General features: G+C 48.9%; 2 protein-coding genes across 5 annotated transcripts; one reads left to right on the top strand and one right to left on the bottom strand.

The window, feature by feature from the left end:
- Window positions 1-2,174: 2,174 nt before the first annotated feature.
- LOC103167157 (deoxyribodipyrimidine photo-lyase-like) lies at window positions 2,175-17,950 on the top strand. The gene is made up of 10 exons (XM_029076313.2): window positions 2,175-2,364; window positions 3,527-3,966; window positions 4,088-4,233; window positions 4,803-4,985; window positions 6,553-6,711; window positions 7,478-7,676; window positions 10,511-10,663; window positions 11,659-11,780; window positions 13,328-13,487; window positions 17,392-17,950. The coding sequence occupies exons 2-10, from the start codon at window positions 3,588-3,590 to the stop codon at window positions 17,535-17,537; spliced, it is 1,647 nt and encodes a 548-aa protein (XP_028932146.1). The 5' UTR covers window positions 2,175-2,364; window positions 3,527-3,587; the 3' UTR covers window positions 17,538-17,950.
- A 4,486-nt stretch (window positions 17,951-22,436) lies between these two features.
- Window positions 22,437-109,358, bottom strand: RUBCN (rubicon autophagy regulator). Of its 4 annotated transcripts, XM_029063395.1 has the most exons (22): window positions 109,182-109,358; window positions 81,202-81,355; window positions 66,777-66,860; window positions 64,029-64,188; window positions 62,710-62,816; window positions 61,994-62,150; window positions 60,694-61,254; window positions 59,283-59,327; window positions 56,722-56,817; window positions 55,331-55,446; window positions 53,404-53,605; window positions 51,513-51,614; window positions 49,767-49,841; window positions 47,775-47,835; window positions 40,044-40,176; window positions 38,295-38,440; window positions 36,772-36,836; window positions 35,984-36,222; window positions 34,625-34,686; window positions 29,592-29,745; window positions 26,205-26,298; window positions 22,437-25,977 (listed from the first exon to the last, which is right to left on the bottom strand). In XM_029063395.1, exons 1-22 carry the CDS (start codon window positions 109,220-109,222, stop codon window positions 25,814-25,816), a joined length of 3,018 nt encoding a protein of 1,005 aa, XP_028919228.1. In that variant the 5' UTR covers window positions 109,223-109,358; the 3' UTR covers window positions 22,437-25,813. The 4 variants fall into 4 exon arrangements, with proteins under 4 accessions (XP_028919228.1, XP_028919238.1, XP_028919243.1 ...); XM_029063405.1 differs by lacking the exon at window positions 49,767-49,841; XM_029063410.1 differs by lacking the exons at window positions 49,767-49,841; window positions 59,283-59,327.
- Between the last annotated feature and the right edge of the window lie 19,011 nt (window positions 109,359-128,369).

Raw genomic sequence — 128,369 nt, forward strand, 5'->3', positions numbered from 1 at the left:
AAGCCCATGCTCTTTCCACTGAGCCATGCTGCTTCACATCCTCCCTTTGGTCTGGAACTCTCTCCCCCTCCATATTATTATTGTTGTATTTCATTTATTCATTCATTCAATCAATCGTATTTGTTAAGTCCTTACCGTGTGCAGAACAGTGAACACTAAAGTACAATACAACAAGAAACAGAGACATTCCCTGCCCACAACGAGCTCACAGTCTAGATGGGGGGAGACAGACATCAATATAAATAAATAAAATGATAGATATGTACGTAAGTGCTGTGGGGCTGGGAGGATAGGGAAGAGCAAAGGGAGCAAGTTAGGGTGACCCAGAGGGAGTGGCAGATGAGGAAAAGTGGGGCATAGTCTGGGAAGGCCTCCTGGAGGAGATGTGCCCTCCACAAGGCTCTGAAGGAGGGGAGAGCAACTGTCCGTCGGATTTGAGGAGGGAGGGCGTTCCAGGCCAGAGGCGGGCTGTGGGCCAGGGATCGGCAGCGAGATAGGTGAGATCGAAGGGTAGCACTAGAGGAACCAAGTATGCGGGCTGGGTTGTGGAAGGAGTGAAGCGAGATGAAGTAGGAGGGAGCGAGGTGATGGAGAGCTTTAAAGCCAACGGCGAGGAGTTTCTGTTTGACATGGAAGTGGATAGGTAACCACTGGAGATTTTGGAGGGGGGTGACTTGTCCTGAACGTTTTTGTAGGAAGATGATCCGGGCAGTGGCGTGAAGTATGGATTGGAGTGGGGAGAGGCAGGAGGTTAGCAAGGAGGCTGATGCAGTAATCCAGGAGGGATAGGATGAGTGACTGTATTAACGGGGTAGCAGTTTGGATGGAGAGAAAAGGGTGGATTTTAGCGATGTCGTGAAGGTGGGACCGACAAGATTTGGTGACAGATTGAATCTCTCCCCGCTCCAGTCTATTCTTCACTCCGCTGCCCGGCTCATCTTCCTGCAGAAACGCTCTGGGCATGTCACTCCCCTCCTTAAAATCCTCCAGTGGTTGCCTATCAATCTCCGCATGAAACAAAAGAGAAGCAGCGTGGCTTAGTGGAAAGAGCCTGGGCTTGGGAGTCAGAGGTCATGGGTTAGAATCCCGCTTCGGCCACTTGTCAGCTGTGTGACTGTGGGCAAGTCATTTCACTTCTCTGGGCCTCAGTTACCTCATCTGTAAAATGGGGATTAAGACCGTGAGCCTCACGTGGGACAACCTGATTACCCTGTATCTCCCCCCGCACTTAAAACAGTGTTCTGCACATAGTAAGCGCTTAACAAATACCAACAAAAAAACCCAAAAAACCCCCAAACTTCTCACTCTGGGCTTCAAGGCTCTCCAGCACTTTGCCCCCTCCTACCTCTCCTCCCTTTTCTCTTTCTACTGCCCACCTGGTATGCTCCGCTCCTCTGCCGCTCACCTCCTCACTGGGCCTCATTCACGCCTATCCCGCTGTCGACCCCTGGCCCTGCCCCTGGCCCACGTCCTACCGCTGACCCGGAATGCCCTCCCTCCTCACCTCCGCCAAACTAACTCTCTTCCCCTCTTCAAAGCCCTACTGAGAGCTCACCTTCTCCAAGAGGCCTGCCCACACTGAGCTTCCCCTTTTCCCTCTGCTCCTTCTCTGCCCTCCCTTCACCTCCCCTCTGCTAAGCTCCCTCAGCCCCTTTTCCCTCTGCTCCTCCCCCTCTTCCTTCCCCTCCCCTCAGCACTCTGCTTATTTGTATATATTTTTATTACCCTATTTATGTTATTATCCCATTTATTTTGTTAATGAGGTGTCCATCCCCTTGATTCTATTTATCCTGATTATGTTGTCTTGTCCGTCTCTTTCCACCGATTAGACAGTGAGCCCGTCATTGGGCCGGGATTGTCTCTATCTGTTGCCGAATTGTCCATTCCAAGCGCTCAGTCCAGTGCTCTGCACATAGTAAACGCTCAATAAATACTATTGAATGAATGAATGAATTGTTTTTGTCCGTCTGTCTTCCCCGATTAAACTGTGAGCCCGTCACTGGGCAGGGATTGTCTCTATCTGTTGCCGAATTGTCCATTCCAAGCGCTCAGTCCAGTGCTCTGCACATAGTAAGCGCTCAATAAATACTATTGAATGAATGAACGTTATGCCCTTGTAAGCCCCGCCCTGTGCCCGCCCCGGCAGTGGGGTGAAGAGGCGGAGGGTTGGAGTTGTGTAAGGAGCGGGCGTTGTGTAAGCTGGCCCGCCAGCTCCCGGCCCTGCCCAAGCAGGAGGAGGCCAAGCTCCGTCCCCTAGACCCTGTGCTCCACGCTGCGCGCCCCACGGAGTCGCCCGGGTCCCGGTTAGGGGGGCCCCCGATTTGGGGGGAGGGGGGTTTACAGCGGGTGCCCCCCCGCCTCCAGGTAAGGCTGCCTCCGGGACCCCTCTGTAACCCCCACCCGCGGGGACAGCTAATAATAATGATCATTGAGGAGGGCATTTCTTCAGCGCTTACTCTGTGCTTAAGATGGGTCACTTCTCCGTGCCTCAGTTTCCTCATCTGTAAAAGCGGGGATTAATAATAATAATAATAATGTTGGTATTTGTTAAGCGCTTACTATGTGCCGAGCACTGTTCTAAGCGCTGGGGTAGACACAGGGGAATCAGGTTGTCCCACGTGGGGCTCACAGTCTTAATCCCCATTTTACAGATGAGGGAACTGAGGCACAGAGAAGTTAAGTGACTTGCCCACAGTCACACAGCCGACCAGTGGCCGAGCTGGGATTCGAACTCATGAGCCCTGACTCCAAACCCCGTGCTCTTTCCATTGAGCCACGCTGCTTCTCAAGATTAAGACTGTGAGCCCCACGGGGGAGAATCTGATTACTGTGTATACTACTACTACTATTATTACTATTATTACTATTGAAGCAGCGTGGCTCAGTGGAAAGAGCCCGGGCTTGGGGCTCAGAGGTCATGGGTTCGAAACCTGGCTCTGCCACTTGTCAGCTGTGTGACTGTGGGCAAGTCACTTCACTTCTCTGGGCCTCAGTTGCCTCATCTGGAAAATGGGGATGAAGACTCTGAGCCTCACGTGGGACAACCTGATTATCCTGTATCTAACCCCAGTGCTTAGAACAGTGCTCTGCGCATAGTAAGTGCTTAACAAATACGAACATTATTATTATTACTACTAATGATGGTATTTGTTAAGTGCTTACTATGTGCCAAGCACTCTTTTAAGCGCTGCGGGAGATACAAGAAGCAGCATGGCCTACTGGGAAGAGCACGGGCTTGGAAGGCAGAGGTCGTGGGTTTGAAACCTGGCTCTGCCACTTGTCAGCTGTGTGACTGTGGGCAAGTCACTTAACTTCCCTGTGCCTCGTTACCCCCTCTGGAAAATGGGGATTGAGACTGTGAACCCAGTGTGGGACGGGGACTGTGTTTAAGCCTTTTATCTACCCCAGCAATTAGAACAGTGCTTTGCACATAGTAAGCGCTTAACAAATACCATCATTAGTATTAAACATTACTTTTATTTTAGCTGCTCTAGTTCTCTAAGCTACCCAGTGTCTTTATTTTCAGTCTCAGACCGCTGACTGCCGAGGTGGACCTGCCCCCCTTCTGCACGGGGATTGAGTCTGGCATGGCCCCAAAGAAGAGAAGGGCAAATGCCAGTAAGATTCAAGTAAGTGAGGAGGACGACGTGGGAGTCCAGCGGGAGACTGAGGAGAAAGGAACGACGGAAAAGCTCACCCAGACGGGAGGCCCCCGGAAACGCCTGACCAATGTGGCTACTGTGGCTCAAGCGGAGGAGAAAGGGAGTAGAAAGGCAGAAGAAGGGGGAAAAGGAGAAGTTGGGAGCCTGCAGGACGCAGTCCCTCAGGCCCGGCTCCGGACGGCCCCCTCCGCGCTGGCGTTCCGTTACGACGAGCGGCGTGTGAGGTTCATCTCTCAGGGTTGCCATCTAAAAGAAGATGCCAAGGGGGTCGTCTACTGGATGTCTCGGGACCAGAGAGTGCAAGGTCTGGGCAGCGGGCTGTGTCCGGAGCACGGGAGGGAGCCACCTGTGGGAAGGCTGCGTGCCCTGAGACTGCATTCCCCAAATCCTAAACTTTTAATTTAATTTCCCCTCCACTGTTGCAGATAACTGGGCTTTCCTGTATGCCCAGCGTCTGGCCTTGCAACGGAAGCTTCCACTGCACGTCTGCTTCTGCCTGGTCCCCTCGTTCCTCGGCGCCACCATCCGCCACTTTGGCTTCATGCTTGGTGGCCTGAAGGAAGTGGCTAAGGTAACCGGGGGATGTCTCGGGGCTAAGCTGGAGGACGAGGAATCAACTCCTTGGAGGGATTCCTTTTCCCCCAGTGGGGAGGTGGGCAGGGTTAAGATACTTAGATTTGAGTGTGATATTGTGAGTGAAGACTCGGTCAGTCAGTCGAATTTATTGAGCGCTTACTGTGTGCAGAACAATGTACTAAGCGCTTGGGAGAGTACAATATAACATTATAACAGACACATTCCCTGCCCACAACGAATTTACAGTCTAATAATAATTATGGTATTTAAGCATTTACTATGTGCCAGGCCCTGTTCTAAGCGCTGGGGTGGATACAGACTAATCTAGAGATGAGCTACGAGTCTAGAGGGGGAGACAAACATTAATTTAAAGAAATTACAGATATGTATGTAAGTGCTGTGGGGCTGGGAGGGGAGATGAGTGAAGGGACCAAGTCAGGGTGATGCCCACAAACCCTGTAAATTTCTTGACCGGAAATGGAAATTTTGCAGCGCAGAAAGTGACCGAGGCGGCATCGTAGCGATGGCTCTCTGTCCCCCGTATCCCTCCATCTCTTGTTTCAGGAGTGCAAGCAGCTGGACATCCCCTTCCACCTGCTGCCAGGCCTGGCCAAGGACACTCTGCCCACCTTCGTGCGGGACCACGACATCGGGGCGGTGGTCACTGACTTCTCCCCGCTCCGCCTGCCCCTGCAGTGGGTCCGCGATGTCAGGGATGGGCTGCCAGAAGTCGTGCCCTTGGTGCAGGTGAGGGCCGCGGGAGCTGGCCTTCGGGGGACAGTCCGAGAGTGCTCCCTCTCTGCTTCCCCTCCGCCCTCTGCTCCCTCCCCCTTCCCCCCTTTCACCTCCCCTCAGCTAAGCCCCCTGTCCCTCTGCTACTCTCCATCTCCCTTCCCCTCCCCTCAGCACTGTGCTCATTTGTATATATTTTTATTACCCTATTTATTTTAATGAGATGTACATCCCCTTGATTCTATTTATCGTGATTATGTTCTCTTGTTTTTGTCCATCTGTCTGCCCCGATTAGACTTTGAGCCTGTCATTGGGCAGGGATGTCTCTATCTGTTGCAGAATTGTACATTCCAAGCGCTTAATACAGTGCTCTGCACATAGTAAGCGCTCAGTAAATACTATTGAATGAATGGCAGAGTGGATAGAGCTCAGGCCTGGGAATCAAAAAGTCCTGGGTTCTAATCCTAGCTCTGCCACTTGTCTGCTGTGTGGCCTTGGGCAAGTTACTTCAATTCTCTGGGCCTCAGTTATCTCATCTGTAAAATAGGGATTAAGACAGTGAACCCCATGAGGGAAAGGGACTTTGTCCAACCCGATTTACTTGTATCCACCCCAGCACTTAGTACGGTGCCTGACACACAGAAAGCACTTAACAAATACTGCAATTATTATTATTATTATTAATATTAAGGGTGGGGGATGGAGGGATACAGGGAGGGTGCCCTGAGTCCTCCTGCCAACCCTCTGTATAAGCACCAGCCAAGTAGAACTCTGGTTTTTCCAGAGATTCGCCCGAGCAGAGTAGCAGCCAACAAATCAACCAATCCATCATCAATGATATTTTTGAGGGCTCGTGTGCAAAGCATGGTACTAAATACTTGGGAGAGTACACTACAATAGGGTTGGTAGATATAATAATAATGATAATAATAATTGTGGTATTTGTTAAGTGCTTACTATGTGCCAAGCACTGTACTAAGTGCTGGGTTGTATACAAGATAATCAGGTTCCACATGGGGTTCACAGTTTAAGAGGGAGAGCAGATTTTGATTCCTCATTTTGCAGGTCAGGAACTGAGGTATAGAGAAGGGAAAGGACTTGCACAACGACACACAGCAGGTATGTGGCGGAGCTGGGATTAGAACTGGTCCTCTGACTCCCAGGCCCGGGCTCTTTCCAGTAGGCAAGTAGCTCTTCACCTGATCCCTGCCCACAAAAAGCTTACAGTTTAGAGGGGAAGACAGACTTTAAAATTGATTAGGGGATAGGGGAAATGGAAGAGCTAAGGAATGTTAACATGAATATCGTGGGGCTGGGGTGAATATCAAAGTGTTGAATCAAATTCATTTAATCAAATTCAAAGTGTTCATTCAAAATTGTTATCATAGGAGGGTGGACAGGGAAATAAGGGGCTTAGTCTTGGATGAGATATGATTTTAAGAAGGTGGGGAGAGTGGGGACTATCAGATATGAAGGGACAGGGAGTTCCAGGCCCGAAGGAACACGTGAGCAAGGGGTCAGTGGCCGGAGCCTGGAGCCAGCCAGTCTGGAGAAAGGTGGGATTTTCTTGCTGTTCTCTCAGGTGGATGCCCATAACATCGTCCCCTGCTGGGTGGCCTCGGACAAACAAGAGTACGCGGCTCGTACCATCCGGCGCAAGATCCATGACCGACTGTCCAACTTCCTCACTGAATTCCCTCCCCTCGTCCGTCACCCGCATCCCGCTGATTTCCAGGCTGAGGTAACACGGGGAGATGCCAGCGGTGCCCCTTGCCATCCGCTCCCCCACATGAGAAGCTACATGGCATAATGGATAGAGCTCTGCCCTGGAAGTCAGAAGGTCATGGGTTTGAATTCCGGCTCCTCACTTGTCTGCTATGTGACCTTGGGCAAGTCACTCAACTTCTCTGTGCCTCAGTTACCTCATCTGTAAAAAGGAGATTAAGACTCTGAGTCCCAGGTAGGGCAACCCTGATTACCCTTGCATGTATCCCAGCGATGAGTGCAGTGGTTGGCACATAGTAAGTGCTTAACAAATACCATAATTATTATTTTTATTATTATCGTTATCCTCAGTAGGGGGAATTGATCTCTTTGGGGTCGGACATACATATTTCTGGAAAGGTGAAAGAAACCGAGGTATCAAAAAGAGATTAGGTCAGGCTGGGGTTTCCCAGTTTCCTGCTCCAACCCCGAAGTTTTGGGTGGCTTGTTGGATGTGCCCAGCCCTCTGTGGGAGAAGTAGGAAGAGAAAAGCCCTGGGGGCTGGGTAGATTTTCCTCCAGTCTAGCATTCCTCAATCTCCATCCCCGCAGTTCTAAAAGTACTGCCTGTCTTGGGTGCATCCCCCTAAGTATCGTCCTCTACACCGTAAGCACGTTGTGGGCAGGGAACGTGTCCACCAACTCTCTTGCATCGTACTCTCCCAAGCGTTCAGTACAGTGCCCTTCCCACAGTAAGTGCTCATTAATTGATGATGGACGATTGATCGACCTCTCCTCTCGCAGCCCGTGGACTGGCAGGCGTGCCGGGCAGGGCTGCAGGTGGATCGCACGGTGGGGGAGGTGTCGTGGGCCCAGCCCGGCACCGCAGCTGGGCTGACCGTGCTGCAGACCTTCATCGACCAGCGGCTCCGGATCTTCAGCTCCAGCCGCAATGACCCCAACAAGGCAGCGCTTAGTAACCTCTCTCCCTGGTTTCACTTTGGTGAGTTCGCCCCCTTCGTCTGGTGCTCTTTCCTCCCATTTGAGGCCACTGTCCAAGTCGGCTGGTCCCTGGGCCCCTGGCAGCCCTGAGTTGGCCCAGCGTCTCTTCCCTGCTTTGCCTCAGCGCCTGAGGCAGGAGGGAACAGGAAAAAATTGGTTTCCACTCTGGCCCAAGTTGGGAGACTCCTCTTCCCCTTATTGACCAGTCTCTGCTTCGTAGCTCTGTAACCAGTTATCCATCAGTGGATGTATTGAGCGCTTTCTGTGTGCAGGGCACTGTACTAAATGCTTGGTGGAGTATGATATAGCAGACACATTCCCTGCCCACAACGAACTTACAGTCTAGAGAGGGCTTACAATCTAGAGGGAATCTAGAAATTCATTCATTCATTGAGTCATATTTATTATTAATAATAATAATAATGATGTTGGTATTTGTTATGCGCTTACTATGTGCAGAGCACTGTTCTAAACGCTGAGGTGGATATAGGGTATTCAGGTTGTCCCACGTGAGGCTCACAGTTAATCCCCATTTTACAGATGAGGTAACTGAGGCACAGAGAAGTGAAGTGACTTGCCCACAGTCACACAGCTGACAAGTGGCAGAGCCGGGATTCGAGCCCATGACCTCTTACTCCCGAGCCCAAGCTCTTTCCACTGAGCTACGCTGCTTCTCTATTTATAGAGCACTGACTGTGTGGAGAGCACTCTACAAAGCACTTGGGAAAGTACAATTCAACAATAAACAGTGACATTCCTGCCCCACAGTGAGCTCACAGTCTAGAATGGGGACATACGTCAATACAATTAAGTGCTTAAGTGCTGTGGGACTGGGATGGGGGAAAACACAGGGAGCTAGTCAGAGCGACACAGATGGGAGTGGGAGATGAGGAAAAATGGGGCTTAGTCCACGAAGGCCTCTTGGAGGAGATGGGTTTTCAGTAAGGCTTTGAAGCTGGGGAGAGCAGTTGTCTGTTGAATTAGCAGAGAGAGCGCATTCCACCAGATTCTAGATCCAAGCTTGCTGCGTCTGGCTGCCAGGAGATTCCATCCAGTCCAACACTGTCCTCAGCAGAGGACAGACATTGTTGAAATTCTTTCTTCCCCTGGTGGGTATGTTTTGATCCTCTTTTATGCAGTCTTAGAGTTAACTTTTGGGTAAACCTACACTAATTTATTATCATGTTTTAAGTGCTATGAATTTTTCTGACATGACGAGAAGGGTTCTTCATTCAAGAGATGATGTAACTTTTTTGAGAGATAACATGGATACCAAGTACTTTGTGTGTGTGTGTGTGTGTGTGTGTGTGTGTGTGCACGCGCGTGCACACTTCGGTAGCTGTTTTAAACTCATCCTGTGGCCCGCCAGTCCAAGTAATTGCCCACCCCTCCTCCAGAGTTTCCATTCCACTTCTGGACAGCTGATCTCCTATGGTTGGAAAGGAAAACTGAAAACTCGTTGTGGGTAGGGAACCTGTCCAGCAATCCTGTTGTGTTGTACTCTCCCAATTACAGTGTTTTGCACACAGTACTCACTCATTAAGTACCATTGATGATCATGCTGAGGATGGCACAGAAGGGATGTGGAGTTGCTGAGAACTCAGCCTGGGATGTTCAGCTCCCAATTTCTTTCTGTAGGCATTTGGGGGAAGATTCCCTCTAGACTGTAAGCTCGTTGTGGGCAGGGTATATGTCTACCAACTCTATTATATCATACCCAAGTGCTTAGTTTGCTCAGCATACAGTAAGCACTCAGTAAATATGATTGATTAATTGATTAAAGTAATTGCACCCTTCTGGAGGCCTCTGGGGCCTCCGCTCTCTCATTCACCCCATATATCCAATCCATCACCAAAACCTGCCGGTCTCACCTTCACAACATCGCCAAGATCCTCTCCATCCAAACCACTACCTTGTTGGTAAAATCTCTCATCATATCCCAACTGGATTACTGCATCAGCCTCCTTTCTTATCTCCCATACTCCTGTCTCTCCTGCTTCAGTCTATACTTCACTCTGCTGCCCGGATCGTCTTCCTACAGAAACGCTGTGGGCATGTCACTTCCCTTCTCAAAAACCTCCAGTGGTTGCCTATCAACCTTCACATGAAACAAAAACTCCTCACTCTTGGTTTCAAAGCTCTCCATCCCCTTGCCCCCTCCTACCTCACCTCCCTTCTCTCCTCCTACAGCCCACCCCGCATACTCTGCTCCTCTGCCACCGCTAACCTCCTCACGATGCCTCATTCTCACCTGTCCCGCCGTCGACCCCTGGCCCACGTCCTACCTCTGGCCTGGAATGCCCTCCCTCCTCAACTCCACCAAACTAGCTCTCTTTCCCCCCTTCAAAGCCCTCCTGAGAGCTCACCTCCTCCAAGAGGCCTTCCCAAACCGAGCCCTCCTTTCTTCTGCTCCTCCTCCCCTCCCCATCGCCCCCACTCCCTCCCTCTGCTCTACCCCCTTCCCCAACCCACAGCACTTGTGTATATTTGTACATACTTATTATTCTATTTATTTTATTAATGATGTGTATATATCTATAATTCTATTAATCTATTTTGATGGTTTTGATGCCTGTCTCCTTGTTTTGTTTTGTTGTCTGTCTCCCCTTTCTAGACTGTGAGCCCATTGTTGGGCAGGGAATGTCTCTATCTGTTGCCGAATGTACTTTCCAAGCACTTAGTACAGTGCTCTGCACACAGTAAGCGTTCAATAAATACACATGAAATGAATGAATGGTGAGGACTGGAATGTGAAGGAGGCTGCTTGAGATGGTTTAGCCAGGGAAGGCCTATGCTCCTCACAGGAGTTCTATCTTTCCTCCCACCTCCGCTCAGGCCAAGTGTCCGTGCAGCGGGCCATCCTGGAAGTGCGGAAACAGCGTCACCGATACCCTGACTCGGTGGCCAGCTTCGTGGAAGAGGCCATGGTGCGGAGGGAACTGGCCGACAACTTCTGCTTCTACAATGAGAACTACGACAAGGTGGAAGGTAAACATTTCCCCTTCACCCAGGCCTTCGGCCCCTCTTTTGGGGCTCTTGGCTGGACAGCGGTGGGCAATGGGAGGAGTAGATGCGAGTTGATGCTCATCTTGGTCAGGTGACCGGTCATCCCTTGACTTGCCTTCTAAGCAGGAGGGGGAAGTGGAGAGAGGAGTTGAAGGGAGAAGTAAACCTCACTCCTTCATTTCCACCTTTTTTTTTTAAATGGCATTGGTTAACTGCCAGAGAAGCAGCGAAGCTCGCTGGAAAGAACCTGGGCTTGGGAGTCAGAGGTCATGGGTTCGAATTCCAGCTCTGCCACTTGTCAGCTGTGTGACTGTGGGCAAGTCACTTCACTTCTCTGTGCCTCAGTTACCTCATCTGTAAAATGGGGATTAACTGTGAGCCTCACGTGGGACAACCTGATTACCTTGTATTTACCCCAGCGCTTAGAACAGTGCTCTGCACATAGTAAGCACTTAACAAATACCAACATTATTATTATTATATGCTTACTATGTGCCAGGCACTGTACTAAGTGTTGGGATACATTCAAGCTAATCGGGTTGGACCCAGTCCATGTCCCACATAGAGCCCTCAGTCTTAATCCCCATTTTAAAGATGAGGTAACCGAGGCCTCGAGGAGTGAAGAGACTTGCCCAAAGTCAGACAGCAGACCAGTGGCAGAGCCGATATTAGAATCCAGGTCCTCTGACTCCCCGGCCTGTACTCTTTCCACTAGGTCATGTTGCTACATGCTTGTTCCATGTCTGTTCCTGGCTCCCATGGCCATGAGTAAACGAGAGTTGATTTTGGTAAAGAATGCTGACTTGATTTTGTCTCCCTCTTGGGAGGAGGGAAGGCTAGTGAATACAGTTCTATGGGACTATAGTCAGTTTGTTTCAAAGCTGCTTAACTGCTGACAGGCTAGTAGAGGAGAGATCAGACTGTGTGCAGAGGTTGGGAAGGAAGATTAATGCCCTGGGACTGGCATCTACCCGAAGGTGCTTACGATTGGGCCCGGACAACCCTGAGGCTCCATGCCAAGGACAAGAGGACTCATCTGTACTCACTGGAGCAGCTGGAGGCTGGGAAGACCCATGACACACTCTGGAATGCCGCTCAGGTACTCTCTCACCTCCCCCTTCCACCCCCCACCCCCGAATCCTTGACTTCGAGGGCCTGTCTCTGTCAGGTGCCTAATTTTCACTCCAATCCCATCCTCCTCACAGGAAAGGAGAGATGCCCGGCACAGCCTGGGTCCCTTGCAGCAGAGCATTTGTGGGCTCCTCGGAAGGGAGTGGCACTCTAGTAACGATGTAGTAATTGGGCATTTTTTAAAGTGCTTACTTTGTGCCAAGCACTGTACTCAGCATTGGGGTAGATATAAGATAATCAGGTCCTACATGGGGCTCGCAGTCTAAGTAGGAGGAAGTACAGGTATTAAATTCCCATTTTGCAGATGAGGAACTGAGGCACAGAGAAGTTCACTATATATGAATATTCTCTTTCTCTCTCTCCCTCTCTCTCTCTTTCCAGTGCCCTGGGAATAGAACCCAGGAATCCTAGACCTCTTTACCCTTCTCCCATGCAGTCCCTTCTCCCCTACAGTCCCTTCTCCTCAGTGTGGCTCAGTGGAAAAAGCTTGGGCTTGGGAGTCAGAAGTCATGGGTTCGAATCCCGGATCTGCCACTTGTCAGTTGTGTGACTGTGGGCAAGTCACTTCACTTCTCTGTGCCTCAGTTACCTCATCTGTAAAATTGGCATTAACAGTGAACCTCATGTGGGACAACCTGATTACCCTGTATCTACCCCAGCGCTTAGAATAGTACTCTGCACTTAGTAAGCGCTTAACAAATACCAATATCATTATTATTATTATTATTACTGCCTCACAAGGACCTTGCCTGCATGGCAAGTGGCTAGGCCTCTTCACTGCTTATCATCATTCTCCATTCACACATTCATTCAGCCATACTTATTGAGCATTTACTGTGTGCAAAGCATTCATTCATTCATTCAATAGTATTTATTGAGCGCTTACTATGTGCAGAGCACTGTACTAAGCGCTTGGAATGTACAAATCGGTAACAGAGAGAGACAGTCCCTGCCCTTTGACGGGCTTACAGTCTAATCGGGGGAGACGGACAGACAACAATAGCAATAAATAAAGCACTGTACTAAGCACATGGGAGAGGACAATATAACAATAAACAGATATATTCCCTGCCCACAGCACAGCTCCCCAACAACTGAGAGAAGCAGTGTGGTTTAGTGGAAGGAAAATGGGCCTGGGAATCGGGACCTAGGTTCTAATCCTCGCTCTGACATTTGTGTGCTGTGTGACTTTGGGCAAGTCACTTGTCGCTGTGTCTCAGTTGCCTAAATTGTAAAATGGGGATTCAGTATCTCGTCTCGCTTCTACTTAACAATATTAATGATAATAATAATAATGGTACTTGTTAAGCACTTACTATGCACCAAGCAGCACTTACTATGCATCAAGCACTGTTCTGCTCAGACTGTGAGCCCCATGTGGGATAGGGACCATATCCAACCTGATAAGCTTATATCTACTCCAGTGAGAACAGTGCTCAGCACATTATAAGCTCTTAACAAATATAATAGTAACAACAATGGTAATAAGTGGGCTTTCTGGTGTGTCTTCCCCAGTTGCAGATGGTCCAGGAAGGGAAGATGCATGGTTTCCTACGCATGTACTGGGCCAAGAAGATCCTCGAGTGGACTCGCTCCCCCGAGGAGGCCCTTGAGTTCGCCATCCATCTCAATGACCGCTTCCAACTGGATGGACGAGACCCCAATGGCTACGTGGGTGAGAGATGGGCAGGTTTGGGGCTGTCCACTGGGGGATGTGCCGGACAGCGTTCTCGAAGGGAATCTGGCAGCTTCATCACGTTGGTTTTCTTGGGCCTGGAGCAGAGCATTTGGAAGGGTTCCTTGTGGCACTGTATGCTACATGAGATGAGGGGAGTGAGAGAGGTGATGCCCGAGGGCAGCTGTAAGAGAATGAAGCTAGAGTGGGGTCTTGGGCAGGGCTACCCTGGTCCGAGATATTGAGGAAATTCTGGGGGACTAGTGTCTGTGGTCCCCTCAACTGGAGAGCGGCAGCCCAAAGTTGAAAGGGCTTCCACTGTCAATCCTCCTCCTTCCTCCCCACACCAAAGCTTCCAAACTGGGAGTTTTCCAGTAAGGTTTCCATGCCAATCCATCTTGGCAGTGGTCTTGGGAAACCTCTCCCCTCTCCCCCACCACATCCAATATAGCAAAGTGCTGCTTCTCCCTTTACTTCTATAACAATCCTCCTCTAGAGGTGTCGCTGACAACTTCACAGATTTTCTGTGGCTAATTGCTACTGATCTGATCCACCGCTTTGACTTCCCACCATATGACACAGTGCAGGTCTCGAAGACCTGGCCAGTTATCAATCAGTGAGTGGTATTTATTGACCACTTACTATGGGCAGAGCACTGTATTAGGTGCTTCATTTCAGTTTCATGATGGTGTGGTGTTGGCAGTTCACCCCGATCTGGTTATGCAGGCTAGGGATTTTTAGGCTTATCCATCAATCAGTCATGGTATTTATTATGCACTTACTGTGTCTAGAGCACTGTACTAAGTAAGCATTTGGGAGAGTACAATATAACAGAGTTGGTAGACACATTGCCTGCCCACAATGAGCTTACGGTATAGAGTGAAGAGACAGACATTAATATAAATGAATCATTTACAAATAAGTACAGAAGTGTTGTGGGGCTGAGGATGGAGTGAATACCAAATTCTCAGAAGAGTATAGCTCCAAGTGCCTAGATGATGCAGAAGAGAGCGGGAGTTTGGGAAAAGACAGTTTAATCGGGGAAGGCCTCTTTCAGGAGATGTGATCTTGATAAGGATTTGAAGATGGAAAGAGTGGTGGTCTGGTGTATATGAAGGGGGAGGGAGTTCCAGGCCAGAGAGAGGATGTGGGAAAGAGATCTGTGATGAGATAGATGAGATCGGGGCGCAGTGAGCAAGCTGGTGCTAGGAGAGCGAAGTGTGCAGGCTGGGCTGTAGTAGGAAATCAGTGAGGTGAGTTAGGATGGGGCAAGCTGACTGAGTGCTTTAAAGCCAATGGTAAGAAGTTTCTGTTTAAAGCGTAGGTGGAAGGGCAGCCGTTGGATGTTCTTGAGCAGTGGGGAGGCATGGAGGCATTTTCTCTATGATAGTGGCACCTAAGGATCCTTGGAGGAACAAGGTGATGGTGACTGTCTTCGATACAATTCCAATAACCTACTGTAGACCAAGCAACGTGGTCTAGTGGATGGAATCAGTCAGTCATATTTATTGAGCGCTAATTGAGTATTTATTCAGCAGAGCACTGTACTAAGTGCTTGGGAGAGTACAGTATAACAATAGACAGACACATTCCCTGCCCACAATGAGCTTACAGTTTAGAGCACAGGCTTGGGAGTCAGAAGGAGCTGGGTTCTAATCCTGGCTCTGCCACTTGTCTGCAGTGTGACCTTGGGCAAGTCACTTATCTTCCCTGTGCCTCAGTTATTTCATCTGAAAATTCTTTCACTCAATCGTATTTATTGAGCACTTACTTTGTGCAGAGCACTGTACTAAGTGCTTGGGAGAGTACAGTACAACAATTAACAGACATATTCCCTACCTACAGTGAGTTTACAATCTAGAGAGGCGGAGGCAGACATCAGTACAAATAAATAAATTACAGATATGTGTATAAGTGCTATGGGGTTGGGAGTGGGGGAGAACAAGGGGAGTAAGTCAGGGCAACAGCAGAAGGGAGTGGAAAAGAGGAATGGGGGGCTTAGTCAGGCAAGGCCTCTTGGAAGAGATGTGCCTCCAGTAAGGCTTTGAAGCGGAGGAGAGTAATTGTCTGTCATATTTGTGGAAGGAGGGTTCCAGGCCAGAGGCAGGACGGGGTGAGAGGTTGGCAGTGAGATAGGTGAAAATGAGGCAGAGTGAGACAGCACTAGAGGAGCTAGGGATCCGGGCTGGATTGCAGAAGCAGAGTAGCGAAGTGAGGTAGGAGGGAGTAAGATGGTAGAGTGCTTTAAAGCCAATGGTGAGGAGTTTTTCTTTGATGCAGAGGTGGATGGGCAACCACTGGAGTTATTTGAGGAATAAAGTGACATGTCCTGAACGTTTTTTCTAGAAAAATGATTCAGGCAACAGAGTGAAGTTATGGAATAGAGTGGGGAGAGGCAGGAGGCAGGGAGGTCAGCAAGGAGGCTGATGCAGTAATCTAGGCAGGATAGGATGAATGATTTTATTAAATAGCAGTTTGGATGGAGAGGAAAGGGCTGATTTTAGCGATGTTGTGAAGGTGGGACCGACAGAATTTAACGATGGATCGAATATATGGGTTGAATGAGAGAGAGGAGTCAAGGATAACGCTAAAGTTCCGGGCTTGTGAGGCAGGAAGGATGGTGGTGCCATTTACAGTGATGGGAACATCAGGGAGGACAGGGTTTGGGTGGGAAGATAAGGAATTCTGTTTTGAACATGTTAAGCTTGAGGTGACGGGAAGACATCCAAGTAGAGATATCTTGAAGGCAAGAGGAAATGCGAGACTAGAGAGAGGGAGAGAGATCAGGGCTGGAGATGTAGGTTTGGATATCATCCGCATAGAGGTGGTAGTTGAAACCATGGGAGCGAATGAGTTCTCCAAGGGAATGAGTGTAGATGGAGAATAGAAGGGGACCAAGAACTGACCCCTGTGGGACCCCCACAGTTAGAGGATGGGACGGGGAGGAGGAGCCCGCGAAGGAGACTGAGAATAAATTGGCCAGAGAGATAAGGAAAACCACGAGAGGCAGAGTCAGTGAAACCAAGATTGAATAGCATTTCCAGGAAAAGGGGGTGACAGTGTCGAAGGCAGATGAGAGGTCGAGGAGGATTAGGATGGAGTAGAGGTCGTTGGGTTTGGCAAGAAGGAGATCCTTGGTGACCTTTGAGAGGGCATTTTCTGTGGAGTGAAGGGGATGTAAGCCAGATTTGAGGGGACCAAGGAGAGAATTGGAGGAAAGAAATTTGAGATGGCAGGTGTAGACAACTCACTCAAGGAGTTTGTAGAGGAATGGTAGACGGGAAATGGGGAGGTAACTGGAGGGAGCCGTGGGGTCAAAGGAGGGTTTTTTTAAGATAGGTAAGATGTGGACATGGGCGGTGCTCTAGACTGTAAGCTTGTTGTGGGCAGGGAATTTGTCCGTTTATTGTTGTATTGTACTTTCCCAAGAGCTTAGTCCAGTGCTCTGCACACAGTAAATGCTCAATAAATACGATTGAATGAAAGCAACATGGGACATGGACTGTGTCCAGTTTAACTTCCATCTACCTCAGTGCTTAACAAATACCATTAGCCAAAAAAAAAAAAAAAGTTCAGCCATTGATGACTTTTTATTTTTGCCTGCACAATTTCTATGGGTGATATATTTTGGGAAGCAGTCATGATACACCAGCTGAGGTCATTTGGTCTATCCTCTCCCATTAGAATAGACACTTGTCTTGTTCTTAAGTGTTCAGTACAGTGCTCTGCACACAGTAAGCACTCAATAAATACCATTGATCAATTCTTTAAAAGTCCTCTAGGGAAATCCCTTTCCTCTTTGCCTTCATAATATGTTCCAGGATCTAACCAGTGGAATCCAGATTGAGAGAGTCAGCCCTTCTCTCCACCATTTTCCCCCTAATTCTCCTTTTCCCTGGGACAGGCTGCATGTGGTCCATCTGTGGCATCCATGACCAGGGCTGGGCGGAGCGTGAAGTTTTTGGGAAGATCCGCTACATGAACTATGCCGGCTGTAAGAGGAAGTTCGACGTGGCCCAGTTTGAGCACAAGTACAGCCCCAGGGAATGAGGCCCGGTCTCCAGACTTCCATCTCTTCACCCACAGTTGGGTTTCACACAAGTGATTATAAGCCAGCCTGTAATTCTGCTGCTTAGTAGTTCTTACCTCAAAGGACAGCCTACCAGATCTTTGCTCTGCCATCCATCACAGACTCTGACTTCTCCCCAAAGCCGGGCAGTGAGAGCTGAGGCTTTGTTTTACCGGAGATGGCTTGAACGTTCGGCCGCGGAGGGGGAGAGGAATTGGGAGCGGAAGAGGGTCTCAAGTCCTTTCCTGGTTGTCAGGTGGCCCTGATTTCAGTCCCAGCTTTGGCATGATGGGAAACAGGAGAAATTTTGGCTCCACCACACCTGCTGTATGACTTTGGGCAAGTCACTTGACTTCTCTGTGCCTCAGTTCACTCATCTGCAAAATGGTGATCCAAAACCTGTTCTCCTTCTTACTTAGACAGTGACCCCCCAAGTGGGACCTGATTAACATGTAGATATACCCCAGCACTCAGCATGTAGTAAGTGCTTAACAAATATTATTATTTTCATTACATTATCCGCTTGGGTAGATATTTACCAAACAGGAAACCTGTCAGTGGAGCCTCCGCAGTGAATTGTCCAAAGAGTTGTTTTTAATTTTTGGTTTCTCTTCCAAGTAGATATCTGGTCACTGGATCTGAGTGCCTTAGGCATAAAGGACTCATATGACCTCTCTGGCTTCCATTTTGGTGGTATTTCACAGTTTGTTATGGGCAAGAAAGGTGTCTGTTAATTCTGTTGTATTGTACTCTCCCAAGTGCTTATTACAGTGCTCTGCACATAGTAAGCTCTCAATAAATACCATTGACTGATTGACTGTTGCCTTTTAGCTCTCTGGGAACCAGGGGCAATTCTGTCTGCTGTCTGCTTCTTTCTTTATTGCAGTGGTTTTGGTAGTCACCTGAAGAGGTGCGTACGAAATGTGATCTTATTTTAAAACACCCTGGTAAAGCGGGGCTGGTTTACCAGGGCCTGAAACTAGCTGCTGTGACAGTAGTAAGGAAGCAGCATGTTGCAGTGGATAGAGCACGGGCCTGGGAGTCGGAAGGTAATGGGTTCTAATTTCAGCTCCACCACTTGTCTTCTGGGTGACCTTGGACAAGTCACTTCTCTGTGGCTCAGTTACCACATCTGTGAGTATTTTATCTTGACTTTTCCATTAACACGGGGCTCTTCAAGACTGCAACCCCCACATCACTCTCTTAAGACTCTTTCTTAAGAATTTGAGGTGCCATTACTGGCTCAGACCAAGAGTCTCTCTATCCCAGGGTTTGTTTCTTTCTTGCTACCAACCCTTGGCCCAAGTCCTCCCTCTGACCCTTAAACCTATCTGATATAGGAGCAGCGTGGCCTAAATGAAAGAGAATGGGCTTGGAAGTCAAAGGACCTGGGTTCTAGTCTTTGCTCCACCACTTGCCTGCTTGTGACCTTGAGCAGGTCACTTAACTTTACTCCACCTCAGTTTCCTCAGCTGTAGAAAGGGAATTCAATGCCTGTACTCCCTCCCATTTAGATTATGAGCCCCAAGTGGAACAGGGACTGTGCCCAAACTGATTATCCTGTATCTATTCCCGTGCTTAGAACAGTCCTTGACGACAGTGCTTATTAAATACCAAGGTAGTAAAAATAACCACTACTCTCCTCATCTTCAAAACCCTCCTAAACATGAGGAGTCTAGATGCCTGGCTTTCCTCTTAGAGGTCGTCACTTCTCAGCTGTGTGACTGTGGGCAAGTCACTTCACTTCTCTGTGCCTGTTACCTCATCTGTAAAATGGGGATTAACTGTGAGCCTCACGTGGGACAACCTGATTACCCTGTATCTACCCCAGTGCTTAGAACAGTGCTCTGCACATAAGCGCTTAACAAATGCCAACATTATTATATCTCCTCCAAGTGGCCTTCTCTAAATTTTTGCTTCTCCTCTTTGCCCTCCCTTTTGCATCACCTTCATTCTTCGGTCTGTACCCCTTAAATCACTTTGATTTTCACCCCACCCCTCACAGCACTTATGTACAAAGTCGTTAGTCTTTTAACTTAATGTTTGTCTCCTACCTAGATTGTGAGCCTCGTGTGGGACAGCAACTGTGTCCAACCTGATTAACTTGTATCTACTCCAGTGCTTAAAACAGTGTTTGACACATAGGAAGCTCCTAGCATAAGACCATTATTGTTATTAATAATAATGTTGGTATTTGTTAAGCGCTTACTATGTGCAGAGCACTGTTCTAAGCGCTGGGGGAGATACAGGGTCATCAGGTTGTCCCACGTGAGGCTCACAGTTAATCCCCATTTTACAGATGAGGCAACTGAGGCACAGAAAAGTTAAGTGACTTGCCCACAGTCACACAGCTGACAAGCGGCAGAGCCGGGAGTCTAACCCGTGACCTCTGACTCCGAAGCCCAGACTCTTTCCACTGAGCCACGCTATTATCGAGGTACAGTAAGTAGTTTGGTGTTAGAGGAACAGAGTGTGCAAGTTGGGTCATAGCAGGAGATAAAGTAGGAGTGACGAGAGCTAATTGAGTGCTTTAAAGCTGCTGCTAAGGAGTTTCTGTTTCATGTGGAAGTGGATGGGCAACCACTGGAGGTTCTTGAATGGGGAGGCGTGGACTGAACCTTTTTTAGAAAAATGCTCCAGGCAGCAGAGTGAAGTCTGGAGTGGGGAAGAGACAGGAGGCAGGGAGGTCAGCGAGGAGGCTGATGCAATAGCCAAGGAGGGAGAGAAAAGGTCTTTGGATCAGCACAGTAGCAGTTTGGATGGAGAGGAAAGGGTGGACCTTATTGATGCTGTGAAGGTAGAACTGATTGGATTTGGTGACAGATTGAATATGTTGGTTGTATGAGAGAGATGAGTCAAGAATAATGCCAAGTTTACACTCTTGTGAGACAAGGACGATAATGGTGCTGTCTTCAGTGATAGGAAAGATAGGGAGAAAAGATTGGGTGGGAAAATCAGTTGTTTTGGACATGTTAAATTGGAAGGATTGACTGGACATCCAAGTAGAGATGTCCCGAAGGCAGAAAGAAATTTGAGTCTGTCAAGGAGAGGGGTCACGGCTAGAGAGGTAAATTGGGGAATCATCTGCTTAGAGATGGTAGTTGAAGTCGTGGGAACAAATGAGTTCTCCAAGGGCGTGGGTATGGATGGAGAATAGAAAAGGACCTAGAACTGAGCCTTGAGGGAGCCCCCATGGTCAGAGGTGAGAGGAGCCTGAGAGAGACTGAGAATGAGCAGCCAGGGAGATAGGAGAACCAGGAAAGAATAGTGTCAGTGAAGCCAAGTTGGAAAATGTTTCCAGGAATAGGGGGTGGTCCACTTTGCTCTCTTCCTTCTACCTTTATTTTCAAAATACTTGAACATACCTATGTGATTGAATAATGAGGGTATTTGATAAGTGCTTTCTATGTGCCAAGCACAAGATAATCAGGGAGAAGAGGTATTTCATCCCCACTGTACAGATGAGGAAACTGAGGAGCAGAGAAGTTAAGTGACTTGCCAAGGTCATATGGCAGGCAGAAGCAGCATGGCCTAGTGGAAAGATCCAGGGCCTGGGAGTCAGAGGACTTGGGTTCTAATCCCAGTCCTGCCAATTGCTTGTTGCGTTACTTTGGGCAAGTCACTTAACTTTTCTTTGCCTCAGTTCTCCAATTCTCCCTCATACTTAGTGTCCAACCTAATTAGCTTATACAGACCCCAGTGCTTAGAACAGTGTGTTACACATAGTAATTGCTTAACAAATACTTTTTTTTTTTTTTAAAGAAAACGGTGGCAGACCCAGGATTAGAACCCTGGCCCCATGTTCTTTATCTCTCGTGCCACCCCCACGCCCCCGAGTTCTTATAACCTGTCTAATATGAAAATATTGTGTGGGAACCTCACAGTGTTAATCTTCTTTAAAGACTGAAGCAAAGAGTTGAGTCCTTCAGTTATCACCTTTTCATCCAAGTGCACCTTTTACACTGCAATCATCACTGATTCTCTAGAAAGCTGAAGAATTTTTATTTACTTTGGCCAGTCTAGCAAGGGCTTCATGTTCCCTTTGACTTCTAATTCTAACGAATGTAATTAATAACTATAATATTTATGAAGTGCATCAATCAGTACTATTTGAGCACCTACTGTGAGCAGAGCACTGTACTAAATGCTGTGGTAGATAAAATATAATCAGATGAGTCTGCCCCACATGGGGCTCACAGTCTAAGGGGAGGGGGGAGCAGGTGTCTTATCCCCATTATGTAGAGCAGGGAACTGGGGGCATGGAGTAATTTTGTGACTTGCCTAAGGTCACACAGCAGGCCATGGTACTCTCCCAAGTGCTTCCTATAGTACTTTGTAATAATAATAATAATATTGGTATTTGTTAAGTGCTTACTATGTGCCGAGCACTGTTCTAAACATTGGGGTAGATACAGGGAAATCAGGTTGTCCCACATGAGGCTCACAGTCTTAATCCCCATTTTACAGATGAGGTAACTGAGGCACAGAGAAGTTAAGTGACTTGCCCCAAGTCACACAGCTGACAGGTGGTGGAGCTGGGATTAGAACCCATGACCCCTGACTCTGTAAGCCCGTCAAACGGCAGGGACTGTCTCTATCTGTTGCCGACTTGTTCATTCCAAGCGCTTAGTACAGTGCTCTGCACATAGTAAGCGCTCAATAAATACTACTGAATAAATACTACTGAATCATCCAATCACCCATGTATCACTGATGATCACCTGCAGGTGAGAAAAATGAAGGTATTGGGCGGGGATTTCATTCTTTCCTGGGTTATTTCTAGAGAGAAGGGACTGAATCTTGGGAGTGTTCTATGTACCCCTATCTTCTTATTTTAATTTAATCCTCACAAGCAACATCCAAGAAAGGCAGGCAAAGGCTGTAGTCTCATTAGTTTAGTTTATTACGGATGGCATCAGACTGTTAGGCTGAGCAAGGATACAGCACGCAGAATTCCGGGTCAGAACACAAGGTGCGTTATAGCATATAGACCATCTGTACTTGCACCCCCTCTATTTACAATATTTGTTCAACGACATGCTCAAATACCTTAGCAAAGAAAGTCACTCCCAGCCTCATTGGTGTAGAATGTTTGCCTTCAACCCCTCAGCTGTCTTGGATCCCATCTTCACCTCTGTAAGCAGCAGGAAAGTGCATGACATCTCCTCCCCTTCACTGCTTGCTCTCCTTCCTCCTGTCCTCATCCATCCCTCCATAGATCAGTGCACACAGAACCTCCTTTCCAACCAACACTGGGGTTTCAAATACTAAAGACTTGCAAAGTGCTTTTATTTATTTTTTTTTAAAAAAGACAGCTCAGACACACACCCCCTCATGCCTTCTGAGGGGGATATGACAATTAGTTCCTCAATCTCACCTGAACTGCACTGGGGAAGACAGGGAACTGAATAAACTAGGGGCCGAAACTGTTTTGCAGACAAAGATGGTGGTTTCCGACCGCAGAGCCTGAGCCGACGGGAATAGACCACAAAAGAGTTTTTTCCTTCAGTCTGATGGTATTACGACAGGGAAAGGGAGATGATTTGAGCGACAATTGAGATGTCCAGCTCGCACTCTCTTCCACATCAGCTGAACGGTTGTGTTTCAACCCAGATCCCGACCTCTCCTAAAACCTGAGCGGCTGAAGTCAAAGGCTAAGCTACTTCTGATCCACTTTCTGGGGAGCCCCTGGTCCAAAAGTTTGAGAGGAGAGGAGGAAGGGGCGCAGCCAGCTGTCACTTGCTCCCCGGTGTGGTTTCATAGGGATTCCGGAGCTTTGCCAGGAGCCGACAGCTTTCGTCCGGGGCTACGACGGATGTGATGTGGAATACTTCCCCGAGGCACCAACCGGTCCTGGCCAAAGGAGAGCCCTAACGGCAAAGCAGCACGGGCCTCAAGGCAAGGAAAAGTGGGTTTCTGGGGAGCAGGGACATACGTGGCCTTATGAGTCCTAAACAAAGAACCGAAACAAACCTCATCCCACTTTTCCTAGAAGCCCAGATTGAAGCCTGTCTCCTCCTCTCTCAAAACTGCTCCTTTCTCCTTTCCCTAAGATCCATATGCCCAACTCGGCCCATTCATGATTTTCAGCTCAGCTGTTTGGGACGACACCCAGAACGGCTCACATTAGAGACAAGCACTGTGGACAGAAACAAATGGACGGTGGCGAAGGGGAGGCCAGTGATTTGGATGAGGACCCGGGGACTCGCAGCCCATGGAGCAGCTGCCCTCTTAGCCCTGACCTGTCAGTGGGGACATTACTGCTGCTGCCCTGGATATCATCATCCTCTACCACTTAAAGCAAACCTTAAAAAAACAAAAAAAATCCTGCCAACTCGTTCAAAACTCTTCAATCCTCCACCTTTCCACCCAACTACAAATATGAAAGGTGAATGAAAAATGAGCAATACAAGAAAGGGGATTGAGCAGGGTCAGGGTTAGCAGCTGGGTGAAAAGTTTTCAGTGCATAACTGGTAATGCTCTACCCCTGGAGATGGGTGGGAACAGGTTTTCTCTCCCTGTGACAACTCAGCTACTCGTCTCCTCAGGAACCTTCCAGGTGCCCTCCTGGGTCAAAAGGTGCTGGGGGAGGAGACGTAGGAGAGGAGAGACTCAATACTTTATTTTCTCCACTGCTGGGAGTTCCAAGAGATCTGGGCTCGTTAGAAGCCAAAAAACCCACCAAGCTCTCGCTTCTACCTACGGTCTCCAAATGTCAGTCATCAGCTGCCCAGCAAGGAGCGGAAGGAGCTCAAGCTCTCTCTGCCCCGGCCTATGGAAGAGTTGGCCACCTCCAACTTGGTCATCTGGGGAGATTGGCCTCCCTCAGTACAGCGCGCTGAGGGCTGAGCGCTAGCCAGCAGGCCTGTGAGTCACTCTGTAACCGCTCCAACTACTATCAGGGATAGAAGATGCCAACAGGATACCCTAACCTCTATCCCAGGAGGGAAAGGATTCCTTTCTCTGGCATCTCTGGTCAAAATCAGTCCCGAGTTTGGGGGGGGGGGGAGTGGGAAGTGAGAAAGGCTGCAGCCCCAGTAGAACGTTTGAAACGCTGGAATGGTCATGGGTACCCGCTGACTCTCGACCAGCCCATCCTCGCCGGGTCAAAAGTGTCAGGGGGAGGAGAAGCGGGAGACCCGGTTCACGTGAGGGCTGGCTGCCAGTCTAGGATAAGGACAACAATTACCACCCTCCGCTCCCCTAAAATGGGCTCTGGCTGCTGCTCAGGTTAGAGGGGAGAAGCTCTAGAAGGGTGATCCCAGCAACAGCGCCCTTTCCCAGCCACCTGCCCTAGTGAGCCACCTCCCTGCTAGGGGGGCCAAGTGGGAGAGCGGTGGTGGTATGGGAGTGTTGTTAGGGAGCTCATGAAAGTTAAGCAGCTCCAAAAACTGCCCCTAAGAATCGGCAAGACCAGCTTAGATGATTAACCCGACCAGCTTGCTACAGCCACAAAGGGTTGCCTGGTCCCTCCGGTCGCGGTTAATCCTCTTTAAGAAGCTGCCGGCGGCCAACGAGGGTCCTCCTCGTGCCTGTTGTGGGGTGAGCTGATGCCAGCGGGGCTTACCAAAGTGCTTAATCCTTGCCCCAACAAGAACGCTTAAGGAGCAAGCTTGAGGCCTCACTTTCCCCTGGGCCTTCTCAGTAAGAAAAATAATCAAATCAGCCTAGCCCTGCTTCTGGGCCAGGACCACCCCTGATTTGGTGAGGGGAAGGGTTCTCTGGCTCTCTTGAACTCCGAAGCAAGTTGAGCTGGACAAAGTGCTGACAGTGCCCTGCTTTCTGATGCTCCTGCCAGGGCACCGTTAAACCCAATTCCAGGGCTCAGGAGAGCCATCGCCCTGTTTCAGCAGCAAAGGAGAAGCGGATAGGTTCTCCAGGGTCTCAAGAGAGGCCTGTTTTAAGAGCTCTAGTCACCCCACCAAGAAACAATGGTGGACAAGCACGCTGGGGGGACACAAGGGCAGCGAGTGACTTCCAGAAGTCTGACCTGGCCCCAGAAAAGGTGATGGACGGCAATGGGCCCGGGCCAGCCCTCCTCCCACTCATCACGGGCCTGTGGGGAAGCCAGCTCCGACGGAGATCCACCACCCCCAAGAACTATCCGCAGTGGCCACCCAAGCCAGGCAGGGGAGCCACAACTTGAGGCCACAGGTGTACAAAAATAAAAATTTAAAACAACAACAAAAAAATTAACGAGGGGAAAGTCCAGGTATCGGGTCAGTTCTGAGGGTCTGGGACCTGCCGCATCCTTCCTTCATGTGGCCTCCAAAGCGGTAGCCTCAGTCAGCTCTTCCTCGTAATCCCAAACACAGGACTCCTGGCTCTGCTTGGCCAGCAGTTCCCGTCGGGCCTGCAGCCGCTCACACCTGGGGCAGCTACCGGACTTGAAGCAGGCTTTGTGGTAACAAGCTTTGCACTCTGAAAAGAAGAGAGATGGGCATACCGACGCTGTTATTTCAGGGCTGCTGCTGCTGCTGCACGCGCACATCTGGGAATTCTGCAGTCGCTCCCAACCCCAGCCGCTAGCTCCTGCTGCCGGGAAACTCGGGGAACTGTAAAAAGCAGCATCCGCCAGCCACTAAGAGGGGTGTGTGGGGGTGGGGAGAGACACCGGCTCTGCATTCCCCGCTTTCTCTGGGTCTCACCTTCACACGTCCGGCACTTGTGGAGCTCGAAGGGGAAGATGATGTCCTCTTCATTCTGACAGAACTCGCAGATGAAGCCCTTGGCTTGGCAGAGCTGAGGGGGACAAACGAGTAAAAGGTGAGAGGCCATAGATCACTGGCCAGTGGAGGGTGGTGGGAATAGGGAGGGAACCTGAAGGGCATCCAGAGGAGTTCTCGCTGCCTGACTGGGCCCAGGAATGCTGATGGCAATGCCTTCCCCTCTATCTGCCTCACGGTGAAGATGGAAGGAGATCTGGTTGCAGCTAAAGAAACAGTCTGGTCTAGTGGAAAGAGCAGGAGGTCTGGGAGTCAGAAGACCTGAGTTCCAATCCTAGGTCTATCACTTGCCTGCTGTGTGCCCCTGGCAAGTCACGTAGCTTAGTGCGGGAGCACGGGCCTGGGAGTGAGAAGGACCTGGGTTCCAATCCTGGCTCGGCCACATGTTTGCTGTGTGACCTTGAGCAAATCACTTCTCTGGGCCTCAGTTCCATCATCCTACTCTATCCTAATCCTCCTCGACCTCTCAGCTGCCTTCGACACTGTCGACCATCCCCTTCTCCTCCACCTTATCTCGCCTTGGCTCCACGGACTCTGTCCTCTCCCGGTTCTCCTCTTATCTTTCTGGCTGTTCATTCTCGGTCTCCTTCGCGGTCTCTTTCTTCCCCTCCCATCCACTAACTGTAGGGGTTCCTCAGGAGTCAGTTCCTGGCCTTCTTCTGTTCTCCATCTATAACATCTCCATCTCTCTTGGTGAACTCATTCACTCTCACAGCTTCAACTATCATCTCTATGCAGATGATACCCAAATCTACATCTCCTCCCCCTTTCTCTCCCCCTCCAGGGTTGTATCTCCTCCTGCCTCCAGGACATCTCCACCTGGATGTCTGCCCGCCACCTAAAACTCAACATGTCTAAAACCGAGGTCCTTATCTTCCCTCCCAAACCCCTGACTTCCCTGTCACTGTGGACGGCACTACCATCCTTCCCGTCTCACAGGCCCACAACCTTGGTGTCATCCTTGACTCTGCTCTCTCATTCACCCCACACATCCAATCTGTCACCAAAACCTGCCGGTCTCACCTTCGCAATATCGCCAAGATCCGCCCTTTCCTCCCCATCCAAACTGCTATCGTGCTGGTACAAGCTCTCACAATATCCCGACATCCCGCCTGGATTATTGTGTCAGCCTCCTCTCCGATCTCCCTTCCTCCTGTCTCTCCCTGCTCCAGTCTATTCTTCACTCCGCTGCCCAGATCATTTTCCTACAGAAAAGCTGTGGGTATGTCACTCCCCTTCTCAAAAACCTCCAGCGGTTGCCTATCAACCTTTGCAGTAAACAAAAACTCCTCACTCTTGGCTTCAAAGCTCTCCATACTCTCCCCGTACACTCCACTCCTCTGCCGCTCACCTCCTCACGGTCCCCCGTTCACACCTGTCCTGCCATCGACCTCTGGCCCACGTCCTACCATTGACCTGGAATGCCCTCCCTCCTCACATCCGCCAAACTAACTTTCTTCCCCTCTTCAAAGCCCTCCTGAGAGTTCACCTCCTCAAGGAGACCTTCCCAGACTGAGCCCTCCCTTTCCCTCTGCTCCTCCTCTCCTCCCCATTCCACCTGCTCCCTCACTCTGCTCCTCCCCCTTCCCCTCAGCACTGTGCTCATTTGTATATATTATTTATTACCCTGTTCATTTTGTTAATGAGGTGTATATCTCCATGATTCTATTTATCTTGATGATGTCTTGTTTAGTTATGCTGTCTCCCCGTTTAGACTGTGAGCCCGTTGTTGGGCAGGGATTGTCTCTGTTGCCAAATTGTACATTCCAAGCGCTTAGTACAGTGCTCTGCCACACAGTAAGCGCTCAATAAATACTAGTGAATGAATGAATGAAATCTGTAAAATGGGGATGAAGACTGTGAACCCCATGTGGGACATGGACTGTGTCCAACCTGATTAACTTGTATCTATCCACTGTTCTAAACAGTGCTTGGCCCACAGTCGGTGCTTAACAAGTACCATAATTATTATTATTATTTTTCTCTGCTATGTCTCAGTTTCCGCATTTGTAAAATGGGAATTCAATTCCTCTTCTCCCTGTCTCTTAGACTGTGAGCCCCATGTAGAACAGAAGCTGTTTCCGACCTGATTACCTAGTATCTACTCCCGCACCTAGTAAAGTGCCTGGCACATGGTGAGCACTTTACAAATACCATAACAATGTTCAAACAGAAGCTCAATCTTGGGGCAGAACTGGGCATTGTTTCTGATGGAGTTGCATTTGGGAGGGACTGAAGATCAACTGAAGAGGCCCGGGTTTTGAATTTCTTTGGTGGGGGGTGATGGGGAGAGTGAGATAGTTCTCTACAAATCAAAGCATTTCCCTCTTCTGCACCTGAAATGATTTTGTATAAAACTGAAAACACAAGCCCCTCACCTCACCCTCTCTCAACTAATAACACATGTAAAGAGTTCCCCATCAGCAACGATTCAGGTTAGCAACTTCATTTTCACACTGTATGTAGGCTGGAGAAGCAGAGAAATCCCCATTCCCTCTGGGGGGCTTATTATGCTCATTATGCTCCCCAGAGGGCTGGTCTCACTTGTGGACTTTGGGAGTACCATTACCTGAGCTGAGAATGCAGGCCTCTGTATCTCTGGGGAGAAGCGGACACAGGAGACATGGGTGTGTCACCCAGGCACAGATCCCTGAGGTTCCAGCTCTTATTTCCCAGCACACGTCTTTCCGATGCGGAAAACGTGGAGCTTTTCAAGGAGACACTAGTTCCCCTGCGCTCCATTGGGCTATTCAATAATTCATTTTCCCTGAGTCTTTGGGAAAGTTAGGCTTGTCCAGCTGAGCCAGTTGTTGGGTTATCTTTATTTAGATTGTCTACTAGACTATCTACTAGATTGTAGTAGACTGTAGACTGTAAACTCCTTGTGATCAGGGAACAAATCTACCAAGTCTGTTGTAGAGAAGTAGTGGGGCCTAGTGGATACAGCCCAGGCCTGGGAGTCAGAAGGATCCTAATCCCATCTCCGCCATTTGTCTGCTGTGTGACTTGGGCACATCACTTCACTTTTGTGTGCTTCAGTTGCTTCGTCTGTAAAACGGGGATTAAGACTGTGAGCCCCATGTGGGACAGGGACTGTGTCCAACCTGATCCACCCCAATGCTTTGTACAGTGCCTGGCACATAAGAAGCACTTAATACATACAATTATTATTACTCTCCCAGACACTTAATACAGGGCTCTGAACCCATTAAGTGCTCAATAAATACCACTGATTGATGCCTGTAGCCCTGTAACTGGGCTTCTGTGCCCGGCTCTCAGTGGATGCCAGAGCAAGAGGGAAACTCTTACCACGCAGCACTCCACGTGCAGGGCACCGGCCCTGGTGAGCTCTGCGAGCCGGGGCACTAGTTCGCCCTTCTTGGTGGCTGTCAGGTCACTCAGGGAGTACAGGTGGAGATCCTCTGTCAGGTGACCCGGGACCATGTCGAAGGAGTCCAGGACCCTAAAGGTGAGAAGGGAGAAGAAATCAGCAAGGCTGCTGGTTAGAGCCTGGTAAGGAGGGAAAAACAGGATGGGGGTGGGGGAGAGGCAGTCTCTTTCTTTAGGGGAGTCAGCAGAGGGGGGAATGAGTGTGCAGCTATCAGCCAACCCTAGGGAGACCTGAGTCCCACAGCCTGGACACAGCAGCCCTTTCTTCTCCAAAGGAGGAAAGCCAGTGGGTTTCCAGCTAAAGCGGGGTTTTCCAGAGTGGGGGATGGTACACTTTGAGCTCACTCTGATGATACGTGGCCCAAGTGGGTCAGTCACCACAGGCCGCCCTGTTACCGTACTGCTCTAATCCCAGCTCCACCACTTGCCTGCCTCTTCGGCAAGTCACTTAACTTCTCTGGGCCTCAGTTACCTCATCTGTAAAACAGGGATTAAGAGTGTGAGCCCCGTGTGGAACAGGGACGATGTCCAACCTGATCAACTTGTATCTACACCAGTACTTAAAACAGTGCTTGGCACATGGTAAGCACTTAACAAGTACTATTATTATTATTACAAAGGCAGGCCCAGTCCACTGATTCCTGTGGGTGGGTTGTTTACAAATGCTGGCTCGCTGGGGAGAAATCCAGGGCATTTTTGACCAAGGCAGATAATCCAGAGGAGTAAAGAAATTTTCCTGTAGGTAAAGTGGGTGATTGATTGACTGACTGGCAGGAAAGACCACCACCAGAATGCTCATCTTCCGTGCTCAGACCCAGCCTGAGAAAACCAGCCTCACATGAGAGATCAGTGTCTGAGACAGACCTTTTGGACTGGAACCACAGCACTTATGGACATTTCTGTAATTTTATTTGTATTCATGTCTGTCTCTCTTCCACCCCACAGACTGTAAGCTCATTGTGCACAAGGAATGTGTCTGCTTAATGTTGTACTGAACTTTCCCAAGTGCTTATTGAGCCCAGTAAGTGCTCAATAAATACAATTGCTACATAACATCTTTGATGAAGAAAAGTCCCTGATGGCAATCTGAGGACATCTCCCTTCTGTTCTAAAGTCTCCAAAAGATTGTGTGAATGTGTTGGGATTGGGTGTAGAGAGTGTGAAGGTGTACAGCGTTCTGCTTTAAGAGTTGAAAAGACTGTGTGAATTTGTTGGGATAATAATAATAATAATAATGTTGGTATTTGTTAAGCGCTTACTATGTGCCGAGCACTGTTCTAAGCGCTGGGGTAGACACAGGGGAATCAGGTTATCCCACGTGGGGCTCACAGTCTTAATCCCCATTTTACAGATGAAGTAACTGAGGCACCGAGAAGTTAAGTGACTTGCCCAAAGTCACACAGCTGACAAGTGGCAGAGCCGGGGTTCAATCCCATGACCTCTGACTCCAAAGCCCACGCTCTTTCCAGTGAGCGACGCTGCTTCTCTAGCAGCGTGTAGAGGGGGATTAAGGTCCCCCTCTTGTTTGCAGAATGGAGGAACACCAAAGAGATTTGAGGTGATGCCTATAGAGAGATTATGTATATGCACGTGGATGGACTAGGAACAAGGAAAGGTTGTAAAGATGGAAAAGAGTGAAAGGCCCTAAAGGATCACCTCTAAAGAGATAATGGGGGAGTGAATATAGATGAGAGAGAATCCAAATATGGCAGAAAGGAATGAGAATGTTGAAAAAGGATTTAGGCATTGGTCCTGGGTGACGAAAATTGATAGCTCATTTGATAAACGTGATTGGCTGTATCCGTGTGTCTGAAAGTATATGCAGAATGAGTGACGTTAAATGAACTGGCCAGTGTTGTGAAAAACGTGTACTGGGCATTGTGAAGAGACATTCCTAACTGATTCTGGGTAGCTCCACAGGTTGAGAGTCGTCTTATTAGTTTGGTGTTTCTAATACTTTTCCCATCTCTAAACTATCCTTGGAAGTCACCTGGTCAGTTGCAGGAAACCTGCAACTTGAGGCATGGGGAAACCTAACCAACTTTCCTTCGGGGCCTTGTTGGAAATTAGAAAAACTTGGGGGTTGAAGCTTTTAGTTTAGAAGATCCCAAAGGAATTTTTTTTGGAGAAAAGGCACATCCCTCAAGCAAAGGGTTGTCTCCCTGGAGGAAATAGTTGCCTTCCTCAATCAAAAGGCACTTCTCTCAAATAGTTCGTTCATTCATTCAATAATATTTACTGAGCACTATGTGCAAAGCACTGTACTAAGCACTTGGAAAAGTACAACAGAAAAGCAGAAGTAGAGAGGCAGCAAGGTATAATGGATAAAGTAGGGGCCTGAGTCAGAAGGTCAGGGGTCCTAATTCCGGCACCACCACTTGCTTGCTGTGTGACCTTGAGCACTCTGACCTTGAGCAAGTCACTTTACTTCTCCCTGCCTCAGTTACCTCATCTGTAAAATGGGGACTGAGACCGTGAGCCCCACTTAGGACAGGGACTGTGTCCAACCCAATTTAATTGTAGCTACCCCAGTACTTAGTACGGTGCCTGGCACATAGTACGCCTTTAAATACCATAATTATTGTTATTATTATAATACAGAACTAAACAGGGACATTCCCTGCCCACAATAAACAAAATGACAGATATGTACACAGTGCTATGGGGCTGGGAGGGGAGAAGAGCAAAGGGAGCAAGTCAGGGCGACGCAGAAGGGAGTGGGAGATGAGGAAAAGTGGGGCTTTGTCTGGGAAGGTCTCTTGGAGGAGATGTGCCTTCAAAAACGCTTTGAAGTGGGGTAGAGTAATTGTCTGTAGGATTTGAGGTGAGAGGGCGTTCCACGTCAGAGGCAGGATGTGAGCCAGACTGAGATGGGTAGATCGAGGCACAGTGAGAAGATTAGCACTAGAGAAGCGAAATGTGTGGGCTGGGTTGCAGAAGGAGAGAAGCAGGGTGAAGCAGGAGGGGGCAAGGTGGAATGCTTTGAAGCCAATGGTGAGGAGTTTTTGTTTGACACAGAGGTGGATGTTTTTTTGAGGACGGGGAGGGGGCATGTCCTGATGGTTTCTGTAGAAAAATGATCTGGGCAGCAGAGTGAAGTATGGACTGGAGTAGGGAGAGACAGGAGGTTGGGAGCTCAGCAAGGAGGCTGATGCAGTAATCCAAGAGGGATAAGTTGAGTGATTGTATTAACACGGTAGCAGTTTGGATGGAGAGGAAAGGGCAGATTCTAGTGATGTTGTGAAGGTGGGACCGACAGGATTTAATGATGGATTGAATATGTAGGTTGAATTACAGAGAGAAGTCAAGGATAACGCCAAGGTTCTGGTCTTATAAGACAGCAAGGATGGTGGTGTCATCTCCAGTGATGGGAAAGTCAGGGTGAGGACATGGTTTGGGTGGGAAGATAAGAAGCTCTGTTTTGGAGATGTTAAGTTTGGGGTGATGGGAGGACATCCAAGTAGAGAGAAGCAGCGTGGCTCAGTGGAAAGAGCACAGGCTTAGGAGTCAGAGGTCATGAGTTCTAATACCGGCTCCACCACCTGTCAGCTGTGTGACTCTGGGCAAGTCATTTAACTTCTCGGTGCCTGTTACCTCATCTGTAAAATGGGGATTAAGACGGTGAGCTTCACATGGGACAACCTGATTACCCTGATTACCCCAGCGCTTAGAACAGTGCTCGGCACATAGTAAGTGCTTAACAAATACCAACATTACTATTATTAAAGGCAGGAGGAGATGCTATACTGGAGAGAGGGAGAGAGATCAGAAGCGGAGATGTAGATTAGGGCATCGGCTGCAAAGAGGTGGTAGTTGAAGCCATGGGAGTGAATGAGCTCTCCAAGGGAGTGGGTGTAGATAGGGAATAGAAGGGGACCCAGAACTGAACCTTGTGGGACCCTCACAGTTAGGAGGTGGGAGGCAGAGGAGGAGACTGCAAAGGAGAAGGAGAATGAACAGCCAGAGAGATAAGAGGAGAACCAGTTCAGTGTGAAACTGCAAAGAAGGTAATTGGGAGAGAATTTGCAACTGCTCTCCCAGGCTAGAATGCCTGTAGGGGTGGTGATTTAATCACCATTTCTGAAATTCTACTGCATTAGATTTTGCTAAATTGGGAAAAGAGGTATATAAGCGAGTCAAATACAAGCTATATGGGAAGCAGCATGGCGTAGTGTATAGAACAAGAGCCTGGGAGTCAGAAGGTTGTGGGTTCTAATCTCAGCTCCATCATTTGTCTGCTGCGTGACCCTGGACAAGTCATTTCACTTCTCTGTGCCTCAGTTTCCTCATCTGTGAAACAGGGATTGAGACCGGGAGCCCGACGTGGGATAGGGACTGTGCCCAACCCCATTTGCTTGTATCCACCCCAGCGCTTAGCACAAAGCCTGGCACACAGTAAGCGTTTAACAAATACCAGAATTACTGTCCAAGTAAACATCCAGAGTAACTGGGATGTTCGGGTGGCTGGCCTAGCACTCACAGTAGCACCTGGTCATCCCTCCGTGGGTGACCCCCGTGGGAGCCCTGCTAAGATTTATGATGCTGGGAGGGGGCTGCAGTTGCCCTATGTACTGAGCCCTGCAACGACTCTTAAGCTCCTTGTTGTAACACACTCCGCTCGGTCCGTCGGATTTGTAATCTATGGGTTATCCATAACATGTCCATTTATCGTTGTACCGTACTCTTCCAAGCGCTTAGTACAATGCTCTGAACCCCAAAAGTGCTCAATAAATACGACTGAATGATTGAACGACTTCATTTACTTAGATGGCCATTCCCTTGTGGGATCGGGACTGCGGTCTCATTATCACGTATTGCACAGGTCTCCATAAACCTTTCTAAATACCACAATTTCTCCTACCGGATGGGTTTCTGAAGGGAAAGTTTGCGGACAGGGAAATGCCAAGGCAGTCTGTGACCCCCCCCTCGCCATCCCCGGCCAAAGAACTCACTCTTTCGCCAGGCGGCACGTCTTGAACATGTTCTTCATGTGGAATAGCTGGATCCGCAGCAGCTGGAGAGAGGGAGGGAAGAGAAGAAAAAGGAAGTAGCTGCCATATCAGAACGGCAGACCTCAGGGGAGCTCCCCCCACCCCCCGGGGCCCAGTAATAATTATAATTATTGTGGTATTTGTTAAGCGCCTACTATGTGCCAGGAACCGTACTAAGTGCTGGGGTGGAGACAAACAAATCGGTTTGGACACAGTCCCTGTCCCGCAGAGGGATCAAGTCTTATACTCCATTTTACAGATGAGGTAACTGAGGCACTGAGAAGTGAAGTGACTTGCCTAAAGTCACACAGCAGACAAGTGGCAGAGTGGGATATCTTGAGCTGCTGGATGCAGCAGGAGTTTCAATCAGTGCCCCTATACCATGGAAGAGTAACCCCCAAGTGAGTCTGCCTGTGCCCATCCACTTACCCTCCATGTGACCTAGTGGCACAGAGGAAAGGGGTCAACCAAGTGGAAAAAAGTTCAGGCTCGGGAGTCAGAGAACCTGGGTTTCAATCCCAGCTCCACCACTTGTCTGCTCTGTGACCGTGGCAAATTATTTCACTTCTCTATGCCTCAGTTATCTCATCTGTAAAATGGAGATTAAAGCTCTGAGCCCCATGTGGAACATGAACTGTGTCCAACCTGATTGGCTTGTACCTACCCCAATGCTTAGTACAGTACTTGGCACACAGTTAAGCGCTTAAAAAAATACAATTTAAAAAAGGTGGGGGGGCAGAAGGAGGAAGAAGAGGAATGAGGGACAGATGGTGAAGTTGGTCGGCTCACAATCATATACTGAAATGGGGAGATAACTCAGGCATCCTGAGTCATTAGGCTCCAAGAAAAATCCTGCCCCTGATGAGTCCCCATGGCATGAAGCTGTCTCTCTGGCCTAGACAGCCAGTCAATTCCGTCCTCAACCTAAAATTGGGTCACCTAGATTTCTGGAGACCGGGAGAATCGGAGGAATGGGGGAATAGGAAAACACTGGAGCCCTTGTTAGGAAATGGAAAAAGATGACGCTCATTTTGGGCAGAGACTGTGTCTACCAACTCTGTTAACCAAGCAATCAATGGTATTTACAGAGCACTGGACTGAGCTCCTGGAAGAGTACAACAGATTTGGTAGACACGTTCCCTTCCAACGGCAAGCTTACAGTCCGGTTCTCTCCCAAGCGCTTACTACAGTGCTCTGCACACACTAAGCACTCAATCAATAAACACCATTGTTAACAATGATGAAGATGGCGGTTAACAGAGGGAGGGGACGGAGGCGTCTACAGGCGTGGTCACCTCCCCAACCCTCTCTGGGTCTTACCTGGACTTGGTTGAGCAGCTTCACTTTTCTGTAGAGGGTACTGTTGATGTCCTGCACGTTAAATAAGGGGTCGTTCCAGATCTTGGTGAGCAGGTCCTTGGAGAAGTTGCTGACGTAATACTTGCTGAAGTCCCACTTGCGCAAGATACGGCTGGGGATGACCATCTGGGCGTTCTCGTGGCAGCACTGGCAGAAGTACTTGCCCAGGTACTCGCAGTACCGCAGACGCTTGATGTAATCTGGAGAGAGGGGGCAGGGTCGGGGGATAATAATGATGATAATTACGGTATTTCTTAAGCTCTTACTCTGTGCCAAGCACAGTTCTAAGCACTGGATAATGAGTGGCCAGCCACCTGGGGAGGGATCTGTGCCTCAAAGGGCCCGGCTGCCTGGTAGCTAACTGCCCGCGATGTGCCCGGGGCCCAGGAGCCCCTCCCCGCCGGTCAGCAGCTCCATTCTGCTACGCTCTACTCATCCCATCGGGCACCCTCGACTCCTTGGTCCCAATGCCCCCAATCAGTCAATCGGTGGGATTTGCTGAGCACTCACTGTGCGCAGAGCGCTTGGGTGACAGCGAGACAAAAGAGTAGGTACGGATGTTCCCTGCCCACAAGGAGTTTACAGATTAGAGAAGGAGACAGATATTAAAATCAGCTATAAATGGTTGTGAACTAGAGCCTCGGACTCAGGTTTCAGAGACCTCTCAACCTTTCCCAGTGCTCTCTCACTGACCCTCCTCCTCCGAGGATGAGTTGTGGGGAATGGGAAGTCTGGCTGAGAGGACTTACCGGGATCCGTTCGGATGCCACAGCCTGCACAGCGGAAATTCTGCTTGGCCACGGTAATTTTTCTTCTATAGAGAGGAGAGAGGGAGGTGAAGGGGATGGAAAGTGTCAATCAATCAAGGGTATTTATTGAGCATTTACTGAGTGCAGAGCACTGTATTAAGTGCTTGGGAGAGTACAGTACAACAGAGTTGCTACAAGTTCCCTGCCCACAAGGAGTTTACAGTCAAGAGGAGCTCACAGTGTCAGATGGTTCTTGGAGAAGTGTCCCAAGCTGCAGGGGTGAGGGCAAAGGAAAGACCCCGAGGATCCCCGGCTTGGGGAGAGATGGGGGGGGTGGTGGTGGTGGAGTGAATTGTACTTTTCCAAAGCGCTTAGTACAGTGCTCTGCCCACAGTAAGCGCTCAATAAATATGATTGAAAGAATGAATGAAAGAATGAAGGCACCCTGGTCCAGACTGGGATGAGAAGGGAAATCAATTACCAGAAGGGGTCTGGCCACCTGACTATCTCCATGGCCCAGCTAGGAGCTGAGTGGTGGTGGGGAGCTAAAGGATCCCAATAAAACACAGTTGGAATGGAGCTGCCCTCCTGACCCAGGGAAGGCAGGACCCTCACTAAACAATGGCTAGGCTTCCAATGAGCTCAAGGCAAGAAGCGGGGGACGTTGGGAAGGGAACCAACGGCAGGAAAAAAACCAGACTAGCTACAACTGTGGGAAGCAGAGTGGCTGGAAAAGAGCACGGGCCTGGGAGTCAGAGGACCTAGGTTCTAATCCCAGCTCCACCACTTGCCTGCTGTGTAAATCACTTCCCTTCTCTGGGTCTCAAGTCCCTCATCTGCAAAATGGGGATTCAATCCCTGTTCTCTCTCCTATTTAGACTGTAAGCCCCATGTGGGACCTGATCGCTTTGTATCTAAGCCAGGACTTAGTAGAGTGCTTGAGACATAGTCTGCGCTTAACAAATACCACTATTATTATTATTATTATTATTAACAAATACCATAAAAAAATACTGTTGGTGAAGAACATTTCAGGATCAAGATGGCTAGCGCTCCAGCCTTGGGAGCCTCCCCTGGCCAGGCCCGGTTCAATCAATCAATGGTATTTATCGAGGGTTTATTGTGTGCAGGGCACTGTACTAAGCACTTGGGAGAGTACAATGCAAGAGAGCTGGACAGACAGGTTCCCTGCTCACGGTCCCTGGATAAGAGAGTTGAGGTGGGGGACTGGAGTGGGTGGGAAGTCCTGAGGGAAGGGAGGGGTGGCAGGAACCTGAAGAATCATGACTTTTCACAGAGAGAACAGTGGGGATCGGAACCTTACGTGGGGGCCGGGTGGACGTTGAAGATGATCTGGGGCCGGGGCGGGGCCCACTCGACAGGTTCCCTGCTCACGGTCCCTGGATAAGAGAGTTGAGGTGGGGGACTGGAGTGGGTGGGAAGTCCTGAGGGAAGGGAGGGGTGGCAGGAACCTGAAGAATCATGACTTTTCACAGAGAGAACAGTGGGGATCGGAACCTTACGTGGGGGCCGGGTGGACGTTGAAGATGATCTGGGGCCGGGGCGGGGCCCACTCCAGGTTTCCTCGCACTCTGATGCGCAGCTTGTAGATGTCAGCGTGCTGCCCATCATCTGGGGAGATGGGCAGTGAGTCAGGAATGGGCAGGAGCTGGGGAGAGAGAGGACCAGTACCAGATTTATATCCACCTTACTTCAACCCCGGAACCAAGTAAGAAAGAAAGCACGCTGTGAAGCATGCCCGAGCAACCATGTGTGTACTGGCCAGGCTGACACTTCGTATGAGCTGACCTTCTGGGGCTTGTTCGGTTACATTATTCTCTGACTTTCATGGGGCGCCTTCCTTCTCACTTCTACACACGACTTTGCTCCCAGCAAGTTCTGGGACGTCTCATCCCACGACAGTCAGGTGGGGGTGGGGGGGTGTCGTGCTTTCGTTTCCCCTCACTTGCCCCTGTAGCCGGGACCCGAATCTCTAGACTCGGTGACTGCATTTCAGGGACTGATTTGAAGGAGTGTCTGCAGCCCAAGGTTTCATCTGTCAGCTCACCAGCAGTCAGCTCACCAGTGAAACATCTGGGAGAAGGATCCGCCAGCATGAATGACATCACACCAAGAGTCGAAATCAAAAGGATAGGTCTCCTTTGACAGGGGTTGTATCCCCTCTCGTCTGAAGGACTAGTGGGAGATTGAGCCACAGTTAATTCCCAGGCCTCTCTGCTCTATCCACTGCTTCTCCACCTGGGCCAGCCACAATTTGAGTCTTCTGGCTCTGCCCTAAGAGGACCCAAGCCATCAGGACGGGCACAGATCAAATGAACCTCTGGGGGTGGACACTGGTTCACTGGCGAGCACTGGGGTGCCCTTAACAGCTAGGCTATATCATGGTGGAGGACTCAAAGGAAGCTTCAGGAGGCTCAGCTTAGGCCAGTGGGGCAAGGACTCATGATCACCTAAGAAAATGCAGAGAAATGTAGTGCTCTTTGGTATGAGCGCCCAGAGCTGAAATAGAGCCCTAAAATCTTGCTTCAGCAGTGGCTCAGTGAAAGTTTTCCATCACTACTCTCTTACAACGGTGTCCAGCGCAGGCCCAAATTCTGGGGCCCAGAAGAGTCCTGGCTGGACCCCAGGACCACACCCCATAGCCCAACCCCAGCCCAGGGGGCTTGGCCTCACAGCCAGGTTAGGGGCGCTGGAACTATCCTCTCGTCTGTTAGAGCTTTTGAGATTTCTAGCCCCAGAAAGTTCAGAGGAATTTCTCCACAGGCCGGGTTGTTTGTATGTGTTAGTGTGTGTGCCCGGAGATGTAAAATAATAACTGTGGCATTTAAGTGCTTACTATGTGCCAAGTACTGTTCTAAGCACTGGGGTAGATAGAAGGTAATCAGGTTGTCCCACGTGGGGCTCAGTCTTAATCTCCCTTTTACAGATGAGGGAACTGAGGCACAGAGAAGTGAAGTGACTTGCCCAAGGTCACAGAGCAGACAAGTAGCAGGACCTCTGCTCCCAGACCTGTGCTCTTTGGGCCCCTCTCCCTGGAAGCCCCCATCCCACCAGGCTGAAGAGGTCCCAAACAGGTGGGCCCTGAGGCCTGCTCAGTCCCCTTCCTTCTACTCTAACGGTCCACGCAGGCCAAACCCGGGCTCCAGGTACTTAGGCCATTACTCTGGGGGGGGGGGTTCTGATGCCAGAGCCCTGGAAGTGGTGGCCCAGCAGGCAGCAGACTAACTCGTTTTCCCTGGGATTGTCCTCACCTTCTGTGGGGCGTCGTGTTCTGGGACCAACCACTCCAGCTCTGAGGCAGCCGGAAGCTGCATCCCCTCAAACTGCTTCAGGAGCCCCATGGCCACTGCCTCCGCCGACGTGGAGTTCAGGAAGCAGTGAGAGCTGAAAAACAAGAGAAAACCCAGAGACTGAGTATAGGGGGTGGCCACGGGGGCAGGCGGACCAGAGAAACAGCCTAAAATTCAGATGGGATACTCTGAACAGGGGAACAGGGATGGGGCCATTTCCGGGTCAGTGATCTCAACTGAAATCTGGTGTGTCTTTCTGCATCTACTCTGGCTTGCTGTGACCTAGAAAGAGGCTCCGTTCCCATCTCGGGGTCTTTCTGGAGGAAAAAAAGATATTGTTGCTCAGAGAGATTCTAAGCTCAGGACCGGAGAAGCTACGGGGGGATTCCTGGGGCTGCTTCGAACAGCTGTGGATGGCAGGGAGATAATTTTGTGGCTCCTGGAGGCATTTAGGTGGGGCGCTCCCAGGCGCCTGTGCAATCCAACTCCTAGGATGTCCCCAGGACCAGGGCATCAGGGCTTTTATCCCCCAGAGCCAAAGCCAAAGAATGGAGAAACCTAGACTGTCATTCTGGACCCCTCCATCTCGCTTACCTGGGACTCTATAGTTTTCTGTTCCAGGGTAAGACCTCATGACAGACATATCATGACACACCCGCTCATCTGCCTGGAACTCCCTCCCTCTCCATATCTGACAACTGTCCTCCCCATCTTCAAAACCCATAACTCCTTCAGGAAGGTTTCCGGTCAATCACTCAATCGATGGCATTTATTGAGCTGTCACTATGAGTAGAACACTGTACTAAGCTTGAGGTAGGTCCAATGCAACAGAATCAGCAGACACGATCCCTACTCATAACGAGCTTACAGTCTAGAGGGGGAGACAGACATTACTATAAATAAGTGATTTATATTATATAATTTAAAGCCACGTACATATATGCTGTGGGGTGAGGGTGGGGCGACTATCAAAAGCCCAAAGGTCACAGGTCCAAGGCCACAGATGATGCAGATGGGAGAACGAGCCAGTGGAAAGAGACTAATCTCTCATCTGCCCACCCTGTTTTCTCTCCTTGCATCACCTATGCACTTGAACCTGTACCTACTAAACACTTAGGTGTTCATCCGACCCTTACTTCACTTATGTACCTATTTTTATATTCTGTTGCTTCTCCCACCTGCAATTTTTTTCATTATTATTATTATATTTGTTAAGTGCTTGCAATGGAACAAGTCGTCTACAATAGATGCTTAGAATTCCTTAACTCCCATTCTCTCCTAGACCCCCTCCAATCTGGCTTCCGTCTCTTCCACTCTACCGAGACTGCTCTCTCTAAGGTCACCCATGACCTCCTTCTTGCCAAATCCAATGGCTCCTACTCCATTCTGATCCTCCTTGACCTCTCTGCTGCCTTTGACACTGTCGACCATCCCCTCCTCCTCCATACCTTATCTCACCTTGGCTTCACGGACTCTGTCCTCTCCCGGTTCTCCTCTTACCTCTCTGGCCGGTCATTCTCGGTCTCCTTCGCTGGCGCCTCCTCCCCCTCCCATCCTTTAACTGTTGGAGTTCCTCAAGGGTCAGTTCTTGGCCCTCTTCTGTTCTCCATTTACACTCACTCCCTCGGTGAACTCATACGCTCTCACGGCTTGGACTACCGTCTCTACGCAGATGACACGCAGATCTACATCTCCGCCCCTGTCCTCTCCCCCTCCCTTCAGGCTCGCATCTCCTCCCGCCTCCGGGACGTCTCCACCTGGATGTCGGCCCGCCACCTAAAACTCAACATGAGCAAGACTGAGCTCCTCATCTTCCCTCCCAAACCCGGTCCTCTCCCAGACTTCTCTATCACCGTCGATGGCACGACCATCCTTCCCGTCTCTCGGGCCCGCAATCTCGGTGTCATCCTTGACTCGTCTCTCTCGTTCACCCCACACATCCTATCCGTTACCGAGACCTGCCGGTTTCACCTCTACAATATTGCCAAGATCTGCCCTTTCCTCTCCACCCAGACGGCTACCTTACTGTTACAGGCTCTCGTTATATCCCGGCTAGACTACTGTGTCAGCCTTCTCTCTGACCTCCCTTCCTCCTCTCTCGCCCCGCTCCGGTCTATTCTTCACTCCGCTGCCCGGCTCCTCTTCCTGCAGAAACGATCTGGGCATGTCACTCCCCTTCTTAAACAACTCCAGTGGTTGCCTATCAACCTCCGCTCCAAACAAAAACTCCTCACTCTAGGCTTCGAGGCTCTCCATCACCTTGCCCCTTCCTACCTCTCCTCCCTTCTCTCTTTCTACCGCCCACCCCGCACGCTCCGCTCCTCTGCCGCCCACCTCCTCACCGTCCCTCGGTCTCGCCTATCCCGCCGTCGACCCCTGGGTCACGTCCTCCCGCGGTCCCGGAACGCCCTCCCTCCTCACCTCCGCCAAACTGATTCTCTTTCCCTCTTCAAAACCCTACTTAAAACTCACCTCCTCCAAGAGGCCTTCCCAGACTGAGCTCCTCTTCTCCCTTTACTCCCTCTGCCACCCCCCCTTTACCTCTCCGCAGCTAAACCCTCTTTTTCCCCTTTTCCCTCTGCTCCTCCACCTCTCCCTCCCCATCCCCACAGCACTGTACTCGTCCGCTCAACTGTATATATTTTCATTACCCAATTTATTTTGTTAATGAATTGTACATCGCCTTGATTCTATTTAGTTGCCATTGTTTTTACGAGATGTTCTTCCCCTTGACTCTATTTATTGCCATTGTTCTTGTCTGTCCATCTCCCCCGATTAGACCGTAAGCCCGTCAAACGGCAGGGACTGTCTCTATCTGTTGCCGACTTGTTCATCCCAAGCGCTTAGTACAATGCTCTGCACATAGTAAGCGCTCAATAAATACTATTGAATGAATGAATGAACTGTTCTAAGTGCTGGAGTAGATACCAGAGAAGCAGGTCAGACAGTCCTACGTGGGGCTCACAGTCTAAGTAGAAGGGGCAACAGGTACTGTTTACAATTTTACTGTGTACTGTTTTACAGGTGAGGAAATGGTGACTGGCACATTGTCACACAGCAAGCAATTGGTGGACCCAAGATTGGAACACAGGTCCTCTGAGTTATCTTAATATCGCTCTCCCCTGCTAAACTCACCTTATTAAAAACATCGCCCCTGCCCTCCTCCCTTCCTTAACGTCTATTTTTAACCACTCAATCTCCAACGGCTCCTTCCCCTCTGCCTTCAAACATGCCCACGTCTCCCCCATCCTAAAAAAACCCGCTCTTGACCCCACTTCCCCCTCCAGTTATCACCCTATCTCCCTACTACCCTTCCTTTCCAAAATCCTAGAACGAGTCGTCTACGATCGCTGCTTAGAACTCCTTAACTCCCATTCTCTCCTGGACCCCCTCCGATCTGGCTTCCGTCCCCTCCACTCTACCGAGACTGCTCTCTCTAAGGTCACCCGTGACCTCATTCTCGCCAAATCCAATGGCTCCTACTCCATTCTGATCCTCCTTGACCTCTCTTCTGCCTTTGACACTGTCGACCATCCCCTCCTCCTCCATACCTTATCTCACCTTGGCTTCACGGACTCTGTCCTCTCCCGGTTCTCCTCTTACCTCTCTGGCCGGTCATTCTCGGTCTCCTTCGCTGGCGCCTCCTCCCCCTCCCATCCTTTAACTGTTGGAGTTCCTCAAGGGTCAGTTCTCGGCCCTCTTCCGTTCTCCATTTACACTCACTCCCTCGGTGAACTCATTCGCTCTCACGGCTTGGACTACCGTCTCTACGCAGATGACACGCAGATCTACATCTCCGCCCCTGTCCTCTCCCCCTCCCTTCGGGCTCGCATCTCCTCCCGCCTCCGGGACGTCTCCACCTGGATATCGGCCCTCCACCTAAAACTCAACGTGAGCGAGACTGAGCTCCTCATATTCCCTCCCAAGCCCGGTCCTCTCCCAGACTTCCCTATCACCGTGGATGGCAAAACCATCCTTCCCGTCTCTCGGGCCCGCAATCTCGGTGTCATCCTTGACTCGTCTCTCTCGTTCACCCTACACATCCTATCCGTTACCGAGACCTGCCGGTTTCACCTATACAATATCGCCAAGATCCGCCCTTTCCTCTCCACCCAAACGCCTACCTTACTGTTACAGGCTCTCGTTATATCCCGGCTAGACTACCGTGTCAGCCTTCTCTCCGACCTCCCTTCCTCCTCTCTCGCCCCGCTCCAGTCTATTCTTCACTCGGCTGCCCGGCTCATCTTCCTGCAGAAATGATCTGGGCATGTCACTCCCCTTCTTCAACACCTCCAGTGGTTGCCTATCAACCTCTGCTCCAAACAAAAACTGCTCACTCTAGGCTTCAAGGCTCTACGTCACCTTGCCCCTTCCTACCTCTCCTCCCTTCTCTCTTTCTACCGCCCACCCCGCACACTCCACTCCTCTGCCGCCCACCTCCTCACCGTCCCTCGGTCTCGCCTATCCCGCCGTCGTCCCCTGGGCCACGTCCTCCCGCAGTCCCGGAATGCCCTCCCTCCTCACCTCCGCCAAACTAATTTTCTTCCCCTCTTCAAAACCCTATTTAAAACTCACCTCCTCCAAGAGGCCTTCCCAGACTGAGCTCCCCTTCTCCCTCTACTCCCTTTACTGATCCCCCTTCACCTCTCCGCAGCTTAACCCTCTTTCCCCCCATTTCCCTCTGCTCCTCTACCTCTCCCTTCCCATCCCCACAGCACTGTACTCGTCTGCTCAACTGTATATATTTTCATTACCCTATTTATTTTGTTAATGAAATGTACATCACCTTGATTCTATTTAGTTGCCATTGTTTTTACGAGATGTTCTTCCCCTTGACTCTATTTATTGCCATTGTTCTTGTTCTTCTGTCCGTCTCCCCCGATTAGACTGTAAGCCCATCAAAGGGCAGGGACTGTCTCTATCTGTTGCCCACTTGTTCATTCCAAGTGCTTAGAACAGTGCTCTGCACATAGTAAGTGCTCAATAAATACTATTGAATGAATGAATAAACTGTAGGCTCCTTGAAGGCAGGGGGTCTTGCCTACCTACCCTATCATACTCTCCTGAACACTTACTACAGTGCTAGGCAGATGGTAAGCTTTCAGTAAGTGTCAGTGATTGATTGACTGATTGGATGACCCATCTCACCCATTACGCTATCTGACAGTGGTACCAAAAAACGCAGAGAAGATGACGAGGTTGTCCTTCTTACCATCTACCTGCCAATTTTAACCTATTTTGTTCTCAATGTCCCTGCCTACTTATACTCTTTTCAAGTCTTTCAATGTCATTAGATTTTCCCTCCAAAAAGCAAGGATGGACCATTACTAACCCTTCTTGAATCTCCTGAGATTTTTTTGCCTGCACAACTTCTTGACTTAATAATGTTGGTATTTGTTAAGCGCTTACTATGTGCAGAGCACTGTTCTAAGCGCTGGGGTAGACACAGGGGAATCAGGTTGTCCCACGTGGGGCTCACAGTCTTAATCCCCATTTTACAGATGAGGGAACTGAGGCACAGAGAAGTTAAGTGACTTGCCCACAGTCACACAGCTGACAAGTGGCAGAGCTGGGATTCGAACTCATGAGCCCTGACTCCAAAGCCCGTGCTCTTTCCACTGCGCCCGCATGGTGTGGTAAACTAAGGGGAGATGAAGAGCAGACCCAGAGATCAAAGACCATTCCGCCCTGAGTCTGCTCAACTGGTTCTGCTGGCACCTCGCCGCCGCCTCTGTTCTCTTCCCCTTGGTCCCTTCACTAAGACACCTGGGATTGGCTGGACCTACTCACTCTCCCTAGTTCTTATCACTCCTAAGCCCCGCTTCTCAGCTTTGCCTCCCTTCCACATCACCACAACTCACTCCTTTTGCTCTCCTCCCCTCACCTCTCCACAGCACTTATATATATCTTATATATATACAGCCTCTCGTAATATCCCGGCTAGACTACTGTGTCAGGCTTCTCTCTGATCTCCCTTCCTCCTGTCTCTCCCCGCTCCGGTCTATTCTTCACTCCGCTGCCCGGCTCATCTTCCTGCAGAAACGTTCTGGGCATGTCACTCCCCTTCTTAAAAACCTCCAGTGGTTGCCTATCAACCTCTGCACAAAACAAAAACTTCTCACTTTAGACTTCAAGGCTCTCCATCACCCTACCCCTTCCTACCTCTCCTCCCTTCTCTCTTTCTACCGCCCACCCCGCACGCTCCACTCCTCCGCCGCCCACCTCCTCACCGTCCCTCGGTCTCGCCTATCCCGCCGTCGACCCCTGGGCCACGTCCTCCCGCGGTCCTGGAACGCCCTCCCTCCTCACCTCCGCCAGGCTAATTCTCTTCCCCTCTTCAAAACCCTACTTAAAACTCACCTCCTCCAAGAGGCCTTCCCAGACTGAGCTCCCCCTTTTCCCTCTGCTCCCTCTACCCCCCACTTCACCTCTCCGCAGCTAAACCCTCTTCTCCTCCCTCTCCCTCTGCTCCTCCCCCTCTCCCTTCCCATCCCCTCAGCACTGTACTCGTCCGCTCGACTGTATATATCTTCATCACCATATTTTGTTTAATGAGATGTACATCTCCCTGATTCTATTTATTTGCTATTGTTTTAATGAGATGTTCTTCCCCTTGACTCTATTTATTGCCATTGTTCTTGTCTGTCCGTCTCCTCCGATTAGACTGTAAGCCCGTCAAACGGCAGGGACTGTCTCTATCTGTTGCCGATTTGTACATTCCAAACGCTTAGTACAGTGCTCTGCACATAGTAAGCGCTCAATAAATACTATTGAATGAATTAATCTATAATTCTATTTATTTACAGATACCTGTTTACTTGTATTGATGTCTGTCTCCTCCCCTCTAGAGTGTAAACCCGTTATGGGCAGGGACTGTCTCTCTTTATTGTTGCACTGTACTTTCCAAGCGCTTAGTACAGCGCTCTGCACTCAATAAGCACTCAATACAACTGAATGAATGAACCTCTGCCTTAAGCCCTCCCTCCCTCTTCATAACCAACGGACCCCAGCTCTCTCCATCTTCAAAGCTCTTCTGAAATTACGCCTCCTCCAGGAGGCCCTCCGTGATTAATCTTTAGCTTACCAAGCTATACCCCCCAACTGCCACTTCAGCAACTAAATTCTCAACCTTCCACACCACTTATGTAAAGATCTTACAAAACCTATCGCTTAACCACTAGCTCCAGTACATACACCTCTCCTTCCTCCTGTCTGTAATTTATCTCAGTGCCTTTCTCCCCAGGTCGTGTCTACTAATTCTATCGTCTCCTCCCGAGTGCTTAGTACAGTGCTCGACACCCAGCAGGAGCTCAATAAATACCATCAATCCATTTAGTGGATTGAGCACAGGCCTGGGAATTAGAAGGACCCAGGTTCTAATATAATTTCCACCAATTGCATGCTGTATGACCTTGGGAAAGTCACTTAAAGTTTCTGGGGCTCAGTTACCTTATCTGTAAAATGGAATTGAGACGGTGAGCCCTCTGTGGGGCAGGGACTGTGTCCAACCTGATTAGCTTGTATCTACCCCAGCGCTTAGTACCGTACCACAGGAAGCCCTTAACAAATATCATTAAAAAGCTTTAACCTATTCCCTCTGGGCTCCACCTCCTCCCTCCTCTCCCCACCGTCCTGGAGAGTTCTCTCTCCTCCTCACCCCTCGGGGCAGAGGTTTCCCCAGGAGATACGTACAAGGTCTCTGTGGAGAGGACGGATCTGCTGCTGGATGCCGTGCTTCTCTTGATGTCAGCATCTAAGTGGAAATTAAAGGAGTGAGGGGGCTGAGGGAGAGAAGGAGGCAGAGCGGGGCAAGGGATCGTGGAGGCATCACATGACCCCCAGCTCGACGTTCTGCAGGGCGGCGCTGTAGTTCTTCTACGCAGACACACAGCGGGGGTTACGGGTGTCAGCGCAGGGTGGGCTTTTCTAAGTCACTGGATGCACACTACCGGGGGAAGGTTAGGCAGGGTCACTGACATAAAGCACAGCACCAGTGGGCTCAGGGCCATTGTGGATTCAGGCACAAAGGGCCATTGTGGATTCAGGCACGGACCCATGCACACGAGGAAAAGAAGGGAGGTTTTTGTCGGTCTAATCGGTGTGTGAGAATCAGAAAGAAGAGGTGGCGTCCTGAGAAGGCAGGCTCAAATCCAAAGAAAGGGGAAAATGAGAAACAAACAAGCCTCGTCCAACCCTGCCCTGACACTTCCTCTCCCTGGCGCGCCTTGGCATGCTCCTCTGTCCCCGGGCAGATTACAAAGAAGGGCCCCTTGGGGAAATCTCTCTTAAAAGGGCAGGAACAAAGAATCTTCAACTACAAACTGGGCTTCTTTTGTGGATTTCATCCTCCGCTGATACCCAGTGGGAAGGAATCCATCTGTATTCCAAGGACTTCCGAAAAAACAACTGGACAGCACACAGATTTGTATGGAAATCAGTTCAACAGATTCGTTCCTACAGTTGGGTCTAATTTGGGGAGAATCACTCATTCATTCAATTATATTCATTGAGCGCTTACTGTGTGCAAAGCACCATACTAAGAGCTTGGGAGAGTACAATACAACAATAACCAGACACATTCCGGTAGACTGAGGTTTCTGGAGAGGGGAATTATCTAAGGTCTTTTGAGAAGCCAGGAGAGGAGCCTACCTGGGTCAAGAAATCTGCAGAGGCTTTCGCGTGCACACACCCACACACAGAGCAGAGCAGACGCACATAGGAATGGAGCTGCCATCTGCTCCCCATAAGGGAAGAAACTAAGGTAAGTGAATGTTAGCAAAGCCAAGGGTACTTAACTTTTACAAATCTAGGCGACAGATTGCAACTCATTCCATTCATTCCAATGAACTACTCCTTGCCTGCTCTGGAGAGTCCTGGGAAAGCAGTTAGAAAAAGCTGAGCTTTCAGGCTCCGGCCACTGCCAGACCCCTCCTTTCCCTGCTCCCAACTCTCCCTCAAGGACATTCCCGGAGGCTGGCCGCCGCTGCCTACCAGGCACCCCCTAAGGCAGGGGTGGAGAAGGATGGCAGGAGCAACCTTCCTGTGGCTCCCCACTCTGCACCAGGCTTTTTCCCCCAATGTGTGAAGAACAAAGCCCTTCGGGTAGGAGAAGCAAGCACAGAAAGGAAGGTGTACGAGAGAGTAAGAGAGGAAGCCTCCTGCTTGCTCTCCCGTCGCGTTCTAAGGCCATGGCCCTCCCAAAGGAAATGGGATAGTGTGACAAGCACCTGTGGTCACGTCCTGGGAACTTTGGCAATCTGTACAGTGCGAATGACTTCCCTTCTCCTCGCTTTAATCAATCACTGGTGCTTACTGAGCATTTACTGTGGGCATGGCTCTGAAGCCACATTCCCCACTACCCAGACTTTCCCATAGCAGGCCAAGAATCAGGACCTACCAGCTAGGAGATGCAGATCCAAGAACACAGAGGTGGGGAATTCAATTTACTGTGCTGAGGCGCTAATCTGATTGGAAACTGCAGCTCTCACCCAGTTCCCCAGGAGCCCTGCTGCTCCCCGTGACTCTTGAGACAGACCCGAGAGAAGCAAGCAAGCTCACACACAATGATGCCCACACCTGCACACGGTGATGCCCACACCCACACATAATTACACACAAACAAACTACAGGGGCGAGGGTTTGGGGGGCAGGGGGAGGGGAGGGAGGCACTCCGACACGGGCTACCTGAAAACAACGAGGCCATTGACACTGACAGTCCGTTCTTGGACATGTGAATCAGGTTAGATCCATCGCTACCATCTGCGTGACAACGGTGACAAAAGGGTGCACTTCAGAGCTCAGCTAGGAGGAAGGAAAGGACCCGGGGCCAGGAACGGGTAGAGGGAAGAGAGCTGGGCACCTGCCATACCTGCTCTTTGGGGCCGAACTCAAAGTCTCTCTCTGAAAATGGAGACCCTCCCTAGATAAACATGAACTTCCCATCCCCCAGGCATGGTTTGCATGGCAGATCCCTGGGGGATTGCCATTTCCCTTCCCCCTACCCCAACCCAGGAAGCACAATTCAGATCTGGCCTGCAGAACCTTACCACTTTCCCAGCCAGCTGGGAGGGGCAACGGCCAAGACGCTAAGGCTGCATTACCTCCAGCCTGGGAAAGCGGATGGCCCAGATTTCCCACTTAAACCTCCCTTCCAGCCTCATCCAAAGATCTGCCCAGTTTGCCTAAAGTATTTACGGATTCCTTTCGGAACTGGGTTCATCAGCCTTCTCCGGCCGCCTCGGGGCCCTGGTACAGAAAGTGGGTCCACCGACTGAAGGAGCTTTTCACACACAGTGGGGAAAACGGCGTGTTCTGAAGCCAGATTCATTGATCGGTTCCATCCCAATCGGAATGCCACGCACAACACTGATGGCCATCCTGCCTGGCAGTGAAAGGACAGTCTTTTCCTCTCCTTCCTATCTAAAATGGACAAGCATACGCCAGGAATAACAGAATCTGTCTCAACTGCCTGGTGAGCTAAAGGGCAATCTAAGGTTTCCCTCCTCCAAAACTCTTCATCCCTAAAGGAACACAACTTCAAAATGGTGCCATAACCATACTCAATTCAAGTTGGGGTCCTGAAGAACCACGTTCCATGTCCAGAGGTGGGGGGTGTTTTTGGTTTTTGGGTTTATTTGCGGTATATTTAAGTGCGTACCATCTGTCAAACACTGTTCTAAGCGCTGGGGTAGATACAAATTAATTAGGTATGGCACAGTCCCTGTCTCGCATGGGGCTCGCTGTCTAAACAGGAAGGAGAACGGGAAAACTGAGGCCCAGAAAATGAGGTAACTTGTCCAAGTTCATACAGCAGACAAGTGGCGGAGCCAGTCCTCTGACTCCCAGGCCTGGGCTCTTTCCACTAGGCCATACTGCTTCCAAATGGGCAAATGGAAGTGACGGACTGACAGCTAAAGAAAACAAAGCCTAGAAAGCAGCAACATGCTCTCCGCCACTTCTGGCGCTAAATGCTTTGCCTGGCACATAGTATAAGCCCTTAACAAATACCATTAAAACAAATTAACTAGCGGGTGGGGCCAGGGTGAAGGTGGGAGGGGAAGTGGCTTTCGGCAGGGTTTATTGTAATGAAAACTGTTTCTTGAGGATGTTTCCGAGGGTGGCGGTTTCCGGGGGAGAACCCCTGAGAAGGGACTTTCACTCTGCCAAAGCAGTGGGGAAAGCTCCACCGTGGCCTGGAGAACAGGTGGCCACGCCCCAGGCAGCTAGTCATCCAGGACCCACGGAGCCACCGTCACGGCAGCTTGCTGCCCCGAGAAGATGCCACAAAAGCCTCGCTCCCCACCAGAACAAGAAGGGATCACCTCAGCTGTCCGGTGGAGGGCTCCTGGGGCGGAGATACTGGCCTAATGGCCTAGGGAAGGAAGGGACTCGAGCAGGGAACGTTAAAGGCGAACGGTGAGTACCCCTTACCTTGTATCTCAAATTCGTCCACCTCGTCAGCTGAGCCGGAGTCAGAGAGCCGTGCCGAGTCCCGGGAGCTGAGCTGGGAGCCGCTGGAGGTTGCCAGGAAGCCTACGGGGTCGGGGGAGAGGAGATGCTAAAGTACAGAGATGCTGGGCCCCACCCAACGTTGGCAGGGAGGTTTTGAGATCCTGACGGCGGGAGAGACCAAAGGGCAACTGGCCGAAGGAGACCCACGGGGCAGGGGAAAACAACTCATCTCCACGGTATGTCAGGTGTCAGATTTTCCGCCTGCACATCTTCCCAGACTAAGCCCCCCTTTTCCTCTGCTCCCCTTCCCCGCCCCTCCCCCCAACGCACTCTCTTTTCTCTACTCCCCTCCCTGCCCCACAGCACTTGTGTATATAGGTACATATTTATAATTCTATTTATTTTTGATTAATGATGGGTATAGATCTGTAATTCCTTTGATTTATAATGATGCTACTGATGCCTGTTTACTTGTTTTGATGTCTGTCTCCCCCATTCTACACTGTGAGACCGTTGTGGGCAGGGACTATTTCTATTGCTGAAGTGTACTTCCCAGGCTCTTAACACAGTGCTCTGCACAAAGTGAGTGCTTAATAAATATGATTGAATGAATGAATCTATGCCTTCGGGGCAGGAAGGAGAACCCTGGAACTCCACATCTCAGATTGTCATCCGCTGTTGCATAAACCTGACAAGAGGAGCAACTTTCACTCCCCTCATCCCGCATGCCCAGCACGAGCTCTCTTAGCCTCTCGGAATCCAAGGGAGTACACTTTCGGGGGGCCCCCAAGTACAATGCATGTTCCTTGGGGCATGGGCATTCATTCAATCTTATTTATTGAGAGCTTACTGTGTGCATAGCGCTTGGAAGAGTACAAAACAGACATTCCCTGCCCACAGTGAGCTTTACAGTGTGGCCACGGCATCAGACAACAGTGGAGGGTGATGATGATGATATTTGTTAAGCGCTTGGTGCCAGGCATAATACGAGCAGCAGGGGCAGACACAAGGTCATCAGGTTGGACACAGTCTCTGTCCCCTGTGAGGCTCACATCTACATGGGAGGGAAAAACCGATACTGAATATCCATTTTACGGATGAGGACACACACAAGGAGAAGTGAAGCGACTTGCCCAAGGTCACAAAGCAGGTAAGTGGCAAAGCTGGAATTAGAACCCAAGTCCTCTGACTCCCAGGCCCATGTTCATTCTGCTACTTTAGGATGCTTCCCTAGGTGGGAAAGAATGTTCTCTTCCTGAAGCTCAGGCATCACTTTTGTTTTGTTCTGTTTTGTTTTGTTGTCTGTCTCCCCTGTTTAGACTGTGGGCCCGTTGTTGGGCAGGGACTGTCTCTGCCTGTTACCAAATTGTACATTCCAAGCGCTTAGTACAGTGCTCCGCACACAGTAAGTGCTCAATAAATACAATTGAAATAAAACTTTTGGAAGTAAGCATAGGACCCTGCTTTGAAAATGGGCCAAAACATAGAACTAACGCTCCCTGCCTGGCGAGAAAAGCCTTGGGGTGAGAAAGAAGAAGCTCGACAATCCCCAAACGACCAACAGAGGTATGGAGATGAAGACTGTGAGCCCTCCCTGGGACAGGGACGGTGTCCAACACCATTATCTTGTATCTACCTCAGCATTTAGAACACTGCCTGGCACACAGTAAGCACTTACCAAATGTCACAATTATTAAGGACACCCCCAAGCACCCAGCAGGGATAAAGGACAGAGGGAAGCATCAGGGCCCAGGTTTCTTCTGAGTCTCCCACTATAGAGGCTCAGCTGAACTCCCCTGGAAGGGGATGTGCTCAAGCCCACCCAGCCCGTTTGGACAGAAACTTCCCAGAAAACAAGGACCGCACTCACTCCCGGCCTCGGCCTCCCCGTAGGCGGGAATCAGGTGATTGGAACGGATCTGCTGCCTCCGCAGGCGGATTTTTTGCTTCAGCTCCTGAATCTCCTTATCGCTCTCGTCCTCCTCCTCCTCTGGGTGCCGGCTCATCATGTTGCACTTCATTAACTCGATGGCAGCAATCAGTGACTCAGAGATGCTGAAGTGGGCATTCTCCTGGGGAAAATGGAGTGGGGAATAAAGGGAATTGATCAATTAACGGTTTGTACTGAGTGCAGAATTAAGCGGTTGGGAGAGTAAAATAACAACAGAGTTGGTGGACAGTTGGATATGTTCCCTGCCCGCAAGGAGCTTAGGGTCTAGAGGGCAAGACAGACAAAGTACATTACGGATATGTACGAAAGTGCTGGGGGGCTGAGGATGGAGTGAATAAAGGGAGCAAATCCATCCATGTACGAAGGCGACGGAAAACGGACAGGGAGAAGGAGAAGAGGGAGGTACAAGAGGGAGAGGGAAGGGGAAAAGAGAGCTTAGTCAGGAAGGCTTCTTGGAGGAGATGTGATTTTATCATGGCTTTGAAGGTGGGGATTGTGGCGGTCTGCCGGAGATAAAGGGGGAGGGAGTTCCAGACCAGAGGAAAGACATGGGCAAGGGAGGGTGTCCACTTAGAGGAGATTGAGGTACAGTGAGTAGGTTGGCATTCGTGCTTAGTGGGCTCAAGGAAACCCAAAGGTTCAACAATTAGGACTCAGAAAAACAAGTCTCCGGGAATCTGGAGCCTCAAAACTCCCTAACTCTCATAGCAACTCCCAAGTAGATACGTAATTGCCCTCTCAAAGTGGAGAGCCATCACTGGAGGAGAGCTCTCCAAATGATGATGTCGATGATTATGGTGCTTGTTAAGCACTTGCTATGTGTCAAGCACTGTTCTAAGCACTACGGCTGATGCAAGTTAATCAGGTGGGACACAGTCCCTGTCCCATATGGGATTCACGCTCTAAATCCCCATTTTACAGATGAGGTAACTGAGGCATAGAGAAGTGAAGTGACTTGCCCAAGGTCACACCGCAGACAAATGTCAGAGCTGGGATTAGAATCCAGGTCCTCTGACTCCCAGGCCTGTGCTCTATCCACTAAGCCAGGTGGTTCTCTAAAGGCACTGCTCAACCTCAAAGCCATCTTAATAACAACAACAACAATAATAATAACTGTAATGGTATTTCTTAAACACTCGCTATGCGTCAAGCACTGTTCTAAGCATTGGGGTAGATACAAGATAATCAGGCCCCACTTGGGGCTCACAAACTAAGTAGGAGGGAGAACAGGGATTGAATCCTCATTTTACAGATAAGGGAATTGAGGGACAGAGAAGTGAAGTGATGATGATAGTATTTGTTAAGCGTTTATCATGTGCCAAGCACTCTTTTAAGCACTGGGGGGGGGGGGGATACAAGGTAATCAGACTGTCCCACGTGGGGCTCACAGTCTCAATCCTCATTTTACAGATGAGGGAACTGAGGCACAGAGAAGTGACTTGCCCAAGGTCACACAGCAGGTACGTGGCAGAGCCAGGTTTGTAACCCAGGTCCTTCTGACTCCTAGACCTGTGTTCTCTTCACTAGGGTCACATGGCTTCTCTTGCCAACACTTGTTCTTGTTTAGTTCTGTTTTGCTCTGCTGTCTGTCTCCCCCGTTTAGACTGTGAGCCCGTCACTGGGCAGGGATTGTCTTTACCTGTTGCCGACTTGTTCACTCCAAGCGCTTAGTACAGTGCTCTGCATATAGTAAGCGCTCAATAAATATTATTGAACAACGTCCGCTCAGTAAACTCCCCTGCTCCTACAAACCCCGCTATCTACCTCCTGTGCTATTTTTCAGAGGCCATGTGAAGCCACCAAACCCAAGACCTCCCTTCCCCGCCCCAATCCTTAGCCCCCTTACCTTCTCCAGGTCGGCACAACTCCCAAAATCCTGCTCCGACAGGTAGCTAATGAGGGACTGCCCCTCCGAGGGTCTCCGGAACATGCCTTGCCCGGAGCACAGGTACCGTCCGCCGTCTGCGGAGAAACAAGGAACGGGTGGAGTTGGTTTGGGGCTGGCCAGTCTGCACAAGGCAGGCTTGCCAGAAAGACGACCGGCTCAGATGCCCCCGGCCTCAGCACTCAGCACCCACCCCCCAGAGAGAGCGGGACAGAACACCAAGTCACCTGGGGAGGGAGGGAGGGAAGGTGATTTGCCTGGCAACCCCCCGCCCCTTTTTTGGACAATCCCAGCCCAGGAAGCGGGATCGGCTGAGGGGTCTCATTAGTCCACTCTCATATCGTCCGGTGATGGGCTTCCGGCTCCCTCCATTGAGCCGTAGGAAAGGGGTGTGGTTTCCTCACAGCCCTGGGTAATTCCTCAGCAGGGCTCGGTCCTGGTCACTTGAGCGAGCTCAGAATTTACTCCATGGCTTCTGTCCCGGGGCCTAGTGGCTGGGAAATGGATGCCCTGGGGGTGGGGGAGGGAGGGGGGACCCACCTCATAGCATACCAGAGTTCAGAGGTGGAGGGAGAGTGTGGTGGTGGGTAGAGAAGGGGGAGCCAGGCCTAGCTGGAAAGTTGTCAAAAGGAACAATCAACAGAGGGCACACTGTAGCACAGGGAAGTGAGACTTGTAGCACCTGGATTGGGAAGGGTGATGATGATGATAAATAATTAGACTGCGAGCTCACCCTGGGCAGGGAATGTGCATCTGTTGTTGTACTGTACTTAGCACTTAGTACAGTGCTTTGTGCACAGGAAGCGCTCAATAAATTTGACTGAATGAATGATGACAATGATATCTGTTAAGCACTTACTATGTGTCACGCGCTCTAAGCGCTGGGGTAGATACAAGTTAATCAGGTTGGACACTGTCCCTGTCCCACATGGGGCTCACAGTCTTAATCCCCATTTTAGAGGCGAGGTAATTGAGGCACAGGGAAGAAAAGTGACTTGCCCAAGGTCAGATAGCAGACAAGTGAGTCAGGATTAGAACCCAGGTCCTGACTCACAAGCCTGGACTCTATCCATTAGGCCATACTGAAAAGGAACAGTGGGTTGGGTGCAAATCCATGTATGAAGGTGATGGAGAATGGAGAGGGAAGAGGAGAAGAGGGAGGTACAAGAGGGAGAGGGAGAAGGGGAAAAGAGAGCTTAGTCAGGAAGGCTTTTTGAAGGAGATGTGATTTTAACATGGCTTTGAAGGTGGGGAGAAGCCCAGAAGCTCAGCAGGTAAGTGGGAGCAACTGCGAGTAACCCACTGCACAAGCAAAAATAAAAGACGTGCTTTTCCAGCCCTTGTTCACTGACCGTACTCTGTGCACAGTGAGCCGGGACTGCTGCCTTCACCGCTCCGGCCAGAATAGGAGATGGGGCTTCTTAGCCTCAAAGCATCGCTGCAGGATTCTGGAATCAGCCGCCACCAAGAAAATACACATACAAAGGCAGAGAGAACGTGAACGGGAGGGTCGGACGACATCCGTCTTGGGGTTCTGATCTCCGACTCGTGCCCCATTCCCCTTGCCTTCCACAAACAGGGGAAGTGGCACGCCAACAGAGAACATCCAGATGGATGGAAGGAGGAAAACAAAATTCAAACCAAGTCAGATGGTCTCCAGCAGGGAAGAAAGGAAGAAGGCCACAGAGGATGGGGAAGTACCGACAGGCAGGGTAAAAAGAATCAGGGAGGATCATCCTGGTGTCCCCTCTTCAGATAGCTCCACTCTGTAGCTCATCTTCAAGACTAGCCCTATAGCTTTCATCTCTCTTCTTTCCCACCTGCTTCCTGGGAATTGGCCGCAGAAAACCCCTGGCTTGGAGAAACCACCCCCAGAAGGCAACCTCCTGGAATGGGCCCTGGTACGCACCCCTTGAGAGAGGCACGTTGAGCCTCTTTAGCTCCCTATTGGGTTTAAATAAATATAAATATTGGGTTTAAATAGACAAGTGCAACGTTTAGTTGATTTTACATAAGGGCAAGTAATTGAGAAGCAGCGTGGCCTAGAGGATAGAGCACGGGCCTGGGAGTCAGAGCTCTAATCCCGGCTCCACCACTTGTCCCCTCTGTGTGACCTTGGGTAAGTCGCTTCACTTCTCTGTGCCTCGGCTCCCTCATCTGTAATATGGGAATTAACACTGTGAGCCCCATGTGGGACACCAACCTTGTAGCTTCCCCAGCACATAGTACTGTGCCCTGGTCTGACGCCCCAGACCTCTTTTTTCATAATACTTGGTAAGTGCTTACTATTGTCAGACACTGCAACTAAACATAAGATAATCAGGTTGAGCACAGTCCATGTCCCATGTGGGACTCACAGCCAGGTCTGGGATAACCTTTGAGCTGGGTTTTCCGTGAAGCTCTAGTAAGCACATAGTAAGTGCTTAGATACCATCAAAAAAAAATCATGGGGTTGAACCTAGGCATACTAGATCTGCTTGGAAGGGGAGGGTGGGGAGGATTCTCAGGTTGGCTCCAGGCAGCAATGCCCAACAGTGAAAGAGATACAGGAGGGGTGATAACTAGGTGGACAGGAAATAGACTGTCTGGGATCCATCAGTGTCGTGGGGAAGGCTGAGGAGCCGGTCTCCCGTTTCCCCATAATGGTATACGTGAGGAGACTAGCTATTGGAAAAACAGGGCAAGGGAATGGGGCTCAGATGGTAAAGAGGATAAGGAAACGGTCTCGTTCTAGTGATCGTCCAAGGGGCCGCTGAGAGCCTCTGCCAGGGACGGGATGGCCAGAGAGGGCTAAAGTTTCACAGAGTAGATTCTCCAGGTCACCAAGGGAGAGGGCAAGAAGGGTACACTGGGTAGGCTGCACATCTCCCTCTTCCTTGGCAGATGTTGCCAGGTGAGCAGGACCTTTTACTTGCCCCAGAGCTGCTGCTGATGCCCCAGACCTCTTTTTTCATAGCACTTGGTAAGTACTTACTATTGCCAGACACTGCACTAAACACTGGGGTAGATACAAGATAATCAGGGTGAGCACAGTCCATGTCCCACATGGGGCTCACACCCAGGTCTGGAACAGCCTTTGAGCTGGGGTTCCCTGTGAAGCTCTAGAGGGTTTGAGTCTCCTGATTGTCCCTTTCTCCCAAACCAGAGTCCTGACGGACACGACTTGTCAAAGCTAACAGAGACATGGCGATCTGGGGGCAGAGATGGATCAGGAATTCAGGGTGTCTCATGCCCAGACAAGTGGGAGTGGGGAGCAGTGGTTCTGACTCAGAAATCTAAGTACTGAGTAACCACTGGAGATGAAGCAGGCAAGACTTATTTTACTGGAGGAGTCTGATGCAGTGGCTGAAATGAGGAAAGCAATTCGAAGGCTGGAAGAAAATGGGCCAACAGGCCAAAAAAAAAAGTGACATGGGCCCATAGAGGGAAGAAGAGAACAGACCATGCAACTTGCCACTGGGGATTTGGAGGTAGGAACAAAACACACGTGGTGTCAATTCAAGGGAGGCGGTGTGATCTTGTGTTGGGAGGAGGGAACTGGGCATTGAGGCGCCCAGGTTCCAGGAATAATACTGCCAACAACTCCCCGTGTGGTCTTTAAGTATGTCACTTACCCTTTCAGGGGCCTCAGTTTCGCTACTGCTGCTTAGTCCCCAACCCAGAGAGGGCTGGATGATATGAGGATTTAAGGGAGTTACACAGAAGGTACCATTAAGTGGATTATGGCAATAGGTTTCCCAAATGAGCTCCAGCAGCGGAGCAAGAGAAAAATCACCTCCCAGTTGACCTGACTTGATTTGACACCCAGTATGAAGGAAGGCCCTGAGATGAGCAAAATGATCACGGATGAAGAGGAGGAGGAAGAAGAGATGAGGAGAAGGAGAGGGACAAAGAGGAGTTCTGGCTCCCAAACCTGCCACTGGATCTTCTACTATAATGGTGATATTCCTGAGGCCTCCTGCGAGCGGACAGACAGTTTGGAAAGGAGGGTTATGGGACAGAAAGCAGAATTCAGCTAGCCAAAGACCCCTGATTTACCAGAGTTCAGACCTCATCATCCTGCAAAGCCAATCCCGAGCGCTGACAGTTGGCCCACTCCCAACTCTCCCAAAGTGCCTGAGTCCAAAGCTTTCTCAGACCTTCCCAAATAAAGACCCTGAGCTCCCCTCTCTAATCCTGGGGGGGGGGGAATGGGGCGTACCCCGCTTCGGAGGGACAATGTGGTTAATGGTGTTGTAGGATATTCACAAAGCCAATAATGGGTCCCCCACCTCCAACCCATTCGCAGCTCTTGAGCACAGGAAGGGGGAAAAAGGGGAAGAAAGTACAGGAAGTTCTCCTGCTTGGCTTGGTATTTTCCTGACCCGCCACCCTCCCTGCTTGGGCTTGCAGGCCTTGTAGTTACGGCCATCACCCGCCGAACAGACTCCAGGCAAACCAAAGACTCACAGGCTTGGGAGGCCGCTGAGGGAGACAGCAAGAATCACTTACTCTCACTACCCGGCTACCCCCTTCTGGAGGCCTCCTCAGGTTAGAACCAGGGAAGGAACAAAATGCCTCGAACCCCCTCCTGACATTCAGAGAACTAAAGTAGAAGCAACCGGCCCCATTTCCAAGGACATAAAAGTCTCCTATTCCTCTCAAACGCCCCCTGTTCTCCAGTGGCACATTCCTCCTACAGTACCATTCCACGATCACAGCCCGGGTCGGAGGGAAGAGGAATCTTAACGGATCCATCGTTACAGATTAGCTCGGGAGTAGCAAATGGGAGAGGGATTGTTTCAAGACTTAACTCATATCATCTCTCGCTCTCGCAGCTAAGCTCAGTGCTCTGCACTTAAGAGATGCTTAGTAAAATACCACCATCATCAATATCTAGACTGTAAGCTTTTGTGGGCAGGGAATGTGTCTGTTTATTGTTATATTGTACACTCTCAAGTACTCAGTACAGTGCTCTGCACACAGTAAGCACTCATGTACGAATGAATTGAATATATGGCCTCCTCTTGCAGAAAAACTGGGGAGGTATAACACTGAAGGATCTCCTTCTCTCACGGAACGGATCGCGATGACTGCAGGTCATAAAAGCTCCAGCCTCAGGCAATCCAGCCAGAGGAGCCAGTGACGTCCTGAGTTCCTGTACTCTACCAGTCCAGCACCTCTGCCAACCACCCTCCCCCACCGACTCTCTGTCTCCCTGCACCACCCCCACCAAGATAAAACCATCTGGACATCCACCATGGCTGCAAATATCCCCACTCCCTGGCCTCTTGAGGGGGATCCCAGAGAGCTTCCCTGCCTTCCACCTGGCCGGAAGTCATTACCTGAGCCTCTCCCAGAGGCCATGTTGGTGTCCGAGTGGGAGCGCGTGTGACTCTTCTTGGCCCCACTGGAGACGGTCAGCGTCTGCCCCTCCGAGAAGCTGGACCTGCGCAGGAGGCTGGGGGGCTGGCTCGGACCCCCTCCCTCCCCGTTCCCTACGGAGGAGGCGGCGGAGTCCGGCTTTTGAGAGCTGCCCGAGGAGAAGAGGTTGGAGCTACTGCTCTTGATGCTGCCGCCGGGGCTGCTGCCGCCGCCGCCCTCACTCTGGCAGCTGGCGGCTCGGCCCCGGCAGCCCAGGTTGCCGATGGCCAGGTACTCGGGTCCGTCATTGGCCTCGCTCGGGGAGTCGTCCTGGCTGCCGGCCCAGGGCTCCTCGCTGGGGTCAGTCAGGGTGCCAGAGCTCATCTCGTCTAGGGACCGGGGAGGGTCCCTGGGGAAAGGCTGGGCTGTGGGAGGAGGGAGAGAGGACTCGGGCGGCAAGCCCTGTGCCAGGGAAAGATGCTGCTGGTTTTCTCGAGCCTGCTGGGAAGGGCTGCAGAGCGAGGTAGAGGCCGGTCTCCTGTCTGGGGTGGAGACGGGATGGGTGAGAGAGGCAGGTATGAAGAATTTACAACCACCGACCTAATCTGTGCCCACACCAGAAATGAGAGGAGAGGCCAAAAGGGTGAATGAGAAATTCCTTCTTGGAGCTGAGAGGACAATAAGCCCATAGAAATTAAAAAAAAAAAACCCACACACAAATAAACCAAAAATGAAAAAAAAGCTTTTCATTAATTTTCACCCTCATCTTTCCATCTGGGATCTGGTTTGTTTAGTGCATCTTACTGTTCACCTTACTGTCTGGTAAAAAAACGGTAAGGCCCAGTGGATAGAGCACGGGCCTGGGAGTCAGAAGGCCCTGGATTCTAATCCCAGCTCCTCCACTTGTTTCTTGTGTGACTCTGGGCAAGTCACTTCACTTCTCTGGGCCTCAGTTCCCTCATCTGTAAAATGGGGATTAAGAGTGCGAGCCCCACGTGGGATGGGGACTGTGTCCAGCCCAATTTTCTTGTATCTACCCCAGTGCTTAGTAGAGTGCCCGGAACACAGTAAACGCTTAACATATATCACAGTAATTATTAGCCAGCAGTTCCCAGTCGGTTCCATTTACTTTATCAGAGACTCTTGGCTGGGACATTTGGGATTGGACGGCCAGACCACCCACCTAGGCCTGGGAGTAAGAATGCTATTTTTGAGCTTTGTGCTAAGTACCCAGTTCATCCCATATTCCTCTCGGGGCTGCCCTCCCCCAAAAGAGCTCACCTGTGGTGCGCAGGGACAAGGGCTGGTACAGGCCAGAGAAGGAGCCGAAGTAGCCGTGTGGCGCGAACTCGACCGGGGGGACGTAGGAGGAGCTAGGTAGCGCCGTAAGACTCTGACTCTTTGTCACCAGCAGTGGGGTCTCCTGCTTCCTGGCAAACTGAAGAGAAGCGGCACTGAAGCATATCGCAGACCTCCCAAGAGGAGGAAACCCGAGAGGGAAAGGACGCTGGAACTGCTAGAAGCCAGGACCCAGGCAAAAAGCTAGCTCACGCCTGCGGGTTTCTGCTGTTGCCCAAGACTGCAGACTGGCCAACTATAGCTCCTCTGCCCCTCAGGCCAGCAGCCCTGGGGACCCAGATGCCAAAAACCGTGACTTCAGTCTCTGACATCCTTCCAGCTGGCAGTCACGCTCAGAGCAGGTGGTGGCAGGTGCGTATGACCAAGTGGGAGGGCTGAAGGACACAGGGTTGAGAGGCAATCTGGGGAGTTTGAGCCTGCAGGCTCCCTTCCTGACTGGGGCCAAACTGAGATCCCCCTGGGGAAAGAGGGTTAAGCCCCTGACAACATTTCCACTCTTCTCTAGCCGCTTTTGCTGCCGACCTCCCCGTGGAAAAGCCAATGCCCTTTCCCCTTATGTCTCTCCCTTCATTAAGGAGAGTCTGCAGCAGTTTAGCAGTTCAGCAAGACAGACACAGACATGTTGCTCCCCGCATTACCATAGAAGCATCGATCTGGGCCAAGAGGCGAGGGTTGTTCTGCTCCACTGCTTCCAGACACTGCAACATGGCGGTTACGTGGGCGTCGCTCAGCAGGAAAGCAGTGTCTGGGGAGAGAAAAGCAACTGGGGACTTTCCTGCCTGATGGGCCGCGATGGGGCCAGTGCCCCCTCTCCCCAAGGCCCCCATTTCCTTCCGGCTGAGTGGGACCCCGAAAAGGGGAAGATGAGCCCCCTATAAGGAACCAAGAAAAAACATGTCTTCAAGGTTTCCAGAAGTGTCATTGTTGGTAGATATGGGAAGAGTATGTGAAATGGGTTGGAAAGAGCACGGGCCTGGGAGTCAGAGGATGTGTGATCTAATTCTGGCTCTGCCAGAATTGTCTGCTGTGTGACTGTGGGCAAGTCACTTTCTCTGTGCCTCAGTTACCTCATCTGTAAAATGGGGATGAAGACTGTGAGCCCCTTGTGGGACAGGGACGACAGGGACTGTGTCCAACTTAATTAGCCTGAATCTACTCCAGGACTTAGGACTGTGCCTGGCACAGAGTAAGCAACTAAATACATTAAAAAAAAGTAAGGGGAGAAGGGATAGAAGTAAAAACTGGTTATGTGGTATCAGGGGAGGGGGAAAAAATTGCTCGTATAAATCAATGGTATCTATTGCTCGCTTAGGAGAGTACAATACGGCAGAGTGGGTAGATACGTTCTCTACCCACAAGGAGCTGTCTAGAGGGGATGATAGACATTAAAATAAATTATGGATGGGGAATAGGAGAATGTAGAAATGTGTATTTCTACATTCGGGGAAGCAGCGTGGCTCAGTGGAAAGAGCCTGGGCTTCGGAGTCAGAGGTGATGGATTCGACTCCCGGCTCTGCCACTTGTCAGCTGTGTGACTGTGGGCAAGTCACTTAACTTCTCTGTGCCTCAGTTACCTCATCTGTTAAATGGGGATGAAGACTGTGAGCCTCACGTGGGACAACCTGCTTACCCTGTATCTACCCCAGCGCTTAGAACAGTGCTCTGCACATAGTAAGCGCTTAACAAATACCAACATTATTTTTATTATCATTATTATTATTTAAGTGCTGTGGGGTTGGGGTGACTATGAAGTTCTTAAGGGCTATAGATCAATGCATAAAATTTACAGCTATACATATATACTTTAAAAGATAACTAAAAAGGAATTGGCAATACTTTCGCCTAGAACTTCTTTTCCATCAAGTGAAAATAAAAGAACCGTGATTTTGGAAAGGGATATGAGGGTGAAATAAAACCCATCATGGAAAAACTGACATTACTGTTTCAAGAAGTTTACCTGTGTAGAATTTCCTGATGTACTGCCTGTCTCCTAGCAGGGGCCGGAGCTGGGCTGAGAGGCAGTGGAACTGCAAGCTGTGTTGCAGCCACAGGTCAGCAATGGGCTGGTCACTCTCACCGTTGGGACTCCTCTGGCCATTCTCGTGCAAGTCGAGGAACTGGGAGACAGGACAAATATACACCAACCATTTCTTTCTTTTCTTTTCCTTTTCTTTTCTCTCTCTCTCTCACACACACACATCCCCACCGACACCCCACCCCACCCTAACTGCTCTGACCACAGTTTCTTAGGAGTTGGCTGGTGAGAAAGAAGGCGTTTGTGAAAAGAAAAAAAGCAAGTGTCCCAGGGCCTGCCTGGATATGGCCAGAGAGGGTAACTGGGGAGAGAAGGTCAATCAATGGTATTTACTGAGTGCTCACCGTTTGCAGACCACTGTACAAAGCACTTGTGGGAGTACAATAGAGCTGGAAGACGTTTCCTGCCCACAATGAGCTTAGGGTCTAGAGGGCAGGGAACGTGTCTGCCAGCACTGCTGCACTGTACTCTCAGAGAAGCTGCATGGCCTAGTGGAAAGAGCACGGACCTCGGAGTCAGAAGGCCGTGGGTTCTAATCCCGGCCCCGCCACTTGTCTGCTGTGTGACACTGGGCAACTCACTTCACTTCTCTGTGCCTCAGTTACCTCATCTGTAAAATGGGGATCAAGCCTGTGAGCCCCACTAGGGACAGGGACTTTGTCAAACCCAATTTGCTTGAATCCACCCCAGTGCTTAGTACAGTGCCTGGCACATAATGAGCACTTAACAAATACCATGATTATTATTATTACTCTTCCAAGTGCTTTGTACAAAAATCCTCTGCAAACAGTAAATGCTCAACAAATACCATGGATTGAAAGAGGGGGAGCAACTTCTGACCAGATCAGGAGTTTCTTGGAGAAGAAAATATTTCCAGGCAGGCCATGACTGCCAAGGGCCAGTATGGGAAGATTGGCCCTGCCTCTTGGCCTTTCTAAAGATCAGTGGTCTGGGCAATCCTAGAGAAAGTGAGGAGATCTCATAAAGGCAGTAGTGTTCATGAGCCCCTCACCTTCTGACTGCCTTCCCTGAGAGCCTGTCACAGCATTCCCTGTGCCGCCACCCTTGACCTTCGCTCTTATGTAAGAACCCAGCTATTGCCCAGATCAGTGGAAAACTGCATCATCTACCATGCAGAGATTACAATTTTTTATTTATTTATTTTGAGTATGAGGAGAAACAGGGACAGAAATTTTAGGGGGATGAGGACTGGGAGCAGGTAACTTCAAAAAAGCTAAAACTTTGAGTTATTTTATCCTTGGTTGGAAACTCTCAAATCATTTCAGAGCCCAAGGATGAGCAGGCCTGGGACTTCAGCTCACACAGCTGCGGGGATCATCACCTGGGGAGTGGCCACCAACAGTGCTGTGTCACTGATCGTACAGACAGAGACAGGGAGGGAGGGAGAGAGCCGCAGAACAGAGATAGGGAGAGAGAGAGACAAGCACAGAGAGGGATGCAATTACTCTACAGCTGGACTTCTTAGGGTACAAACTTGGGGATTGTGTTCATTCTGGTCCCACTTCCTGATCCCCGTTGAAGAGCAGAGACTGGCTGAGGTCTTGTTCCTCAAAAAACCCCACACTCTGATGATTATCATCAGAGCATGGGCCTGGGAGTCAGAGGACCTGGGTTCTAATGCCGACTCCGCCACTTGCCTGCTGTGTGACCATAGGCATGTCACAGCTTCTAGGTGCTTGATTCCTCATCTGTAAAATGAGGGTTAGTTAAATCTCTGCTCTCCCTTCCTCTGAAGCCTGTGAGCCTCACGTAGGACAGGGACTGTGTCTGACCTGACTGTACTGTATCTACTCCAGAGTTTAGCAGTATTTGGCAAATAGTGCTTAACAAATACTAGAGTTACTATTATTGTGATTATCCTTCTTTGATCCCAAGAAATGATGCAGAGAATTTTATCCTTTCTGCCTTGGCTGCACACCAGTAATCAGCAGCTTGTGTTCAAGGTCAGAAATCTGGCAGGGAGGTGAGCCAGAAGCTCTATCGTGGCCAAAGTTTGCAGCAGTTCAGGCCTGGCTCCAGCTAGCATCAATCTCTGGAAATCTAATATTTCCTCATCCTCTGGCCCTGCCTCCTCTTTTAATCTCACCAGCACAGTATACTGTTAATTCCCCTTGAGCCCCAGATCTTCTAGTGTTTCGGGGACGGGTTTCCTTGCCAGCTTCCTGGATTCTGTGATAAGGCCAAAACAACCAGCCTCTATCCTTGCTTCAGCATTTGGAATTTTGTGAGCAGAGTTTGTAGTTATGATGATGGTATTTGTTAAAGTGCTTACTATGGTCAAACACTGTTCTAAGCACTGGGGTAGATGAAATCTAATCAGATTGGACACAGTCCCTGTCCCACACGGGGCTCTCGACCCAGAAAAGTGAAGTGACTTGTCCAAGGTCACAGAGCAGATGAATGGCAGAGTGGAGGATAGAACCCAGGTCCTTCCGACTCCCGGGTCCGCTGATTTTCCATCTTCCTGAGGGAAGGAAAGAGGGTCTGGTTGAATGGATCTGGTGCCACCTCCCCGACAGACCGCAAAGCCTTCCAACTTGGCCCCACCAGCGCAACAGGCCAGGTTGATCAGAAAGTGCCACGCCACTCCTGTTTCACTGGCCTCTGTTACACTGTGGGATGCCAAAACCCACGCTCCTGGCTCCATACCTTTTCCACGTGGAGAGCTGAGTGGGGGCTGAGCCACCGAATGTCCTTTACAAACTGCCAATAGTCCTTCCGCTGACAGCACACCTGCTCAGGAAAATCAAGAGTGAGGCGCCAGGCCCACCTGACCCCCAGCCCCGGCACTGACCTGGAAGGGGACAGTCAGTCAGGAGATTGTACTTATTGAGCACTTAACTGCGTGCACAGCACTGTTTAAAGCGCTTGGGAGAATATAATGTAACACTATAACAGACACATCCCCTGCCCCAAATGAGCTTATAGTCTAGAGGGGGAGACACACTGATAGAAATAAATATATTACACATATGAGACAGCAAGGGTGACTTCTGCCTTGATCCTCCCTTGACCCCACGGCTTCCTCCAGTTATTGCTCTATCTCCCTCCTACCATTCTAAACTCCTAGAGCGAGTCTTCTACACCCACCGTCTCAAATTCCTCTCCTCCAATTCTCTCCTGGACCCCCTCCGATCAGGCTTCCGTCCCCTTCACTCCACTGAAGCCGCTCTCTCAAAGGTCACCAATGACCTCCTCCTTGCTAAATCCAACGGCTTCTTCTCCATCCTAATCCTCCCCGACCTCTCTGCTGCCTCTGACACTGTGGACCACCCACTTCTCTGGAAATGTTATCCGACCTTGGCTTCACTGACTCAGTCCTCTCCTGGCTCTCCTCTGATCTTTCTGGCCGTTCATTCTCAGTGTCCTTCACGGGCTCCTCCTCTGCCTCCCACCCCCTAACTGTGGGGGTCCCTCAAGGTTCAGTTCTTGGTCCCCTTTTATTCTCCATCTACACTCATTCCCTTGGAGAACTCATTCGCTCCCTCGGCTTCAACTACCACCTCTATGCGGATGATACTCAAATCTACATCTCCTCCCCTGATCTCCCTCCAGACTCACAGCTCCTCCTTCCTTCAAAGACATCTCTACTTGGGAGGTCCTTCTTCCGTCACCTCACACTTAACATGTCCAAAACACAGCTCCTTATCTTCCCACCCAAACCCTGTCCTCTCTCTGACTTTCCTGTCACTGTAGCTGGCACCAGCATCCTTCCCACTTCACAAGCCCGTAACCTTGGCATTGTCCTTTGACTCTCTCTCATTCAACCCTCATATTCAATCCGTCACCAAATCCTGTTGGTCACACCTTCACAACATGGCTAATATCTGCCCTTTTCTCTATCCCAACTGCTATCACGTAATACAATCACTCGTCCTATCCTGCCTAGATTGAGAAGCAGCGTGGCTCAGTGGAAAGAGCATGGGCTTTGGAGTCAGGGCTCATGAGTTCGAATCCCAGCTCTGCCACTTGTCGGCTGTGTGACTGTGGGCAAGTCACTTAACTTCTCTGTGCCTCAGTTCCCTCATCTGTAAAATGGGGATTAAGACTGTGAGCCCCACGTGGGACAACCTGATTCCCCTATGTCTACCCCAGCGCTTAGAACAGTGCTCGGCACATAGTAAGCGCTTAACAAATACCAACATTATTATTATTATTATTACTGCATCAGTCTCCCTGCTGACCTCCCAACTTCCTGCCTTTCCCCACTCCACTCCCCAGATCATCTTTCTACAAAAGCATTCAGGAGATGTCATCTACCTCCTCAAAAATCTCCAGTGGTTGCCTATCCACCTCCAAATCAAACAAAAACTCCACCATTGGCTTTAAAGCAAAGTATATCTTATCCCCTTCTACCTCACTATTCTCCTTCTAAAACCCAGCCCACATACTTCACTCCTCTGGTGCTAACCTTCTCACTGGGCCTCGATCTCGCCTGTCTTGCCACTGACCCCTAGCCCACATCCTATCTCTGCCCTGGAACACCCTCCCCACACAAATCCGCCAATTACTCCCCACCTTTCATTCATTCATTCATTCAATAGTATTTATTGAGCGCTTACTATGTGCAGAGCACTGTACTAAGCGCTTGGGATGAACAAGTCGGCAACAGATAGAGACAGTCCCTGCCGTTTGACGAGCTTACGGTCTAATCGGGGGAGACGGACGGACAAGAACAATGGCAATAAACAGCGTCAAGGGGAAGAACATCTCGTAAAAACAATGGCAACTAAATAGAATCGAGGCGATGTACAATTCATTAACAAAATAAATAGGGTAACGAAAATATATACAGTTGAGCGGACGGGTACGGTGCTGTGGGGATGGGAAGGGAGAGGTGGAGGAGCAGAGGGAAAAGGGGAAAATGAGGCTTTAGCTGCGGAGAGGTAAAGGGGGGATGGCAGAGGGAGTAGAGGGGGAAGAGGAGCTCAGTCTGGGAAGGCCTCTGAGCCTTACTGGAGGGACATCTCCTCCAAGAGGCTTTCCCAGACTAAGCCCCACTTTTCCTCATCTCCCACTCCCTTCTGTGTCACCCTGACTTGCTCCCTTTGCTCTTCCTCTTTCTCCCAGCCCCATGGCACTTACGTACGTAGCTGTAATTTTATTATTTGTATTGCTGCCTGTCTCCCGCCGCTTCCCCCCAAACTGTGAGCTCATTGTGGGCAGGGACTGTCACTCTTTATTGTTGCATTGTACTTTCCCAAGCACTTAGTACAGTGCTCTGCACATAGTACGTGCTTAATAAATATGATGAATGAATGAATGAATGCTCCCACTCCATGAGCTCTCGGGCAGGGTTGACACTGACAGCCGCCACTGGGCAGTGTCTATGTGCCTTCCCACCCTCATTTATCCGATCCGGCCACATGTGCCCATCTGGTTTCCTAAGGCCAGTGAAAAGAGCTGGGTCAACAACCAGGCTGTGACATATGTCGTTCTCTAGTTGTCCTTTAAGCAGGCTCAGACTAGGCAGGGGCAGTACCAGCTTCTCCCATGTCTCCATGGACCCAGCAGAACTACTTACAGGGGCCAAAACAACTTTCATCCTTGGGCAAAGCAGTCTTGTGATAGGGGAAGCCTAAAAATACCCACCCCAGAGCACTCCACCTGCCCCCAAAGAGAGACAAGGAGAGACCAAGAACCTTGGCGCAGGTTAGAGGCTGTCCGGACAGGAATCTGAGAATTGGGTCCCCTCCCTGCTCTGATATTACAGGATGAGCCTAGGAATCAGAAGGTCATGGGTTCTAATCCTGGATCTGCCACTTGTCTACTGTGTAACCTTGGGCAAGTTGCTTCCCTTCTCTGGGCCTGAGTTACCTCATCTGTAAAATGGGGATTGAGTCTGAGAGTCTCATGTAGGACAGGGACTGTGTCCAACCCGATTTCCTTGTATCCACTCCAGTGCTTAGTTCAGGGCCTGGTACTTAGTAAATGCTTAACAAATGCACAATTACTATTATTATTATTGCTATTAACTTGGGCCTCTGAGTAAGTAACTCAGCTTCCACATGCCTCTGTTTCCTCCCTTTATTGGGAACAGAGGCCCACCCCCTAAGATGAGCAAAAATGGCTTGGTAAAAACATTTTAGTGCTTTGAAAAGATAACCAGAGATCATTCGTTAGCTAACCTTTTCTGACATCAGAGGGCAACAACCACAAACAGGCCAAACCCTGTGGTCCTACGACACCCTCCCACCCCCCGCAATGGGGGAGGGAAGGGGAGAGAAGAGAAAGAGAGAGAGAGGTGTCTCAGCCTGCCTCTACTCTCATAAGGAAACTACTTTGGAAAGATGTCTACATTTTGAGCGGAGGGAGGATACAAAATCCTCCTCACCTGATGAAACTTTTAAAAGACCTCAGGGGAAGCTGAGAGTGAGAGTTTGAATAAGATGTCATGAGCTTTCTTTAGCCCTAATGGTTTCTCCCCAAATTAGTCACTATTAAAGCAAAGCAGAAGCCTGAGCTGAATGAATCATTATTTGTTTCCCCTTCCACATACCAAGAGCACAACGCCCAGAATAGCTTTCTGATGACAAACCATCAGGAAGGGTTCAATGTCTTAATCTTCAGAGAGAGGAAACCAAAGGAACAGACAATTCTTCTGAAACAAACTTGAATTCCTGGCACCTTGGAAGCAACTCTGAACAGCACTGAGAGGGATATCCGGCTAGACTACTGTGTCAGCCTTCTCTCTGACCTCCCTTCCTCCTCTCTCGCCCCGCTCCGGTCTATTCTTCACTCCGCTGCCCGGCTCATCTTCCTGCAGAAACGATCTGGGCCTGTCACTCCCCTTCTTAAACAACTCCAGTGGTTGCCTATCGACCTCTGCTCCAAACAAAAACTCCTCACTCTAGGCTTCGAGGCTCTCCATCACCTTGCCCCTTCCTACCTCTCCTCCCTTCTCTCTTTCTACCGCCCACCCCGCACGCTCCGCTCCTCCGCCGCCCACCTCCTCACCGTCCCTCGGTCTCGCCTATCCCGCCGTCGACCCCTGGGTCACGTCCTCCCGCGGTCCTGGAACGCCCTCCCTCCTCACCTCCGCCAAACCGATTCTCTTTCCCTCTTCAAAACCCTACTTAAAACTCACCTCCTCCAAGAGGCGTTCCCAGACTGAGCTACTCTTCTCCCTCTACTCCCTCTGCCATCCCCCCTTTACCTCTCCGCAGCTAAACCCTCATTTTCCCCTTTTCCCTCTGCTCCTCCACCTCTCCCTTCCCATCCCCACAGCACTGTACTCGTCCGCTCAACTGTATATATTTTCGTTACCCTATTTATTTTGTTAATGAATTGTACATCGCCTCGATTCTATTTAGTTGCCATTGTTTTTACGAGATGTTCTTCCCCTTGACTCTGTTTATTGCCATTGTTCTCGTCTGTCCGTCTCCCCCGATTAGACCGTAAGCCCGTCAAACGGCAGGGACTGTCTCTATCTGTTGCCGACTTGTTCATCCCAAGCGCTTAGTACAGTACTCTGCACATAATAAGCGCTCAATAAATACTATTGAATGAATGAAAGGGATATGATCCTTACTGAGCTATGCTATCCTATTCATTCAATTGTATTTATTGAGCGCTACCCTATTTCCTAGTAGCGTGTAGCCTAGAGACTTGGGGGTGGGGGAAAAGGGGGTGGGAGGGTGTTTTGAGGGGATGGAGAGATTGGTTTAGCTCTCAGGTATGACCAATCCCACAGCTAACATGATACAACTACATATTTCTCATTTTACTTCCCAAATGGAAAGAGCACGGGTTGGGGAGTCAGAGGACGTGGGTTCTAATCCTGGCTCTGCCAAGAATCTGTTGTGTGACCTTGGGCAAGCCACTTTACTTCTCTGTGCCTCGGTTCCCTCATCTGTAAAATGGGGATTAAGACTGTGAGCCCCACGTGGGGCAACCTGATTACCCTGTATCTAACCCAGTGCTTAGAACACAGCTTGGCACATAGTAAGCACTTAACGAATACCATTATTATTATTATTAAATGCTTTCAGTCAGACTGAATTTTTAACATTAACAAAACCTATTCTGACAGAGTTTTGCGTTTTCTGAGAAACTTTGAGAGTTTACCAAAATTACGGGGTGCTTTTAACCGATGGTGAAGGGAGGCAGCCATAGCCCAATGGAAAGAACGCAGGGCTGGGAGTCACGGGTTCAAGTTCCAGCTCCACCACTGGCCTATGTGACCATGCAGAAATCACTTAGCCACTCTCAGTCTCTATTTTCTCAGCTGTAAAAGATAGACTGATAGATTGAGGCCTTTGTGAGCCACGGATTACATTTAATCTCATAACCATGAATCTAACCCAGTGCTCAACACATTGCTTAGTGCTGCCACTTGCAAGGTGGGTGTCCTTGGGCAAGTCACTTTATTTTTTACTGGTACTTTCACTCATTCAATCGTACTTATTGAGTGCTTACTGTGCAGAGCACCATAATAACAATAATTGTGGTATCTGTTAAGCCCTTATACAAGCAAATTGGGTGGACACAGTCCCAGTCCCATATGCGGCTCACAGTCTTAATCCTCATTTTACAGATGAGGGAACCAAGGCATAGAGAAGTGAAGTGACTTACCCAAGGTCACACAGCAGACATGTGGAGGAGTCGGAATTAGAACCCATGAACTTCCGACTCCCAAGCCCATGCTCTAGCCACTATGCCATGCTGCTTCTCTGTACTAAGCGTTTGGGAGAGTACAATATAACAAACAGACAGACTCCCTGCCCACAATGATCTTAAAGTTTAGAGGGGGATTCAGCGCTTTCTATGTGTCAAACACTGCTCGAAGCGCCGGGATAGAGACAAGTGAATTAAGTTAAACAGAGTCCCTGTCCCACATGGGGCTCACAGTAGACTCAAAGTAGAAGGGTGAACAGAAGAAATGAGGCACAGAAAAATGACTTGCTCAAGGTCACACAGCAGACAAGAGGTGGAGCAGAATTAGAACCCAGGTCTTTCTGACTCCCAGGGTCATGCTCTATCTACAAGGCCATGCTGCTTCAACTTACCTTCCCTGGGCCTCAGTTTCCTCATCTATAAAATGGGGATTTCAAAATACCTGTTATCCCTTCTACTTACTCTATGTGATCCACGGTGGACAGGGACTGAGGACAACTGGTTTACTTTACACCTTTGCCAGTGTTTAATAGGGTGCTTGGCATATAGTAAGTGCTTAATAAATAAACCACAATTAGACTGTGAACCTGTTGTGGGCAGGGATTGCCTCTATTTGTTGCTGAGTTGTACTTCCCAAGCGCTTAGTACAGTGAGTGCTCAATAAATACGACTGAATGACTATTACAGAGTGAGTGCTTACTAGATGCCATTAATTATTAGCATCATTACTCCTGTTGTGAAAACTGAGCCTTAAGGGGTGCCTGGGCGTGTCTGACAGAGCAGACGGCAAACGAAAACTCAGCCTTCAACATTCACCCTAGCCCTCTATGCTGTAAGCTCGTTGTGGGCAGGGAATTTGCCTGTTAGATTGTACTCTCCCAAAGATTTAGCATAGTGCTCTGTGCACAGAAAGCGCTCAATTAATACCACTGATTGATTGACTGATTCTCTGCCCATGAGATGGCAGTCCTGCTGACTTGGCAGCACTCCAACTGCCTCCCAGGGAAGCCCTAATAGTAATAATAATGATGATTGTATTTGTTAAGTGCTTCCTATGTGCCAAGCACTGTTCTAAGCGCTGGGGGAGATGCAAGGTAATCAGGTTGTCCCGCTTGGGGCTCAGAGTCTTAATCCCCATTTTACAGAGGGGGTAACTGAGGCACAGAGTAATAATGGCGGCATTTGTTATGCGCTTACTATGAGCAAAGCACAGTTCTAAGCACTGGAAGTGAAGTGACTTGCCCAAAATCACACAGCTGACAAGTTACAGAGCGGGATTAGAACCCACGACTTCTGACTCCCAAGCCTGGGCTCTTTCCGCTGAGCCACGCTGCTACTATTATGTTTCAATTCTAGAAAAGCTGAAGTCCACACCATAATTCATTACAACGTAAGCTCCCTGTGGACAGGCAGCGGGTCGCATCTTTATTCTGCATTTCCCAAGTGCCTTGTTCAGTGAACCTCCAGGATGAGCACTCAATAAATGCCACTACTAGTTCACTCGGAGCTTCTGCAGCCTTTTTTTTAATGCTATTTGTTAAGCTATGTGCCAGGCACTGGGGCACATACAAAGTCTGAAACAGTTTATGTCCCACCTGGGGCTCACAGTCTTAACCCCCGCTGTATAGATGAGGAAACTGAGAAGTGACTTGCCCAAGGTCACACGTCAGACAAGTGGCGGAGCCAGGATTAGACCCAGGTCCTTCTGACTCCCAGGCCGGTGCTCTATCCACTAGGCCAAGCTGAACTCCCTCTTTTGAGTTTCTAATCCATATTACTCATTCGTTCATTCATATTTATTAAGGGCTTACTGTGTGCAGGGCACTGTACTATGCAGTTGGGAGAGTACAATACAACAATAAACAAACACATTCTCTGCCCACAATGAGCTTGAAAATCATTCTTTAGATAAAATAAAACTCAAATCTCAACACTGTGGGACAGGGACTGTGTCCAACGTGACAACCTAGTACCTACCCCAGGATTTAGTACAGTGCCTGGCACATAAGTGCTTAACAAGTACCATTTAGAAAAAAGGAGTTTGCAACCTATGGAGGAGACAGACATTAAAAGAGATTAGGGATAGGGGAAATAGAGTATAAGAAGATTTACGTATTTTGGGCAGGGGTGAGTTTCAAAGTCCTTAAAGGGTACACAGTCAAGTTCGTAGTCTGACCATGTATTTCAAGTATTTGGAAAGTGGATGAAGAGTAACTCTCTTCCAAGCACTGGTTTCAACACTGAAGTTACCATATATCTTGTATTATAAAAGTGGACTGGGAAAGAGAGGGGTAGTCGAACCCTCTGAGAAAGTTCAGGAACCGAAGAAATCAATAGCAGGAATACCTGTCGATGAAATCATTTTCTGGGCTCCACAGCTCTGCAAAGTCCAACCTGATGGTCTTGGATCTACTTCGGCGCTTTATACGCACAGAGCCTGGCCCAGAGCGCATAACCGATACTATTATCATCAACATCCTCTCCTGTTGTCTGACCCTTGGCCAGACTGTGAGCTCGCTGTGGCCAGAAAATGTCTGCTTATTGTTATTTTGTTCCTTCCTAAGTGCTCAATAAATACGACTGAATGACTGAATGAAAGGCGTTTTTTCTCTCTGTACCTGTAAAATCAAGTTTGATTATAAGCTTGATTATCCCAACTTCTGGATATTATTTAAGGGGAAATTCTATTAAATGTGACCTCGTTCCCAAGTAAGGTAGGAGCACTTTCCAACTTATGGAAGGAAAGGAGAAGGAAGTAGGAAGGAGATTTAAAGAAACAAAACAAACCCAAGAGAACACCCAACCCTAAAGTGATCTTCAGACCAGACTTTCTGGTTCGGAACCTTGCAAGTAACTGAAACTATACATTCCGTTCCATACATAGCCTCTGTAGCAGCCAAATTAGTGCTGTTTAAGAGCAACGAGGGTGGAGCGAGTTACGGTAGCTGGAGAATGTGCTGAAGAATAATAATAATAATGTTGGTATTTGTTACGCGCTTACTATGTGCAGAGCACTGTTCTAAGCGCTGGGGGAGATACAGGAGAATCGGGTTGTCCCATGTGGGGCTCACAGTCTTAATCCCCACTTTACAGATGAGGTAACTGAGGCACAGAGAAGTGAAGTGACTTGCCCTCAGTCACACAGCTGTCAAGTGGCAGAGCCGGAATCTGAACCCATGACCTCTGACTCCAAAGCTCGTGCTCTTTCCACTGAGCCACGCTGCTTCTCTTACTTCTGAAGTAACCCCAAATAATAACAATGGCATTTGTTTAGCGCTTACTATGTGCCAAATGCTGTTCTAAGCGGTGGGGGAGATACAAGGTAATTTAGGTTGTACCACATGGGGCTCACAGTCTTCCTCCCCATTTTACAGATGAGGGAACAGAGACCCTGAGAGTTAAGTGGCTTGCCCAAGGTCACACAGCAGATGAGGGGCAGAGCTGGGATTAGAACCCACGTCCTCTGACTTCCAAGCCCGGGTTCTTTCCACTGAGCCACGCTGCTTCTCTTACATCCAACTGTGTGCCTCATGAGGGACAGAGATTATCTTCGATCTGACTGGATGGTACCCACCCCAATCATCTGACTGGATGGTACCCATCCCAATATGAAATACAGTGCTTGGCACATAGTAACTGCTTAAATTCCACAATTATTATCAAAAGATACAAAAGCAAACCAAAAAAACCTCCTCACAATTGGCTTCAAGGCTCTCTTCCACCAGGCCCCACCTTACGTTTCTGTTCTTTTCAGATGCCATCCCCCCAATCCTGCCTTTTTTGCTCTTCCCAAGCCAATCTTCTAGCTGTACTTGGCTCTCAAATCTTCTAGAATCATCTCACTCACTCTTTTCCTCGGGCTTGAAGCTCCCTACTTCCCATCAGACAGACCCCTGCTTTCCCTGGGAGGCAGAGATGCAGGGTTTAAGTCTGGTTCAGCCACTTAACTGCTGTGTCACCATAGGCAAGTCACTTACCTTCTCTGTGCCTTAGTTTCCTCAACCGTAAAATATCTTTTTTTAAAAATATGGTATTGAAGCACTTATTATATGCCAGGCAGCAAACTGAACGTGGAGGAAGATACAAGGTGAGACACAATTCACATCCCACATGGGGCTCACAAGCTTAATCCTCATGAATCCAGATGAAGTACCTGAGTCACAGAGAAGTGAAGTAACTTGCCCAAGGTCACACAACAGACGAGTGGGGGAGCCAGAATAAGAACCCAGATCTTACCACTTCCAGGCCTGTGCTCTATCCATTAGACCACACTGCTTACCACCCTGTTCTCCCTCCTATTTAGGCTGTGAGCCCCTTAGGGGACAGAAACTGTGTCTTACCTTATTAACTTGTACCTACCACAGCGCTTAGTACAATACTCGACACATAGTAAGTACTTACCAAATACCACAATTATTATAACAACATTCAAACCCCTCCTAAAAACCCACTTTGAACACTTTGAAATTCTGATTAATTTCCCAGAATCCTAATTAATACTAATCTGTCAGCTACCTCTAGCACTATGAACTAATTTTTTTAAAATGGTACTTGGTAAGCACTTACTCTGTGCCAAGCACTGTATTCATTCATTCAATTGTATTTATTGAGCGCTTACTATGTGCAGAGCACTGTACTACGCGCTTGGAATGTACAATTCAGCAGCAGATAGAGACAATCCCTGCCCTACAACGGGCTCACAGTCTAAAAGGGGGAGACAGACAACACAACAAAACACTCTATTAAGCGCTGGGTTATGTACAAAATAACCAGGTTGGACACAGTCCTTAACATTCAGATATACATGTCTGCTCAACTGACATTTCAGAGTTATAATTAATCAGTGGTATTTACTGAGCGCTTACTATGCGCAGAGCACTGTACTAAGTGCTGGGGAGAGTACAATAAAAGAGAATTAGCAGGCACGTTCCCTGCAAATCTAGTTACACTTCCCAAGTGCCTAAATACAGTACCCCTCACCAACTGGGGAACCCAAAAATAGTACGGCAACTATTACTGCAAGTAATACTTCTCCCATGCTGCTTTGCAAAATAGTACGTTGTCAGACCCAAGGGAATGTTAGAAGCACGTGGCTTAATGGCAAGAGACCGGGCTTGGGAGTCAGAGAACGTTACTTCTAATCCCGGCTCCGCCACTTGTCTGCTGTGTGACTCTGGGCAAGCCACTTCACTTCTCTGCGCCTCGGTTACCTCATCTGTAAAATGGGGATTGACTGTACGCCCCATGTGGGACAACCTGATCACTTTGTATCCTCCCCAGCAGTTAGAACAGTGCTTTGCACATAGTAAGCGCTTAAATATTATTATTATTACTATTCTCTGTATTGAGATGAGCCTCAATTCCCTCATCTGTAAAATAGGGGTGAAGGCTGTGAACCCCATGTGGGACAACCTGATTACCTTGTATCTAACCCAGTGCTTAGACCAGTGCGAAGCACATAGTAAGTGCTTAACAAATACCATAATTATTATTATTATTCATCGTTCTTGCTTTCCTTTTTCTGACACCCTTTCTACCTTCCTGCCAGGATTTCTTGTGTCTTCGGATCATTCAGAGCTGCCACAACCACATGAGCCTCGAGTAGAAGAAGCAGAAAAGCAGCACGGCTTAGTGGGTAGAGCTCGGGCCTGAGAGTCAGAAGGACCTGTGTTCTAATCCCAGCTCCACTGTTCGTCTGCTGTGTGACCTTAGGCAAGTCACTCCACTCCTCTGTGCCTCGGTTACCTCATCTGTAAAATGGGGATTAAGAACGTGAGCCCATGTGGAACTTGGACTGTGTCCAACCTGATTAGCTTCTATCTAATCAGGACATCGGCCATAGGAACCGCTGTCTCCCGTCTGCTCGCCTGCCAGGACAACAGGACATTTCATTCCGATCTGCTGCAGCAGATAAGTGGCCATTTTCTTCATCTTCCCTCTTTCCCTGCAGTCAGGGCAGGGTGTGGCTGCCTAACAACCAGGTGAGAAAGGCCCAGGTTCACACATTTTTACGTTTTTTATTTTGATGGCTGCCTGCCTTCACAACTACTAAGCCCCTGACTTCGCCTAAATTCACGTCAACCCAGTCTGTTCGCTCCTAATCACCGGCCTCTTCACTCTCATGGCCCCAAGGACAATTCAACCATCTCCTCAGGGTCGTCCTAAACACTGGCCTGTTCACTCTCAAGGACAATTCAACCAGCTTCTCAAGATCCTTCTAAACACTGGCCTCTTCACCTTCAAGGCCCCAAGGACAATTCAACCATCTCCTCGGGGTTCTCCTAATCACTGCCCTCTTCACTCCTCGGGGTATCACTGGATTAAGTAGTTGCTGCTGCCTTTTACCTCAACCGGCCCCACTATGACCCTTCAATCCCCCGGCCCCAGTCAGTTCATCCCAGTCTTGCTCTCTGCCATTCACCCCCTCACCTCACACCATCTCCCCCTCCCCCATCCCTGTCCCCCGTCCCAGCTCTACTCCTCATCCCAATCCCCCCTCCCAACTCGCACCCATCCAAATCCTCCCCATCCCCCACGCTGTCGCCTCCCCCACTACGCCCTTGCTGACCTTCCTGCCTCCTATCTCTCCCCACTCCAAACCATACTTCACTCTGCTTCCCAAATTATGTTTCCCCACTCCTCAAGAAACTCCAATAGTTGCCCATCCACCACTGCATTGAACAAAAACTCCTCACCATTGACTTTAAAGAACTCAATCCCCTTGCCCCCTCCTATCTCACCTCGTTAGTCTCCTACTACAACCCAGTCCGCACACTTCGCTCCTCTAATGCTCACTGTACCTCAATCTCGCCAATCTCACCAACGACCCCTCGCCCACATCCTGCCTCTGGCCCAGAACACCTTTCCTCCTCAAATCCGACAACTACTATCCCTCACCTTCAAAGCACATCTCCAAGAGGCCTGCCCTTAGACCCCCTTTCCTCTTCTCCCACTCCCTTCTGGTCACCCTGATTCACTCCCTTTATTCAAACCCCCCACTCCCCGCTATCCCCACAGCACATATATAAATAGCTGTAGTTAATTTACATTCGTTATCTGTCTCCCTCTTCCCCCCATCTCGCCCTGACTCACTCCCTTTGCTCTATCCCCTTCCTTCCCCACAGCACCTGTTTATATATATACATATCTATAATTCTCTTTATATTTTGCCTGTTTTACTTATTCTAATGTACATATATATATATATATGTATATCTCTAATTCTATTTATACTGATGCTATTGATGCCTATTTACTTGTTTCTGATGTCTGTCTTCCCGCTTCTAGACTGTGAGCCCCTTGTGGGCAGGGACTGTCTCTCTTTGTTGCTGAACTATCCTTTCCAAGCACTTAGAACAGTGCTCTGCACACAGTAAGTGCTCAGTAAACACAACAATGAACAAATGATTGAAAGGTCATTGTGAGCAGGGAATGTGTCTATTTATTGTTATATTGTACTCTCTCAAATCCTTAGTACAGTGTTCTGCACCCAGAAGGCGCTCAGATATGACTGAATGAATCTACCCCAGCACTTAGTAGAGTGCCTGGCGCACATAGTGAGGGATTAACAAATACCTTTAAAGAAACCTCCCTCTTATTGTAAACTTTAGTATAAACCAGTTTTAGAAAATATTCCATTCTTGTAAGGAGAAGTCAACTCTTTAGAATAAGACCAATATGGCTTTGGGATCTCCATTTGAGAAAGAAATTAGTGAGTCGGTAATACGAAGTGTTAGATTGAGAATGTGGAGTCGGAAGGAAACAGACACATAGTCGCACCAACATGCTGAAGACTAGAAGAGCAAGCAACCCTGAGTCTGAGGCAAACTGCTTGCTCATTACGTAGCCCCAGATGAACAGCCAAACAAACATGGGGAGCCCTCCCTGGAGATCCAGGGCTCTCCGTGAAAACGAGGCCCTGTGTCCTGTCCTCCTCCCATCCCACTCTGTTCCCAGGTGTGTTTCCAAAGCAAAAATGGCTCTTCAATGTGAAGAGTCGTCCGATCTAATTTACTGTCTTTATCTGCTCTCGCCCACATCCTGCCTCTGTCCTAGACCGCCCCCCCTCCCTATATCTGACAATTACTCTCCCCATTTTCAAAGCCTTACTGAAGGCCCATCTCTTCCAAGAGGCCTTCCCTGACTAAGCCTTCGTTTCCTTGTCGTCCACTCCCTTCTGCGTCGCCCTGACTTGCTCCCTTTATTCATCCCCCCTCCCAACCCCACAGCAATTACGTACATATCCAAAATGTATTTACTTATATTAATGTCTGTCTCCCCCTCTAGACTGTGAGCTCACTGTGGGCAGAGAACGTGTCCGTCACATTGTTGTACTGAACTCTCGGCACAGAGTGTGTGCACTCAATAAATACGATTGACTGACCGACTTCCCTCTTTAATGTGGCTGCTTCTCTCCTCTCCTTTCCTCCTAAGTGATTCTCGCAGCACGGCAACATACCTGGTCATGGATGAGCCCATGATAGAGGATGCCTTGCATGTCTCTGCACAGCCGCTCCAAGCCACCATATTTAGACCAGACGTTAGGGTTGTTGGATGAAACTAAACCTTCCACGGTGGTCTTCAAATTGCCCAGCAGCTTCCAGTGTTCTTTCCTGCAAAAACATCAAGTATATTTTACAAGTCCTTGGCCTTGCTGAAAGCACTAGTGAGCAATCAGTCAACGGTATTGATTATCTGTGTGCAGAGCACTGTAGTAAGCGATTGGGAGAGAAGTACAGTGCCTGGCACACAGTACGCTTAACACGTACCGTTATTATTTTAATGATATAAGAGAGTTGGTAGACATGTCCCCTGCCCACAGGGAGCTCACAGTCTAGAAGGGGACAAACGCCCCTTAATCCTAATGCTTTCTCAGCCACCGACTTGCTCAGTGACTAAGTATTTAGCCACTCTGTGACTCGGTTTCCTCTGTCAATCCAGGGGAGAATTTAGGAAATGAACAGGACTCAGGAAATCTCATCTGTTGGGACCCTGTAGACTGTAAATTCTTAATAATAATAGTAATGATAATAATAATAATGCACTGTAATAATAATAATAATAATAATAATGCTGGTATTTGTTAAGTGCTTACTATGTGCAGAGCACTGTTCTAAGCGCTGGGGTAGATACAGGGTAATCAGGTTGTCCCATGTGAGGCTCACAGTTAATCCCCATTTTACAGATGAGGTAACTGAAGCACAGAGAAGTTAAGTGATTTGCCCACAATCACACAGCTAACAAGTGGCAGAGCCAGGATTCGAACCCGTGATCTCTGACTCCCAAGCCTGGGCTCTTTCCACTGAGCCACGCTGCTGTAGATATAAGATAATGGCGTGGGTAAGGACTGCATCTATCTACTCTGTCGCACTGTAATAATAACAATAATTATGGTATTTGTTAAGCGCTTACTATGTGCCAAGCACTGTTCTAAGCATTGGGGTAGATACAGTGTAATCAGGTTGTCCCACATGGGGCTCACACTTTCAATCCCCACTTTACAGATGAGGTAACAGAGGCCCAGAGAAGTTAAGTGACTAGCCTAAGGTCACACAGCAGACAAGTGGCGGAATCAGGAAGAGAACCCATGTCCTCTGACTCCCAAGACTGTGCTCTTTCCACTAAGCCACGCTGCTTTCCCAAGCACTTAGTACAGTGCTCTGCACACAGTATTTGCTCAGCAAGGCTCAGTGGAAAGAGCCTGGGCTTGGGAGTCAGAGGTCATGGGTTCTAATCCCAGCTCGCCACTTGTCAGCTGTGTGACTTTGGGCAAGTCACTTGACTTCTCTGTGCCTCAGTTACCTCATCTGTAAAATGGGGATCAAGACTGTGAGCCCCACGTGGGACGACCTGATCACCTTATATCCCCCCAGCGCTTAGAACAGTGCTTTGCACATAGTAAGTGCTTAACAAATACCATCATTATTATTAACCCTGCAATCCCCAGAGCAAAACAAAGCATCCAATTTACAAAGAGGCCCTCACAGGAAGGGAAGCAACCTGACAAGATCACTGGAGATGGGGAGGGTGGTCTAAGCCGAGAGGAAGCTGAGATGGCGACACGGAGTGGTACCTCTTTTGAAAATTAGACATACAGTTTTCTCTATGTCCGATGCATATATGTATGTAGCTATTCTTCCACTTTTTAAGCTCTGGGCAAATCATGGAGGAGCAAAAACATCAAGTATACAACCGTTAACTTCGTTTGACTGGCCTCTGTCCAGTCTTACCCAGGCCTGGGCAGGAGAGGAAAGGAGTGTTAATTAAACAGCGGCGACCTGTAGGACCCCTTTGGAATCCCTAGTTTTAGCATGGTCTAGTGGAAAAAGCAGATTTAAGAGTCAGGGGAGTGGGATTTTTTTTCTCTCTTGTGGTATTTGTTAAGCTTTTTATACTATATAAATATGTATATAATATATAAATATATATAAATATATATATAAATAAATATGTATATAATATATACAGTATTATACTAAGCACTTGGATATATACACGGTTGGACACAGTCCATATCCCACATGGGGCTCACAGTCTCAATCCCCAATTTACAGATGAGGTAACCGAGGTGCAGAGAGGTGAAGCAACTTTCCCAATGTCACACGGCAGACAAGTGGCGGAGCCAGGATTAGAACCCCGGTCCTTCTAACTCCTAGACTCGTGCTCTAACCGTTAGGCCACACTCCTTCTCTAGCCTGTTCCGGTCGGTTCTGCCATGTCTCCTGGGTGTCCTTGGGGAGGTCACAACTCTGTGCCTCGGTTTCCTCACCCCAGTGAGACCTGATTATCTTGTATCTACACCTGCGCTTAGGACAGTACTTGGCACATAGTGAACACTTAACTTATTATTAAATGACCTTCTTTTCAACTTCTCTCACAAGCTTCAGTATTTCTTTTCCCTCTTCAGGGCTGGGGACAAGTAGGGCTTCTTTTGGGAAGCTTGGCAGCAGCAACAACATTATTAAATCACTTGCAACCCAATGAGGTTGACAGGTCACACAACAGTGACCTCCTCTACTTTCACAACTGTTCAAGACTAATTTCTTTTAGATAGTCTTTTCTGAGACACTTTAGGCAAAAGGGGAGGTTGAAATGAAAAAAACAAAAGGGCAGTCCAATTTATATCTACCCTATATGATTTTGTGCCTTGAATTTTTGCTTGGTTATTTTAGTATTTTAATCCCGAATATAGAAATCTTGTCTCATACATTCTGAACAGTGCCTAGGATTTGTGGGCGCTTAAAAATGCTAATAGAATGATGATGTAAATCTCCAAAATTAAGCCTTGAACAGGCGGTCCCAGCCATACTGACCTCGTCAGCCTTGCCTTTATGCACTTATGTTATTCAATTACTCCCTTTGGTTACTCTAAATATTTTCAAGTCATTCTCCTCCATTAGAGTGTAAGCTCCTTGTAGGCAAGGGAATGGTGTGGCTTAACTGTTTTCTATTTCCCAAGCTCTCAGTACAGTGCATTGTACCCAGTGGATGCTCAATAAATACTATTACTCTTTCTCCTCCTGCTACGATCATAGGCAGTCAATTCCCAGGGAAAGGTAATGCCGGGCGGAAGGACAAGCAAAGGCCTGCTTGTAATTTCTCTGATTGGGGAAAAGACACCAAGAAAACATTTTCTTCTTTCTAAGTGTCACTCTCTGAGGGCGGGCTGGCTCCGGGCTAGAGTCTAATTTGGCAAGAACGAATGGCTCTGCTTCACAGCAGTTTCTTGCTCTGTTTTTTCCCAAAGCTCCTTGCTTTCACCTAGAAATTCCAGTCAGGAATGAAGTGCAGTACGGGGAAAGGGACCATGATATACCAGAAATCCATTAAGGAAGAAAGCACGATGAGCAGCTTCCTCAAATGCAGTCCTGGAAATAATAATCATAATGATAATGTTGGTATTTGTTGAGGGCTATGTGCCAAGCACTGTTCTAAGCGCGGGGGTAGATACAAGGTAATCATGTTATCCCACGTAGGGCTCACAGTCTTCATCCTCATTTTACAGATGAGGTAACTGAGGCACAGAGAAGCTAAGTGACTTGCCCAAGGTCACACAGCTGACAAGTGGCGGCGGCAGGATTAGAACCCATGACCTCTGGCTCCCAAGCCTAGGCTCTTTCCACTGAGCCACGCTGCTTCTCTGAATGAATTGCCACAGGGCATTTATCCTGTGATTCTCCTGAGAGGCATAGGAGAAAGTGATGGTAGCAGCATGGCCTATTCATTCAATAATATTTATTGAGCGCTTACTATGTGCAGAGCACTGTACTAAACACTTGGAATGTACAATTCAGCAACAGATAGAGACAATCCCTGCCCAGTGATGGGCTCACAGTCTAAATGAGGGAGCCAGCAAAGCAAAACAGAACAAAATAAACATAAGACAGCATCATCAAGATAAATAGAATCAAGGGGATGTAGACCTCATTAAGAAAATAAATAGGGTAATAAATGATATATACAAATGAGCACAGTGCTGAGGGGAGGGGAAGAGGGAGGAGCAGAGGGTGGGGGGAGGGAAGGAAAGGGGGAGCAGAGGAAAAGGGGGAAGCTCAGTCTGGGAAGGCCTCTTGGAGGAGGTGAGCTCTCAGTAGGGCTTTGAAAAGGGGAAGAGAGTTAGTTTGGCGGACGTGAGGAGAGCACAGGCCTGGGAGTCAGAAGGACCTGGGTTCTAAACCCAGCTCCGACACTTGTCTGCTGGGTGATCTTGGGCACGTCACTTCATTTCTCTGTGCCTCAGTTACCTCATCTGTGAAATGGAGATTAAAACTATCAGCCCTGTGTGGAACATAGGCTGTGTCCAACCCGATTAGCTTGTTATCTACCCTAGCACTTAGATCAGTTCTTGACACACAGTAAGTGCTTAACAAATGTCATCATCATTATTTGTTACACACCAGACACACTAGGGAGAGGTCTTGTGAACTAATAACAATGCTACTTGTTAAGCATTTACTATATGCCAAGCACTGCTCTAAGCGCTGGGGTAGACATAAGTTCATCAGGTTGGACACATTCCCTGTCCCACATAGGGCTCCCAGTCTTAATGCCCATTTTACAGATGATGTGACAATGCCAGAGAAGTGAAGTGACTTGCCCACGGTCACACATAGGGTGTGCTTAGACAAGGAGCGTGGCTCAGTGGAAAGAGCCCAGGCTTGGAGTCAGAAGTCTTGGGTTCTAATCCCGGCTCCGCTGCTTGACAGTTGTGTGACTTTGGGCAAGTCACTTCTCTGTGCCTCAGTTACCTCACCTGTAAAATGGCGATTAAGAACTGTGAGCCCCACGTGGACTACCTGATCATCTTGTATCCCCCTAGCACTTAGAACAGTGCTTTGCACATTATAAGCACTTAACAAAAGCCACCATTATTGTTATTCCTTACTGCCTGATGGGCCTGGCAGAGATCAAATACCAAGGGAAAGCTCCTTCACGACCGAATCGATCCACTTATGGACATATCCGGAATTTATTTATGTTAATGTCTGCCTCCCCATCTAGACCCTAAGTTCCTTGTGGGCAGGGAATGTGCTTACCAACTCTGCTGTGCTGTACTCTTCCAACTGCTTGATACAGTGTTCTGCGCACAGTGAGTGCTCAATAAATACTGCTGATTGACTGATTCAAGGCTGGGACCTACATGCAACGGTATGAATTCCACAGAGATCAAATGCTCCCACTCGCTTTCCCATAATAGGTAAGGAATCTGCACAGGTATTGGCAGTTTTCCCCGGGAAAACCTGTTGGCAGCTCCGCGCGAGTAATTTAGCGGCCGGTCTTTATTGGACTGGACTCCAAGCAGCTAGGCAGTCTTCTAGTGGATTAATGGACTGATCTCTAGACTGTAAACTCATTGTGGGTAGGGAATGTGTCTGTTTATTGTTGTACTGTACTCTCTCAAGCGCTGAGTATAGTACTTTGCGCTCAGTAAATATGACTGGATGAATGAAGGAATGGTCACTTTATTATGGAGAAGCAGCGTGGCCTAATGCAAAGAGCACGGCTGGGGAATCAGAGGATCTGTGGGGTGAAAATCAAGTGCTTAGAGGGTTCAGCTCCATGTGCATGGGTGACACAAAAGCGTGAATGAGGGCTCAGTTGGGGAAGGCCCCCGGGAGGAGGTGTGATTCGAAGGGTTTGAAGGTGGGAAAAGCGTTGGTCCGTCATATGTGAAGGGGGAGGGAGTTCCAGGCCAGAGGGGAGATGTGAGCAGGCGATCGGTGGCGGCACAGATGAGAAAAGGGAGCAGCGGGATCTAATGGAAAGGACACGGGCCTGGGAGTCGGAGACTCTGGGTTCTAATCCTGGCTCCACCGCTTGCCTGCTGTGTGACCTTGGACAAGTCACAACTTCTCTGTGATTCGGTTTCCTCATCTGTAAAATGGGGATTTAATGCCCGTTCTCCCTTCTACTTGGATTGTGAGCCTCTTGTGGGACAGAGACTGTGCCCTGATTAACTTGTGTCTACTCCAGTGCTTAGAACAGTGCTTGACACATAGTAAGTGCCTAGCATTGGAAGCAGCATGGACCAGTGGATAGAGCAAGGGCCTGGGAGTCAGATGGATCTGGGTTCAAGTCCCGGCTCCGCCATGTGCCTGCCGTGTGATCTTGTGTCTCTGTGCCTCAGTTCCCTCACCTGCAAAATGGGGATTCAATACCTGTTCTCCTTTCTACTTAGAAGGTGAGCCCCTTGTGGGACCTGATTATCTTGCATCTACCCCAGTGCTTAGTACAATGTTTGGCACAGAGTAAACACTTAATACCTCAGCTATTACTATTCTTACAGACCGTGCCCAACCTTCTCCAAGCTACAGAACCCTCCATGGTAGATGTTGGAGGGGCAAGGGAAAGAGTGGGGTTAATGCAATACACCTTATTGTCTCATTGATCATCTCTCTCTGATCGGCATTGAGCCGTATCTTGCTAAATCTAGAATGCTGTCAGATTTCCTCTAAAAATGCAGACTGGCTACTTAAGTCAATGCCTTACTTCTCTCAATATCCCTGTGACGCCTCCTTATAATTCTCAACTCTTACTGGACACCTAGGGGAGGTTAACTCATGGGCAAAGTCACCATGGAAGAGCTGAAAGATACGATTTATGTTTCCTGAACCCCAATCCAGACTTGCTGCTGCTAAACTACACCGAAGAGCAATAGCACAGCTTTTAAAATCCCCCAAACTCTTTGCTATTCTGCTACCATCCCGCCTTGTCCAAAAAAACCCACCGCAAGCCCTTGGTGCCTTAAGAGGGATGCTCAGTCGGTAATGATCAAACATCACAGTTTTCCAACAAGAAAATGTTCACAAGATTTCATTCCACCTTGAAAAGAGTAGGGCTTTGTCAGCAGGCAGGGAAGAGATAAATGAGATGAGGAAAAGCAGCCAGACAAGAACACAATTTTACATCAGGCACCAGGAGGAAGCAGAAGTACAGAAGGGCTGAATGAGGTTTTCAGAATAATAATAATTATGTGCTAAGCACTGAGGCAGGTGCAGGTTAATCAGATCAGACTCAGATCCTTTCCCACATGGGCTCTGTGTCTTAGGAGGGAGGACAGATATTGAATCCCCTTTTTACAAGTAAGGAAACTGAGGCACAGAGAAATGAAGCGACTTGCCCGAGGTCACACAGCAGGCAAGTAGCAGAGCTAGGATTAGAACTCAGGTCTTCTGACTCCCAGACCCGTGCTCTTGTCAGTGGGCCACGCTGCTTCTCATTTCTCCCTTTGTATTATTGGGAAGGTCCAGGATCCACAGTGGCTGAGATTAAGGGAATAAAAGCTTGAGTATTTATCTATAACCCATATAGAATGCCTCCAATGACTTGGCAAAACCCAAGCAACAGGCTCTCACAGAGGTGGGGGGAAACCGTGGTTGTGGAAGCCCTGAGAGTTATGAGAAGCAGCATGGCTCAGTGGAAAGAGCCCGGGCTTGGGAGTCAGAGATCATGGGTTCTAATCCCAGCTCCGCCACTTGTCAGCTGGGTGACTTTGGGCAAGTCACTTAACAGCTCTGTGCCCCAGTTACCTCATCTGTAAAATGGGGATGAACACTGTGAGCCCCATGAGGGACCACCTGATCACCTTGTATCCCCCCAGCGCTTAGAACAGTGCTCTGCACATAGTAAGCGCTTAACAAATACCAACATTATTATTATGTACTCCCTTGGGGCTAGGCTAAGACTGCACTCCAACAAGAGGATGGAAGGCCTTAGACCTGCTAGGGAAACCAGGCTTCTCTCACAAGTGAATGACAAAGCCTCCGTAACATTGTTAAAAGCCACATACTACCTTGCCAGGAGAATCACCCTCTCCTCGTTAAAGGTCCACCAATCCATCAATCAATGGTCTTTATTGAGTGCTTACTATGTGAAGAGCACTGTACTAAGTTGGGAAAGCACACTGTAAGAGAGTTGGCAGACATGATCCCTGGCCTCAAGGAGTTTACAGTGTAGAGGGAGAGACAAACGCTAAGATAAACTATAGGTAGGACAGGAAATTTGTCTCTTTACTGATATACTGTATTCTCTCAAGCACTTTCTACAGTGCTCATATTTACTGTGTGTAGGACACTGTATGAGAAGCAGCGTAGCTCAGTGGAAATAGCCCGGGCTTGGGAGTCAGAGGTTGTGGGTTCGAATCCTGCCTTTACCACTTGTCAGCTGTGTGACTGTGGGCAAGTCACTTCACTTCTCTGTGCCTCAGTTACCTCATCTGTAAAATGGGGATTAACTGTGAGCCTCACGTGGGACAACCTGATGACCCTGTATCTCCCCCAGCGCTTAGAACAGGGCTCTGTACATAGTAAGTGCTTAACAAATATTAGTATTATTACCAAGCACTCTGGAGAGTCCAATAAAACAAAAGACACATTCCTTGCCCACAGCAAGCTTACAGTCTAGAGGAGGGGAGACACATAGCAATACAAATAAATCAATTACAGATACGTACATAAGTGTGGTGGGGCTAGGAGGGGGGAAGAACAAAAGGAGCAAGTCAGGGTGATGCAGAAGGGAGTGGGAGAAGAGGAAAGGAGAAGCTTAGTCTGGGAAGGCCTCTTGGAGATGTGCCCTCAATAAGACTTTTTGCAGGGGCGGGGGGAAGTAATTGTCTGTTGGATTTGAGGAGGGGCAGAGTATAAGGACATGTACCTAAGTGTTGTGGGCAGGGTAAGTATCAGAGTGCTCAAGGGTAAAGACTCAGGTGCATTGGGGACAAAAAAGGGAGGGCTAACAGGGTACTGAAATGAGAGGTTAATCAAGATGACTTCTCAAAGGAGATGTGACTTTTTTATGGTATTTGTTGAGTGCTTACTATCTGTCAGGCATTGCTTTAGGTGCTGGGGTAGACACAGTGCAATCAGGTTGGACGCAGTCCCTGTCCCACATGGGCCTCACAGTCTCAATCTCCATTTTACAGATGAGGTAACAGACACAGACAACTCAAGTGACTTGCCCAAGGTCACACAGCAGAAAAGTGGCAGAGCTGGAATTAGAACCCAGGTCCTTCTGACCCCCGGGCCTGTGCTCTATCCACTAGGCCATACTGCTTCTTTAGAAGGGCTCTGAAGATGTGGAGAGTGCCGGTCTGTTAGATACAAAGGGGAGGAAGTTTCAGGATGAAGGAAAGACACGAGCAAGGGGTTGATGGCAAGGAAGACAAGGTCGAGGTACAGTGAGTTGGTTGGCATTAGAAGAATGAAGTGTGTGGGCTGGGCTGTAGTGGAAGATAAGCGACGGTAGGTTGGATGGAGGGGGAGAGCCGATCAAGCACCTTAAAACAAATGGTGAGGAGTTTCTGTCGGATGCAGAGATGGATCATCATCGGTGGAATTTATCAAGCACCTGATGTGTGCAGAGCACTGTATTAAGCACTTGGGAGAGGACAATACAAGAGTTGGTAGACACATTCCCCGGCCACAGGTTTCCGAGGAGCAGAGAGCTGTGGACTGAATGATTTTTCAGAAAAATTATCTGGGCAGCAGAGTGAAATCTGGACTGGAGGCAGGGAGTTCAGGGAGGAAGGAGGAAGATGCTGAGGAAAGTGCCTGGACCAGCATGGTAGCAGTTTGAATGGAGGAAGGGGCAGATTCTAGAGATATGGGGAAGGGAAAACAAGGCAAGTTGGAACGTGTGAATTTTTTTTGTCATTTCTATGGCTGACAGGAGATCCCAGCCCTCTTAGCCTATGTTAACAATAATAAAAGTATTTAAGCACTTACTGCGTGCCAAGCCCTTTACTAAGCGCTGGGGGGGATATAAGCAAATCGGGTTGGGCGCAGTCCCTGTCCCATGCGGGGCTACCAGTCTCAATCCGCGTTTTAGAGATGAGGTAACTGCGGCACAGAGAAGTGAAGTGACTTGCCAAAGGTCACCCAGCAGACATGTGGCAGAGCCGGTAATAGAACCACCGACTTTCTGACTGCCAGGCCAGTGCTGTAGCCACTAGGCCATGCTGCTGTGGGGCTGAGGGCGGGGCGGGGGGAGAGAAGGAAACAGAGAGCCCGGGCTTGGGAGTCAGAGGTCATGGGTTCAAATCCCGGCTCTGCCACTTGTCAGCTGTGTGACTGTGGGCAAGTCACTTAACTTCTCTGTGCCTCAGTTACCTCATCTGTAAAATGGGACTAACTGTGAGCCTCACTTGGGACAATCTGATTACCCTGTATTTACCCCAGTGCTTGGAACAGTGCTCTGCACATAGTAAGAGCTTAACAAATACCAACATTATTATTATTATTATTCAAGAGCAGAAGGGAACAGCATAAGAGGAAACGTCCACCAAGGGTGGCTGTGGGATGACGATGCACATTTTGCATCTAAATCTCCCACTTTGCTCCTAAATTTGTCATATAACGTCATCCCGGCCAGCTTCTCCGGTGGCTACAGTTTGTAGTTATTTTATTCTCTACAAGGGGAAGGAAAAGTCGCAGCCCTCCTTCTCTCAACTGGGGGTGCCTGCCTGCCTCAGATGACACAATCTAGGTTTAATCACCTAGGTTTAATCACCTCAGGTCCCTGTGGTCCAGAGTTCAGAGCCAAACCAATCAAGTTGACTGGCTCTGAGCCACGAGGTAGCTCGACTTCGCCAGCTGAGAGGACAGCTGTGCTGAGGGCCATTTTCAGAAAGTGGCTGGGCCTGCTCCGCAGCAGGGAGAGAGAGGAGGCAGCCCACTTTCCTGAGGCTCACAAGCTCCACTCCATAGACCTGGGGAGAAGCAGCTGACAAAACACTAACCACAATAGAAGCATCGGGGAAATGTCTCTCTGGGGGGTATTTCCAACATTTCCATAGAACTCAGATTTAGGAAATGGGAGGAGGCTCCCCAGTCAGGAACCAAACAGGAAGGGGTTTGGGGAAATAAGATCTCTCTTCCTTTTGGTACCAGGGGAAAGTCCCCTCTAAGCTTTTCAGGGAAGGCCAGAGTCCCACAGAATAATAATAATAATAATAATGGTATTTGTTAAGCACTTATGTGCGAAGCACTGTTCTAAGCGCTTTTATAGATACAAGGTGATCAGGTTGTCCCAAGTGGGGCTCATAGTCTTAATCCTCATTTTACAGATGAGGGAACTGAGGCCCAGAGAAGTTAAGTGACTTGCCCAAAGTACCACAGCTGATTAGTGGCAGAGCCAGCATTGGAACTCATGACCTCTGACTCCCGAGCCCGTGCTCTTTCCACTAAGCCACGCTGCTTCTCTATATCTATATATCTTCTCTACATCTCTGGGGAAAGGCAGAAACCCAGACTCGGCCTTCAAGACAGTAGGGTGGCCGAGTGGATAGAGCACAGGTCCGGGACTCAGAAGGACCTGGGTTCTAATCCCAGCTCGGCCACTTGGGAAAGTCGCTTTACTTCTCTGCGGCTCAGTTCCCTCATTTGTAGTGAGGATTAAAAACTGGGGCCCCAAGGGGAACAGGGACTGTCTCCAACCGGATCTAACTCGGCACTTAGTACAGTACCTGGCACATAGTACACACTTACATACCCCCCACAAAATGGAAAGGTCTCACCCTCTCAGTCAGCTGCACTTCATTCATTCAATAGTATTTATTGAGCGCTTACTATGTGCAGAGCACTGTACTAAGTGCTTGGGATGAACAAGTCGGCAACAGATAGAGACGGACCCTGCCGTTTGACGGGCTTACAGTCTAATCGGGGGAGACGGACAGACAAGAACAATGGCACTAAACAGCGTCAAGGGGAAGAACATCTCGTAAAAACCGATGGCAACTAAATAGAATCGAGGCGATGTACAATTCATTAACAAAATAAATAGGGTGACGAAAATATAGACAGTTGAGCGGAAGAGTACGGTGCTGTGGGGATGGGAAGGGAGAGGTGGAGGAGCAGAGGGAAAAGGGGAAAATGAGGCTTTAGCTGCGGAGAGGTAAAGGGGGGATGGCAGAGGGAGTAGAGGGGGAAGAGGAGCTCAGTCTGGGAACGCCTCTTGGAGGAGGTGAGTTTTAAGTAGGGTTTTGAAGAGGGAAAGAGAATCAGTTTGGCGGAGGTGAGGAGGGAGGGCGTTCCGGGACCGCGGGAGGACGTGACCCAGGGGTCGACGGCGGGATGGGCGAGACCGAGGGACGGTGAGGAGGTGGGCGGCGGAGGAGCGGAGCGTGCGGGGTGGGCGGTAGAAAGAGAGAAGGGAGGAGAGGTAGGAAGGGGCAAGGTGACGGAGAGCCTCGAAGCCTAGAGTGAGGAGTTTTTGTTTGGAGCGGAGGTCGATAGGCAACCACTGGAGTTGTTTAAGAAGGGGAGTGACAGGCCCAGATCGTTTCTGCAGGAAGATGAGCCGGGCAGCGGAGTGAAGAATAGACCGGAGCGGGGCGAGAGAGGAGGAAGGGAGGTCAGAGAGAAGGCTGACACAGTAGTCTAGCCGGGATATAATGAGAGCCCGTAATAGTAAGGTAGCCGTTTGGGAGGAGAGGAAAGGGCGGATCTTGGCGATATTGTAGAGGTGAAACCGGCAGGTCTTGGTAACGGATAGGATGTGTGGGGTGAACGAGAGGGACAAGTCAAGGATGCATTTCCTTCCCTGACAACTACGTTCTGATCAGCAGGCCCAGAGGTAACACTCAGCTCACTCCAGAAGGGTCCTCACAAGCCAGCTGGTCTCATGGAGCCCAGGCAGCGGGGCAGAGTCTCCCATCACATGGAGAGGGGCATGTTTCTGGATCCCACCGCGTTTTACACTCAAGACAACAGCTGCGTGACATCATCGCTGTTGTTTGGCAATCTCCTGGGACTAGAATAAGTACTTCCATTTGATTTGGTCTTAGAGGTCAGCATCCATGCCTGAAGACAGTGGAGCTTACTAAAGGCTATAGGAGACAAAAGGTTTTGATTTTCAGGCAGCAAAACTGCAGTCAGCCCCCCTCTACCATTCCCATTTAGGGGCAGCTGTCTTGAGATTCAAGAGGAGGAGAACTCAATCCTAACCCACAGGTTGGGTGGAGGAATTGGGAGGTTATTTTTTTATCCTGTATCCATCAAAGCTGGATCCTGTCACTCCGTGGTGACACCACCACTAATTACCTGAGTGGCAGATATAACCTGTTGTTAGGGCTGTTAGAACATAACCTGGTTTCCATCCTCCCAGCCCCTCAGGAAGACTGAGAAGCAAGAAGGGCTGATAATACTGATCCTTGAAAATTCAGTGAGAGAGAGAAAGGGACAGACACAGAGAGATACAGTTGGGAAGTGAGAATGATGTGTATGAACTATGACAATCAACATCGCCAGTGGTAGTTGAGTGCTTACTATGTGTAAAGACTGTAATAAGTGTTTCAGAGAATGCAATACCACAGAATTGGGGGAAACAATCCTGCCCATGAGCTGACAGTCTAGAGGGATAATGGTTACTGAATCTTACAGGCATGGTTAATTATTATACGCATCCCGCTGAATTAGAAATTGGTCTTTGGAAGGGTTATTTTATGATGGAATTATATGGAGAAATGTAGAAGCCAAAGCCAAAGGTCAAAAAGTGAAATGAACTTTCAAGTGGCATTTCTTATGGATTAATTGATAAGTTTGGGGTGGGGAAGACACGGGACTATTCAGCAGGAAGAAAAGAAAACGTATGGAAACCACTTAAACACCCCACAGGACCACACGATAAGGTCCTGAAAGAAAGGATGACCTTTGAATGTTCCCTAAAATAATTATGCCATGAGATTAATGACAGTCAATTTGGTGATATGAAATTGTTGAAACGCTTTAATCAATCAATGGTATTTACAGCAGCGTGGCTCACTGGAAAGAGCCCGGGCTTGGGAGTTAAAGGTCATGGGTTCTAATCCCTGCTCCGCTTGCCAGCTGTGTGACTTTGGGCAAATCACTTAACTTCTCTGTGCCTCAATTACCTCATCTGGAGAAGCAGCGTGGCTCAGTGGAAAGAGCACGGGCTTTGGAGTCAGGGCTCATGAGTTCGAATCCCAGCTCTGCCACTTGTCGGCTGTGTGACTGTGGGCAAGTCACTTAACTTCTCTGTGCCTCAGTTCCCTCATCTGTAAAATGGGGATGAAAACTGTGAGCCCCACGTGGGACAACCCGATTCCCCTATGTCTACCCCAGCGCTTAGAACAGTGCTCGGCACATAGTAAGCGCTTAACAAATACCAACATTATTATTATTATTATTAAAATGGGGATTAAGACTGTAAGCCCCACGTGGGACAACCTGATTACCTTCCCAGAGCTTAGATCAGTGCTTTGTACATAGTAAGCCCTTAACAAATACCACCATTATTATTATTATTATTACTGAGCACTGACTCTGTGTAGAACATTGTAATAAGCTCTTGGGAGAGTATAAAACACAGCAGACACATTCCCTGCCCACAGTGAGCTAGAGGAGGAGATGGACAGTAATATGAATAAATATGATATGCAATTTAAAGAGATGTACGGAACTGCTGTAGGGTTGAGGGTGGGGCAAGTATCAGATGCCCAAAGGTCACAGATTCAAGGGAAAATCAGAATGCCATAAAAGAGATAGGGGTGGGGGTGGGAGGTGTTAAATACACCCCTAAGAATATAGATCTACAAGCTCCCAACTCAGAAGCAGCTCTCTGGTTGTTCACTAGCTGCTTTATCATCTTTCTTATACTGGGCCGGCAGTACCTTATGGGTGGGCTAAGGACCATCAAATCTGGCCTATCTGTCTCTTTATGCCCAGCCTCGGATCCGCTCTCCCAGCAAGCGATTTCTCCCGGGGTGCCGTGGCAGGAAGAGGATTACATGGCGACCCATGCTGCGGCTCCTAGATGATGCCACATCCAAAAGAGGGGCCTGGCTATGGAAGGCCCTCTACACATCATTTAAGCAATGGTAATCATAGTAATAATAATAATATAATCATTATGATACTTGTTAAGCGCTTACATGTGCCAGGCACTGTTCTGAGCACTGGGGTAGATACAAGTTCATCTGGTTGGACACAGTCCCTGACCCACATGGGGTTCACAGTCTTAATCCTCATTTTACAGGTGAGGTAACAGAGGCCCCAAGAAGAAATGTGACTTGCCCAAGGTCACAGCAGACATGTGGCAGAGCCGGGATTAGAACCCAGGTCCTGTGACTCCCATGAGCACTGTACTAAACGCTTGGGAGAATATATTACAACAGAGACGGTTATTTGTGATATGAGAACAAAGGCAGACCAGTGTGGTTGGTTGCAGGAGTGCTGAGCTGTAATTTTGAACTGCTGGCCAGGTTAATTAACAGGTGAACTGGGAGGTTAGGTATTTCTCAGAAGGCAACTGGAATCTCCTTGACATTCTCTCAGGGCCACTGCAGAACACACCCGGGCTGGCATTTCCAGTGAGCTGAGAGAGACTGTCTAGGATTAGAAACTCCTCACTGCCCTTTAAACCCCCAAAGAAAAGCAGGGATGGAGGGGTGGGAAGCATCAAAGAGCTTCTAAATTTGCCCGACGGGGCTATAGAAAACAAAACAAAAAACAAGTTTCCTAGTTCCCTAATACTTAGCATCTGAAGGCAGGGGAGGGAGTATGGGGTGGGGAAAGGAAGAGACGGTGATGTGATTTGCAGGTGGACTTTAGAAGGAACTGATACTCATTCCAGACTCTAATCAATCAATGGAGCACTTCTTATGTGCAGAGCACTGTACTGTGCTTGGGAGAGTACAATATAATAGGGTTATATCACTGGAATGATTATAGGGAGGGGGTGGCCACATAGACTAGTTGCACTGGTCTGATATCGATCACACTAAGAGGGACCTCAATGGTAGTACAGTGGTCTCGACAAAAGATATCAGTCAGACATGTCTGGGCCAAGATTCAATAAATCATAATAATTATGATGACATCTGTTAAGCACTTACTATGAGTCAGGCAATAATAATAATAATGATGGTATTTGTTAAGCGCTTACTATGTGCAAAGCACTGTTCTAAGCGCTGGGGGGGATACAAGGTGATCAGGTTGTCCCATATGGGGCTCACAGTCTTAATCCCCATTTTACAGATGAGGTAACTAGGCCGATTAGACTGTAAACTCCCCGATTAGATTGTAAACCTGTCAAAGGGCAGGGACTGTATCTGTTACCGATCGGTACATTCCAAGCGCTTAGTACAGTGCTCTGCACATAGTAAGCGCTCAATAAATACTATTGAATGAATGAATGAATGAATGAATGAATGGAGGCCCAGAGAAGTGAAGTGACTTGCCCAAAGTCACCCAGACAGGTGGCGGAGCCGGGATTAGAACCCATGACCTCTGAGTCCCAAGCCCGTGCTCTTTCCACTGAGCCACGCTGCTTCTCTAAAGCACTGCCAATCTCTTCAAAGCTAAAGGAGTAAGGGAGAGGGTCCATCATGAGTTTCTGACGGATTACGACTCAGTGTTCTGTTCCTAACGTCATTCCCAAGTAACTAGCAAAATGGGGATAAAGCCTGTGGGACAGGGACTGTTTTCCATTCTCATTAGCCTCTATCTACCCCAGCTCTTAGTACAGCACCTGGCATATAATAAGTGCTTAACAAATACCATTAAAAAGAAAAGCCTAGTGGTAAAGACATTGAGCACCCACTGGGTGCAATACATTGTACGAAGTAAGTGAATTTCCTGGAAGCAAGAGACATAATCCCTGGCCACAAAGAACTGGCGCTTAAAAAAGGAGACAGACACAAAAATACTCAAAAATAAGGGAATCAAAATGGACTTTTCCCTCAGTTATAAATATACATACACAAGTACTAAGGGAGGTTATAAATAACTACGTAAGTGCTAAGTGGGTATTGCGTCTTGTGGTGTTCGGAAGTAATTGGGGAAGGGGAATTCTGAGGGCCTTGAAGATGGGGAGAGCTGTGGTGGGTTGGAATGGAGATGGGAATCCAAACACTTATTCTATCCCACCTTGACTACTGCATCAGCCTCTTCGTCGCTGACCTCCCTGCCTCCTGTCTCTCCCCACTCATCCTTACTCCACTCTGCTGCCCGAAACATTTTTCTGCGAAAGCGTTCGGTCCCCGTCTCCAGACTCTTCAAGAATCTCCAGTGGTTGCCCATCCAACTCCGCATCCAACAGACACTCTTTACCATCAGCTTTAAAGCACTCAATCACCTTGCCACCTCCTACTGTACCTGACTTCCCACTACCATCCATTTTACACACTTCACTCCTCTAATACCAACCTAGTCCCTGTACCTCAATCTTTCTTACCTCACCACTGACCTTTTGCCCACATCCTCCCTCTGGTCTGGAACTCCCTTCTCCATAAATGACAGACCACCACTCTCTCCACCTTGATGTCTTATTAAAATTACTCATCCTCCCAGAGGCCCTTCCTAAGTCCTCTTCTTCCTCTCCCTCGTGTCATCTATGCACTGGGATGTGTAACCTTGAAACACTGGATATTCACCCTACCCTCAGCCCCAGACCACTTATTTATAGCCCCTTAATTGATTTTAATGTCTGCCTCCCCCCTAGACTGTAAGCTCCTTGTGGACAGGGACCATGTCTCCCGACACCGTTGCATCCTACTCTAATAATAATAATGTTGGTATTTGTTAAGTGCTTACTATGTGCCGAGCACTGTTCTAAGCGCTGGGGGAGATACAGGGTAATCAGGTTGTTCCACCTGGGGCTCAACGTTAATCCCCATTTTGCAGATGAGGTAACTGAGGCCCAGAGAAGTGAAGTGACTTGCCCACAGTCACCCAGCTGACAAGTGGCAGAGCCGGGATTCAAACCCATGACCTCTGACTCCCAAGCCTGGGCTCTTTCCACTGAGCCACGCTGCTTCTTGGTATAGCAGAGCAGAGTGCAGAGCACTCAGAGCACCATGGATTGACAGACTGGATTGATTGACGGGGGAGCACCAGTCCGGTGGAAGTACACGAACATGGGGACAGCGGGGGGCAGAGAGTCAAGAGCGAGCAGAGCTAGAAAGTTAACTTGGGAGGATCAAAGAGGGCCAGATGGAGAGTGGCGGGTGAACGGGGCTGATCTGCAAGATGGAGAAAGTTGGCCGAAAGCTGCCAAGTAGACTGACACTTAAGAAACTACCCGAAAATATCTGATCCCCAAGTAGTCGGGGACAAAGGAGGGAGAGAAGCTGCGATAGGGCGGAGTAGGACTGCGCCTAACAGGTGGTGTGCAGAAGGACTATTTTCTGTCCAGACATTTTAGACTTTGGAACAGCCTATTATGCCACAGAGAGAACTGCGAGGAGAGGTGGAAAGCAATGTCCCATAATATCTCCCAGTAGACCTAATGGAAGACAATGAGAAGGCAGCGTTCTTAGAGCACCTTTTGTTCTTCAAAGATCTTTATCGTTACACTTCACAAGCTTCTTCTGGGGAGACTGGCACTTCTCTTATATGGGGGGTGGGAGGGAAGAAAGGAGAGAGCTCCTGTGAGGTCCCACTGTAAGGAAGATAATGAAAAACTAGTTCTGGCTTCATCTGAAAGAAAATGCCAAGAAGTGTAGCTTTCCCCATTATCGGGGGTCCCGGGGGAAGACTCAATGACCAATGCTGGGAGGGCGTGGGGAGGAAAAGGAAAGAGTGGGGCAAGTCCTGATAACCACATAATTGGTGTCTTGCAGTTACCATTTAGGTAAGAATAGTAATTCTGGTACTTGTTAAGCGCTTACTATGTGCCAGCGTGGCTCAGTGGAAAGAGCACGGGCTTTGGAGTCAGAGGTCACGGGTTCGAATCCCTGCTCTGCCACTTGTCAGCTGTGTGACTTTGGGCAAGTCACTTCACTTCTCGGTGCCTCAGTTACCTCATCTGTAAAATGGGGATTAAGACTGTGAGCCTCACGTGGGACAACCTGATTCCCCTGTGTCTACCCCAGCGCTTAGAACAGTGCTCGGCACATAGTAAGCGCTTAACAAATACCAACATTATTATTATTATTATTACTAAGCGATGGAACAGATACAAGCAAATCCGGTTGGACACAGTCCCTGTCCCAAGTGGGGCTCACAGTCTCCATCCCCATTTTACAGATGCAGTACCTGAGGCACAGAGAAGTGAAGTGACTTGCCCAAGGTCACACGGCAGACAAGTGGCAGAGCTACCCCACGCTGCTTCTCGGAGCGAGTCCTCATTTGGCTCAGTTAGTTTTATTATGGGAACTGCCAAAGGTGCAAACTTCTCATTTGGCCTGTGAGGGTGATAGGGGGTACGGGTGTGAGGAAGACAGAGCTTGGGAGAGGCAAGGACTTGAAACCTCAAGGCTTCCAGCATGGTGTAATGGAAAGAGCGCGGGTGTGGGAGTCAGAAGGTCATGGGTTCTAATCCCGGATCCTCCACTTGACTGCTGGGTAACCTTGGGCAAGTTACTTAACATCTCTGGGCCTCAGTTACCGCATCTGTAAAATGGGGATCGAGACTGTGAGCCCCACCTGGGACAACCTGATTACCTTGTATCTACCCCAGTGCTTAGAATAGTGCTTGGCACATAGTAAGTGCTTAATAAATACTATAAAAATAATTACTATTCTTATTCCAAAAGCCAATGAGGGTGACAAGCCCCCGATCCTTGAATTGGTTCTTCAACCTCGTTCCCAGTGGATGGCCATTTTTAGCACGGCTCAGTGGCTGTCGGGCTTTCTGGAGACCCGGGGTGGGCACGGCTGGGAGCTCAGTCCAAAAAGCCGTGGGGGGACCAAAACAAGGACATCAGCCCCACCGTAGCACCCCCAAAACTGTTAGTGCTTCATCTCCGGATTTAGATTCCCCCTCCGTAAAATATAAATATGATAAAATCACACCCGGTGGTGCGGGGTGTTATAACAGATTTACCAAAAGCTGCTCCTCCTCGGACGAGCCAAATTTCAACGACTGCCCGAGGGGAGGAAACGATACTGAGGGAAATAAATACATACTTCAAAGGAGTGGTGGCTCCTGCCAACCCGCCCATTTTGGATGAACACCACTCTGCCCGGTGTTTTGGACAGGAACGGTAGCCACAGCCAGCCCGCCCCTGGACCTTGGAGCCGGAATGGAGCCGGAGGCGAAGGCAGCTCCTCCACTTAAAGGCCGGCCGGGGGGACGGTGACGTTTCGAATGTCCGCGCTGGGCTGCTGGGACAGCCCTGGCCCCCACGGGAGCCACCTAACCTGTTCAACGGTAGGAAAGTGCAGGACATGGGTGAGGCCTTGGCAGCCGGACAGACGAGACTGAGGCAGAGTGAGTAGGTTGGCATTAGAGGAGCCAAGTGTGTGGGCTTGATTGCAGTAGGAAATCAGGGAGGTAAGCGAGGAGGGGGAGAGCTGACTGAATGATTTAAAGCCAATGGTAAGGAGTTTCAGCTTGATGCGGAGGTGGAAGAGCAACCACTGGAGTTTATTGAGGAGTGGTGAAACATGTCACATGTCCTTTTTCTGTAGAAAAATGATCTGGGCAGCAGAGTGGGAAAGGACAGGAGGCAGGGAGGTCAGCAAAGGAGGCTGGTGCAGTAAATGCAGGGGAAGCCCGTGGCTCAGTGTAAAGAGCCTGGGCTTCGGAGTCAGAGGTCATGAGTTCAACTCCCGGCTCTGCCACTTGTCAGCTGTGTGACTGTGGGCAAGTCACTTAACTTCTCTGTGCCTCAGTTACCTCATCTGTAAAATGGGGATTAACTGCGAGCTCACGTGGGACGACCTGATTACCCTGTATCTACCCCAGCGCTTAAAATGGTGCTCTGCACATAGTAAGCGCTTAACAAATACCAACATTATTATTAATTAAGGAGGGATAGAATAAGTGCTTGGATTAATGAGATAGCAGTTTCGTTGGGGAAGAAAGGGGAGATTTTAGTTAATTTATTTCCAGCTAGAAAGCTTCAAGCTACAAAGTAGACAGTGAAGCCTCGGGGGGAACAAAAGGCGGAAGAAAAGCATATCTATATTTTATATATATACAGTTTGCACACACAAACACACACACACGTATGATATCACAGGGCAGAGTTATAGCAGGTAAGAATGAAGTTGGCCTGGTGCCCGGATTTCCACCAATAGCGCTTGGCAGGACGAATGACAAAGCGGAGGAATCCAGGGCCGGGGAAATGGAAGAAATGAATAAACACATAAGTGACTAAATGGAGAATGTAAATTAATACATTCAGAAGTGCTAAGGATGGTTATATGCATATATGTGGCACGGGTCTTTAATTTCTTAGAGTTGAGAGTGACAACTCTCTAGACTGGAAGCAACAGGGAGATGATAATAATAATTATGGTATTTGTTAAGCTCTTACTATGCACCAGGCAGTATATACTAAGGGCTGGGGTGGATACAAGCAAATTGGGTTGGACACAGTCCCTGTCCCACGTGGGACTCACAGTCTCGATCCCCATTTTACAGATGAGGTAACTGAGGCCCAGAGAAGTGAAATCACTTGCCCAAGGTCACATAGCAGACAAGTGGTGGAGCTGGAATTAGAACCCATGACTTTCTGAATCCCAGGCCCATGCTCTATTCACTACACCACGCTGCTTCTCAATCAAGAACGTGGGCCCCTTCCTCTGCCTCCAGTGTTTTTCAGGGTCAATTTACTATAAGGGCTTTGGGTACAGTCACAGAAAATAAAAAAAAAAATTTCTGCCCCTGAAGAGTTTACATTCGAACAGAGGATTGTTGCCAAGAGTCAGGTCCCTCCATAAATCAGTCAATTGTATTTATTGAGGGATTACTGTATGCAGAGCACTGTACTAAGCACTTGGAGATTACAATTTAACATTGTAACAGGCACAACGAGCTTACAGTCTAGAGGGGGAGACAGACATTAATATAAATAAATTACAGATATGTATATAAGTGCTGTGGGGCTGACAGGGGGATGAATAAAAGGAGAAAAACAGGGTGATGCAGAAGGGAGTGGGAGAAGAGGAAAGGAGGGCTTAGTCAGGGAAGGCCTCTTGGAGGAGATGTACCTTCAGTGAGGCTTTGAAGAGAGGGAGAGTAATTGTCGGATACGAGGAGGGAGGGTGTTCCAGGTCAGAGGCAGGAGGTGGGAAAGAGGTCGGCAGTGAGAGAGATGAAATCAAGGTACGGTGAGAAGGTTAGCATTAGAGGAGCAAAGTGTACGGAATGGGTTGTAGACAGAGAGTAGTGAGGTGAGGTAGGAGGGGTCAAGGTAATGGGGTGCTTTAAAGCTGATGGTGAGGAGTTTCTATTTGATGAACTTCTAGATTGTAAACCCATTTGTTGGGTAGGGATTGTCTCTATCGATTGCCGAATTGTACTTTCCAAGTGCTTAGTACAGTGCTCTGCACACAGTAAGCGCTCAAAAAATATGATCGAATGAATGAATTGAGATAAACCAAAGAGAAAGCCGAACGCATCTTTCTGGTGGTTCTCAGTCATCCTGCTGCTCTTCCATATCCCCAGTGACAAGGTCCTTATGGAAAAGTCCAGGGGATTCTGCAAGCACTTAGCAAGAGGACTTGAAGAGCAGTGTGGCCTAGTATATACAGCACGGGCCTGCGAGTCATTAGGTCATGGGTTCTAATTCCAGCTCCATCACCTGTCTACCTAGTGACCACTTGGCTTCTCTGCTCCTCAGTTCCCTCATCTGGAAAATGGGGATTAAGACTGTGAGCCCTATGAGGGAGAGGGACTACGGGGACTATGTCCAACCCGATTATCTTGTATCTACCCCAGTGCTTAGAACAGTTCCTGGCACTCAGTGAGTGCTTAACAAATACCACAATTATAATTGAAGAGCTTCTGGAAGGATGAGTCACACAACTAACCCTAATAAGGAGCTCTGCCTTACAGTACTTCATTGTCAGGAAGCCTGCTGCCTAAACAGACAGAGGGTCTATAGAGTGATAATATGGGGGACGGCTCTCTCCCCTGTTGGCCCAATCCTTCTGGCAAAATTGCGCTCGAACCACGGCTTTTGAGTATCCCCACCACCTGCCCAAGGTAACAAGAGAGGAATTCGCGCCTGAGTTCCGGCAAGGAGCCACATGCTTGTCCAGAAGGTGAAGGCGAGCACGAGAAACAAAACTCTACTATCTATAGATTTCTCTGGCGCCGACAGCCGTAACGGGCGCACGCGCTACTGACTGACCATCACACTCGGTTCTCCCAAGTGCCATGTGGACACGGGAGAAAAGAAAAGCCATCAACCTGGGGAGGAAACCCGGGACTGCCAATCCCAACTCAAACGATTTTAACATGCCCAGCCAAGTAAGTGCTGTCGGGAGAGAGTTCAATATTTCCTTTTGATGGCACATTTTAAGCCCTTACTATGTGCCAAAAAACTGGAGTAGATACAAGCTAAACAGGTTGTAGGCAGACCAGGTCTCACGTGGGCCTCACGGTCTTAATCCCCATTTTAGATGAGGGAACTGAGGCACAGAAGTTTAGTGCTTGCCCAAGGCCCCACAGCAGACAGGTGATGGAGCCATGATTAGAACCCAGGTCGTGTGACTCCCAGGGCCGGGCTCTATCCACTAGATCACGCTGCTTCTCCCCTATCTTGAAGGGTGTGTAAATTCAGGTACGTAGGGGGTTGTGCGGGACCGAGTTGTGATAAACCAGAACACGATGCTGCTTTGTGTGTTTACAATACCTTTGCCCCGTGCTATCCAGCAGTGCTGAACTTGCGGGTGCTTCAGAATATGGAAGGAAACAAAAGAGCAAAAGGAATGTGGAGCTCTGAACCTGAGGAGCCGAAGCGCCTCACAGGGTTATCTAAAGGAGGAATTAGCAACCGCACTGTGCTGACTCCGAAGCATTCAAGCATTCAAAAAGAAACCTTGCTCAGACTCATGTAGCATATCTGCAGGAGAGCTGGGGGTAGGACCTGAAAACTCTGGCGGCTAACATCAAATGACAGCTTTGGAGTCAAACTAGTGGTATTAGGGAACTATGAAAATGCAACATTATCTCCCCTCCACCCCCTTCATTCACACTAACCTCCTCCCACAGCCCCCACCAAAATAGAGAAATACACTGGTTTCAGATCCTGCGGAGCCCAGCTGCACCACAGATCACCACTCTTCCAGAAAATATCTTCTAAAAAACACAACGCACACGTGTGACTATGGTACCAGGGTCCTTTCACATCCACAATGAAGCTCCATGATCCCTCCCAAAAGGAGGGGACACACTTCTTAAATCCAGTTTGACGCAATTTCCTAAATCCCACACTTCCCTATTTCAGGAACCTGCATGGCACCAACGCCAAAATAGTTGCAGACACAAATGTGACCAGTGCTATTCTGCATTTGCGCAAGTGCGGGGCAGGTGCAGGCCTAATTTGTTTGCCACAGAACCAAAGAGGGAGGAAGCACCCAGGGAAACCTATAATTGAACGCGGGCCACGCGATATTCTTTCCAAGTGATCTCTGCTCCACCCAGTTCTTGCTGCGGCTCGCTGACACTCTTCCTCACCCACCTTCACGCTTCATCCCACCCTCAGACATGTCCTCCCTTGAGTCCCACCCCTCCTTGCCCTTTGCCCCGTAAAATGCCCTCGACATCTGCTCGCCCAGCCCAAATTCCTGCAGCTAAAGCCAATCTTTCCATCTCTATTTCCTCACCAACCAGCTGCCCCATCCCCAGTGACTCTCACCTAGGCTCTAATCAATCAATCAATCACTTTTATTGAGCGCTTACTGTGTGCAGAACACTGTACTAAGCGCTTGGGAGAAAAAACCCAACAATCTAACAGATGCCTACCCTGCCCACAATGATTTTACAGTCTTAGAGGGTCTAGCTCCTCTTCTGTGAGCTCGATGTGGGCAGGAAATGTGTCTGCTAATTCTGTTGTGTTGTACTCATCCAATAGTATTTACTGAGCGCTTACTATGTGCAGAGCACTGTACTAAGCGCTTGGAATGTACAAATCGGCAACAGATAGAGACAGTCCCCGCCCTTTGACGGGCTTACAGTCTAATCGGGGGAGACAGACAGACAAGAACAATGGCAATAAATAGAATCAAGGGGAAGAACATCTCATTAAAACAATAGCAAATAAATAGAATCAAGGTGATGTACATCTCATTAACAAAATAAATAGGGTAATGAAGATACTCCTCTCCCAAGGGCTTAGTACAGTGCTCTGCACATAGTAAACACCCAATAAATATCACTGATTCTCTGGTCTCCATCCTCAGGGTGTCCCTTCTCACCCATCCCTGCTCCACCTTTTACTTTTCCCAACATCTTGCTTCCCTCATCCAGCCCAATCCCTTCAACCAATCCGTAGTGCTTACCGGCGGTAACTGTATGCCGATCACTGTACTGAGCGCTTGAGAGAGTGCAATACAACAGAGTACAAGGGTATCAGCCACTGCTGTGTGATTTTGGGAAAGTCCCTTCACTTCTCTGTGTCTCAGCTCCTTCATCTGTAAAGTGGGGAGTGAGACTGTGAGCCTCAGGTGAGACAGGAACTGGGTCCAAACTGATCACCTTGTAATAATAATAATGTTGGTATTTGTTAAGCACTTACTATGTGCAGAGCACTGTTCTAAGCGCTGGGGTAGATACACGGTAATCAGGTTGCCCCATGAGACTCACAATTAATCCCCATTTTACAGATGAGGGAACGGAAGCACAGAGAAGTGACTTGCCCCCAGTCACACGGCTGACAAGTGGCAGAGTCGGAATTCGAACCCATGACCTCTGACTCCCAAGCCCAGACTATTTCCATTGAGCCACGCTGCTTCTCTACCTCAGGACTCAGAATAGTGCTTGGTTTGGCTCCAGCCCAGCACTTAGTACAGTGTCCGATACATAGTAAGCGCTTAACAAATACCCCAATTAGCAGAGTTGGTAGAAGCATTCCCAGCCTTCAAGGAGCTGATGGGCAAGTCCTTTCACTTCTCTGGGCCTCAGTTCCCTCACCTGGAAAATGGGGATGAAGCCTGTGAGCCCCACGTGGGACAAGCTGATTACCTTGTAATAATAATAATAACGCTAGCATTTGTTCAGCGCTTACCATGTGCCGAGCACTGTTCTAAGAGCTGGAGTAGATACAGGGGAATCAGATTGTCCCATGTGGGGCTCCCAGTCTTCATCCCCATTTTACAGATGAGGTAACTGAGGCACCGAGAAGTTAAGTGACTTGCCCAAAGTCACACAGCTGACAGGTGGCGCAGCCGGGATTAGAACCCACGACCTCTGCCTCCTAAGCCACGCTGTATCTACCGCAGCGGTGCAAACAGCACTTGGCACCTAGTAATGGCTTAACAAATGTCAGCCTCATTATCATCATTATTGCCTCCACTGGATCCTGACTTCATCCTGAGAAGCAGCGTGTCTCAGTGGAAAGAACCCAGGCTTGGGAGTCAGGAAGTCATGGGTTCTAATCCTGGCTCAGCCGCTTGTCAGCTGTGTGATCTTGGGCAAGTCACTTTGCTGAGCCTCAGTTCCCTCATCTGTAAAATGGGGATTGAGACTATGAGCCCCACGTGGAACAGGGACCGTGTCCATCCCCATCTGCTTTATAATAATAACAACGATGGCATTTGTTAAGCCCTTACTATGTGCCAAGGACTGTTCTAAGCACTGGGGTAGATACAAGGTAATCAGGTTGTCCCTCGTGGGGCTCACTCTTTTAATCCCCATTTGGCAGATGAGGTAACTGAGGCACAAAGAAGTGAAGTGACTTGTCCAAGGTCACATAGTGGACAAATGGCGGAGCTGGGATCAGAATCCACCACCTCTGACACCCAAACCTGGGCTCTTTCCATTAAGCCACGCTGTATCCACCTCAGCGCTTAGTACAGTGCCTGGCCTATAGTTTACAGTTCCCTTCTCTGTAAAATGGGGATGATGCCTGTGAGCCCTACTTGGGATAACCTGATTCCCTTGTATCTCCCCCAGCGCTTAGAACAGCGCTTGGCCCATATTACACACTTAACAAATACCAACATTATTATTATTAAGAGAGGCAGCGTGGCTCAGTGGAAAGAGCCCGGGCTTGGGAGTCAGAGGTCGTGGGTTCTGATCCCGGCTCCGCCACTTGTCAGCTGTGTGACTGTGGGCAAGTCACTTCACTTCTCTGGGCCTCAGTTCCCTCATCTGTAAAATGGGGATGAAGACCGTGAGCCTCACGGGAGACAACCTCGTTACCCTGTGTCTACCCCGGCACTTAGAACGGCGCTCTGCACATAGTAAGCGCTTAAGTTACTTCATCTGTAAAATGGGGATTAACTGTGAGCCCCACGTGGGACAGCCTGATGACCCTGGATCTCCCCCTGCGCTTAGAACAGTGCTCTGCACATAGTAAGCGCTTAACAAATACCAACATTGTACTGAGAGCTCCTACTCCTACTGAGAGCTCACCTCCTCCAAGAGGCCTTCCCAGACTGAGCTTCCCCTTTTCCTTCTGCTGCCTTTCTGCTCCCCCCTTCACCTCCCCTCAGCTAAGCCCTCTTTTCCCCCCTTTCCCTCTGCTCCTCCCCCTCTCCCTTCCCCTCCCCTCAGCACCGTACTCGTCTCTTCAACTGCATCTCTCTTCATCCCCCGATTTATGTTGTTAATGAGATGTCCATCCCCTTCATTCTATTTATTTGCGATGGTTTTAATGAGACGTCCACCCCCTCGATTCTGTTTTTTGCTATTGTTTTTGTCCATCTCCCCCGATTAGACTGTAAGCCCGTCAATGGGCAGGGACCGTCTCCGTTGCCGATTTATCCATCCCAAGCGCTTAGTCCAGTGCTCTGCACATAGTAAGCGCTCCATAAACACTATTCATTCATTCAACAGTATTTATCTTTATATATATATATATTATATTTAGTATTTATACTACTGAATGAATGAACCTTATTATCATTAAGCGCTCAACAGATACCATCATTATTATTAGTACTAGTATCCTTCCAGGCGAAGGGTCCAGCTCCCTCCCTGCGGGGTGCATCCCCGCCGGCCCGGCTTCCTCCCCAGCTGCCTCGGTCCCCGGCCCGCTGCAGTTACTGCAGTTGCTGCAGTCGCAGCAGCTGGTGGCCGCCCCACCTGCTGTCCTCCTGCGTGTCGCGGCAGCAGACGACCTCCATGGCCCCGGAGGCCTGCAGGCTGGCAGGCTGCAAGTTGCAGGCAGGGAGGCAGGTTGCAGGGAGGCAGGCAGGCTGCAGGCTGCAGGCTGCAGGCAGCAGGGCATGCAGGCGGCCGCCCTGGCCCACTTCCGGCCTGGGGCGGACTACAGCTCCCAGCGAGCCCTCCTCTCCCCCCTCCCCCCCGCCCGGACTACAAATCCCGGCATGCACCGCCGGCCTCCGTCAGATCCCATGGGGCTCTGCCATGGCGGACAACTACTCCTCCCGGCAGGCTCCGCGGACAACTACAATCCCCAGAATCCCACAGGGCGAGCGCCCGACGCTTCGGGACGCATCTCTCCTACTCCGCCCTCCACTGCTACTATTCATTCATCCTTCCGTCCGTCCGTCCATCCATCCATCCATCCATCCATCCATCCGACCATCCATCCATTCATTCATCCATCCATCCGTCCGTCCGTCCATCCATCTAACCATCCGTCCGTCCATCCAACCGTCCGTCCATCCGTCCGTCCGTTCGTCCGTCCATCCATCCATCGGACCATCCATCCATCCATCCATCCATCCATCCATCCATCCATCCATCCAACCGTCCGTCCGTCCGTCCGTCCATCCATCCATCGGACCATCCATCCATCCATCCATCCATCCATCCATCCATCCATCCATCCATCCATCCATCCAACCGTCCATCCAACCGTCCGTCCGTCCGTCCGTCCATCCGTCCATCGGACCATCCATCCATCCATCCATCCATCCATCCATCCATCCATCCATCCATCCATCCATCCATCCAACCATCCATCCAACCGTCCGTCCGTCTGTCCGTCCGTCCGTCCATCCATCCAACCATCCATCCATCCATCCATCCATCCATATCCATCCATCCATCCATCCGTCCGTCCATCCATCGGACCATCCATCCGTCCGTCCGTCCGTCCGTCCATCCATCCATCGGACCATCCATCCATCCATCCATCCAACCGTCCGTCCATCCATCCGTCCGTCCATCCATCCATCGGACCATCCATCCATCCATCCATCCATCCATCCATCCATCCATCCATCCATCCATCCAACCATCCATCCAACCGTCCGTCCGTCCGTCCGTCCGTCCAACCATCCATCCATCCATCCATCTATCCATCCATCCATCCAACCATCCATCCATCCAACCGTTCGTCCGTCCGTCCATCCGTCCATCCATCCATCCATCCATCCATCCATCCATCCAACCATCCATCCAACCATCCATCCATCGGTATTTATGTATTCATTCATCCAATAGTATTTATTGAGCGCTTACTGCGTACAGAGCACTGGACTAAGCGCTTGGAATATACAATTCAGCAACAGATAGAGACAATCCCTGCCCGATTTATTGAGCGCTTACTTTGTGCAGAACACTGTATTAAGCACTTGGAATGTACAATTTGGCAACAGAGACGATCTCTACCCAATTTATTGAGCGCTTGCTATGTGCAGAGCACTGAATTAAACGCTTGGAATGTACAATTTGGCAACAGATAGAGGCAATCCCTGCTCAACTTATTGAGTGCTTACTGTGCACAGAGCATTGTACTAAGCACTTGGAATGCACAATTTGGCAACAGGTAGAGACAATCCCTGCCCAACTTATTGAGCAGTTACTGTGAGCAGAGCACTGTACTAAACGCTTGGAATGTACAATTCAGCAACAGATAGAGATGATCCCTGCCCAACAACGGGCTCACAGTTTAAAAACTAATAATAACAATGATGGTATTTGTTAAGCCCTTACTATGTGCCAAGCACTGTTCTAAGTGCTGGGATAGAGACGAGGTCATCAGATTGTCCCAAGTGGGACTCGCAGTCTTAATCCCCATTTTACAGATGAGGGAACTGAGGCACAGAGAACTGAAGTGACTTGCCCAAAGTCACACAGCAAACAATAATAATAATGATTGTGGCATTTGTTAAGCGCTTACTATGTGCCAAGCACTGTTCTAAATGCTGGGGTAGAGAAAAGATCATCAGGTTGTCCCACGTGGGGCTCACAGACAAGTGGTAGAGGCAGGATTAGATCCTCCTTGACCTCTCTGCTGCCTTTGACACTGTCGACCATCCCCTCCTCCTCCATACCTTATCTCACCTTGGCTTCACGGACTCTGTCCTCTCCTGGTTCTCCTCTTACCTCTCTGGCCGATCATTCTCGGTCTCCTACGCTGGAGCCTCCTCCCCCTCCCATCCTTTAACCGTTGGAGTTCCTCAAGGGTCAGTTCTTGGCCCTCTTCTGTTCTCCATTTACACTCACTCCCTCGGTGAACTCATCCGCTCTCACGGCTTTGACTACCATCTCTACGCAGATGACACGCAGATCTACATCTCCGCCCCTGTCCTCTCCCCCTCCCTTCAGGCTCGCATCTCCTCCTGCCTCCGGGACGTCTCCACCTGGATGTCGGCCCGCCACCTAAAACTCAACATGAGCAAGACTGAGCTCCTCATCTTCCCTCCCAAGCCCGGTCCGCTCCCAGACTTCTCCATCACCGTGGATGGCACGACCATCCTTCCCGTCCCGCAGGCCCGCAATCTCGGTGTCATCCTTGACTGGTCCCTCTCGTTCACCCCACACATCCTATCCGTTACCAAGACCTGCCGGTTTCACCTCTACAATATCGCCAAGATCCGCCCTTTCCTCTCCACCCAAACGGCTACCTTACTATTACGGGCTCTCGTTATATCCCGGCTAGACTACTGTGTCAGCCTTCTCTCTGACCTCCCTTCCTCCTCTCTCGCCCCGCTCCGGTCTATTCTTCACTCCGCTGCCCGGCTCATCTTCCCGCAGAAACGATCTGGGCATGTCACTCCCCTTCTTAAACAACTCCAGTGGTTGCCTATCGACCTCCGCTCCAAACAAAAACTCCTCACTCTAGGCTTCAAGGCTCTCCATCACCTTGCCCCTTCCTACCTCTCCTCCCTTCTCTCTTTCTACCGCCCACCCCGCACGCTCCGCTCCTCTGCCGCCCACCTCCTCGCCGTCCCTCGGTCTCGCCTATCCCGCCGTCGACCCTGGGTCACGTCCTCCCGCGGTCCTGGAACGCCCTCCCTCCTCACCTCCGCCAAACTGATTCTCTTTCCCTCTTCAAAACCTTACTTAAAAATCACCTCCTCCAAGAGGCCTTCCCAGACTGAGCTCCTCTTCCCCCTCTACTCCCTCTGCCATCCCCCCTTTACCTCTCCGCAGCTAAAGCCTCATTTTCCCCTTTTCCCTCTGCTCCTCCACCTCTCCCTTCCCATCCCCACAGCACTGTACCCGTCCGCTCAACTGTATATATTTTCGTTACCCTATTTATTTTGTTAATGAATTGTACATCGCCTTGATTCTATTTAGTTGCCATTGTTTTTATGAGATGTTCTTCCCCTTGACGCTGTTTAGTGCCATTGTTCTTGTCTGTCCGTCTCCCCCGATTAGACTGTAAGCCCGTCAAACGGCAGGGACTGTCTCTATCTGTTGCCGACTTGTTCATCCCAAGCGCTTAGTACAGTGCTCTGCACATAGTAAGCGCTCAATAAATACTATTGAATGAATGAATGAATGAATGAACACACATCTTCTGACTCCCAAGTCCGTGCTCTTTCCACTAAGCCACACTGCTTTTTTATTAATCAGTGTCATCATCAATGCTATTTATTGACTACTGACTGTGTGTGGAACACGGTACTTGCAGCCTTTATTCACTCCTCCTTCAGGCCCACAGCACTTAATGTATACATTTGTAATTCATTTATTTATATTAATGTCTCTTTCCCTCTCTGGATCGTAGCAAGCTTGCTGTGGGTAGGGAAGGTCTCTACCAACTCTGTTGTAATAATAATAATGTTGGTATTTGTTAAGCACTTACTATGTGCAGAGCACTTGTTCTAAGCGCTGGGGTATACAGGGTCATCAGGTTGTCCCACATGAGGCTCACAGTCTTAATCCCCATTTTACAGATGGGGTAGCTGAGGCACATTGAAGTTAAGTGACTTGCCCACAGTCACACAGCTGACAAGTGGCAGATCTGGGATTCGAACCCATGACCTCTGACTCCCAAGCCCGGGCTCTTTCCACTGAGCCACGCTGCTTCTCATTATACTCATATATTATACTCTCTCAAACGTGGCAAGCAGTAAGCGTTCAGTAAATGCAAGTGAATGATATAATGCAATCCAGATGGCAGACACGGTCCCTGCCCTCAAGAATTTCACAATCTAGTGGGGAACGCAGACATAAAAATAAAGTTCAGATATTCATTTATTCATTCAACCGTATTTATTAAGTACTTACGGTGTGCAGAGCACTGTACTAAGAGCTTGGGAAAGTATATTACAGTAAGAAAGAGTGACAATCCTTGCCCACAACAAGGTCACAGTCTAGACGGGGGGGGAGACAGACATTAATACAAATAAACAGCCATCAAGTCACCAAAACAATTAAAGAAATATCAATATAAATAAATAAAATTACAGATATGTGTGTAAGTGCTGTGGGGCAAGGAGAGGAGAGGAAAAACAAAGGGAGCAATTTGGGGGGACACAGAATGGAGTGGGAGATGAAGAAAAGTGGGGCTCGGTCTGGGAAGGTCTCCAGGAGGAGATGGGCCTTCGGTAAGGCTTTGAAGGCGGGGGAGAGTCATTGTCTGGCGGATTTAAGGAGGGAGGGCATTTCAGGCCAGAGGCAGGACGTGTCCCAGGAGTTGGTGGCGAGACAGGCGAGATGGAGGCACAGTGGGGTTACCACCAGAGGAGCAAAGTGTGCGGGCTGGGTTGTAGAAGGAGAGGGGCCAAATGAGGTAGGAGGGGGCAAGTTGATGGAGGGCTTTAAAGCCAATGGTGAGGAGTTTTTATTTGATACCTACGTCCTACTGCTGCCCTGGAATGCCCCCCCTCCTCGCCTCCGCCAAACTAACTCTCTTTCCCTCTTCAAAGCCCTACTGAGAGCTCACCTCCTCCAAGAGGCCTTCCCAGATTGAGCTTCCCCCTTTTCCCTCTGCTCCCTCTCTGCTCCCCCTCCACCCTCTGCTCCTCCCCCTTCCCCGTTCACTTCCCCTCAGCTAAGCCCCCTTTCCCTCTGCTCCTCCCCCTCCCCTCAGCACTGTGCTCATTTGTATATGTTTTTATGACCCTATTTATTTTGTTAATGAGGTGTCCATCCCCTTCATTCTATTTATCGTGATAATGTTGTCTTGTTTTTGTTTCATTCTGTTTTACTCTGCCGTCCGTCTCCCCTGATTAGACTGTGAGCCCGTCATTGGGCAGGGATTGTCTCTATCTGTTGCCGAATTGTCCATTCCAAGCGCTTAGTCCAGTCCTCTGCACATAGTAAGCGCTCAATAAATACCATTGAATGAATGAATTAATGAACCACTGGAGATTTGAGGAGGTGGGTGACATCCTGAACGTTCCTGTAGAAAGATGATCTGGGCAGCAGCGTGAAGTATGGACTGGAGTGGGGAGAGGCAGGAGGTTGGGAGGTCAGCAAGGTGGCTGATGTAGTGATCTAGGAGGGGCAGGATGAGTGACTGTATTCATGTGGTGGCAATTTGGATGGAGAAGAAAGGGCGGATTATAGTGATGTTCATTCATTCATTCATTCAATAGTATTTATTGAGCGCTTACTATGTGCAGAGCACTGGACTAAGCACTTGGAATGTACAAATCGGTAACAGATAGAGACAGTCCCTCCATTGACGGGCTCACAGTCTAATCAGGGGAGACAGACAGACAAAAACAATAGCAATAAATAGAATCAAGGGGATGAACATCTCACTAAAACAATAGCAATAAATAGAACGAAGGGGATGGACATCTCATTAACAAAATAAATAGGGTAATGAAAATATATACAATGGAGCAAAGGAGCACAGTGCTGAGGGGAAGGGAGGGGGGAGGAGCAGAGGGAAAGGGGGGAAAAGAGGGCTTAGCAGAGGGGAGGTGAAGGAGGGTAGAAGGGGAGCAGAGGGAGCAGAGGGAAAAGGGGAAGCTCAGTCTGGGAAGGCCTCTTGGAGGAGGTGAGTTCTCAGTAGGGTTTTGACGAGGGGAAGAGAATTAGTTTGGCGGAGGTGAGGAGGGAGGGCATTTGTGAAAGTGCGACCTGACAGATTGAATGTGTGGGCTGAATGAGAGAGAGGAGTCAGGGATAATGCCGAGGTTATGGGCTTGTGAGATGGGAAGGACGGGTGATGCCGTCTACAGTGATGGGAAAGTCTGGGAGAGGACAGGGTTTGGGTGGGACATGTTAAGTATAAAGTGACGGGAGGACATCCCAGTAGAGATGTCTTGAAGACAAGAGGAGCAGCGAGCCAGGAGAGAGATCAGGAGAGGAGATGTAGATTTGAGTATCATCTGCATAGAGATGGTAGTTGAAGCTGTGGGAGCGATTGAGTTCTCCAAGAGGATGAGTGTAGATGGAGAATAGAAGGGGACCGAGAACTGACCCTTGAGGAACCCCTACAGTTAGGAGTTGGGAGGTGGAGGAGGAGCCCGCGAAGGAGATTGAGAATGAACGGCCAGAGAGATGAGGAGAACCAGGAGAGGACGGAGTCCGTGAAGACAAGGTTACCCTATTTATTTTGTTAATGAGGTGTCCGTCCCCTTGATTCTATTTATCATGATTATGTTGTCTTGTTTTTGTCCGTTTCTCTCCCCCGATTAGACTGTAAGCCCATCATTGGGCAGGGATTGTCTCTGTTGCAGAATTGTACATTCCAAGTGCTTAGTACAGTGCTCTGCACATAGTAAGCGCTCAATAAATACTATCGAATGAATGAATGAATGGATACCGTTTCCAGGAGAAGGGGTTGATCCACGGTGTCAAACACAGCTGAGAGGTCAAGGAGGATTAGGACGGAATAGAAGCCATTGGATTTGGCAAGAAGGAGATCACTGGTGACCTTTGAGAGGGCGGTTTCGGTGGAGTGAAGGGGAAGGAAGCCAGACTGGAGGTCCAGGAGAGAATTGGAGGAGAGGAATTTGTAACAGCGGGTGTAGACAACTCGTTCAAGGAGTTTGGAGAGGAATGGTAGGAGGGAGATGAGGCAATAACTGGAGGGAGCCGTGGGATCAAGAAAGGGTTTTTTAAGATGGGGGGACATGAGATTGTTTGAAGGCAGTGGGGAAGAAGCCATCGGAGTGGTTGAAGATGGCTGTTGGGAAGGGTAAGAGGGATGGGGGCGAGAGTTTTTATAAGGTGTGAAGGAATGGGGTCTGATGGGCAGGTGGAGGGGATGGCATTTGAGAGGATGCAGGAGATCTCCTCTGGAAATACTACTGGGAAGAATGGGAAAGTTGAAGAGGGGGCGAGGGGCGATTTTAAGGAGATCATAACTGATGGTGTTAATTTTCTTAATGAAGTAGATGGCCAGGTCACTGGGGGCAAGGGATGGGGGGAAGAGGGAGGAATAGGGGATGCATCAAAGTATATAGTGCTGAGGGCTGGGGTGAGTAACAAAGGGCTTGGCGGAGATCCAAGTGCATGAATGACACAAAAGGGAGAGAGAATGGGCAGAGGAAAGAGATTCATCTGGGAAGGCTTACCGGCAGAGATATGATTTGACTAGGGCTTTGAAGATGGGGCGAATGGAGGTCTGTCCCATATAAAGGGGGAAGGGGATTCAGCAGTCAGTCAATCATATTTATTGAGCACATACTGTTGACAGAGCACTGTACTAAGCGCTTGGGAGACAACAATATTAAGGACACACTCCCTGCCCACAGTGAACTTACAGTCTAGAGGCAGGGTGGAGGACATGAGCAAGGGGTGAGCAAGGTGAGATCGAGGCACGATAAATAGATTGTTGTTAAGGAGTGAAGTGTGGGCTGGATTATAGGAATAAAGCAGCAAGGATAGCAGAAGAGAGAGAGTGCTGAATGAGCACCTTACCCCAAGCCAATGGTACAGCGTGGCTCAGTGGAAAGAGCCCGGGCTTGGGAGTCACAGGGGTCATGGGTTCGAATTCCGGCTCTGCCACTTGTCAGCTGGGTGACTGTGGGCAAATCACTTCACTTCTCTGGGTCTGTTACCTCATCTGTAAAAGGGGGATTAACTGTGAGCCTCACGTGGGACAACCTGATTCCCCTGTATTTACCCCAGCGCTTAGAACAGTGCTCTGCACATAGTAAGCACTTAACAAATACCAACATTATTATTATTATTACAGAGTTTCTGTTTGATATGGAAATGGGTGGACAACCACTGGAGGGTTTGGAGGAGTGGGGAGATGTGCACGGATGATGTTTTATAAAAATGTTCTGAGCAATAGAGCAAAGTATGTCCCAGAGAGGGTAGAGACTGGAGGCAGAGAAAATGTTTCTCTGAGTGTTAGATGAAAAACAATTAACTCTCCATTACCCCAATCAACAATTCATCCCTTAGCATCCTTTCTTGAGGTTGAGGTTTTTAGGAGTTTCTCACAAATGCTAAAGAGTCATTCTTTCTGTTTCTGTACTAGTAGTAGAATGAAAAGATAGCTTTAAGGTATTAGTAACTATTATTTAAGAGCTTCCTATGTGCCAAACACGGTATTGTGTGATGGGGCACAAGACAAGCAGGTTGGACACAGTCCCTGTCCCACATTAGGCTCAGTCTAAGGGGCAGGGAGAAGATGAATTAAATCTCCATTTTACAGATGAGGAAACTGAGGCGCAGCAGAGAAGTTAAGTGACTTGGCCAAGGTCACACAATAGAGGCAGGATTAGAACCCCAGGGCCTTTGACTCGGAGGCCTTGGCGTTTTCCACAAGGTCACAGTACTTTTCATTGGTATAGCCTGGGGCGGGGGGTGGGGGAGTGGGTTGTAGATTAATTGGAATTCCCTTTATAGATCAATGTCTTAGCTTCTAGACAATCTCTAGGCTATGAGCTCGTTGAGGTTAGGGAATATATAGTGTACTCTCCCAAGCACTTAGCTGTATTTCATTCATTCATTCAATAGTATTTATTGAGCGCTTGCTATGTGCAGAGCACTGTACTAAACGCTTGGAATGAACAAGTCGGCAACAGATAGAGACAGTCCCTGCCATTTGACGGGCTTACGGTCTAATCGGGGGAGACGGACAGACAAGAACAATGGCAATAAATAGAGTCAAGGGGGAGAACATCTCGTAAAAACAATGGCAACTAAATAGAATCGAGGTGATGTACAATTCATTAACAAAATAAATAGGGTAATGAAAATATATACAGTTGAGCAGATGAGTGCAGTGCTATACTCTGCACACAGTAAGTGCTCAATAAATACGATTGAATGAATAGATCAATATCTTAGCTTCTAGACAGTCTCTAGACTATGAGCTCGTTGAGGTTAGGGAATATAGAGTGTACTCTCCCAAGCACTTAGCTGTACAATACTCTGCACACAGTAAATGCTCAATAAATACGATTGAATAAATGAGGTCTACCACCATCAGTGCTCAATAAATACGATCGAATGACTAGAACAATGCTTAGCTTCTAGACAGTCTCTAGACTATGAGCTCGTTGAAGTTAGGGAATATATAGTGTACTCTCCCAAACACTTAGCTGTACAATACTCTGCACACAGTAAATGCTCAATAAATACAACTGAATAAATGAGCTCTACCACCGTCAGTGCTCAATAAATACGATCGAATGAATAGAACAGTGTCTTAGCTTCTAGACAGTCTCTAGACTATGAGCTCGTTGAGGTTAGGCAATATAGAGTGTACTCTCCCAAACACTTAGCTGTACAATACTCTGCACACAGTAAATGCTCAATAAATACTTCTGAATAAATGAGCTCTATCACCGTCAGTGCTGAGTAAATACGATTGAATGAATGAATACCATCCTGGAGATATGGAGCACCATATAAAGACATTCACCTACTCCCATATTATCAATATTAGTTTGATCAAAAAATGTACAGCTTCATCTCCTCGCATCACCAACTGCTGTAATCAAGGGAAGCAAGAAAAAGACTCCAGAGTTGGGAACTGAGGACTTTGTTTACGGGGATGGATTTCTCTCGGGTATTTTTTTTTTAACGCTTCAGGATGATGAACAAAAGAAGCATATCGGGTTGAGAATATAGACAAATCTAAGTTGTTTTATATATTTTTTTATTACCCTATTTATTTTGTCAATGAGATGTACATTCCCTTGATTCTATTTATTGCTATTGTTTTGTCTGTCAGTCCCCCCGGATTAGACTGTAAGCCCGTCAATGGGCAGGGACTGTCTCTACCTGTTGCCGATTTGTACATTCCAAGCGCTTAGTACAGTGCTCTGCACATAGTAAGCGCTCAATAAATACTAATGAATGAATGAATGAATAAAAAAAACAGAATAGGAAGCAAGCGGCCCAGTGCTTAGAACAGTGCTTGGCACATAGTAAGCACTTAACAAACACCATTATTATAACAGGAGCCCTGAGTTCTAGTCCCAGCTCAGCCAAATCACAACTCTCCGGGTCTCGATTTCCTCATCGGTAAAATGGAGAGACTGTGAGCTCGGTGTGGGCAGGGATTGACTCTCTTTGTACTCTCCCAAGTGCTTAGTACAGTGCTCTGCACACAGTAAGTGCTCAAAAAATACAATTGAATGAATGGATTGTGAGCCCCCTGGGAGGACAGGGAAAATGTTAACCAATCAATGGTATTTATTGAGCGCTTACTACGTGCAGAGCACTGTACTAAGCGCTTGGGGATTAAGACTGTGAACTTACTATGTGCAGAGCATTGTACTAAGCGCTTGGGGATGAAGACTGTGAGCCCCACGTGGGACAACCTGATTACCTTGTATCCCCCTCAGCGCTTAGAACGGTGCTTTGCACATAGTAAGTGTTTAACAAATGCCATCAATATTTATTATTACAATAGACTTTTATTATAATTACAACAGATTTAGTCGACACGTTCCCTGCCCATAATAAGCTTGAAGTCTAGATGATAGATAATTGGATATCTATCTACCACAGTAAGAAGCATATATTAAGCTCTTGTAAATTCCACAGTTGTATTTTTCTTAGATAATGAGCCCCTTGAGAGCCAGCTATCGGCTTGAAGTTCCACTGTGCATGTTTTTCCAGTGCTTTGCACAGTGCTCTACGCACAGAATATGCTTACTAAGTATCACCATTGCTAGTCTAATAATAATAATAATAAAAATGTTGGTATTTATTAAGTGCTTACTATATGCAGAGCACTGTTCTAAGCGCTGGGGGAGATACAGGATAATCGGGTTGTGCCACGTGAGGCTCACAGTCTTCATCCCCATTTGACAGATGAGGGAACTGAGGCCCAGAGAAGTGAAGTAACTTGCCCACAGTCACACAGCTGACAGAGCAGGGATTCAAACCCATGACCTCTGACGCCCAAGTCCGGGCTCCTTCCACTGAGCCACGCTGCTTCTCTTAATTCTGTACCCAGACCCTCAGCTTTGCTAAACCTCTCTGCACCACCTGGCAGGTGCCTTCTATTTTGTGAAGGAAAGATGTTGCTGAAATCAATCGGTTCTCTCTTTGGAATCCTAATATCCTTAACCGTCACAGCGTGTTACTAAATCAATTAATCCTTTTTATTTAAGCTTTAAGATCCTCACCGCATTTATGTGATTTACCACAGTCACGGGGCAAGGTAGCTCATTCCTAATAATAAGAATTAGTATTTGTTAAGCGCTTAATATGTGCAGAGCACTGTTCTAAGCACTGGGGAACATACAGAGAAGCAGCGTGGCTCAGTGGAAAGAGCACAGGTGTGGGAGTCAGAGGTCATGGGTTCGAATCCCTGCTCTGCCACTTGTCAGCTGTGTGACTGTGGGCAAGTCACTTCACTTCTCTGTGCCTCAGTTCCCTCATCTGTCAAATGGGGATGAAGACTGTGAGTCTCACGTGGGATATCCTGATTGCCCTGTATCTACCCCAGCGCTTACAACAGTGCTCTGCACATAGTAAGCGCTTAACAAATACCAACATCATTATTATTATTATTATACAAGGTAATCAGGTTGTCCCACGTGGGGCTCACCGTCTTCATCCCCATTTTACAGATGAGGGAACTGAGGCACAGAGAAGTGAAGTGACTTGTCCACAGTCACACAGCTGACGAGTGGCAGAGCCTGAATTCGAACCCATGACCTAACAAAAGGGACGCTTATAGAGGACCGGCAAGAGAGGAGAGATCTCCAATTGGGGATTGCGTACAAAATCCATTTCCAGTGGTGGATGTTGTTTCTTTCCTCAAATGCAAATATGGGGGATGGATTAGGCTTGACGTAGATTTCTGCACGCAATATATTTTATCCAATTTTTAAGCATCTGTTAAAATTCTTACTTCTTCCACCCCAAGCTTACTTATGTTTCATCACACAAGCACGATTGCCTGGAGAGGGAAAAAAAAATCGTAGAAAAACTGAGGGCTAATAGAAAATGTGTTGAAACTCATCCCTTAAGACTTTTAACTCATTTCTACGATAAAAGAGCTACATTGTCCCTACATAAAATGACTGGGCCGCCCAGAAGAAAAAAAAAACGTTCACGCATCCGTTCATTCAATCGTACTTCTTGAGTGCTTACTGTGTGCAGAGCACTGTAATAATAATAATAATGATAATAATGGTATTTGTTAAGCACTTACTGTGTGCCAAGCACTGTTCTAAGCGCTGAGCACTGCAACAATAATAATAATAATGGCATTTGTTAAACACTTACTGTGTGCCAAGCACTAAGCGCTGAGCACCGTAGTAATAATAATAACAATAATAATGGTATTTGTTAAGCACTTACTGTGTGCCAAGCACTGTTCTAAGAGCTGAGCACTGTAATAATAATACTAATAATGGTATTTGTTAAGCACTTACTGTGTGCCAAGCACTGTTCTAAGCGCTGAGCGCCGTAGTAATAATAACAATAATAATGGTATTTGTTAAGCACTTACTGTGTGCCAAGCGCTGTTCTAAGCGCTGAGCCCTGTAATAATAATACTAATAATGGTATTTGTTAAGCACTTACTGTGTGCAAAGCACTGTTCTAAGCGCTGAGCGCTGTAATAATAATACTAATAATGGTATTTGTTAAGCACTTACTGTGTGCCAAGCACTGTTCTAAGCGCTGAGCACTGCAATAATAATAATAATAGTGGTATTTGTTAAGCGCTTACTGTGTGCCGATCACTCTTCTAAGCACTGAGCACTGTGCTTGGGAAAGTACAGTACAGCAGTAGAGACATTCCCTGCCCACAACAGGTTTATACTCGGGGGTGGGGAGACAGACATTAATACAAATAAACAGACTCACACTCAATTCTCAACTTTAAAGAATGAGACACCAAGGAACGAGGTCAGGATACCAATAATAATAATAATTTTGGTATTTGTTAAGCACTTACTACGTGCCAAGCACCGTTCTAAGCGCTGGATAGATACAAGGTAATTAGGTTGTCCCACTTGGGGCTCACAGTCTTCATCCCCATTTGACAGATGAGGGAACTGAGGCCCAGAGATGTTAAGTAATAATAATAATAACGGTATTTTTTAAGCGCTTAGTATGTGCCCAGCACTGTTCTAAGCACTAGGTAGATACAAGGTAGTCAGGTTGTCCCACGTGGGGCTCACAGTCTTCATCCCCATTTGACAGATGAGGGCACTGAGGCACAGAGAAGCAAGTGATGTGCCCAAAGTCACACATCTGACAAGTGGCCTAGCCGGGATTAGAACCCACGACCTCTGACTCCCAAGCCCCTGCTCTTTCCACTGATAATAATAATAATGTTGGTATTTGTTAAGCGCTTACTATGCGCCGAGCCCTGTGCTAAGCGCTGGGGTAGACACAGGGGAATCAGGTTGTCCCACGAGGGGCTCACAGTCTTAATCCCCATTTTACAGATGAGGGAACTGAGGCACCGAGAAGTTAAGTGACTTGCCCAAAGTCACATGGCTGACGAGTGGCCGAGCCGGGATTCGAACCCACGACCTCTGACTCCAAAGCCCGTGCTCTTTCCACTGAGCCACCCTGCTTCTCATATCCCCTGCTCATAATGACGGCATTTGTTAAGCGCTGACTAAATACCAAGCAGTGCTTATTAATAATAATAATAATAATAATAATAATGTTGGCATTTGTTAAGCGCTTACTAGGTGCAGAGCACTTTTCTAAGCGCTGGGGTCGATTCAGGGTAATCAGGTTGTCCCACAAGAGGCTCACAGCCTTCATCCCCATTTGACAGATGAGGGAACTGAGGCCCAGAGAAGTGAAGTGACTTGCCCACAGTCACCCAGCTGACGGGGGGCGGCGCCGGGATTCGAACCCATGACCTCTGACTCCCCAGCGCTTAGCACGGTGTTTGGCACCTAGTCAGGGCTTAACAGATACCATCAGCGGCATCAGAAAGGGGGTGCAATAAAGGGGTTACTTGCCTTTGGTCCCCGACAGTGACGAAGCCAGGAGGATGGAGAAGAGGAGGAGATCTGCGGAGGGGAAAAGCTGGGGAAAGGCAGGAAAGATGTATTTTTGGTCGCAGGCTCGAAGGGCCCCTCCATCCATCGGGACCCCCCGAGACCCGTCGATTTGGGGGGCCTAAAGGAAAAGGGGGGACGGGGGTGGTTTCTCAGCCGGCCCCCGAGGGGTGTTCTGCCCGCTTGGCTATGTAGTATCCGCCCTTCTGCGCGGCCGAGCTCCTGCACTGCAGCCGGAGGCGGCTGCAATGCAGAGGGGGTGGGAGGAGGGGGAAGAGGCTCGGTGGGAAGAGCCCGGGCTGGGCAGTCACAGGTCGTGGGTTCGAATGCCGCCTCTGCCACTTGTCAGCTGTGGGACTGGGGGCAAGTCGCTTCACTTCTCGGGGGCCTCAGCTCCCTCATCTGTAAAATGGGGATGAAGACTGTGAACCCCCACATGGGACAACCTGATTCCCCTGCGTCTTCCCCAGCGCTTAGCACAGGGCTCGGCACATAGTAAGCGCTTAACAAGGACCAATATTATTATTATTACTTATTAACTGGGAGTCTCACGTGGGACAACCTGATGACCCTGGATCTCCCCCAGCGCTTAGAATAGTGCTCTGCACAGAGTAAGGGCTTAACAAATACCCACATTATTATTATTCTCTGGGCCTCAGTGACCTCATCTGTCAAATGGGGATGAAGTTAGTGAGCCTCACAGTGCTCGGAACATAGCAAGCGCTTAACAAATACCAACAGTATTATTATTCTCCGGGCCTCAGTGACCTCATCTGTAAAATGGGGATGAAGACTATGAGCCCCACGTGGGACAACCTGATGACCCTGGTTCTACCCCAGCGCTTAGAACAGTGCTCTGCACAGAGTAAGGGCTTAACAAATGCCCACATTATTATTATTGTTCTCTAGGCCTCAGTGACCTCATCTGTCAAATGGGAATGAACACGGTGAGCCTCACGTGGGACAACCTGATGACCCTGTATCTCCCCCAGCGCTTAGAACAGTGCTCTGCACCTAGTAAGCGCTTAACAAATACCAACATCATTATTATTCTCTGGGCCTCAGTGACCTCATCTGTAAAATGGGGATTAACTATGAGCCCCACGTGGGACAACCTGATGACCCTGGATCTCCCCCAGCGCTTAGACAATGCTCTGCACATAAAAATAAAATAAAATGTGGTATTTGTTAAGCGCTTACTATGTGCAAAGCACTGTTCTAGGCGCTGGGGGTGCAAGGTGATCAGGTTGTCCCACGTGGGGCTCACAGTTTTTTAATCCCCATTTGACAGATGAGGTAACTGAGGCACAGAGAAGTTAGGTTGGTATTTGTTAAGCGCTTACTATGTGCCAAGCACTGTTCTAAGCGCTGGGGTAGATACAGGGTAATCAGGTGTCCCACGTGAGGCTCACAGTTAATCCCCATTTTACAGATGAGGTAACTGAGGCACAGAGAAGTTGTGACTTGCCCACAGTCACCCAGCTGACAAGTGGCAGAGTCGGCATTCGAACTCATGACCTCTGACTCCCAAGCCCGTGCTCTTTCCACTGAGCCACGCTGCTTCTCTGAGTAAGCTCTAAACAAATACCAACATTATTATTATTATTCTCTGGGCCTCAGTTCCCTCATCAGTCAAATGAGGGTGAAGGCTGCGAGCCCCACGGTGACTTGCCCAAGCTCACATGGCAGACAAGCAGTGGAGTCAGGATTAGAACCCATGACCTCTGACTCCCAAGCCTGCGCTCTTTCCCCTGAGCCACGCTGCTTCTCTGAGTAAGTGCTTAACAAATACCAACATTATTATTATTATTCTCTGGGCCTCAGTTCCCTCATCAGTCAAATGAGAGTGAAGGCTGCGAGCCCCACGTGGGACAACCTCATTATCTTGTATCTACCCCAGTGCTCAAAACAGTGCTCTGCGCATAGTAAGTGCCATTATTATTATTATTATTATTCTCTGGGCCTCAGTTCCCTCATCTGTAAAATGGGGATGAAGACTGTGAGCCTCACGTGGGACAACCTGATTACCCTGTAATCAGCACTTAGAACAGTGCTCTGCACATAGTAAGTGCTTAACAAATACCAACATTATTATTATAGTAAGTGCTTAACAAATACCAACATTATTAGTAGTATTATTATCCTCTGGGCCTCAGTTCCCTCACCTGTCAAATTGGGATTGAGGCCGTGAGCCCCACGTCGGACAACCTGATTCCCCTGTGTCTACCCCAGCGCTTAGAACAGTGCTCGGCACATAGTAAGCGCTTAACAAATACCAACATTATTATTATTATTCTCTGGGCCTCAGTTCCCTCATCTGTCAAATGGGGATTGAGACCGTGAACCTCATGTCGGATAACCTCATTACCTCGTATCTAACCCAGGGCTGGTGCTTGGTGCATAGTAAGCGCTTAACAAATACCGTTGCTATTATTATTATTCGTATTAATCTCGGCTGGGCCATTTGACTGCTGTGTGACTTTGGACAAATTTCTTCACTTCTCTGGGCCCCAGTTGCCTCATCTGTAAAATGGAGATTAAAACTATGAGGCCCATGTGGGACAACCTGATCACCTTGTAGCCGCCCCAGCGTTTAGAACAGTGCTTGGTACATAGTGAGCACTTAACAAATACCATCATATTATTGTTATGAGAGCTCACCTCCTCCAAGAGGCCTTCCCAGACTGAGCCCCCCCTTTCCCTCTGCTCCCTCTCCCCTCCCCCCACCCTCTGCTCTTCCCCCTCCCCTCAGCACTGTGCTCTTTATATATATTTTTATTACCCTATTTATTTTGTTAATAAGGTGTCCATCCCCTTGATTCTATTTATCGTGATTAGGTTGTCTTGTTTTTGTCCGTCTGTCTCCCCCGATTGGACTGTGAGCCCGTCATTGGGCAGGGATTGTCTCTCTCTGTTGCCGAATTGTACGCTCCAAACGTTTAGTCCAGTCCTCGGCACATAGTAAGCGCTCAATAAATACCATTGAATGAATGAATTAATGAACCACTGGAGATTTGAGGAGGTGGGTGACATCCTGAACGTTCCTGCAGAAAGATGACCCGGAGTAAGCGCTCCATAAATACTATTGAATGAATGTATGAATTCCCAGGGCAGAGCTCAGTGCTCTGCTCAGAGTAAGCGCTCCATAAATACTATTGAATGAATGAATGCATTCCCAGGGCTGAACTCAGCGCTCTGCACAGAGTAGGCGCTCCATAGATAGTACTGAATGAAAGAATGAATTCCCAGGGCTGAGCTCAGTGCTCTGCGCAGAGTAAGCGCTCCATAAATACGATTGAATGAATGAATGAATTCCAAGGGCTGAGTCCAGCGCTCTGCACAGAGTAGGCGCTCCATAAATACTATTGAATGAATGAATGAATTCCAAAGGCTGAGCTCAGTGCTCTGCACAAAGTAAAGCTCCATAGATAGTACTGAATGAATGAATGAATTCCCAGGGCTGAGTCCAGTGCTCTGCACAGAGTAGGCGCTCCATAAATACCATTGAATGAATGAATGAATGAATTCCCAGGGCTGAGCTCAGTGCTCTGCACAGAGTAAACGCTCCATAAATACTATGGAACGAATGAATGAATTCCCAGGGCTGAGCTCAGTGCTCTGCACAGAGTAAACGCTCCATAAATACTATGGAACGAATGAATGAATTCCCAGGGCTGAGCTCAGTACTCTGCACAGAGTAAGCCCTCCATAAATGCGATTGAATGAATGAATGCATTCCAAGGGCTGAGCCCAGTGCTCTGCACAGAGTAAGCGCTCCATAGATAGTACTGAATGAATTAATGCATTCCCAGGGCTGAGTCCAGTGCTCTGCGCAGAGTAAGCGCTCCATAAATACTATTGAATGAATGAATGAATTCCAAGGGCTGCGCTCAGTGCTCTGCACAGAGTAAGCGCTCCATAGATAGTACTGAATGAATGAATGCATTCCCAGGGCTGAGCTCAGCGCTCCGCACAAGAGTAGGCGCTCCATAGATAGTACTGAATGAATGAATGCATTCCCAGGGCTGAGCTCAGCGCTCTGCACAGAGTAAGCGCTCATAGATAGTACTGAATGAATGAATGCACTCCCAGGGCTGAGCTCAGCGCTCCGCACAGAGTAGGAGCTCCATAGATAGTACTGAATGAATGAATGCATTCCCAGGGCTGAGCTCAGCGCTCTGCACAGAGTAAGCGCTCCATAAATACTATTGAATGAATGAATGCATTCCCAGGGCTGAGCTCAGCGCTCTGCACAGAGTAAGCGCTCATAGATAGTACTGAATGAATGAATGCACTCCCAGGGCTGAGCTCAGCGCTCCGCACAGAGTAGGAGCTCCATAGATAGTACTGAATGAATGAATGCATTCCCAGGGCTGAGCTCAGCGCTCTGCACAGAGTAAGCGCTCCATAAATACTATTGAATGAATGAATGCATTCCCAGGGCTGAGCTCAGCGCTCTGCACAGAGTAAGCGCTCATAGATAGTACTGAATGAATGAATGCACTCCCAGGGCTGAGCTCAGCGCTCCGCACAGAGTAGGAGCTCCATAGATAGTACTGAATGAATGAATGCATTCCCAGGGCTGAGCTCAGCGCTCTGCACAGAGTAAGCGCTCCATAAATACTATTGAATGAATGAATGAATTCCAAGGGCTGAGCTCAGTGCTCTGCACAGAGTAAGCGCTCCATAGATAGTACTGAATGAATGAATGCACTCCCAG

Source organism: Ornithorhynchus anatinus, chromosome 1, assembly GCF_004115215.2.
Source record: "Ornithorhynchus anatinus isolate Pmale09 chromosome 1, mOrnAna1.pri.v4, whole genome shotgun sequence".
Classification (NCBI taxonomy): Eukaryota; Metazoa; Chordata; class Mammalia; order Monotremata; family Ornithorhynchidae; genus Ornithorhynchus; species Ornithorhynchus anatinus.

Bases quoted from the DNA above. Each gene is read 5' to 3' on its own strand.
- LOC103167157 (XM_029076313.2), top strand. From the start codon at position 3,588: ATGGCCCCAAAGAAGAGAAGGGCAAATGCCAGTAAGATTCAAGTAAGT. The intron at 4,234-4,802 runs GTAACCGGGGGA...CTCTTGTTTCAG, and splicing joins GCCTGAAGGAAGTGGCTAAG to GAGTGCAAGCAGCTGGACAT. The intron at 10,664-11,658 runs GTAAACATTTCC...ATCTACCCGAAG, and splicing joins GAACTACGACAAGGTGGAAG to GTGCTTACGATTGGGCCCGG.
- RUBCN (XM_029063395.1), bottom strand. From the start codon at position 109,222: ATGGAGGTCGTCTGCTGCCGCGACACGCAGGAGGACAGCAG. The intron at 56,818-59,282 runs GTTTGGGAGCCA...GGCTGATTCCAG, and splicing joins AGTAGAAGATCCAGTGGCAG to AATCCTGCAGCGATGCTTTG. The intron at 26,299-29,591 runs GTAAGAGTTTCC...TGTCCCCCTCAG, and splicing joins TGCACGTGGAGTGCTGCGTG to CTCTGCCAAGCCAAGGGCTT.